Here is a 144,179-nt window from a genome sequence, read left to right on the forward strand (position 1 = left end):
TAAGTTGAAATATTTGCACATTGACCTAATTGGTAAATGGATTTACCCCTCAATAGGCTCAGTATCAGGGGGTATGGGTTTGCTGCAATGGACTGGCATTCTATCCATTGAAGATTTGTGTCTTTTGCCTGAGTGTTGTCAGGAGATAATTCTGAATTATAGGTATATATATATTATCACAAAACTCACACAGAGTCATAGAAAGGTTTGGGGCAGCCACCCTTATAATTTGGTTTCCTGGCTGCAAAAGTCGTTTAAATGAATACTGCACTGATGTGCACATAACCGAGTCCAAGACAGAACTGAGGGACTAGGGAAAAGGTGTAGGTTTTTAAAGGGGAAGACAGGAAGTGAGATCATAGGGATCGGGCTCATGGTCTTCAGTCATTGGTTCGAGTCCAGACATGACATCACAGGGGCTGGGGCCGGCAAGGTCTTCTTCAATTGGTTCAGTCCCGGAAGTGACGTCAAGAGAGCCAGGTGGGATCTCCCGTGCACTCTGCCACGTCCCGGCATGCTCAAGCCCTTTAGTTGCTTCCCATGCGCACGTGTGTGACAATATATATTATATATAAAGTGCATCTGGAAAGTATTCACAGTGCATCACATTTTCCACATTTTGTTATGTTACAGCCTTATTCCAAAATGGATTAAATTCATTTTTTTTCCTCAGAATTCTACACACAACACCCAAAAATGACAATGTGAAAAAAGTTTACTTGAGGTTTTTGCAAATTTATTAAAAATAAAAAAACCTGAGAAATTGCATGTACTTAAGTGTTCACAGCCTTTACTCAATACTTTGTCGATGCATCTTTGGCAGCAATTACAGCCTCAAGTCTTTTTGAATATGATGCCACAAGCTTGGCACACCTATCCTTGGCCAGTTTCGCCCATTCCTCTTTGCAGCAACTCTCAAGCTCCATCAGGTTGGCTGGGAAGCGTTGGTGCACAGCCATTTTAAGATCTCTCCAGAGATGTTCAATCGGATTCAAGTCTGAGCTGTGGCTCGGCCACTCAAGGACATTCACAGAGTTGTCCTGAAGCCACTCCTTTGATATCTTGGCTGTGTGCTTAGGGTCACTGTCCTGTTGAAAGATGAACCGTCGCCCCACTCTAAGGTCAAGAGCGCTCTGGAGCAGGTTTTCATCCAGGATGTCTCTGTCCATTGCTGCAGTCATCTTTCCCTTTATCCTGACTAGTCTCCCAGTTCTTGCCACTGAAAAACATCCCCACAGCATGATGCTGCCACCACCATGCTTCACTGTGGGGATGGTATTAGCCTGGTGATGAGTGATGCCTGGTTTCCTCCAAATGTGACGCCTGGCATTCACACCAAAGAGTTCAATCTTTGTCTCATCAGACCAGAGAATTTTGTTTCTCATGGTTTTAGAGTCCTTCAGGTGCTTTTTGACAAACTCCAGGCGGGCTGCCATGTGCCTTTTACTAAGGAGTGGCTTCTGTCTGGCCACTCTACCATACAGGCCTGATTGGTGGATTGCTGCAGATATGGTTGTCCTTCTGGAAGGTTCTCCTCTCTCCACAGAGGACCTCTGGAGCTCTGACAGAGTGACCATCGGGTTCTTGGTCACCTCCCCAACTAAGGCCCTTCTCCCCTGATCGTTCAGTTTAGATGGCTGGCCAGCTCTAGGAAGAGTCCTGGTGGTTTTGAACTTCTTCCACTTATGGATGATGGAAGCCACTGTGCTCACTGGGACCTTCAAAGCAGCAGAAATGTTTCTGTAACCTTCCCCAGATTTGTGCCTCGAGACAATCCTGTCTCGGAGGTCTACATCAGTTCCTTTGACTTCATGCTTGGTTTGTACTCTGACATGAACTGTCAACTGTGGGACCTTATATAGACAGGTGTGTGCCTTTCCAAATCATGTCAAATCAACTGAATTTACCACACGTGGACTCCAAATAAGCTGCAGAAACATCTCAAGGATGATCAGTGGAAACAGGATGCACCTGAGCTCAGTTTTGAGCTTTATGGCAAAGGTTGTGAATACTTATGTACATGTGCTTTCTCAATTTTTTTATTTTTAATAAATTTGCAAAAACCTCAAGTAAACATTTTTCACGTTGTCATTATGGGGCGTTGTGTGTAGAGTTCTGAGGAAAAAAATGAATTTAATCCATTTTGGAATAAGGCTGTAACATAACAAAATGTGGAAAAAGTGATGCGCTGTGAATACTTTCCGGATGCACTATATATATATATATATATATAGAGAGAGAGAGCGAGAGAGAGAGACTTTTTAAAAACCACACTTACATTAAGTTAAAAAGTGTACTAAAAAGTAAAAATAAAAGGCAGGCGCTTTTGCTAAGATTTGAAGAAGTGTTTTTTGAATGTTGATTGATGAAAAGTGGCCACACTTTTATTTTATGAGCGATGTATGACAGACTTTTTAGTACACTTTTTAAGAGTGGTTTTTAAAAAGTATTTATATATATATATATATATATATATATATATATATATATATATATATATATATATATTATATACACATACATATATATAAATATACAGTTAGGTCCATAAATATTGGGACAGAGACAACTTTTTTCTAATTTTGGTTCTGTACATTACCACAATGAATTTTAAATGAAACAACTCGGATGAGTTGAAGTGCAGACTTTCAGCTTTAATTCAGGTGGGTTGAACAAAAAGATTGCATAAAAATGTGAGGCAACAAAAGCATTTTTTTTAACACAATCCCTTTATTTCAGGGGCTCAAAAGTAATTGGATAAATTAAATAACTGGAAATAAAATGTTCATTTCTAATACTTGGTTGAAAACCCTTTGCTGGAAATAACAGCCTGAAGTCCTGAACTCATGGACATCATCAGATGCTGGGTTTCCTCCTTTTTAATGCTCTGCCAGGCCTTTACTGCAGCGGCTTTCAGTTGCTGTTTGTTTGTGGGCCTTTCTGTCCTAAGTTTAGTCGTCAACAAGTGAAATGCATACTCAATTGGGTTAAGATCAGGTGACTGACTTGGCCATTCAAGAATTTTCCACTTCTTTGCTTTAATAAACTCTTGGGTTGCTTTGGCTGTATGTTTTGGGTCATTGTCCATCATCATGAAATGCCGCCCAATCAATTTGACTGCATTTAGCTGGATTTGAGCAGACAGTATGTCTCTGAACATCTCAGAATTTATTCGGCTGCTTCTGTCCTGTGTCACATCATCAATAAACACTAGTGTCCCAGTGCCACTGGCAGCCATGCACGGCCAAGCCATCACACTGCCTCCACCGTGTTTTACAGATGATGTGGTATGCTTTGGATAATGAGTTGTTCCACGCCTTCTCCATACTTTTTTATTGCCATCATTCTGGTAGAGGTTAATTTTGGTTTCATCTATCCAAAGAATGTTTTTCCAGAACTGTGCTGGCTTTTTAAGATGTTCTTTAGCAAAGTCCAATCTAGCCTTTCTATTGTTGAGGCTTATGAGTGGCCTGCACCTTGCAGTGCACCCTCTGTATCTACTTTCATGCAGTCTTCTCTTTATGGTAGACTTGGATATCGATACGCCTACCCCCTGGAGAGTGTTGTTCACTTGGTTGGCTGTTGTGAAGGGGTTTCTCTTCACCATGGAAATGATTCTGCGATCATCCACCACTGTTGTCTTCCGTGAACGTCCAGGTCTTTTTGCGTTGCTGAGTTCACCAGTGCTTGCTTTCTTTCTCAGAATGTACCAAACTGTAGATTTTACCACTCTTAATATTGTAGCAATTTCTCGGATGGGTTTTTTCTGTTTGGCTTCTTTCACCTGCATGGAGAGCTCCTTTGACCGCATGTTGTCTGTTCACAGCAAAATCTTCCACATGCAAGCACCACACCTCAAATCAACTCCAGACCTTTTATCTACTTAATTGATAATGACATAACAACAGACTTGCCCACACCTGCCCATGAAATAGCCTTTGAGTCAATTGTCCAATTACGTTTGAGCCCCTGAAATGAAGGGATTGTGTTAAAAAAACATTTTAGTTCCCTCACATTTTTATGCAATCTTTTTGTTCAACCCACTGAATTAAAGCTGAAAGTCTGCACTTCAACTGCATCCGAGTTGTTTCATTTAAAATTCATTGTGGTAATGTACAGAACCAAAATTAGAAAAAAGTTGTCTCTGTCCAAATATTTATGGACCCAACTGTATATTATTTTCAACTTTTTAGTCTTGGGTTTGTTTTAGTATAATTTTGTAATCAATATTTTAACACTCCCTTTAATCTAGCACTATCTATTGGTGAAACCTTTAACTATTCTTCATATGAAAATTTTATTTCTTAATTAACATGGATTTATTGATCAATTAGTGAAACTGATTATTGATTCATGTATTGTCATCGGAAGTGAGTAAGTCAATAGGAAGTGGGATAATTATTGATTACAAGATTTGTGCCAGACAACAAACAGGTGACGTTAAAATATGTGTGGTATAAATAATAATAGTAAAAATAGGCTCGGGAAGCAGTCTTATGCTTAGTCATAATAAAAGCTCAAGAAAAACATGAAAACATTTAACCAAAGTAAATGTTTATTAAGAAATCTGTTATTGAAATATCTTCCCAGTGACTTTTAAGACACAAAAATATTATTAAAGTTAAAAAAAAAATCTTCACTTCCCCAACCATACATAAATTCCATATTTAAAAAACTAAGTATTTAGAATGTTTCTTTAAGCTTATATAAAAAGGATTTCAATTGATGTGGAAAAAATTATATAATTAGGAAATAATCTGCTTTTAACACACATTGAAAGAAATCCATTAAATAATTGTCCTTGTACACCACCAGACTTTAGAAACCCTTTTTTGGAATTCAATCCAATGGATTATTTTCAAAGAAGAGTGTACAGATCTAGAAGGTGCTTTGTTGAGCATTTAAATCGGGGAATAATGGTCCAGAAGTTTTAACAGGATTCTTCTGGAGTGTAATTATCTCAGATGGCTCAGAACATACTGCTCCTATTTGACCGTGTCTTGACTCGTAAAGCTGCCTGGGATCTCGTCCATGTAAAGGCATTTGCCAGCTCTCAGCAAAATGATGAGAAGCAGAGTTCACCCAGCCTCCATGTGCTTGGAAGTAAGGATCTGTTCTGTGCGGCACAGGATTGTTTTGAACAGGAGCATAAGCTTGAGTTGGGTATAGCCCTGGACGTGGATTTATTCTGCAGAGATTAAAAGTAAAAAAAAAAAAAACGTTTAAATGCAAACTCTCACACATATACCTATACATACAAACAACTTTTATAACTGAAAATGTGAGTTTTTCCAACTTTAATTTTAAAATATTTGTTTTACCTACAGATGTGCTAAATTTTCTAGTTAGGTGTTTTCCTTTGCTTGTTCTACAATGAGCTGCTGCCTTATTGAGGGTGGGTACCTGCCTTGCACCCCTTTATGCTGCCAGAAGGCTCTGCCCAAGCAACAATGTGAATTGGATTAACGGAGTTTGCGAATGTGATGGCATTTAAAAGTCAAACAAACCTCTAGTTTACAGATGACAGAGTGGACATCACCAGTTACCCACCATTAATTTGCTGGCCCTGCTTAAGGAGGGGTTATTTACATTTTTTTTTTTTACTTTGATTTGATTTTCAAATCCTAAAAATTAGCAAATTAGACTAACTTGAGTTTTTTTTTTTTTTTGATTAATTTTAGTGCAATCATTCCATACAAATCAATCAATTTTTACAAAAAGTAGGATTAAAAACAAGTCGACCCCCACCCCTGAGAGAGAGAGCAAGGCCAACGGAGTAAAACTTAAGGCTTGTAAACATACCTAAATTGATGAGTTTGATAAGCCAATAGAGATGGATGGAGAAGAAAAAGAAATGCAGAAATAATTGCTTCCTCTGTGCTTTAAGAGCTTATTCTAAAATATTACTGATTAGATCCTGCCATGTTTTGAAAAAAATCTGTACAGATACTCTTTTGAGTATTTGATTTTTCCAATTTCAAATAGTATAAAACATCGGTTTGCCACTGTAACTTGAGTTTCTAAACTGGCCCAAAGTAAGCAAGCACACTGCAAAAAATGAAGCCTAAGTAAGTGCAAAGTATTTATATCAGGACATTAAATCTTGTTTTTCTTATTGCATGAATTATTGACTTATCAAAAAAATGTGTATATGATTTTTATCTAATTTTAAGAAATCATGTCAAGTTAATTTTGCTTACCCCACTGGCAGATATTTTTGCTAAATAAAAGCAAAAAGAAACTCCCATTTATAGATTTTTGTCTATGCATTTTTTGCAATATATAAACATGTACAAGAATATGCATTGTAGTGGATTCGGGCCTCCCCCAGTGTTCCTCCTGGTGTTACACTCCGTGTAATTGGTAGGTTTTATCATCTCATGAGCAGGGACTGCAATAACTGCCTCAAAGCCAGCTGTCAGAACACAACATTAGAGTCTGTCTGATGGTTTCAATTCTCTAAAAGACAGTGAAGACTTATGCTCAGCTATGAAGTATTCCAGTCTTAGGTTATGCCCGTTTACTGGTTTCACCACACCGCAATTGGACCTTATTTCTATTCTTGACTGGGGTTTCTTGCATGTGAAGCATGGCAGGTTATTCCAGCATTTACTTTTTTTTTTTTTTAATAAAAACAACTGGGAAAAAGCAGCAGCTTTTTTAATTGACAAATTATTATACTTCTAGTTACTTACTAAAGGTTAAATTGTAAAATGTTGACCATGAAACAGAAGCAAACGCTGTGCTTACCTTTTCTGTTGCATAGATCTCCTTTCACTGAGGGAAGCGGGAACGTACCCAATCTTCTCCCATTTTCGTAAAAATCGAAAAGGCATTTTCTTATCCAACAATGACGCTTTTGCTTCAGAAAAATCTAGCAATACACAAAATCCCTTACCATCTGTTTTTTTTATGTGTTAAAGAAAATGAGGAGGTTAGTGTGACATTAATTTTCTAGTTATGAATATATGTAAATAATCCTGATGATATATGACAGATTTCTCTCAAGACACATATTGATATGTGAATACCTCAGGCACTGGAAGAAAGTTATTGGCTATTTAGGTTGAGGTGGTGAAGATGTACCTCAGTCTATACAAATACTCTGCAGCATAAACACTTGTCCTCTCAATAAAAACTTTGCAAAGCATCACAGTGTCAAAGTAAACAAAATGAGGGTTCATAATTGCTACATTCACCTTTAACTTTGTACAACAGAAACTAACAAATAATTTTATCAACCACTAGCTAACATAGCTGAAATACCTGGCATTGCCCAAGAGGAAAATTATTTTTTTTTAATTTTTTGAGAAAAATATAATTAAAAAAAACCTTTTAAAAATAAAAATAAACAAATAATGAAGACTCATTAATGTGCTTGTCTTGCGGTCTTGTATGTATGTTACCATCCACTTTACACTCGGAACCAGCCAACTCTACTTAATTTCAAAAGCAACAGGGGTACGCGGTGGTGGTGCTCAAACATAAAGAATGCTGGCAGTCACCTCCAGTTCGCCCTCTGGTGGTTTTTCAGAGTGTCAACTGGATGATAACATGCACACAAGACTGCAACATCACCCCACTCCCTACCCAGAAGGGGATGAGTTAGGGTTGATTTCACCCCACGGTGTTTTTAGTCGACCAACGAGAAACGTTCACCAAATTTCATGAAAATCGCTCCAGTTGTTCAGGAAGTGATGCTGGAACATACATACACATAGACTTTTACATATATAGATTTCACATTTGCCATGCCATTTTCACTGCACTATTATCATTTTGTGAAAGAGACATAATGTGGGTAGGATCCCTTAGAGGGACATCAATTGTAATAATGCAAAACAAGTACCCAGTGGAGCCAAATGTTACATTTTTGGCTTCTTGCAAAAAAAAAAAAAACAGTCAATATTATTTAAACATTTAAAAATTATTTTTTTTAATAGAAGGATACAGATTTTTCCTATAATAATACTACTGACATTGCAGAGGAAAGAGGAACCTGGGACAGCAAGAGCAAATATTAGTAGAAGCCAAGGAACTGCTACTGTTGGAATATTGATCCCAAAAAACAGAGTTCTCCTCATCGACGACTTAACAGATGACATGCCAATCATGGCAAATACCACAGACGTGAGTCCTTGAAGATCTTCATTTCCTTCCAGTCCATATAAGACATATTCCAAAAAAATGCAAAGTAATCCAGGAAAAACTGAGAAGATGACAAAATAATAACAGTATTTCACAGTTCCCACGCTTTTTTCCAAGCTGATGCCAAAGTACCAGAGTATAACAATATTACACAATAAAGAGTTAATGTCAGCATGGAAGAATGTGTAGCTCAATAACTTGTATACTGAAAATTAAAAAAGGGAGACAGAAATTAGTTTCAAAACATTAAAACTTAAGATATATTTAAATGGCACACCCCTCTTTAGTAATATTTCCAATGATATATACAGTACAAACATAAATTCAATTATGATGCATGCCTCTTTTAAACTGTAACTTTACCCCTGCAAATAGAGTTTTACTTTCATGGAAGCAATTCTTTCATAAAAATAATAAAACAGAAAAAGGAAAATGTGGTAAAAAAAAATAATGCCAGAAGAAACACAAGACACAAACGGAGAGAAAAACAGAGAGAAAAAAAACTTGTAAATAAAAGAGCAACTGTTTTGTAAAACTTGTTGTGCTATTTTATGTGCAATCCTTCACAGCATTTCTAAATGCGGCACCCTTCCACATGCTGGTATTAACTTTTGTACTTCTTGATTAATCTGGACATCTTGATTTGCACACCTCGAACTCTGGAGGGAAAGTATCCACAAATACTTTAAAAGCAGATAATATGTCATTGAAAGACACAAAACCTAACACTCGCAACATTTTTAACGTTCAAGTGAACCTTTTCATCTTAATGCAAGTATCCACTAAACAGTTTTCTCCACAGCACACCTCACACATGTCATTAGGTTTCTTAAGTTTCACAATATGTTTATGGTGGAGGTGGTTTACAACACACACAAGTGCAGCAGCTCTCCATCAAATCTTCTGGGGATGTAATTCCTCCCTCAGGTTATGTCTGGTGTTTTTCATTAACTTCTATATGTGCCTTCTTGATGTGTGTATGAGAATGTAGGTCTACTTTGAGTTTTTTATACCCAAGGAATTGATTTCTGGCATATGTTCTGTTGTAGAAGAGGTCCTGAAAAAGATAAAAATTGATGTTATGCATCAAAGCCATTTTGTTTTATTGTGAGCGCCAAAATTTGTAGCAATATCCAGTTTTCCTAACATAATCTGAGCACCTTACTGAACTTATATTTTTATTAAGGGCACCTAGTGAGAATGAAGCTTCTTTTGTTAACCATGGTTACAACAGCCTGTTATAATTAGTAAATGCACAAAATATAAAGAAACAGAATTTTAATACAATTTTCAGAAAGCCATAAAGTTAGAAATATGCAACTTTGAACAATCAACTTTACAAATTAAGAACATCTTATACTAAATAACAATTCCTGAAAATGTAATGCATCTAGCATTAACAGTCCAAACGTTGAGACTTATGAAACACTGTGGTTTAGTAGCACTCGTTTTTACTGTAAAATTAGGGTCACACCTCAGTTTTAAAGCCTCTATAACTAATTAACATACAAGATTACAATTTTTTTTTAAATTTTATTAATTTTATTGCAATCATTCCATACAAATCAATCAATTTTTACAAAAAGTAGGATTGAGAACAAGTCGACCCCCACCCCTGAGAGAGAGCAAGGCCAACGGAGTAAAACTTAAGGTTTGTAAACATACCTAAATTGATAAGTTTGATAAGCCAATAAAGATGAACGGAGAAGAAAAAGAAATACAGAAATAATTGCTTCCTCTGTGCTTAAAGAGCTTATTCTAAAATATTACTGATTAGATCCTGTCATGTTTTGAAAATAATCTGTACAAATCCTCTAACTGAGTATTTGAGTTTTTCCAGTTTCAAATAGTATGAAACATCAGTTTCCCACTGACTTAAAAGAGGAGAGTTAGGATTCTTCCAGTTTAGCAAAATGAGTCTGCGTGCCAAATGTGTAGTGAATGCAATCACAGTTTGTCCTTCTCCACTTTAAATCCATCTGGAAGAACCCCAAACACAGCTGTTAGCGGATTAGGAGTGATTGTGACACCAAGGCTGTCTGAAAGGTAATTAAAAATTTTGGTCCAGAATGACGTTAATTTGGTGCAGGCCCAAAACATGTGACCAAATGAGGCTGGGACTTGATTGCAGTGTTCGCAGGTTGGATCGTGCCCTGGAAACGTTTTGGAGAGTTTTAGGTGAGACAGATGTGCTCGATATATAATTTTGAGTTGAATAATTGTATGTTTTGCGCATATGGAGCTCGAGTGAATTCTCTGCATTGCTATTTTCCACTCCTTTTCTGATATATTAATTGAGAGATCTTTTTCCCAGTGTCCTCTTGGATCTTTGAAAGGGTGGGACTGTAAAATTATTTCATATATTGCAGAGATGGTGTCCGAGTCCCTGAAATTGAGCAATATTTTTTCCAGCATGGACAAGGGTGCAAGATGAGGAAAATCAGGAAGGTTCTGTTTAACAAAAAGTTCCTCGTTTGAAGATAGTGAAAGGTGTAGCTGGAATATTATTGTTCACAGGATACAAAGACGTTGTCTATATAAAGATCTCTAAGCAAGTTAATCCCCAATTTTTTCCAGATATTAAAAACTGCATATGTTTGTGAAGGTTAAAAGAGATGGTTCTCTTGCAGAGGTACCACAGATAAAAGCTTCTCCATCTTAAAATGCTTTCTACATTGGTTCCATATTCTGAGTGAGTGAAGCACAATTGGGTTATTAGTATATTGCCGATAACTTGCATTTATTGGGTCACAGAGCAGGGAATATAAAGAAGTACTGCAGGATTTTAGTTCTATTCTGGTGCCAGGCCTGTGTATGTTCATCTATTTGTGTCCATGTTTTTATAGCTTGTATGTTTACTGCCCAGTAATAAAACTGGAAGTTAGGTAGAGCCATGCCACCTGCTGCCTTTTGTCTTTGTAGGGTGGCTCTTTGGACACGTGGATGTTTTGAGTTCTAAATAAATGAGGTTATTGTTGAATCTAATTGCTTAAAAAATGATTTATTGATGTATATTGAAATGTTTTGAAATAAAAAAGGAGCTTAGGAAGAATATTCATCTTAACAGTGTTAATTCTTCCAGCTAGTGTGAGATGAAGGGTTGACCATCTATGCAAGTCTTGCTTAATTTTTTCCATGCAGACAGCGAAATTTTGTTGATAAAGAGCTTTATGTTTACTTGTGATGTTTACCTCTAGGTATTTAAACTGTTCTGCAATGATAAAAGGGAAGGTGTCCAATCTAATATTATATGCTTGACAATTCACTGGAAAGAGTACACTTTTATTCAGATTAATTCTAAGACCAGAGATCTTTTGAAATTCTGTGAGTGCTGCTAAGACTGAAGGCACAAAATTTTGTGGGTCTGATATATACAGTACCATATCATCTGCATATAGAGAAATTTTCTGTTCCAGTCCTTCTCTGATAATCTGTAATAAGTCCTTATTTTGTTTAGGAAAAACTGTGATTAATGCTTGGCGAAAAGTTTGAGGAAGAGTTTGATTGTCTCTGGCTTATGTAAATGTTGCTAATAGGAGGGGAGCTAGCGGAGTGGAGAATTTCATATAAAATTCTGCAGGGTAGCCATCAAGGCCTGCTGCTTTCCCGCCTTGAAATGACTTTATAACATCTAGTAATTCTGATTACGCCAGAGGTTTATCGAGTTCCTCCACATTAAAAATGTCTATTTGTGGTATCTAATGTATCCAGAAATGCATTAGATTGTGTATCGTCTTCTTTAAACTCAGCAGAATATGAGGATTTATAGTAGTCTCTAAATGTGTGCATTATATTTTTGTGGCCAATGATTTTGTCTCCATTCCCCTTAAAATTTTGTACACCATTTATTGGGTACAATTGCTCGTTTTCAGCAAGTATGAAACAAATCGGAGATGGTCAATTGGGAACATTTTCTAAAATCTATTAATTTGACATGGACTGACTCTTTGGTCTCTTTCAGCCTCCTCTCTTAAGTCGTTGTAGATGAAGCTGAAGACCACCACTCAAACTTGTCCTGCTGGAAAGGAGAGCCCTGGAAGAGGAACATGCAGGGTTATACTAAATGCTTACAATTAAGCATTATGCGGTGTAAAATTTGGCTCCCACCATTTCATCACTTTCCCTTTTTACTATAAATCATGTATACTTTTAGCTGGAGAACTGTAACAATTTTTTGCTGCAGTGGAGGATGACACCGGATTTGTAATGGTTTAATAAATGTGTGTGTTATACTGATGAGAGAACCTTCTTATTAAGATATCTAATAGGCTGGTTTTACAGAAAAAAAATCTGACAACTTTAAAAAAAAACAACTAATTTCTGCACATACTGTCAGCCCTGCACATCATAGTTTTTATATTTAATATGTGACACAATATTGTCAAACAGTAGAGCAGGTTTCAGAACCTTTAAACTCAAGTGCACAGAATTAAAGAACAAATAGAAAGATAAAACATCTTTCAGAACTTTACACATTTTAAAAGCACACAACAGAAACAAAACTATCCAATTACAAAATAACATCCATCAGAAAGAAAAAAGAACATGCTTTCATACACAGATTCTCCACCTTACTCCTAAAATGCCCTTTATTATGCCCAGTGTTCTAATGAAAGGCTAATTGGTTTCCATCCATCCATCCATTTTCTAACCCGCTGTATCCGAATAGGGTCACGGGGGTCTGCTGGAGCCAATCCCAGCCAACACAGGACACAAGGCAGGAACCAATCCTGGGCAGGGTGCCAACCCACCGCAGGGCTAATTGTTTTTTTTTTTCTTAAATCAACTCTTTAACAGCATATATTATTTCTGCTCACCTTACGTTGAGTCACTTATACATCACAGTACATAATTTGTAAGTAATTTCAAGTGATGTGTATTTGAAAGGGTCAAAAAAGAACAAACTGTTCTTTGTGCTACTTACACCTCAGACAAGGTAACAATGAGGTAACAAGAAAAATGAAGCGATCATACTGTCTAAATATTGAGATGCATGTGGAATAAAATAAAGCAAAACAAAACAGATTAAACAAATCATTTAAATTAAAAGCTTGAGACAAGAAAAATCAACCTACATATTTTTTTTGGAAACTCATGGCTGATTTTATAAAATATTTACAAATCTGCTATTCTGGGGAAAGTCTAAACCATGGGCATCAAATACATATTCTGGAGGGTCTTGGGTTTTCACTCAAGCCACTATCTAAATTATATCCCTCGTTTCTTGTTTTGTTTTTCTTTCTTAATCAGCAGCCAAAAAATTATGAGATGCAAAAACTACCTGTATATATGGCCACCTAACTCATAAGTCTCAAACTCTATTTCCCAGAATCCACCATTTTCAGTCACTGCGATTTCATAATTAGAAGACAATTCTTATAATTAAGGACACCCTTTACTTTTGTGGCTTGTTAGTGCTCTCAATCTGCCACAAGAAACTTTTCAAAACCATTGATTCTCTTTTTCTGAAAGTGCGATCAAAATGCTTCACAGATGAGAACACAGCAATATTTTTCAAATCCACACCTGTTTAAGCATTTTATGGGTCATGCAAATGCCATCGACTCTGCTGATCAGCTTTAAATCTCATGGTTTGGCTGTTGGTTATGAAAAAATAATTTAAGACTTCTTGAATCTTAAAAAGGAAGTCAATATTAAGGCAAAAGCTGTATAGCCCATTAGCAGCATTAATTGGTTACCAATTTTAATTGCAACGAAAACATGCAGCCACTACAGCCCTGGTGGATTCAAGACCGATACCCTCTGATCTAAACGGAACTAACCAGATCCTTTCCCTTAGCGTTGGAAAACGAAGGCGAACATTAATGACTTTAATTCACTCAAATATAAATTATTGCGCTGCATTCTACAGATCCCCGTGACACAAAGACGCCAAGATACACGTTAACTGTAAAGCCTCGATTTAATTGTCCAGATCTAATCGGCCTGGTGAAACAATAACGGCATAGGATACTAAATCACACAAAGCTATGAACAGTGACGCTGGCTCGTCTCGAGACTGAACTTCCGCGTACTCACGGACGCACCTATGGTAGAACCTTACCTTTCAAATGAGCCAGCCCATCAGGCTGCAATGATAGTATCTCCGGGCTCACCCCAAATAAGGCTGTTGTAACAAAAACGCCGGCACATAACAGCAATGTTGCAAGCGTTGCGCTTGTTATTTCCAGCTGATGGATGAAACTTTTCATTGTGGTCACTAGAAAAACTGTCATTGCATTAAGAGAAAACCGTGTAAAAACCCCTGGACTAATATCAACCAAGGGGTAATAAATGCATGGAGCGAGGTGATATTAGCGTAAATACTTCCTCAAAGGTTATGATTACAAACTCAAAAGACTCCAAGCAACAAGATAGGTGTGCAATTCTTCTTCTTTGGTAATACTCTTGGTATATTACCGCCACCTCCTGTGCGGAGGGAAAACTCCTTTATCCATTTAATACACTAAATTCCAAAGTCCCGTGTTTCTGCTAAATTTCATTAGTTCCTTGCTTGTAACAGTGCTGTTGTTGTTTTCCCCCAGATTAGATGCTTTAATGATAGTGTTCATTTTAGTGTTCATCTTTGATTTTTATACAGAATAGAGTGGAGTAACACTTGGTTGTTTCCTTTGAGCCGCATCTTACAATTTCCATCTCCGTGTCGACCTATAAATACAATCCTTAGCCTACTTAATATTACTTCTTCTCTGGTTTTTTCTTACCTATTTAAAAGGGATAACATTGTTATGAATCATATACAAGTATCTGCCTTTAACTGCTCCTTCCCACTTTTCCACATTTATTCTACTTTTCATTATAATTCATTCCGGCTTCAGTTTCAGCTCTGTCCTTCTCCAACACTTTTTTGGCTAATGCATCGACAATTTAATTTCCTTTCACCGCAACATGTGCTGAAACGCAGACCAGCGCTATAAAATTCCTAACTGACTCATACAATTATATAAACGCAAGATTTCCTTAAGCACATCCTGCCCGGACAAACATTCACCTGCTTTAGTGGACTTTAATGCTGAGTGGGAATCTGAACAGATAATTAGTTACCATTGGTGTCCTTACTTCTTTCTGATCTTTTGATCTATCGGTAAATATTTGAAAATACCACGCCCACTTGCCTTTTAAATAGTCCTCCACTAAATAGTTTATGTTAATTTTCATTCCCTTTCCAGTTCCAAAAGGATATCGTCTATGGCAGGCTTTCCTAGGAACCAACTATTGGTTGGGCAAACTGAGAGATTATATTATCAATTTTTTCGTTAATAATTTTACATAATCCTGCTCGTTTACCGAATCCTGTAAATCGCCTTTTGAGAATCATACTCCTAACTATAATTCAGAATGTTCTTATTTGAAAGTTGTTTTCCCCGACTCTTTAATCTTGCCCATAAGTTAAGGTCTAATTGAATTATTCTGCATTCCAGAGGCATCTCCACTGCCTCCACCTGTAAAGCTAGAAATGGGGTCGTAGGGAATGCTCTCAACACAACCGTAAAGCTTGAGTTTGTATCACATCGCGTCTGTACGCAGCTGATTCCATAAGCTTGGCTACCATAATCACATACAGATCTTATCATACTACAATAACTGTTAATAAGTTTTGATTTATTTGAGCCCCAGCTAGAACCTGACAAACATTTTATTAAATGTATCACCTTCTTGTATTTATTCGCTATATGAAGATTACATTTTATTTTATTATCAAACCAAATACAGTATGTGTAATTAAGTTCTTCCGGGGTGATAACTTGTTGGCGACACCACCAAGGACGGGACAAAAACCGGATACACTCGGACGTAATATGCATGCGCACACTCATAGTGCTGCTGCCTAGCGATAGGCATTTCCATTCAATTCATTAAACTTATTCTTTCGAAGTACCCGTTTAAGAGATACGTTTAGTTTGTTTCCTTTTTAGGGATAGTTTATGCTGTAGTTGTGGCGCGGGGACTCGGGGGCGGTTGTGAACCTCTGATCGATTCACAATTATTTGATTAAATAATTTAATGAATTACACGATGAATGCAACGTTTTTCTCAGTAATTATATTTTGAATGGGGATATTGACATGAAATTTTAACCAGATGTCGGTAAAAAATCAACTAATCCACACATACAAAGAAATCAAAACAAATAAGTCTATAAATTATGTGTAATAAAATTGAATGACACAGGGAAAAAGTATTGAACACATAAAGAAAAGGAGGTGCAAAAATGTATGGGCACCGAAGAAACCAGACGAAATCTGTCAGTATTTAGAAAGTTATACTGCCACCCCTCCCGTGCAAATTAATAACAGCTGGTTTAGTCCTAATTGATGGCCTTTAAAAAAGGTTTTTCATTACCAAGGTGTCACAAAAGAAGTACCTCATGATGAGTGTGCTCTTACAGCATTGTTTACAAATGTATTTCTAAACTTCTGAATGTTCCAGTGAGCACAGTTGTGGTCATAATCTGGAAGTGGAAAGAACATCATTTTACCATAACCTGGTAATGGTAAAAAATGGTAAAAAAAAAAACCAGGTGCCCCTTGCAAGATTTCTGACAGAGGAGTCAAAAGAATAATCAGAAGAGTTGTCCAAGGGCCAAGGACCACTTGCAGAGAACTTCCGAAAGACCTGGAATTAGCAGGTACAATTGTTTCAAAGAAAACAATAAGTAATGCACTCAACCGCCATGGCTTCTATGCATGCTCACTGCGCAAGACTCCACTGCTGAAGGAAAAGCATGTTGAAGCTCGTTTAAAGTTTGCTGCACAACATTTGGACAAGTCAATGAAATACTGGAAGAATATAGTCTGGTTAGATGAGACCAAAATTGAACTCTCTGGTTGTCATTGCAAATGCTGTTTGGAGGAGAAATGGCACTGCACATCATCATGGTGTGGGGAAGTTTTTCAGCATATGGTACTGGCAGACTTCTTATAATTAAAGGAAGGATGAATGGATAAATGTACTGGGACATTTTTGGTAAGAATCTGCTGCCATCTTCCAGGATGCTGAAGATGAAACGAGGGTGGACATTTCAGCAAGACAATGATCCTAAACACACAGCCAAGGAAACTCTCAATTGGTTTCACAGAAAGAAAATAAAGTTGGTAGAATTCAATCACCTGACTTGAATCCAATTGAAAACCTATGGAAAGAAATGAAGGTCAGAGTTCATAGAAGAGGCCCCCGGAACCTTCAAGATCTGAAGACCGTTTGTGTGGAAGAATGGGTCAAAATTACACCTGAGCAATGCATGTGACTAATTTCTCCATACAGGAAGCATCTTGAAGCCATCAATACAAATAAAGACTTTTCTACTAAGTATTAAATACATTTCAGTAAGTGTGTTCAATACTTTTTACCCTGTGTCATTCCACTTTATTACACAATTTAATTTATGAACTTATTCATTTTGATTTCTTTGTACGTGTGGATTACTTGGGTTGTTACCAACATCGGATGAAAATTTCATGTCAATAGCCCCATTTGAAATACTGAGAAAAACGTTAACATGTTCAATATATTTTGCTGTATATATCCTAGTCTTTGGTCTTCTCATGGAGCCAAGGTGATGGGCTAGACACCCTGACCAGTCACTGAGTGCAAATGAGACTCGTATGACTGAAAATGAGTATCTGCACATTTTCCCTAGGATAACTAAATGGTCCGGACCATTCAGAATTAGTGCAAGTTGCTTCACCCGAGGTTTTTGATAGATTATGAAGCTTTCTGATAGCATTTGGACCATCGAGAGGCATTGTCTATTAGAATTTTTGAAATAAAATGTTGACTGAAAAATACTTTTTTAAAATTCAATGCTATCCATTGATCACATGCAAGTGAGCACTATTAATACTTAATTCTTATCATCATGAAAATTATATCAAGTATATATCTCAGTATTTAATTTATTCAGAGAGCTGTAATATCATGAATGTAATGGATTCTGTGTCCTGTCGGAGGAAGAGAAAGCTTGTTTAAGAAGCACGTAGTGATTCACACACATAGAGCACATAGAACAATACATACGATACAAAACATTTAACGTGCTACTTTAGTTACAATTGTATTTGTGAAACTGATAAAGTAAATGATTTTGAGATGAAGTTTATGACGTACTACATTAATGACAAAATAAACTACGTGATTAAAGTAAAAATTTTGAGATTAAAGTTGACATTTCGAGTTTTTGCTTCCATATGACTATTAGATGTTGGGCTACGACTCACCTTTTCATGGCGACTTTGATATCTGACAACTTCTTTTTTATTTTGGGCACTGTGCAACTTTGTGAACTTTCGAGTTTATCCGACACTCTATGTCTCTCAATCAACTTCCTGTTGTTGTTTATACCACTGTTTAAACCAACAAACAGTAAGTTTTTCCTTGCCTCCACTTGGTATTTGCTGAAATTCTTCTATTTTATCCCATGATTTTGCCATTGTCTTTTCACAGAACGCTGAGCTTAAGGACTATTTATATTGATTTGCATATTCAAAGAGGTGTAATTCTGAGAGGAGTAGAGGAGTGGCAGCAGGCGCGTGCATGTATATTACTTTTCACGCTGACCGGAATTAATGGAGCGGAAGAACGTGAGAGTTGGTGTATGCGCAGATTCATGCATCTGGATTTTTTTGTGCGTATGCACATTTCTGCTTTGTCCATACGCCATATTTTAGTGTGAATCCTATGCCCGCCGATATGCATGAGGCCCAAGGAGATCAGCAATAAACATAGTACAAGTATGTAAATAGGCAAGGGTCAAATCAAAATAAATCACAAGAGCCACAACACCAAGCCCCAATATACAAATCAGAAATCAAAGTCAAAATCTGTAAATACACACTTAGTATATTTGTCCAAAGAATCCAGAAATTTGTGCAATACAAGTGCTTTATATCTGATATCTTTTATATCTAACTAAGCAATGACATCACACAACATAACTGTGTGTATTGAAAACAATTATAATTAATAATAGCAATTAATAGTAAGTCAGATAAATGCAAAAAGAGTCAGGTCAGGTCATGTCAGGACAGGGAGCATGCACTGGTACAGCGCATTGCCACACCCACCACACTTCAAAACAGCTTGGGATCCTGGTTGGCAACCCTTCAGGCAGACATGCGGTCCAGTCTCAGTGCCCAGAAATGACCATCAATCTGCCGCAGCCAGATGTTACAGGTGTTAACTAATTCTTTTGGCCTTGTCCAGCCACATGGGTCCTCAACAATGAGGATCCTGTGAGCCCAATCACCCTTGGGGAATCACGCCACATGGCTGTAGTGCCATAAGTGACGCTTCCTCACAATGCAGGCGATGTGACTCATTTGGGACAGCTCATTCGACACAGAGTCAAACCTGTGGTACCCAAGGATTCTCCGAAGAGACAGTCTCATTCTCCTAAGATCAGAGCCTCCATTGACTCTGTGAAGATCACAGCATCATTGACAAAGTCAAGATCAGTGAATCTTTCTTCACCAACAGATGCCCCACAGTGGCTGGACCCCACGACCCTGCCCAACACCCAGTCCATACAAGCACTGAACAGAGTAGGAGCAAGACCATATCCTTGATGAACCCCAGAATCAACTATGAAAAACGCAGAGCTTCTGTCTCCACTACACAGCACTCACAGTATCAATGTACAAGCCAGCCATAATATCCAGCAACTTCAGGAGATCCATTGAAGTCTCAGAATGACCACAGGGCAGCTCGATCAGCTGAGTCAAATGCCTTATGAAAATTGACAACGGCTGCAAAGAAACTCTGCTGATATTAGCATTTGCACTCCATGAGATCCCTCAGTGCCAGGATGCATTCAATGGTAGACTTCTTAAGTGTAAAACCAGATTGCTCTGGTCGTTGGTAGGTGAGCAAGTGATCTGCTGCAAAAAAGATTACAGAAATAAAATTTGTAGTATCAAAAACCCTTAAAACATAACAGTCATACTTTTGGTCATGCTTTAATTAAAGTAAATAATCAAATAAAAAAGTCACATTTCAACAGCATCCAAGTCAAATATAGTTAGTATCGTGAGTATTCTTTTGAATAATTCTACAGTAAGGCATAGTACCATATGCAGTTTGTATTTTGTTCCAAATTGTAGCTGCCTTGTTTACCCTGGAAGCATTTTACAGTAAAATGTTTCAATTCCATTAATCTTTATAAATCATGATCAGTTCTGAAAGTGTTTACAGTTTACTTTTCAGGCCAAGGAGTGGCCAAGGGTAAAAGAACATATAGAAAGCAGAAGGGTGAGGCTGTGAGTGACACACCACAAAAGTTTCCTTCACATAAGTCAGCTGCATTACATACAGTAAAATATAGCTAAATGTTAACAAGATAAGATAGGGATGAAAGGTAGCGTGGTTACATTTGATCTTAAACTTGCAGAGTACAGGCACTTTATATCACTAAAGTGCTCTAAGATCTTAAGTTATTTGAAAACAGTAAAGTAGCTCAAGAATCTTGCTCCATACTATGGACAATATCTTTCACCTGAAAAAAAAATTCTTATCTTCTGTTACATAACACTAATTTTTTTAAGGTAAGATCACTTTTCTTGGGTCTCCTTCTTCTATTGTATCATTTCCTCTCAATCTGTCCCTTCTCTATGTCTCAGACTTGAGAACAACTTTATTCTGTATATAGAATCGACGATGGTTTCTCCACTTGTTGTTATACTCCTTAACCTTCACTGTTCGTTTTGATCACACTGGCTAAAACAACCTCTTGAAATATCTAAAGATGTATGTTGCACTGTTAAGAACTTGCGGTGAGTGGATGCCCTGATACCTCCAGTTGCATGCAGTTAGAGATCTTTGGTGAATCTACCTCTTGTAGCCCCACATCCTTGGTTTCATTCAACGTCGTCTACTTGTTGAAAATTTTATGTTTACTATACTGCATATGCTGGCACATGTTTATTTTATTGGTTAACATGGCATCATATTTCACTCCTAATTTGATGCCTATCTGCCAAGGCCAAAATGATTGCCTGCTTCACTGATCTCAGTGCCTGAATGTCTGAAGCTTTCCTCTATCTCAGTAATAAAAAAGGTGAATTAATTCTCTTCGAATCACCTTCCAAACACTAGTCAGACTCCTCAACACTAAACCTTAGATTCAGCAACATAATGCCACTGTCCTGTATGATGAGCCATGGAGTTGCACTTGGTGGATATTTGAATGTTGAAACTCACATTCATGCTGTAGTCAAGATTTCATTTTGTCACCTGACATTTGCAGTACTATACTACATCATTAGGTCTAATATGGTAGTACTTTGCTACATTTTTATGCCCTTAGAATGACCTACATATAAAGACAACTGAACTATTGCAATTTGTTAATGGTCAGTCAGTCCATCAGTCATTTTCTAACCCGCTTAGTCCTGAACAGGGTCACGGGGGTTGCTATAGCATATCCCAGCTAACACAGGGCACAAGGCAAGAATAAACCCTGGAAAGGGCGCCAGTCTATTGTAGGGTGAATACACACACACACACCAACCACTCACTAGGTCGAATTTAGGATCACCAATCCATCTAACCTGCATGTCTTTGGACTAATCTCCTTATTACAAGGCAGAAGCACTACCACTGCACTACCCTTTTTCAATGGTTGTTCTGCAAAATTACCAACAAGTTACAATGGGTTCTCAATGCTTATATTGGTATTTTGATTTAAAACAAATACTAGGACCATGTTACAGCTTCACTGAGTGTCCATTACCATCTCACTCATCCAACATTATTCTCCTATTCCGTGTCCATCACCTATGCCAACTCATGCCCATGAGGTTTCCTCTTTCATTCCCCACTAATTGAGACAATCCATACCCACTGCCTAGCAACTATGCACTGAGACTAAAGGATTTTTGCAAAAGTGTGTGTTGCAACATGTAAGTACTGTCTTTTTGACCTTGACATGAGCAGTTTGCCCAATGTGTCTCTCTGTCACTCTCATTCTTTCAGGTCCAGTCCTTTTACAATATTTTTTACTTTTTACAACATTTTCACAACAGTCTTAGAAATTGGCAAACTAATACAGAAAAATATACAATGAGGAAGCAAAAGAATGTTAACAATTATTAATAATAAATATCTAACATTTCATTTTACTGTTATTAATATTAATCACCAGCAGAAAAGTTTTTATTACAAACAAATATGTCAATATTTGGTAACTTTCATCCTTCCTTAAAAAATAAACATAGGAACATTCTGAAACTAGAAACATAACTGAGCAAGTGTGGAGCAGGTTCAGACTTTACATTACCTTGGAATCATTTCTTTTTTTTACCTTAAGTTGCATGTAACTTGTGAGTTGTTTTCTCCTGCTTTTGATCTGGAACTTTAGGTAACTGTACACATTTTGAAAATGTAAAGTATTGAAAGGCTTCTTTGTTCCATATCAAATCATATTCCTGCTTTTTCATTAAACATAATTTATTAAAAACTAGCAAAATACCCGCGCTTCACAGCGGCGAAATACTACCTTAACATTTTTATTAAGAAGAAAAGTAAACCTTTTTAAACTGAGGGAAAATATACCAATAATTATTTGTTAAGGATCTCTTTGTATACCACATTTTCAGTTCGGCCCTCCGGTTGTAATATGACCAAGCTGTGCGCTGAGCTTACTCTTAAGCATGCAACTTACAGTTGGCCATGTGAACAGTAATCTTGTCTCAAATCTCACAGCTTGGATTGCTGCTGTCATAATCGGTTGAGTTTCATGGTTTGTTTCAATTACAACAGTATTTTCAGGACTTGTGTTGAAGAGACATTCGGCATCTGTCAAGCGTTGTAAGTATACAACCGGTTTCATCGATAACTTCACATCCAGCTTTTGAGAGTTTAAACATTCATAAACATCAAAGTATACACTACTGAAATCGTCACCTGTGAATCTAAGATGTTTAAGAGGCATTGGCGGTTGTCTAAAGGTGTAAAATATTTGGCCATTTCGGTACACTTGAAAGCGACAACCGAACAATTCAGTGGCAGCCATCAACTCACATGCAGAGCCATAGGTGAAGGGCTTAAGCATTTCACTCTTATAGTGCTCCTGTGTAGTACAATTATCTCCTGTACCGTCATCAGTCCACACTTTGAACCTGTCCCAGTCATTCAATACATAAGACACAATGTTTCTCCGAATATCAAGAGTGAGCCTGATATGGCCAAGCAATATGTAACACAGAGAGCGGAAAAGGCAGGTGCCATCTCCGTGCATGGAAACCACTCGGTAAGTGATGGTTCTTTGATCGATGGAGCTCACTTCGATAGACATGTTAATGGGGGTACGGTTGGAACGACAAAGGAAATGGGTACCTGAACAATGTAAAAGTAATTCTAAAATACCAACACAATAACTATAATCGTAATAAACGAACAATAAAACAGCAGAGAAGCCATGGATTAAATAAAAAGGCTACAGTTATCAGCAGGGAAACGTGAATCCCGTGGCGAAGCAAGGAAGGGAATGAAGAGAACGGAGCGATGGACGGCTTTATATAGGCAGGCAGCCAACAACGTGGGAGGTGTGGGGATGGGGGACCCAACACTGCCTCAAATGGAGACCGAGTTGCAGGCTATGGACGTGTATATGTACGTAAATAGGATTCAGTTAGCGTTGGGAACCCACGTACCAAATTTCTTGAAGATTGGCCCATAAGTAACAAAGACCGTTGGAAAGTTCAATATGGCAGCCGACAGTGGCGTCATACCACCGAAATAAGTATGTACATCAGTTTCGGTTAGCACAGAGAAGCCGCCTACCAAATTTTGTGAAGATGGGGCCATAAATAAGAAAGTTCAACATGGTGGACGTTGTCGACCGTTATGACCATTACGCATAGAATTTCGAAATGAAACCTGCTTAACTTTTGTAAGTAAGCTGTAAGGAATGAGCCTGCCAAACTTCAGCCTTCTACCTACACGGGAAGTTGGAGAATTATTGATGAGTGAGTGAGTGAGTCAGTCAGTCAGTGAGGGCTTTTCCTTTTATTAGTAACTAGCAAAATACCCGCGCTTCGCAGCGGCGAAGTACTGCTTTTAAATTTTTATTAAGAAGAAAAGTAAACCTTTTTAAACTGAGGGAAAATATACCAATAATTATTTGTTAAGGATCTCTTTGTATACCACGTTGTCAGTTAAGTACTCCGGTTGTAATATGACCAAGCTGTGCGAGCTTACTCTTGAGCATGCAACGTATAGTTGGCCATGTGAAAAGCAATCTTGCCTCAAATCAATGGCAACCTTTTGTAGGGTCTGTCCCTGAGACTTATTGTCATTGCAAAGCAGAGCCTTACTGCAAGTTTAAGGCATTTGAATTGAAATGGGAGATCAGAGGGTATAACGGGGATGCAAGGAAGAAAAACTCTCTCCCCTGAGCAACTGCCAGTAAAAATAGTTGCCTCAATTAGGTTCTTTTGCAGACACGTGACCTGAAGTCTCGTGCCGTTACAAAGTTTCGGTGGCTGTAAGTTTTTCAGTAACATTATTGGTGCCCCAACCTTGAAAATTAGATTATGCTCAGGAGTGCCTGGAGGATTCAGAGTGTGGAGTAACTCTAGCGACAGCATGTCTATTAACTTGTGGATTTTTCTGTGAGTATTTGGCGGCAGCGTCACAAAGTTGTTTCCGCAAGACCGCATTAGCTGCGGAGCTCAGCTCGGAGCGAAATAAAGTGAATGAAATGAGGTGAATGGGAGGGGAGATGATGACGTGACTCCCCCACCAGCCTTAACTCTCAACCCCTCCACAAACACACAAACACAGTCTCTCGGATCTCAACTCTTCTTTATATAAATCAGTAAAGAAGAGAAGACTAAACACTAAAGAAAAAGAACATCAAGACCGCATCAGCTGCAGAGCTCAGCTCAGAGCGAAATGAAGTGAATGAAATGAGGTGAATGAGACGGGAAATGATGACGTGACTCCTCCACCTGTCTTAACTGTCCATCCCTTCACAAACACAGTCTCTCGGATCCCAACTCTCCTTTATATAAATCAAAAGTTCAGATAAAGGACTGGGGAACGTCTGGGGATTGTGTGTGTCTGGGTGTCTAATTTATATGTGTATATAGTTGTAATATAGGTTAAGTACATGTGAATGTATTTGCGCCGTTTATAAATAAGATATTCTTTCCGTTTCTTTACCACATTGACTTTTTTCACCGTGTGCTTTGTTTCCGCATTAGCTGCACTTATGAATATGCTTGTATGCGTCACTCGCTTCATATTCTTTTGCTGCCGTCTCAATTGTGTAATGCGTTTTTTGTTCAGCGCTCTTTGGAGCTGTTGCCTGTTGTCTGCGTACTGCGTTCACAGTCAGTTCACGTGAGCCGCTTGGAGTACATGCATTGAAGGTTCTCAGCTGTGCTTGTGCTATCTTGTGTGATCTTGCGATGTCCACAGCTTTATTTAATGTTAGCTAAGACCCGGCACTTAAAAGTTTCTCTCGCACTTTCACTGAGTTTGTGCCAAACACTAGTCTATCCCTGACCATCTCATCTTCGTTTGCATAAGCACAGTCCTTCACCCGCAAATATTTAGCGGCAGCGTGTCTATTGGATTGCTGCTGACGGACGGCCTTATATGGGCAGGCACTCAAGTGGGAGGCGTGATGATGAGGGACGCAGCTCCACCTCACACAGCGACCGAGCTGCAGGCTATGGCCGTATATACAGTATGTACGTAAGTAGGTTCCAGTTATGACCGTTACGTGTAGAATTTCAAAATGAAACCTGTCTAACTTTTGTAAGTAAGCTGTAAGAAATGAGCCTGCCAAATTTCAGCCTTCTACCTACACGGGAAGTTGGGGAATTAGTGATGAGTCAGTCAGTGAGTCAGTCAGTCAGTGAGGGCTTTGCATTTTATTAGTATAGAAGATCCATTTGGTGCATACATAGAATATTAAAAAAAACACATAAAAACTATTAAAAATCCTTTGTTAAAATTTCCAAAATGCAATATTAAAGAGAGGGGGAATTGTACCACTTTTAGTTATGCCTAGTAAGAGTTCACTCCTTAATTTATGACTGAAAAAATGGTGGCACAGCATATTTCAATTATATGAGGTGGGGTGGTTCACCAAGAAAAACAGTTGAGTACCCTAGTCTAGAGCTATCATGTGCTATTTGATCATATACACATCAATAATCTGCTACACTTCAGCATTCACTTTGAATAGGAGGTCTGACATTGTCCAAAATCATGCTGTGGAACAGCTGTTAGCAGAAACCATGATTTGAGATAATGCTCAGCTTTGCAGTATTTTATATTAATATGGGTCCTAACCAGTTGGTGCAACATTTTAAGGGCCCTGATTTAGCAGATTACTGATGATGTCCTGAAACAAATTAATTATACGAGGGTGGCATGGATTCATAGTAATCCTGGGCCAAGGCAAACTCTTCGTGGATTTTTTCCTACTTAATTCTTTATGTATTTTTCTCATATATTCCACAGACATGCAGGCTTGGCTAGGTGGCGACTGTATGCATGGGACCTAAAATGACTTTTTCTTTGGTACCATTTCACCTCATCCCTGAACTGGATTAACTAGCTGATGACAAAATCATCAATAATCGCGGTAGTCTACTAATCCTCACTGTACATTTAGGTATCACCTTCGAGATCACTGAACCAACAAAGCTGGTGGTTGCTGCATCGTGGATTATACATCAAATTCTAGTCATGTACACTCACGTGTTATAAATATCCAACACATGAAAATCTGTTAACTTTGCTCATTTTATAATCATGTTGGCCTATGCATGGTAATACCGATTTACACGAAGTATAAACTAGATGGGTGCACTGACGGATTGCTCAAATACAGAATGTATGCATGAATGAAAAAAGGTTATGCAGTCACATACGACGGCGTTTAAATTTATCTATCCTCTTTTCACGTTACAAAATTAATTTCTTGTTCTTCTTTCCGCCATAATTCACTAAAGTTAATAGGCGTCGACCTCCCAAACAGACGAGCACCTCTCTCCTTAAATTCTTTCCCAACTCCTATTGGTAACCTCTCACACACTTGATACACTGAAGTTCCGTGACAGCGCCACGCTTTCAACATATTACGTCATTTCAGCACGCAACTCAGACTTTACCATTTTTATAAAAGGGAGATTCATCTAGCGGTTTAAAACCAGTACATTATAATGCGCGCTAGGAAAAAGAAAAACTGTTTATGTCGCGTGAAAACAGCATTTTAATTTTTCCTTATTACTGATTTCAAGTTCATACTTTTGCAATGTCATGCGATTTTCACCATATACACGTAAATGAGAGTCTCGATATAAATGTGGTACGACTTAGCTCTTGAGAGTTACTGCGCAGCGGCGAACTTTTCTGTTAAGGTGATACAGCCAAGAACCCGGTACGAGACAGCGAAGCAAATAGGAAACGGTAACTATCAGCGCTTATGTAATTGACTTTATTGGTTGTCTGTGTTATTGAATTGAACAGGCACGTCGGGTTCCTTTATTGGTTATTCTCATTCATCATTCATTCTAATCGCGTTTACAGTAAGAACATGGTTACTTTTTTTTCTTCTTCAAAAAGAGGAATTTAATGTCGGCGTGACCAGTGTCGTCACGGGCAAGGGTTAAACTTCTGGAATTGAACTTGCGGTAGGCTAATGATGATCCAGTTAAGCATTTCAAATATTGACGTAAATTTTCGTTTGTCGTATAAACTGACCATGTAAATCACAGAAGTAAATGAGTTAGGGTTCATTTGATCATTCACTGGTTTGTTTGCTTTGATTTTGCAATCAAGAAGTATCCTTTATTCAAGAACAGGGTAAGCAGTTCTATCTTTCGGGGTTACCGTGTGTCAAACCTGAATGTGATTGTAGTTCACATGCTAGTCTTTATCCTTTTGTAACACTGACTGGATAATCCTTTGTGGCCAAGAAACACATACAATTGAATAAATGGTGTATTAGATGTATGCATCATTGACGGTAGTACGACAGAATACGGCGGTGAAAGAAAGCATGCCCGTTTGGTAATTGCGCATAGACAAAGCAAAGGTGAGACAAAGTAACTGGAAGTCAGTTGTGGTCACCTGCACGTACTCGCGGGGAAAACTGTCAACGTTACATCGAGAAGCGCTCATGGGACTCTCAAGTAGTTATTTCTATGGCACGATGACTCGATTAGTCTACCAGAATAGCATATTATAAGCTTAAATACCCTAATTAGGCAAGAGTGTCACTTGGGTAGTGACAAACTTAAAAGAGGTAAAATATATCGTTTCCGTTGACCGCAAGGTAGATTAGTCCAGTCTCCTCTTGAAGGGTACTCTTTTACCACATTGTTTTAAGTCTGTGTTTGGAAAAATGCTTGTTTTATTTAATAGTCTTGTTTTGATTTACTGAAATTCCCTCCAACATTTGTGGGGTTGTAAAATACCTTGTGATGGCATTTACTGGAAGGTTTGTAATCCTGCAGAAAGGAACATTCTCAGTGTAATTCAAGAGATGCTTTTAGCTGGAGCCTGTATTGGCAAGGCAGCAAATCAAAAGCAAAATCCCACCTTAGGAAATGTGTCAATCCATCACAGGGCTCACTGGTGCATACCCTCGCACAGAACTAAAACCCTGAACCCTAATGTGTAATAGACTTTAAATGGAAGATACCAAGTAATGGGGTTAGAAGTAAGCAGTCTGTCATAGTCTTTTGTTTCTGGTTATACAGTCTGTACATGTATTTTGCAAACTTGAAAATGTCAGTCAGTCATTATCCAACCCGCTATAGCCTAACACAGGGTCTGGAATCAATTTTTGTATGCCCAGGTTGAACTTTGCATAAATGTATATTTTTTTCACAAATCAGAATTCAATGTTTTGGATCTATCACCATGTACTCCACAGCTAATAGTTGCTAATAAAATTGAAATTCCAGCTTTTAATGTTCATATTTGAAAGGTGCATAAGTTTTGGTATTATCTCCTTCAGTATTACATTACAATGCTGAAACTGCTCCAATCCTGTTTTGTTGCTTTTTAATGACTAGATGTTACCAACATGTGATAATCGAGGCATGGGGAGATAAGTGTTGGAAATTCATTTTGTGGTATTCTGAGAGTTCCCACTGTGCTTTATTGAAAAAAAAACATGGATATTGCAGTTTTAGATAAGAAAGAAATTATGAAAAGTAACTTTCGTAATAAGACTGCTTTTTGCTCTTGTTTGGTTAGACGTTTGTGCCTTTGTCTGTGGGCAAAAAGAGAGAACTGGAAGTGAAGATGTGTAATTATAATATGCAAAATATAACCAGAATATGTATGTATGTATTTCTGGTAAATAAGATACCCATTTGTGTTATACAGCTGTTCAGGCTACCTGTGTGTTTTTTGTTAAAACATGTACAGTGTGCCTTCTGCCATAGCCTCTACTGAAATTACTGCATGCAAGAATATTTGTCAAGACTGCACCATGCATAATGTATGCATACTCTAGAATCCTGTATTGCAGAGGCATTGGCTAATTGCAAAAAATTAACCAAGACAGGGGAAGCGGACCCCCCTCTGCATTCTGCCCAACTGACCTATTTTTAAAGTACTAGGGGTACATTGATCTAAACCACTGCCAGTTTTAGGATTTGCCAGATACTTGCCAATTAAGCATTGTTCTGAGAAAAGTGTCAACATTCAAATTAAATAACATTTTATATGAAGTGACAAACAATCCTCATGTTATATATATATATATATATAGTACCACCTACCTATAGTAAATAAAATTGTGAAAATGGTAGTAAAAATGACTGATGTACAAAACAAGCAATTGAGTTTACCATACTGTATGTGCCGTTAAATAAATGATAGTAGAAAGTAAAAGCTAAGAAACTTTGGAAGTTGTAATTTAAAAAAAAAAAAAAAAATCATCTCTTCTTCCAGAATGTATTGTTTATGGTGTGATTGCTATTAACTGACTGCTGTGAGCAGCAAAGTTGACAGTATTAGAATGATTTTTTCTGTGCTGTTGTTCACTGCAGTGCATGCACATGCACATCCATATAATGCGTTTGCTCATACAGAGCTCACTCGACATGAATACATACACTGAGGCATGAGTAATGCACTCCAAGCAGTAGTAAGCTAGCAGGTACAACATATGTAGCAACTGATTTGATATGCAGGTAGGTACTGGACCTAAATTCTTCCAGATCTAGCAAAACTATTGCCTTGAGTGATATGGAGAGACTGGACATATTAACAGTCCAGCTACAAGTCTGATGCATATCTATATGTGTACAACATTGGTTAAGGGTATTGCTAAGAGCCTTGAACACTATGACTAATCAGTTTTTAAAAGAGAATTATGAGGATCTTTTAGTTCTACTGCAGCATTAAACCAAGATTCTCAAGCTGTAATGCATGTTTCACCACTAAGTGTTGGTGTTATAATAAATGTATATACAATGTCAAATCCTATCTCCTTTAATCTTTATATAAGTTACTTTGGAGTCAGTATGGAAGATCTCCAACTTAGCTTAAATTCTAAATGCAAATAAGAGTGTGGTCATAGCAGTGGTGACAGGGGTGAGAAGTGTGTGGAAGAAATTCTAGGAACTGTCATGCATTTGAATTTTAAGAGTCTCCCTAGGCCCCTACTTCAGGGAAGATGTAGTTGATTATATCTTGCCTGAAGAAGGTACCCGAGGTGCCGCAAAAGCTTGCATATTGTAATTCTTTTAGTTAAAAATAAAAGTGTAATTTTGCTTGACTTCCCATTGCTTCCACAATAGCTATCAAGGTTCAACACCCTACTACTAAAGGAGTCCCCTAAAATTGAAGGACAGAGTTTGAAAGTTATGTGAAGAGTGGTATTTTCTATGGGAAAGAGACATGGGTAAGGAAAGCAGAACATGAAGTAAAGCTACAAAGAATGATCAAATGGATGTGTGTAGTGTCACTGAGTGTGTTATACATGAATGCTCAATTAAGAGAAGGTCTTGGAGGGGGGGATGATGAGTGTTGTGCTAAGGACAAACAGACTAAGGTGGTTTGGGCATGTGGATTGAAAAGCAAACAGTTTAGGTGAAGAGGAGCAATGAGATAAAGAGAGGGAGGCCAAAAATAAAGTGGTTGTAAGATATAAAAAGAATGGGACTCTCCTAAGCAGGCTGCCCAATGATGGTGTCATTGTGTTAAAAATGAATTTACAGGGACAAGTGTCCATTGTAAACCTAACATTTCTGTACTCTTGCATTGATATGACCCCATCAAACTTGATGGCAGCTTACACAGCCAAAAGAAAACCTGGTAAAGGTTCTTAGAGCAAATATGTTAAGACCAAATAATCAAGAATTCAAAGGCACAAGCGATTTCTTGTTTTTTGTCTCAGGTTTGTATTAGTTTGAAAATACACTTTTTTTTTTTTTTTTAAATGAAAAGGGTCACTTGTCCAGGATCAAATGGCTCTTGTGCAAGTGGCAGCCCCAAAGTGTGCCCTACTAATAGACTCAGTACTATTGAATGTGTTTTAAACTATTATTTAGGAATTGCTTAGTGTGTGTGTGTGTGTGTGGGTTTTTTTTAATTATTTTTTTTTTAAATACAGTGGAACCTCGGTTTGCGAGCATAATTCGTTCCGGAAACATGCTCGCAATCCAAAACACTCGTATATCAAAGCAAATTTCCCCATAAGAAATAATGGAAACTCGGATGATTCGTTCCACAACCCAAAACTATTCATATAAAAATGATTAAGACAAAATATAAAGTAAAATACATAATACAAATTAACCTGCACTTTACCTTTAAAAAGAATCATGGCTGGAGTGAGTTTCTAAACTCATGTGGGATTCCACCCAACAGGACGACACGCGAAAGAGTGTCCCAAAGCAATCGCAGTCTCCCAGCGCTGTAGCAGTTCGCCGTATAAGCGCATCCAAAAAGATTGCAGACATGCTATAAGCGCCTGTCGTCAAGGGGTCATACAAGGAACATTATAAAGATCCCGCTGCAATAAATAACAGCGCTGTTGCTGTTTCAAGCTGAATAAAACTAGTGTTAAAGTACTGAGACTCAGCTTCGTGTTTTGGGGAGCAAGATGGGGACTCGCACTTCACAGTGCGCACACACACAGTCACAATGCTGTAGTAAACAGAGAGACGGGCTGGGCGAGCAAGATAAGGAGAGAGAGAGAGAGAGACTCGCTGTACACGCTGGGCGAGAGAGATAAGGAGAGAGAGGGAGGTGCTGGGCAGGCGAGCGAGATTTTTTTTTTTTTTTATACCTTCTCAATTTTATTAGAAAAGGAAGCAGCAAAACATATTATATTGCAAGTTAGATAACTGTTTCATTTTCATTTACCTGTCTTTTGCACTATAGTTTTGCTAGAGTGTTCTTTGATAATTTTGGTAAGTAAACAGTGCTTTTAATATTCATTACTGCAAACATATGAAGTAGAATTACCTTACTGGGATGAAAATAATAAATCCATCGTTAAAGCTCAATTTGGCATTCAAATCCAAAAAGTGGGCGTAATACAAATCTTTTCATAGGCCTGAGTAACCATAACTAGAAATTAATTTTTGGTCTGTTATAGTATAAACTTCTTAACCAATACATTTCAGAAAACTGCTTTGTAATTGAGAAACTGTCAATTTTTACAAAAGATATTTTAAAGACATTTCCAGGAAAATTATCAAGATACAAGATGGTGGCACTAAATAAATTCTTAAATAATTACATCTGTAGTACAAGGATGTGGTCTAGGTGCTGATAGTTAGGGAGTCAAAGTTTCTGAAAGAATTTCTACCTGCTTGGTCCCCCTTTGGGACATTAAACACTTGGTTCCTCTCACCCCACCCACCCATGTGGTGCACAAGATGAAGGTACCTTGGAGGTTTGAGTGAAGCCAAGCCATTGGTAAAACCAAAGTGGTCACAATTTCTAATCTAGATTTCTCACTCTAGCATCAGTTAAAGTTAGTTCTTTAATGTACAGTATTACCATAAATTGTAGCAGACCTGAAAATGCCTATATCCTAACAAGTTTGAATGTAATAATTTAGTCCTGTTAAACATTTGCTGATAAAAACAAGCAATTTATTTTATTGTATTTTTATGTTAAAAACCTCTATCTATCCATCTTCAGCTTTTCATGGTTTTGGTAGACAGACTTCCCCCAACCCGTCTGAATCAAACACAGTGCTTGCATCAACCCTGGACGGGGCACTCCTCCACACAGGCAAGACTAGGGTCTGTAATTACCTTAATACCCATGATTTAATTTGCAACATGCGTCTTTGTGCATTTTGTATAATGTGTATAATTTAAACAAAAATACCATAGTGTACTTTTCTGCTTCCTTATATATATATATTTTTTTCGTGTTTCATTTAGTCTTCAAAAACAAACTGGTTGTGTATTACTTACTAACCAGCCTCAAAAACAGTCTTAAATGACAAGTATTATAGTGAGTAACAATAGTTGTACTTGAGCACAATTTGAACACACAGAAACTTGAACGCTCCTATAACCAGGGTTCAGTTACATTAAGCATTCAGTAATGGATTATCTCAAGATCCTTTTTGTTAGCTTTCAGCTGCACTAATGAGACTTAGATGTAGTCGCTTTGTTTTCAGGTGCGTATTAACACATGTGGTTTAAAAGAATTTAACCCAATCACATTCTGCATCTCTGACCTACCACATCCTCCTGATTGGAGACTGAAGTTGAAAAGTATTTAAAGTACAAAAATGGGAGTTTCTTTGTGAAATGAAAGTTATAAGCACTGTACATTTAGAATATGTTCATTCCTTAAGCAAGAATAAAGATGTTGAAGTATTTTTTTTTTTTTTTTAAATGTGTGGACCATAGGGGGTGCTTGTTCCCAAAAGAGCAAAGGTAAAAGCAAGAAAAGGGTTTTCTAACCAAAACAGGTTAACAGCCAAAACAATTATCCCAGAAACACATGGATTTAAAATAACAAAAAACCAAAGCTTTTGACCTTCCTATTTAATCTTCCTCCTTTACTTGTTCAGCCACTTAGCAGTGGCTTCCTCTCAGTTCAAGTGTTCCCTGTATACTGATTGCAAATTCTTAAGTCCAGATCAGGAAGTTGTTCCGGGTAAGCCTTCACAAATGTTCTCCAGTTACCTGTCCAATGCTTATAGGTCTGCACATACCCCTGAGGAGCTGCCACTAGCATCACTAGGTTTCCCTGCAGACTTCTCACCCCACACAGTATGATTGGGGAGGGCTAGACTGCCTGTCCTACCCAATACTCCTGCAAATCTAATACCCAGTGTGCTCTAGTGGTCTGGGGGACCTTAGCAAGGGTAACAAATTGGTTGTTGCCTGTTCCACTTTCACTTCTGCTTTCTACAGCTGCAATGCATAAAGGCTTTCAAGTAATTTAGATACAGGTCATGGTGTGGATGAGAGAGAGGTTAGGAGCACTCACTGATAAAGTGCATTGCCGCACCCACCACACGACAAACCAACTCAGGATCCCAGATTGGGACCCAAGTGTAGCCATGCAGTGGGTGATACCTCCGCACTACACTAGTTCAGATGGAGTGGAACAGTGTTAGGTAAAATATGGGATTCGAACCGGCAACCTTCCGATTTACAGTGCAGATCCCTAGCCTCAGAGCCACCAATAAGATTAATTATTATTTGAGGCATAGTGGTTTCATGGTTTTGTTTGTAAAAACATTGAATGGCAAGTAACTGGGTATGTATCAAGCCATAGTTTCTGTTTACTTTTGTCACATTCAGACTTGTGGAGAAAGTTACGTTGGTGGTATTCTCTTTACTGCTTTTTGTTCTGTTTTAAAATGAACATCATACCAGTTTTTTGAGTTTTTAAAATTAATTTGCCTGTTTGCTTTCTTGTTTTACAGTAGACTAACCTCTCGAAGTTGTATTTCTCATTCGTAGCTAAAACTCCAATAAATGTTTGTGCTTTATGTAAAGTCTGTTGCATACTTGATGCTCAATCTATCCCCTACTTGGTTCAAAGAGCCATGTGAACAGAATCGGTACTACTTGTGTACAGTATATTGAAACTTCAAAATTGAAAACTCTGTCGATTTTATTAAGATTTGCTTTCCCATTGAGTTGTTATTGAAAGGGTTACAATTCTTGCATTTGAGCATAAGTTGCTGCTTAAGCAATGTACTGTAGGATATTGTGTAAAATATATATATATATATATATAATAAAACATTATGGGGAAAAAAAAATATATTTTACTATTAATGCTTCTTTTAAAGGACTGTAAATTATAAATCCAAAACTATCTGACACGGGCAAATCTTTTTCCCCAAATTGTTCCGAGTGTGGCATAGTGACACATAGTTTGCAGTTTGTTTTCTGTTCTTAATGGATTTTTGGGTATTTTTCTATTAGAAACAGTAACTGGTTACTAATGAAGTGCTGGGAACAAAAACTTGCATTCACTGTGACCCCTCTCCCAATTAGTTTTACACTACTGCGTTAATAGAAAAAGCAAGTTAAGTAAATTAATAGTATTTAATATTTTGTTGCTCTAAAAAATACAATCAAACTTTTTTTTTTTTTCCCCATAAGTTCTTGTATAATCCTGTTATACCACTTTTATGCCTGCAGGGCTAGGTTTGTGACTTGCACTGGTATAAAACCAGCTACATTGTACTGTATGATCCATCTGTAATTTTATTTAAGCTTATGAAGTAAGCTTTTAGTAATGAGATGACTGCTGACTTTTTTTTTATTACAAGAAAGAAGCATCATACAGGAAAAATTAGTTGTTGTTTTTTTTGCATTATGATCTCTGTCTTTTTTTTTTTTTTTTTATTGCAAATGTTCGGTTTCAAAGCGGTTTCACTCAAGTTCATTGAAATTCTAGAGCAGTGGTTTTCCAGCTGTGTCCCATGGGGTCCTCCCTCATGTGTAAGTGGGGCAAGGCACTCCTGGCAAGGCGGAAATTCTTAAAGAAAAGAAATGAATTCCAGTTGATCTATAAATGGCCTCATGTAGTTTTTAAATATGGTTTTAAGGCAGAGTGGTGGCTCTGAGGCTAAAGGAAGGTTGCCGGTTCAAATCCTGTTACTGCAAGAAGGGACCCTACTCTGTTGGGCCATTCAGCAATGGCCTTAACCTGAAAATTGCTCCACAAGTGTACAATGACTGATTCGGTGCTCAGGTCTCCAAAGGTCAAGAAAAATGACAATTTCCCCTCTGGGATTAATAAGTACATCAAAATATAACTAAAAAATGTTTTGCAATTGCTGTATGAAAGTTGTTCTCTATCAGTGTAGTGTTAGACTAGTGCTACAGTTCTCAGTTGGTGGGCTTTAAAAAGGACCCTCTAGTTATAAAGTGTCCATACCAGAGTCTCCATGCTAGGTTGAATTTCATTTCCACTGCTCTGCCTTGCAGTACTCAGTGAGTCTGCATTCCTCTGTTACTCGCCTGACCTCAAGAATGACACAGACCAGTCGCCTTGAATCACCAGTCATCTTTGTGCTGATTCATGCCAGGATGGTGTCTGTCCTACAAAGACATGCTAAGACTAATGGTTTGTTTGCAGAAGAGTGTGTTGTGAAACATGTGTGCTGTGTGAATTGTCTTGATGCATGCAGTCTACAAAGTGTGTCTCTTGGGTTTGGTCTACCAGTGTTACACTATTTGTAGTTTTTGCAAATATATTTGTTGTATTACTTTTAGAATAGTTTTGGTAATTGACAGACTAGTGCAGAATACACAATGAGGAAAAAAGACGAATGTTAACAATTATTAATAGTAAATGCACGTATCTAACATTTTCATTTTAGTGTTGTAAAATATTATTTAACAGCAGAAAGCTTTTAGAGTTGCTAGTGTTAAATTACCTTCATTAATTCTTAAAAGATAATTACAGGAACAGGCTGAACCTCAAAGCAGAATTAGACAGCCATAAAGCACGCTCCGCCTTTATGCGGACTTGGGAACCATCTTTTAGTTATTCTTCTCTTTGTTGACCATAATTTGTATGTAACCCGTAAGTTACTTTGCTCCTGCTTTTGATTTGCATTAAAATTCAACTATGTTTTGTAAATGTAATTATTGAAAGCCCTTCTTAAATTCCATAACAAATCACACTACTCTTTACAGTAATAATAATTTGTTTGACTTGTACAGAATTGGGGGGGTGGGGGCACACAGACCCTAACAAAAAGCTATCCATAATCAATTTTTAATATTACTAGGTGCAGTATTAGGGTTGTTAAAGAAAATATTACTGTTTTATGCTTGTTAGTTATATACTAAAAATAATAGTACAAAACATTTTAATTTCTGGAGGAAAAAAATTTGGGTACCCTGGCTTAGAGCTATCCCATGATATTTGTCAATGTTCTGCCATACTTGGCTTTGAATAACCGTTCTGCTGTTATCGATTTTATAATGCAGTGGGTCTACTTCTAGCAGAATCCAAGATCATGCCCAACTTTATAGCATTGGTTTATATTACTGAAGGACCCCTGACCAGCTAATATAATATTTTGGAGGTCCTTGCCTTAAAATGGTTTGGGAAAACCTTATGCTAGGGCTGTTGATGTAGTTCTTTAAAAAAGGAAAACATGGGTTGTCTTTTTAAGTAAATTTAGATTGTAGTATACTTTAGTGTGCCTTTTAAAATTTGTGCTATGAGAACTTGTCTGTATATTTTCTTGAACCCTAGCTTCAGCTGTAAATTTTGAAAACTTCTTGTAAATGCTGTAAATTGGGTAAGAAGATTCAAGCGTGAAATATGGATGGCTGATGTGTGAACTTTTTTCATCTCCGTAATTGGGTAGCCTCAGTTTGTAGTTTTAATAACCTGTGAATGCATGCATTTCCATGCGATGCAAATTATTAAATAGCTCCTGGTTACTTAAACAAAATCTATAGGTAAAACACAGTCATGTCCACTGATGTTGGATAGTGTTCTGCATTTGGAACTCTATTGTTGCCAGTTACTTTTGAGGTAGTTTAGGAGCAGTCTCATAAAAATGTATATAATGTGTGCGTGCAAGCTTTCTGATTATTTATTCAACCACGGCACCACAACATGCATGTGTTTAATGAATAGTTTGGGCCATTATAGACAAAACTGCAGCTATTGAACTTGAACATATTCTGCGGTGTGATAATGAGTCTTTGTCTGTATTTAAATTACTTTAAGACATATTACTGTTAACCTTTATGTAAAAATAAAACTCAAGTGCACACTGTGGGCGTATGTGTTGTCAGTGCCTTCACTCCTAATAATCTTGAACCTAGATGAATAATACAAGGTACAGTAAGTTAAGGGTCATGGTTAAAAGATAAGCCTGTCCACAACCTTGATTTCAGAGCAAGCTAGATTCCACACATGCAGTGAACATTTAAGTATCAAATAACCATAGGCGTGCCCTTTAGAGCAAATAAATCCTTCAACATTACTTTCAGAATAATTTACTAGAGTACAAAATCTGTAAAATTAGGAAAAAAGACAAACTGCCAAGAAAGATGTATTTTCTTGTTTGGAATCTGAAAGCTTTTAAAACGCATGGTGTGGATTTTTTTTTTTTTTTTGCCACATCTGTTTTATAAATATTAATTACCTTTTATGATGAGTTAGTATAATACAGTGGGTACGGAAGGTATTCAGACCCCCTTCAATTTTTCACTCTTTGTTATATTGCAGCCATTTGCTAAAATCATTTAAATTAATTTTTGTCCTCATTAATGTACACACAGCGCCCCATATTGACAGACAAAAAAGAATTTTTGAAATTGTTGCAGATTTATTAAAAAAGAAAAACTGAAATATCACATGGTCCTAAGTATTCAGACCCTTTGCTCAGTATTTAGTAGAAGCACCCTTTTGAGCTAATACAGCCATGAGTCATTTTGGGAAAGATGCAACAAGTTTTTCACACCTGGATTTGGGGATCCTCTGCCATTCCTCCTTGCAGATCCTCTCCAGTTCTGTCAGGTTGGATGGTAAACATTGGTGGACAGCCATTTTTAGGTTTCTCCAGGGATGCTCAATTGGGTAAACCTTCGGCCCAGTCTGAGGTCCTTAGCACTCTGGAGAAGGTTTTTGTCCAGGATATCCCTGTACTTGGCCGCATTCATCTTTCCCTATAGCTGTGTGTGTGTGTGTGTGTGTGTGTATATTACAGTGCATTGTACAGTGCATCACTTTTTCAACATTTTATGTTACAGCCTTATTCCAAAATGGATTAAATTAATTTTTTCCTCAGAATTCTACATACAACACCCCATAATGACAACGTGAAAAGTTTACTTGAGATTTTTGCAAATTTATTAAAAATAAAAAATATGGAGAAAGCACATGTATATAAGTATTCACAGCCTTTGCCATTAAGCTCAAAATTGAGCTCAGGTGCATCCTGCTTCCCCTGATCATCCTTGAGATGTTTCTGCAGCTTCATTGGAGTCCACCTGTGGTAAATACAGTTGATGTGACATGATATGGAAAGGCACACGCCTGTCTATATAAGGTCCCACAGTTGACAGTTCATGTCAGAGCACAAACCAAGCATGAAGTCAAAGGAATTGTCTGTAGACCTCTGAGACAGGATTGTCTCGAGGCACAAATCTGGGGAAGGTTACAGAAACATTTCTGCTGCTTTGAATGTCCCAATGAACACAGTGGCCTCCACAATCCGTAAGTGGAAGAAGTTTGAAACCACCAGGACTCTTCCTAGAGCTGGCCGGCCATCTAAACTGAGCGATCGGGGGAGAAGGGCCTTAGTCAGGGAGGTGACCAAGAACCCGATGGTCACTCTGTCAGCGCTCCAGAGGTCCTCTGTGGAGAGAGGAGAACCTTCCAGAAGGACAACCATCTCTGTAGCAATCCACCAATCAGGCCTGTATGGTAGAGTGACCAGATGGAAGCCACTCCTTAGTAAAAGGCACATGGCAGCCCATCTGGAGTTTGCCAAAAGGCACCTGATGGACTCTCAGACCACGAGGAACAAAATTCTCTGGTCTGATGAGACAAAGATTGAACTCTTTGGTGTGAATGCCAGGCGTCACGTTTGGAGGAACCCAGGCACCGCTCATCACCAGGCCAATACCATCCCTACAGTGAAGCATGGTGGTGGCAGGATCATGCTGTGGGGATGTTTTTTAGCGGCAGGAACTGGGAGACTAGTCAGGATAAAGGGAAAGATGACTGCAGCAATGTACAGAGACATCCTGGATGAAAACCTGCTCAAGAACGCTCTTGACCTCATACTGGGGTGATGGTTCATCTTTCAGCAGGACAACGACCCTAAGCACACAGCCAAAATATCAAAGGAGTGGCTTCAGGACAACTCTGTCAATGTCCTTGAGTGGCCCAGACTTGAATCTGATTGAACATCTCTGGAGAGATCTTAAAATGGCTGTGCACCGACACTTCCCATCCAACCTGATGGAGCTTGAGAGGTGCTGCAAAGAGGAATGGGCAAAACTGGCCAAGGATAGGTGTGCCAAGCTTGTGGCATCATATTCAAAAAGACTTGAGGCTGTAATTGCTGCCAAAGGTGCATCGACAAAGTATTGAGCAAAGGCTGTGAATACTTATGTACATGTGATTTCTCAGTTTTTTATTTTTAATAAATTTGCAAAACCTCAAGTAAACTTTTTTCATGTTGTCATTATGGGGTGTTGTGTGTAGAATTCTGAGGGAAAAAATGAATTGAATCCATTGTGGAAATAAGGCTGTAACATAAAATGTGGAAAAAGTGATGCGCTGTGAATACTTTCCGGATGCACTGTATATGATATGTAATTTTGCCATTTTTTTGTTTTAAATTGAGAGAAGGTTATTAGAGTATTGCTGAAATTATGACTATAGCCTTGACTGCATTTAGATCGGTGGCTTTTCCCAGGGAAAAACAAGGACAAGTGGTTAATCCTGGTAGTGCTTGTTGAATTAGATGTTCAGATGTGTTTTGTTGTTTTAATGTAATCTGCAGCATTTCCGTTGTATTTGGATGCATATGATGAAATGGTTTTTTTATTTATTTATGTCATGTCCAGTCACCAAAGAAATTAGTTCTAGTGCAACTCTGGATCAATGGAGCAAATCTACAGAATCATTTATGATAAATGTAATATGTGGTTCATATTTAAACTCTACTGAACATTAATTATACAGCATAAATATTAGGAATGCTATCTCTGCATATTTCTATGGAAAAGTTTAATATTTCATCTAGTTGGCTATCTAAATCCTAATACAGAGCCTAGACTGAGCAAAGTGGTGACCAAACCTGGATAGGACTTGCCTTAATGCATGGCTTGTGGGTTTGGGAGAAAGCTGAAACATTCGGCGGGGTTGGGGGTGTGTGCGAGGGTTCTAAATGTATGTGGCAGTAGGAACTGTGTGAATTTCACCAACTCTGACTCAGCTAGGATTAAATCCAGGGAAGACCATAGTGTCATCAGTGCTCCATCTTCTTCATTTCCTAACTACAATTTAATATTTATCCTTTTCTAAAGAGGAACATTACTATAACACTATTATTCAAATAATATTAATTTGATGCTCCTAAAAATAAAAAATCATTTTAAGCACACCAAATAGGAACAAAAGTAACATTTTCTCTATATGCCTCGAACAACCAAAGTAACAAAGGGTTTTCTGCACTAAAATTGTAAGTCATTGCATTATGCAACTTTATAGGAAAGTACTGTTAAACTGGTATTACTAGTCTTGATAGACCTAAACCAGGTGAAGGGGAAAGTGGGGCTGGGGGATTGGGCAAAGTGCAGTGAGTCGGATTAAGATCTTTAGTTTCCATCTGGAAGAGAAGCGTGAATCCACAAGTAATGACAAACTGTGACAGAGGAGATCAAAGCACTTGGTAATGGACCTGCAAAAAATGTCTTTGCTTTCTGGTATGTTCCTCTGAATTTATTTCTTTTCTTATAAGTTGGTAATTTCATTCTCGGTTGACTGATTTAAACTGTGTACATTAAAGCTTCATTATATATGTTTATAAATTTCCTAAATGTATGTTAAGTACGGCATTTTTTATATTTGTAAGTTAAATATGCAATATACAGTATACAAATCTTGATTGAATCTTTCTTGTTGCCCATAAATTCTAGTGTGAGAGGAAGACAAAGAACACTGAAGTCTGCCATTTTGAACTTCTTTTTGAAACCAGGAACATGATACCCTCACACCTTCAGACTCCAATATTTCCACAACTATACTCTGATGCAGTACCCTGAATGTTTTCCATGGTGCCTCAAATGCTGTCATAATAGGGCAATACTTTTCATTGGTTCTATGATTAACACATGATTAAATTTTACATCTTCACTATGCCTTGGTAGTGGGCCAACAAAGTGACAAGATACTTTGTCATTGTACAACAGGGTTGCTGTGTCGGGCTATTAAATTAAGTTCAAACAAATCTTGTTGTGGAGGTCTGTTAATTTTACATAAAATATTAAAATTTCTTGCCTCACAATATTGGCCTATAATGAGAGTAACATACTAGGGTCAAAAACGGTTGTCACTAAACCTTTCCAAATTGTCATACAATTCATGTGGATATGGGCCGATGAGAATAGTGTTCGCGCGAAAAGGCCATTTTTAATCCAACTTAACACACTATTTCCTAATGATATGTGTATTTCCTGTGGATATCTTTCAGTTATACTGTTTGGTAAATTTTTACATGCATATTTAGTAGTCTAACACTTCTGTGAAATTTTACTTTTAATCATTTTTTTATTTGTGTAGTTGAGTTTTTGGTGAAAAAAATCAAACAATTGGCATCTACAGTCAAAGTTTTGAGACTGACACAGGTATTGATTTTCACAAAGTTTGCTGCTTCAGTGTTTTTAGATCTTTGTCAGATGTTTCTATTGTATAATTAAAAGCATTTCATAAGTTTCAAAGGCTTTTATTACAACTTGATTACATTGAGCTTATGCAAAGAGTCAATTTTTGCAGTGTTGGTCCTTTTTCGTGACCTCGGCAACCCATTCTTGCATAATCAATGCTTGTAGTTTGTCCACCCGCCTCTTGAGGGTTGACCACAACAAGTTCTCAATGGGAGTTTCCTGGCCTTGGACCCAAAATTTCGATATTTTACTCCTTGAGCCACTTAATACATTTTTATTTGTAGGCGCCTTTCTAAACACTCATGGACATTGAACAATAGATAAAACACAAATTTATAAACAAGACTAAAATAAAAAAATTTAAAATCAGACCGAGCAATTGTAATCAAAGAGAAAAAGCAGCCTTAAACAAATGAGTTTTAAGTATAGATTTGAAAAGTGAAAATTTATATATATCTATCTATCTATCTATCGATATATAGATATAGAGATAGATATATAAAAATTCACTAAGGGCACGCAAGACAGAGAGCCCCGCCTGCCAACTCTAACCCTCCTCCCGCATCATGGGATACGCACGACGCACTAGCGGGTTGGCTAGTGATTCAATATTTCTAAGCTCGTATGGTAGTGAGTTCCAGAGCTAGGTAGCAGAGCAACTGAATGCAAAAAAAATAAATGATTTATCTATAAAATGTAATGTACATACTTTTATTGCATTTCATCATGAAAGTGATATCAAGTATAAATCTTAGGATTCGAAATGTGCAGAGAGTTGGAATATCATAAATTTAATGTGTTCTGTGTGGTGATCTATTGCTGTTTACAGCTGCTGTCGGGTCAGAAGAAAGCCCCAGGAAAAAAAAAGACGGCACAAAAGATGGTATGTGAGACGTTTAAAATGTATCGTGTCATTACGATCAGGAATATGCGACGCTTGGATATAAAAGCACAACGAATGCATCTGTATGTCGGCATTTTGCTTCACCAAATAGAACCATTCATCAAACATCAAAGCGTGCACATCGAACCTACTAGGATCCGCATAGCAGCTTTCTGTCCCATGTAGATAGTAAACAGAGACTCTGACTTCGCATTCTGACTTTTATCACATTTTTTTGCTGGTACTGCAACTCGCCCAATCATCACGCTAATTTCTGAGGACCTGCTCAGAGGACACGTCAAATGAACGCATGGCAGCCATGATGCGTATGCGTTCTGAGCGTGAAGTATAAACGAGCCCTTAGTTATCACTTTTGCCTTATGGCACGGTGCTCCATCAAGCTGGAAAAGGCATTGTTCGTCACCAAACTGTTCTGGGATGGTTGTGAGAAGTTGCTCTCTGAGGATACTTGTACTCAAAAATTTTGGCCACAACTGTATACTATTTACTCTGCTTTTAAACACACTGATTATAAAATTTAATTTCTTCTGGAAAAACTTCACTCCTTTATATTTTTCTTTACCTGCCTTTTTAAAATGTAGTCCAAAATGTCACCAATGTGTTTCAATGGTGATGTCAAAATTGTTCTATCAAGCACATTTCTGTGGAGACTCTCTATAGTTGTCCCTGTACAGCATAACACAACATTCTAGTAGCTCTTTTCCAAAAAAAAAAAAATTATTTTCCTTGTGTGAAAAGTAATTGTTTATCCTATTTCTCAGTTGATGCCTGTTTCTGAAGCCAACTTGCAAAACAAAGCCATAATACATAAAATATGGGTGGTCAGAAATTATTGTTATTAATATATTGTTGCCACATATTTCCCTATCAGAAGTTTGCCCTGGGTTTTGTTTGCAGAAGTTCTGGCAAGTTGAGCATCTTCTGGTTCACAGTATTGATCTATGTGTAGAATTCAACATTTTGACTCTTGAAATAATAATAATAATGTCATAATCTCTTGTGTGTTTAAGGCCACTATAAATGCCTCTTCTTGAATCACTATCTTTTAGTTTAACAATTTTTTTTTTTATTGCCTCTTTATAAAACACTTTTATAAACGTGGTAGGCCATTGTCTATCTCTAAATCACTGTTCTTAATATTTTATAATTCCCTTTAACAGTCATTAGGGGAGGGTCTAGTGCCATGTGAGGTTTTGCATTTACCATTTGTATTCATAACAAGCACTCTGCCCTTATGATCCCAAAATCCAAATCTTTACAAGTACAGTAGATTAATGTCTTGGCAAGTGAAAGCTCAAGTATGAATTAAGATTAGCAGTTTCTTCATGTGGGGTGTTTGTGTGGGTTTTTTTTTCTCCTCCCTCGCTGGTCTTAATACAATTCACCTGTGTTTTGGCATTTTTCTTGCCTATACAGTCCTTCTTCTTCTTCTTCTTCCACCTTAACCAGAGGTGCCCTTTTTCTTTTCCCCCAAAAAATATAGGCTCACAACACAAAAGAGAAAAATCCAACCTTTTAATTGAAGCACATTTATTCATTCATTGGGGGGGGGATCCCACATTAAGAAATACATTTTTTACATGAAATCATGTGTGCCACAATTCTTGGCACCCCTAACAATCCCTATAAAATAAATGTAATTGAAGCATTTTTGTAATTTCTAGTGTTTTTTTTAAAAGTTGATCAGAGTAAATTGCAACTTTTAAATAGTAATTAATGACTTCCTTTGTCCCTGGGGTATAAATATGACATGACAGAGTCCTATTGCTCTTAGCCGCTCTTCAACATGGGAAAGACAAGAGAACATGCTGTTCAAGTAAGGCAGATGTGTGTTGACCTTCAAAAGTCAGGTAATGGCTACAAGAAAATAGCTACTCGCCTAAACCCACCTGTATCTACAGTCAGAGGAGGGATAAAGAAGTGTAAAACTACAGGAACAGTGACAAACAAGGCTAGACAAGGACCCAAGTTTATCTTGCCACCACGCACAGTGAGGAGGATGGTAAGAGAAGTAAAAAATTCTCCAAAGCTCACTGTTGGAGAACTGTACCAAAGAATGGTATCTTCGGGTCACATGGTCATCTCCATGCCAACAAGCTGTTTTGGAGACATGCAAGGAAAATTATTTTCTCACCTACAATCACAAACGTAAACGTGGAGTTTGCTAAGCGGTACTGGAGCTTCAACTGGGAATGTGTGCTTTGGTCAGATGAGACTAAATTGAGCTTTTTGGCAACAAACATTCTAAGTGGGTCTGGCATGAATCCAAGAATGAGTATGTGGAAAAGCTCATCATGCCCACTGTAAATGATGGGGAATCTGTGGGGCTTTGTTTCTCTTCCAGAGGCACTGGGAACCTTGTTAGGGTACATGGCATCATGAGCTCCTTGAAATACCAGGATATTTTAAATCAAAATCTGGAGGCCTCTGCCAGAAAGCTGAAGATGGGTCGTCATTGAGTCTTCCAGCAGGATAATGACCCTAAACACATGGCAAAATCTACACAAAAATGGCTCAGCAGACACAAAATCAAGCTCCTTCCATGGCCGTCTTAGTCCCCAGACCTCAACCCCATTGAAAACCTTTTGGGGTGACCTGAAGAGGAGAAGACCCAGGACTCTGGACAATCTAGAAAGATTGTGCAAAGAGGAATGGTCAAAAATCCATGTCTCTGTATTCTACAACCTTGAGAAATGTTATAGGAGAAGATTAAGTGCTGTCTTGTTGGCAAAAGGGGGTTGTACGAAATATTAACAGCAGTGGTGCCAATAATTGTGGCACAGATGATTTCATGTAAAAAACTTATTTTTTTCATGTGGGATTTATTTCCCAATGAATACATGTACTTCAATTAAAGGTTGGATTTTTCTCATTTTTGTGTTGTGAGCCTATATTTTTTTGGGTGGAAAAAAGAGAATTTATCAGAATCCTAAAAACATATCTTAACCAGGGGTGCCAATAATTGTGGAGGTATTATCTATCGATCTATCGTTACAAGGGCACCTGTCAAGGGGTGAGATACATCAGGCAGCAAGTGAACAATCATTTCTTAAAGGTGATGCGTTGGCAGCACGAAAAATAGACAAGCATAAGGATCTGAGCATCTTTAACAAGGGCCAAATTGTGCTGGCTAGATTACTGTGTCAGTGCATCTTAAAATGAAAGTTCTTGTGGGGTGTTTCCACTATGTATTGATTAGTACCTACAAAGTGTTCCAAGCAAGGGCAAACTGAACCAGTGACAGTTTATGAGTGCCCAAGGCTAATTTATGTGAGTTGGGAGCATAGGCTAGCCCGTCTGTGCTACAGTAGCTCTTAGACCAAATTGCTGGAAAACGTAATGCTGGCCATGAAAGAAAAGTGTCGGAACACACAATTACATTGCAGCTTGCTGTATAGCTCAAGACCAGTTTGAGTGCCCATGCTAGCCCATGCTAACCTCTGCCTACTGCTGCAAAGCACCTACATTGGGCATGTGAATATAAGAACTGGACCATTGAGCAATGGAACAAGGTGGCCTTGTATGAATCATGGTTTCTTTTGGATCATGTGAACAGCTTGGTCCCTGTGCATTGGTTGCCTAGGGAAGAAATGACCGCAGGATGGACTTTGGGAAGAAGGAAAGCTGGGGGAGGCAGTGTCATGCTCTGGACAATGTTCTGCTGGGAAACCTTAGGTCCAGGCATTGATGTGGGTGTTACTTTGAAATGTACCATTTAGCTAAAGATTGTTGCAGACTGTGTACGCCCCTTCATGGCAATTATATACCCTGATGACACTGCTCTCATTTAGCAGTTTAATGCACCCTGCCACACTGCAAAAATTGTTTGGGAATTTTGGGAGTTTGAGAAACTTGGCAGAATTCAACTTGACTTTGCCTCCAAATTCCCAATTAATCCCAATCAGATTGATTGATTGTCTGTGGTATGAGCTGGAAAAAACAAGCCTGATCCTTGGAGGCCCCACCTTGCAATTTACAGGACAACTTCAGAGGTCTTAAGGATTCCATTCCATGACTGATTAGAGCTTGTTTGGTGGCAGGAGGGGTGGCCAACATGTATTCAAGAAGGTGGCTTTAATGTTGTGGCTGATCAGTGTATGCGTCTACTTTATATTAAGGTAATTATTTGCCCAGTATCTGTAACAAATTTGCAGTTCTCTCTTTATAGCTTTAAAAGTGTAATTTTTATTTTTTATGAATATGAAAATTGCTAACCAGCAGGAAATATTTTCTGTTTCATTAGTAAAATTTTAAAGGGCAACAGTCACGATTATCTTGATAGTGAAAAATGCTGTCCTGTAGGACCTCTGAAAATGTATGAATCATTAGAAAAACGGTATTGCATTGTGTTTGATGAATTTATATTAAAAAAAAAAAATGCAAGAATCCATACGGTAGTTACAGGATGGGTTGGCAATGCATGGCTTACTCAAAGCCATGTGTTGAGCTAGGGAAGAACTTCAATCTCGAGAATCATTACTAGATCAATAATGTATTTCTCCAAATGGCAGCTTCAAGTTTTTAAATAGAAATCTTGATATCATCCAGTATATGTTGCTTGACACTTTAACATTTATAATACAAAGAGATTGACTTGTTTAATACTATTGATGTCATCTTAAAAAGTAAAACTTTCTTTTTTTTTTTTAATAAATTCTGTCGATTACCATAAAACCCACAAATCTTAGCCTGAAAATATTGAATCATTTTCATAATAGCTAGTGAGTCAAAACTCAAAGTGTATTTTAAAAATATTTTAAAAGACATGCTAGTTAGGTGCATTGGCGATACTAAATTGTCCCTAGTGTGTGCTTGGTGTTTGTGTGTGTGTGTGTGTGCGCGCCCTGCAGTGGGCTGGCGCCCTGCCCGGGGTTTGTTTCCTGCCTTACGCCCTGTGTTGGCTGGGATTGGCTCCAGCAGACCCCCGTGACCCTGTAGTTAGGATATAGCAGGTTGGGTAATGGATGGATGGATATTCAAGGGGCGTTTTTTTTTTCCTCTTCCCCATTTGCACTGTTTTACATTCTGCATGATGCCCATTTTCTTTCAACTTCTTTGTTAGAGTCTCAATTTTTTGATGGTTTCAAATTCTCATTGAATATTGTGTTGTTAGCCAAAACTAACAAATGCTGGCACTCTGGCTGTCAAGTCCATCTGACTTTTTGCATGCAAAAAAACGAAAGAAAAAAAAAAAGTGTTCAAAAAATCAGGGTGTGGGTTGTTTTTATAAAAAAGCACATTTGCATGGTGAAATGAAACTAAGATGTCTTTACAGCTTAACTGAAGGCATTCCAGCAGCATGAGTTCCCCCTGAAGCAGAAAGTACATGAGATACACTGTTGTTTAGACTTTGTTGGTTTCAGGAACAGATAATTCATATAGTGCCCGATTTGTGATGTTCGTAGAAAATTGTCATGTTTTCTCACGAAAGTGTACTTGTGTAATTTTGTTATAATACGAGCAGGAAATAAAAATGTCTGGTGCTTTTTATATCATAACTAACCTGCATGCAACAACTTTGACTTTTCACCAAATTGGAAGGAAGATCAGATGGTTGTGGGGAAGATGATAAAGCTGTGAGATAGAAAAACAAACCATCACACACACACCACAAGCAGTTCCCCTATCTATCAATTCTCTTACTATGATTTTTGTGCCTCTCCACTATGAAAATGCTAATTCAAAATGATTGAACTTATTAAATAAAGACATTTTTTGATACATCTTGTCAAAGTAAAATCATTATTTTACTGAGGATTGCTTTTTTGCATCGTCAATGTTCTTTTTATCTTAACACCTGCTGGGATATTTTAACCCCTGGCCACTCAATATTTTAGAGTGCACCAAATAAAACAAAATTTGAAATCCATCAATCCATCCATTTTTCTTTTTGTTCATGCCCACATGATGGGAGCAGTCTTGTTTTTTCATAATGGAATGTAGTTGTTGGAGGTTTAATGTTGCTAGATCCTTCTACTAGCTAGCTCTTCCCACCAACAAATCTGAGCCAGATTGATCAGGTTCAAAGATGGCTGGATAGATTCTGTTGCAAGAGGATTACAATTGTAGACCGTGACTTTCTTTTTAGGTGCCTAAACAAAGTTATAGTATTCCTTGAAGGGGCTCGATGTGTTGAATTACACTTTTTACTCTTGATAGCCCCTGCTTGTTCTAAAGGTAGATTAAAGTGAGTAAGCTGATTGGGTTGGGTCGCTCAGTCATGTATAATTAGAATGCATTGCTGAATATCACAGAATAAAGCAAATATGAGAGAGACCAACATCTGCTAATGAATGTGTGCATAAGTATGGATCATGAAATAGAGCTCAGCGTCTATCAAATTAAAAAAAATTCTAGAAGTATACAGTTTTTGTTTTGTGCATTTACATCTCCGTAGGTTACTGGTTTAGTATAGTGTGTCACCCCATAATTTTACCAAAAGAATTTTTTCTTTGAATTATTTTTGGTGTACTTTGTTACATCTATAAATTAAAGTTTGTTTATCTCAAATTTGAAGTTTACTAATAACATGAACACTACCAGCCAAAACTTTTAGAACACCTCAGTTTTTCTTCAGATTTAATCAGTTGAAATGCAATGAATGACCTAAAATGGTGATAAGGTAAGCAGTAAACCTAAACTTTAAATTTTAAATCTCTGGCAGTTTACTGCTTACTGTTTCACCCTTTTTAGGTCATTCATTATATTTCAACTGATTATATTTGAAGAAAAACTGAGATTTTCTAAAAGTTTTGACCGGTAGTATACATCATACAATGAGATTCTTCGTTGCATTTCACCCACAGAGTAATGATGATAGTACCAACAGCAAACAATCAATCCGCAACAAAATATTTAATGCAACATCAACATGCATAAAAAAAAGAGCATATTTATGTAGTTGTCATAGTTGAGTTATGAGCGGCATGATATTATATCCTTATTATGTGAGTGCTAATTGTCTAAGCCATTCACCAGAACAGGGAGGGAGTAAAATGGCTATGCAGGATGCTTTTACGCTTTATACATGTGAAGAGTTATTTACCAATGATAAGGAAAAGACTTCACCATCCTCTATGGAGCTGCACAGTCCTGTGCAAAGACGGGATCTTGGAAGATACCAAACAAATTACTCTCAATTTCCTGAAACGGCAGCAAGTGTGTGTGTGTGTGTTTTTAATTTTAAAATTTCCTTTGGTTCTGATTGCTGCATTTTTTTTCTTTCATTTTTTTTAAATCCTTGCTTTTTTTACCCTAAAATGTGAAAGTTGCCACTGCCAAACTTTTATATATGCTTTGCAGCATTTTTTAGGTGTATTGTCCTTTTTTAAATTTAATTTAATTTTTTTTTTATTAACCCCCTTCTGGGATGAAGATCATTGTTACTTTAAGGCTGTGTCCTAAGGTATGCCATTTGGTGCACTATGAACCTTGACCAAGAGAATATTGTTAATGATTATTCCCTTGTGGTGTCTGCCTTTTTAAATGTACTTTTTACTTTTTGAGAGTAAAAATGTTAATGGTCTTGTTGCACCTTATAACTATATGGCAGGGTTAACCTAAAGTATAAATTATTTGTTCAGTTCTACTGTTCTTTTAAAAGTGTTTTATTCTTGTATGCTCCAAAATCAACACAATTATCAACTTGTGTTCTTGAATACCTTTTTTCTAAATATTTTGAAACTTCAAAGAAAATACTAACATTTTTTGTGGAGGTAAATTTGTTTTAGCCTTATTAGTTTAAAGTGTTCTTTGTTTACTCTGACAAAACACATTATGCATTTAAGAAATTCCTGACATGCATTTCTTTTTATGTCCACTGATTTAATTTATAATTATATGATGTGTACATCCATCCATCCATCCATCCATTATCCAACCCGCTATATCCTAACTACAGGGTCATTGGGGTCTGCTGGAGCCAATCCCAGCCAACACAGGGCGCAAGGCAGGAAACAAACCCTGGGCAGGGTGCATAGCCCCCCCGCAGATGATGTGCACATGGTGAACACCATACATTTATATATTCAATGAGCATGTCATTAGGTACATCAATAATCCAGGAGGACCCTGCGTCGTTTCCACAGTAGTGTAAATTCCTTGAGGTACGGACACGACCGGTTGCTGGGGACATTTCTTTTGGGTTTTGAGACTTGACAGCGTAATGCAGTTCCTGCAAATTTTTTATTGGCACTTTTGTACCGCAAACATTTCAGTCTACCCTTCATACAAAAAATGCTGTTTTGGATTAATATCTCAGTGATGTGTAGGCTATTGCGAGTAAACTGAAGTTGTGTCTGTTGAACCAGCTTGAGATGGTATATTTTCCTGGAGGAATCCATTTAAACAAGGGTTGACTGGCCAGATAAGGCAAGCGTGTAGTCGGCAACAATGCTGTTCGATTTAAATGATTACAATTTAAGGCCCAATGTGTTGCTAGAAAATATTTCCCACAATAGTACACTATCACCATTTTATTTTTCTCATAAGGCAGTTTGACACTGATTACTGTTCATGCTAAATTGTAACCCTTTTATTTGCATGTTTCAGCAAAGATCAAGATTTTTCAGAATCTGAAACATTTCTCTAATCTTTTAGACAAGTATAATTCCTATCTAGTACAATGACAATATTTGAGAAAGTATAAAGCAAATTGGAGATAGTCACTTGAGAGCATTTTGTAAAATCTGTTGATTTGACATGGATTGACTGGTGTGTTTTCACGTGTCTTTTAATTTCATTGAAAAAATCTGACCCAGAGTCCAAGCATAAATAATTTTACTGGCATGCAATGAATTCTGTGTGTTATGTCAAAGCAGAAATAACACAGGAAACCATACAAGTATGAACATAGATTTATTCTGTTTTGTTGATCATGTCAAACTGTAATGCCATCCTCTTATTGGCTGATGGAGGTAGAACGCCTTGCACTCGCCTGCTGTTGCTGTAGCCCATCTGCTTCAGGGTCCAACGTGCTTTCCCTTCAGAGAAGAATTTCTGCACATCATTGTCCTAAAGAACTGTCGTTTGGCCTTTCTACTGAAGCTTTCTATTTGCCCACAAATGTATCTTTTACTATGGAGTGTGTGTGGTGTGGTTTTTGTTGTTGTTGCAACCTTTATATAAGGAATGGCAGCAGGGGTTTGAAGAAGCTGGAAACGCCTCTCTTCACGCGATACCACCAATACCACTGTCAAAGTGGCTTTTATCTCATCCATTGCAAGACTTGGTCAAACAGCTAAACTTCTTGAACGTGTCTACATGCCATACATATGGAGTAATGGGCACTGAGTGTACACAGTATATTTAAACAAATTTGTTTGACTGAATTATGAAGTACACGTTTCTATACTTTTTTTACAGATATCATCTTACAAGCTTGGATTCATTCTTGGCATCTACAAAATTGTCTATGGTTTAATGAAAATTACACGTATGTTGTGTCATTAGACCATGAATGTAGGGTTAGACAGGTGAAAAACTGATGAGGAAAAACTAGCTACCTCTGAAACTGCAAAGTAGGTGTTACAGTAAAATTGGTTAGATGATTTCAACTGCACTACTGTGAAGGCTATATGCAAAGTGCAAACCTGTTATCATCCAAAGGCCAGAATGGGGAGATTACAACTTGCTGGAGAATTCATCCAGGTGGCCTTATTCTTTTGTAGCCATGTGTTATGGACCAAAGTAGATAAACGTGGTAGATAACTTCAGTAGTGTACAAAAGTAGAATGTAGTTAATTTTCTGAAAGGGAGACTGGCGTAGTAGTAGTACTATAACGTGAACTTTGACCCAAAACCACAGAAAGACGCCGGGGAATAGCTGCAGCAAAGAGTTGAACAAAATATCTGGTGGTAAAGCAAAAATTTTATTTGTTGGCTCCATGCTGGATACAGAAATAACCAGAAACATTTGCAACTTATACATTGGGCTCTAGCCCTGCGGTGGGCTGGCGCCCTGTCTGGGGTTTGTTTCCTACCTTGCGCCCTGTGTTGGCTGGGATTGGCTCCAGCAGACCCCTGTGACCCTGTAGTTGGGATATAGCGGGTTGGATAGTGGATGGATGAATGGACATTGGGCTCTAAGTTGCTTAAACTTCAGCATTAAAACTGGGGCTTGTGTGAAGTCTCATAAATTATTTCAAACTCCACATGGGTGGCACATCAGTCTTCCTAAACTCCAGTGGTGTTTCAGGGCACTAGAACGGTCAGCTCGCAGTAGGATTCAGTGTCTCTTTCCTCAGAATCAACATCCTGAAGCTTTGCCATTCTCCGACACAACTCAATGTATCCTTAAGATGGAGTAAGAGGTTTGTTGTACTGTTCATTTCATCAGGATTGTTTGGTTCACTAAATTGCCTTAGTAAATTTTTTTTCAAGCTTTCTGCTTCAACTACATTCCAGATTCTCATAACTCTTTAAAAAGTGTATCCGGTCTTAAATGCAAACCTGTTAATTTTCACCGGTGCTCTTGTGTACTTGAATCCTGGTTAAAGTGAATCCAGCAGAATTAACTCCTTTTGTATGAAAATTTAGAAGATCTAGATTACATCCCTATTTATATTTTACTGCTTAAGACTAAAGTGCTTTAACTCTGTTAGCCTGTTGGAGAAGGATGTACAATATAGGACTGGGATGGATATATAGTTACTGTCATCTGCACAACTTCTAGTGCAATATTGTCAGTTTTGGTAACCACGCTGCAAAAAGTACAATACTCCAGATGTGTCTTGCTTTACACATTATATTGTGTATGCTGGATTTTTCTGAATGCAGAGTAAGAGGACAAGTTGAAAAAATTAGATTAAGTATTGGTAAATGACACTCATGATTATTGAACTGCTTGGAACAGAAACCTTAAGCCACAGAATGTCCTCAGGCCTAGATGAGGAGAGTTTTCTTAAGTTGATACTACAGCATCATCCATTTTGTATTTATATTGATTCTTTTGTCCGAGTTGAGCACTTTTCCACATTAAGATGCACTTTCCAAGTGTTTACCCGGTTCTGAAGACTGTCCAAGTCTTTTTGAATTACTTTTGCTGTTTTCCCTGTATGTGCCATCCCTATAGTATGTGTCATCCATGAATTTCGTAAATTAATTAAATGTTCAAATGTATATTAACATTTTATAGCATAAAATAAAAGTGGCTGAGAAGGAAAAAGGATGCATAATTACAGTACCAGTATCATTGCAGGTGGATCAAACAGCCAGTAAGATCTCCTTGCCATGCCGTGACATGATGTGACTCGCAATCGTATTTCAAGATAGTGTCGGGATCAGTTTTCTTAACTTTTTTTTGTGCTTCCTCCGTAGAGGTATAGATAAAATGCTTGCCTTGAATATCCACTTTAAGTTTGGCAGGGTACAAGAGGCTGTATCTAATCTCCGCTTTCCGTAATCGCTGTTTAATGTTGTAAAAAGCGTCACGTTTAGCAGCTGTTGAGGGTGAGAAACCTGGGAAGATATGAATGAGGTTATTTTCAAATATACTTTATTTTTTTTTTTTGTCTGCGAAGTAACATTTACATGTAATTTTTAAATTTGTAATTGTAGTTTTTCTAAATGTATGATGAGACTCCTAGGTTTAGAGGTATTTAATCCCTGTATGTGGTAAACTGCTGCTATCAATGTCTGATTTACAGTCCTCTCCAATTATTTTGGAGAATAGTTCAGCTACAAATTTCACTGGGTTTGGACTTTCACGATTCTCTGGGAGACCTTCGATTCTAATATTCCTTCTGCATCCATCTTTCAGCAAGGCTGGTTCAGAGTTTTTCTGCATTCAGAATTTGCAGCTGTTGCTTTTCTGTCAGTGGTAGATGCCAGATGTTCAGCTGTTTATTCTCAGACTTGAACACATTTTCCTGAATTTGTTCCTCAATTTTTTTCAGCATACCTTTTAAAGGCTGCCTCAAAGCAATTTACACGTTTCTCCAGGTCTTTAATATCCTGCTGCAGGTTCTCGTTTGTCTTGAGCATCTCATTTATTTCTTTAAATCTTTCTTGATCTCCTTTGTCTTTAGCAGTGGCTGTGGCCATTGCAGTGATCATTCCCTTCAGTTCGAACAGATCGTTTCGGCCTTCATGCTCCACAGGTGAAGTGACAAGCCCTGTTACAGCAATGCTCCCAGCTCAGGAGCAGTAGATGAAAACACGGAAGGGAAGCCCATTTCCAGTTTCAATGGATCTTCTGGAATGGACAAGCTAGCATGACATGCATCACTTGCACATTTGCTCCCACTTTCGCTTTCGACTAAAGACGATGCAGCAGACTACAATACATTTTTGCATCCATGACCACCTGTATATTGATGTGATTGAGATATGCATGCTCAGCCACGCTTGAGGCAGTAATCTTTGTGTGTGGCAATTTGCATGAATGTTTTCACATTTCCTCATGTAATGTAAAGGAAATGTATAAATCTGCATATTACATCATGCATTGTAAGGGTCTGGTGCAAAATTCATGAAATGCTTGGTCGTGACTTACCCAAATGACTGCCATTGCAAAGCTGTCTTTTTTTCCTGTGGCCAAAAAGTGTAATATTACCAACACTTTATATTGGCTGACAGCACATAGCTTCTTCATATAGATGGATTGATCATGTACCATTCAAGAATATTATGTTATAAATATTATTCCATCACCGTCAAATCAGTATATTTTTTACAAGTTCATATTGTATGGAGAAAAATAACTTCAGTTTTCTTCCCAAAATGCATAATTTTTAATTGTTCTGTCACAAGACCAGTTTGTGTGTGTGTTTTAACTAGTTAAACAACTGAAAAATTTGTTCAGTTTATCTAAATCTTCTATGCCATTTGGGGGGTATGAGGAGATGTGCAAAGCTCACTAATATAGGGTTCACACATTAAAAATATCAACATAAATTTAAAAGTGCATCAATGAAAGCATTCTGACTTTTTTTTTTTTTTTTTTTTAAAGCTAGTACTATTCAAGATGGACAATTCTGAAATGGACTCTGGAAAAGATTCGGTGGAGAATGTTGTGGAAAGTGAATCTGTCTTCAGTATGCTAGACCTATTTCTGTTCTCCCTCATTGCTGGGCTTTTGATTTACTGGCTTGTATTTCGCAAGAAGAAAGAGGAAATCCCAGAGTACAAGAAAATCCAAACACAGTAAGTATAGGTTACCATCATATTAAATAAAACCGTTTGTTGTGGATGTGCCATATGATGTGCTAATTATTCATATTTATTTTCCTCACCCATGCCATTAGTTATATAGTATTTTGTCAGCACAAACAACACACCTGCAAATGTTAAGTTTTAAAAAAAAATGAAAAAGTTCTAATTCTAGAAATGCTCTTTAGCTTGGGCCATGCTGTACCCAGGCTTTAGGGTGTAAAGTTATCTTTTTAGAGGGAATTACTGGAATGGCACATGTTTTTTACAGGTTTCTTAATGTGCATCATGCAACTTGTTGGAAGTTGTCCTAAGTAACTGAAGGACTGCCCAACTGAACTTTCAAAACCAATACAAAATAACTTTATTACATATAAGCTATCGGAGAGTATACATTTCCAGTTAAATGGAAAAACCCAAAGTTCATTATTAAGGATAGGGAAATGGAACGCGTTTTTCCTCTGGTGGGAAAAATACAGGCTATGAAGGCCACAGAAAGTGAACTCTAAGTAAATGACTTAGTTTAGATATTAGAAAATCTATACAGAATCTATTTCTTATACTTAATAAATTTATGCTTCATGAGAAAATGACATAAAAAAATGACATTATTTGAAAAAGCTTGTCTTGGACCTTCCAGTTCCAGTCAGATCTTCATTTCCTCTTTGACCTTGTTTTAGTAATGCACCATACATTGTCCTGAAAACTCCAGTCCATTTTTCTTCTGTTCATCATACATTAGAGATTTGATTACAGAGAGAAAACCGAAGCTTAAGATATACTGGAAGAGAACTTGCTGTAGCAAACAGTGATGGAACTTTTTCGAAGATCTGTCTCCTAGTACGAAAGTGACCTGCATCCATTCTGTTGGTTGGTTATCTCCTCCTTTGTTTACAAATGACTGCAGGAGTGTACACAAGGATACACATCGTCATCTTGTAAAAGACACACAAATTTCAGGAAGACAGCCTTTTGACAATAAGTCTATACAATGATGTGATCACTCTAATTTGTGACTTAATATTTCCAAGACAAAAGAGATATGGTTGTAGATTTCAGGTAACTCCACCATCCACTGCCTCAACTGTAATTATAGGAGAGACAGTGGACATGGTGGAGATAGTGAATCAGGAAGTATAACGGATTAGCAAGGAGGAAGCAATGACAGCTATGAAGAGGATGAAAAATGGAAAGGCTGTTGGTCCAGATGACATACAGTACCTGTGGAAGCATGGAGATGTTTAGGAGAGATGGCAGTGGAGTTTTTAACCAGATTGTTTAATGGAATATTGGAAAGTGAGAGGATGCCTGAGGAGTGGAGAAAGTGTACTGGTGCCGATATTTAAGAATAAGGGGTATGTGCAGCACTGCAGTAACTACAGGGGAATAAAATTGATGAGCCACAGCATGAAGTTATGGGAAAGAGTAGTTGAAGCTAGGTTAAGAAGTGAGGTGATGATTAGTGCGCAGCAGTATGGTTTCATGCCAAGAAAGAGCACCACAGATGCAATGTTTGCTCTGAGGATGTTGATAGAGAAGTTTAAAGAAGGCCAGAAGAAGTTGCATTGCGTCTTTGTGGATCTGGAGAAAGTATATGACAGGGTGCCTCGAGAGAAGCTGTGGTATTGTATGTGGAAGTCGTGAGTGGCAGAGAAGTACGCAAGAGTTGTACAGGATATGTACGAGGGAAGTGCGACAGTGGTGAGGTCTGCAGTATGAGTGACAGATGCATTCAAGTTGGAGGTGGGATTACATCAGGGATCGGCTCTGAGCCCTTATTTACAGTGGTGATGGATAGGTTGATAAACGAGATTAAACAGGAGTCCTTGTGGACTATGATGTTTGCTGATGACATTGTGATCTGTAGCGATAGTAGGGAGCAGGTTGAGGAGAACCTGGAGAGGTAGAGATGTGCTCTAGAGAGGACAGGAATGAAGGTCAGTAGGAACAAGACAGAATACATGTATGTAAATGAGAGGGAGGTCCGTGGAATGGTGAGGGTGCAGGGAGTAGAGTTGACGAAGGTGGATGAGTTTACTTGGGATCAACAGTAAAGAGTAATGGGGATTGTGGAAGAGAGGCGAAAAAGAGTGCAGGCAGGGTGGAATGGGTGGAGATGAGTGTCAGGAGTAATTTGTGACAGACTGGTATCGGCAAGAGTGAAAGGGACGGTCTACAGGACGGTAGTGAGACCAGCTATGTTATTTGGGTTGGTGATGGTGGCACTGACCAGAAAGCAGAGCTGGAGGTAGCAGAGTTAAAGCTGCTAAGATTTGCACTGGATGTGACGTGGATGGATAGGATTAGAAATCAGTACATTAGAGGCTCAGCTCAAGTTGGACGGTTGGGAGACAAAATCAGAGAGGCGAGATTGCGTTGGTTTGGACATGTGCAGAGGAGAGATGCTGGGTATATTGGGAGACGGATGTTAAGGATAGCGCTGCCAGGAAAGAGGAAAAGAGGAAGGCCTAAGTGAAGGTTTATGGATGTAGGGAGAGAGGACATGCAGGTGATGGGTGTAACCGAACAAGATGCAGAGGACAAAGATATGGAAGAAGATAATCCACTGTGGCGACCCCTAATGGGAGCAGCCAAAAGAGACCGTGGACATGGTACAGCAATACAAATATCTGGGAACAATAATTGAGAACAACCTTAACTTAGAGCTTAACACAGTGCAAATCTGTTAAATAAGTAAAATCATGACTGCCCCCTCCCCCTTTTTCTTAGGAAACTCAATTGTTTTCAAGTGGACAAAACCATAACACTTTTTTTTTTAATAAGTCCTTTATTGAATCCATTGTTACATTTGCTTTTATCTGTTGGTTTGGCAACCTTAGCAGTAAGAATATAAATCTTCATAACAACATTATAAAAATTGGCAGTAAAATGATTAGGTCATAGCAGACCTATTTCAGTTGTTGACATCAGGCTGCAGATGTAGGTTTCCAAAGGTAAAGAGTAACGGGTTTAAGAACTCTTATTCCCAGAGCTATAAGCATTTTAAATTCTGTTACAGGGATGCTTCTAAATGTTAAATTCTGCATTATTATCTTGTGTACCGTTGAAAACAATTATTCTTTGTATTGATCTTGAGTGTGTGTTTATGCAATAACATTGGTTGTCTAATGTCTTTGTCTATTGGATCTCAGTTCTTTCCCACTTCAGACAATCCCTCTGGGATAATAAAGCCTATCTAACAACTACAGTGTAGCTACTTAAAAGTATTAAACAAGCCAGTGGTTTGTGGTGGCCAAGCGAGGCCCCAAACTAATTTGTTTGCAAAAAACATGCAAAGTTGGCAATGCAGCATTTCAATTGGTGTAATGAGTACCTGCCGTATAAGGTTTTGCTGTTTTTTTTTTGTTTTTTTTTTTCTCCATTGTAACATTTAAGTCGTATTATTCAATATTGTACCACAAGATATAAAAATTTGTGAAGGTTAATACAAGTTATTTTTCTTATCTCCTTTAATTTGGAATTGTTAACTAATCATTTTGAGTGCATTTTGTGATCTTTATCAATTTAATTTTGGTTATAGAAAGCTTTTATTCCATTTTCCTGTAGAACCGGTGATGAATCATCGATCACTTTTTTTTTTTTTTTAATTTTTGGTGGTGAATGTTTGGTCACAGAGGTAGCGAACAAAACACATGTGGGAACACTGCAGCTTTTTACACAATTGTGATAGGTAGCATCACCTAGGGTTTTGTCTGTACAAAATTCACCTAGCTTGGCTATATGCAATATTTAGGAAGAGACCCATAACTCAAATTGGGCTTTTCTGCTTTGTTGTCATAGGCGTGTGTGTGTGGACAATCCATAGCTCTCCACTTTGAGTATAAATTTTGTTTTCTGTTCCTTCCTGCTGGAAGGGAAGGAGTCCTTCTAGGAAGCACTTTAATTGAATGGGAGAGTATCACCAAGCAAAATGAAAAGACTCTTCTTTCCCATTAGGCTCTTTCTTTTAATTGAGAATAGAACAGAAACTCTCCAACCAAAAAATGGAAGTGGTGTAAGGGCCATTTGTTAGTTATTGAAGTTATAGTAAATGTTTGCCTATATATTAGTGCATAGTCAATGGGACGTTCTTGTAACCCCCACAAGCTGAATTAAATTTGGTATATTCTATGTCTTGTCTCACTGACTATAGATTAGTCTCAGTTAGTGACCCGCCTTGCCGAGTGTAAGGCATGGAGGGCACATGGTTTTAAACCGTGCCCTAATGTGCCCAATAGTATGTAACACAATGAGCTCTATTGAAAGTGCAATGCTGTACATTTAGAGCGTACTGAAGGTGAAGTAAAACATCTAAGTATTTAGTTAGAAAAGAGCCATTTTTTTTCTAGTTTTTTTTTTTGTTTGGCCTTTTTATTTAACGTGTGTAACGATCTTTTTTCTTTATTATTGTGTGGACTGTTTGCTTTGAATTTTCACTAAACCTTTTAAAACTAATTTTTGGACTGAGAGATTTCTTTCGGCACGAGTCTGACCCGTGTTTTATCCTGCCCTACTCAACAGCAGCTACAAGTGGTATGGGATGCCAAAATGATAAATGGATAGTGAGGAACCCCTTAATATTGCCTAAAACACCCAGAGTAATTATCAATTTTAAAATGAAAATATGCAACCTGTAATACATCTTGGAATAGATGCACAATTTGAGTATAAAAGTAGCAGTAGCAGCGTTTTTTTTGTTTCTGGAATACTTGAATCACCTGTGATTACCAATTACATAATTTTACATAAAACCCACTGCCCCAATAACCAGGCATCACATGTTGGGGTACGAACATTTTGATCTCCTGCACTTTCTGAACTTTATAATTTAAAAAAAGAAAAAAATCTTGCTGACTCATGCAGAAGGGTAGAATTTCTTGTCAGTTTAGTTCAGCCTCGTGCACAAAGAAAGAAGGAAATGCTACACCTTAACAGTATTTTTGCTAGTCCGCTGTTCTCTGGACTTTGAAGAAGAAAAGTTTTGAAATGGCTCAGTCAATCATTTTGTCTGTTTTCTCCTACTGCATGGAATTTTATACAATCCACCCATGCTCCACTTTCAAAGTCATGCACACACTTTCTCTTGAAAAGGTACACCTCTTACAGTCATCTAGATTATGATTGCACCAAAGCATTTTTAAGCCATTATATTGTCAGATATGGTTTGCTTACTTATGAGAGTCTCAGTTTGAAATGCAATGGTAGTTTTCCCTTGGACACGAAGGGGGGCCATTTCAACCAAAATATTTTAGTTTTAACTCCTTTGAATATTTCAAACCAAAGCATCATCCTTGTACGTTTACCAACTTAAAGCTATCACTTGGTTCTTTTCTCCGTGGTCTGCCATGGATTCTTTAACCATCTTTATGATGGGTTTATGAATTCTGTCCAGACAAGTGAAACCTATAGCAGGTCAGGTTGAGAAGCAGGCACTGGTACAGTATGTTGCTGCACCCACTTCACGATGAAACGGCTCAGGATCCCGGTTTGCAACCCCCCAGGCAGACGCACGCTCCAGTCCCACCCTCCGGAAATGAAGATCATCCCTACATGCATGCATTTTCAAATCCTGATTTAATCAATTTCAGGGGCACAGGAGAGCGGGTTGGGTGGGAGCTAGAGTCTTTCACATTAGTATTGGACACAAGGAAATAAGTGGCCATAAAAAGGCACACACAGTTATGCACCTATACTTGGGGTATGTCAAAGTTGCTTTTCAAGTTAACCTGTATTTCTTTGGAGATGTGAGGATAGCATAGACATTGGACGAATGTGCAAACTCCAGATGGATAGTAACTGGGTTTTAAGCCCAGGACTCTGGATCTGTGAAGCAACAGTGTTAACCACTGTGCCACTACACTGCCAGGTTTCATTTCATGTACTAAAAGTCAGTGACCATAAACTTAAGATGGGGTTATAGATTCTGAACTTTACCCAAGGACCCTTTTCCTGTCACAGTTCCTTTTAAAACGCTTGTTATACTATTGGCACTGCATTTGTCTCCCATCTTTTCTTTTTCATTCATTCAGAAAAGCCAGGAAAGTTAAGCTACATCCTCAGTCTTACTTGCAGAAGTACAAATCGTTACCCCAACCTAGCTGCATTTCATTCTGCTATGGATAATTCCAGTGCATGTTGAATGCCATCATATCGCATATCACTCTTATTTAATTATTGTTTATCATGGTGTTAAAGAGTGATGGCATGTTGCGTGTAGCAGTACTACTACTACTACTACTACCAATTTTGCTCCAGCTCAGGATAACCCTGCTTTTGGGTTCATAGTTCCTTCTACCGAATATTTAATTGGTTATACTGTATCACAGTACACTTCCTGGTCTTACCTTTTTGATAGGACCTCTAAGCTCCTGCCTCATAAGTTTTTGACATAGGCTTCAATTTCAAGTTATAACCTAATATGAATTTTAGGCTATGGATCTCCCCTAAAAACATTTCAAATCCTTCCTTCTGGAGACATTTCATTCTATTTTTTTTTTCCTCTGGGACTAGAGCATGTAAAGCCCTTCTTGCATATCATGTTAATGTTTCAACAAAGCGAGTTACTGTACATTTAAACTTTATATTGTATGCCTCTTTTGAAGCAGATGATTGACTCCAGAATTTGTAACATCCAACTTGGTTTTTGACAGTTTTATAAAGTATTTTAACTTGTATCTGTTGCATCGATTTTCTTCTTGGTGCTTTTGTCCAATGTTACTGTGTCATGATAGCAATCTAAACAAGTTGCTTACCTTTTATTGTATTCTTTCCCTACCCCCTTTTGCAAGTTTTTAATAATATGAATAATGGGAATAACTGTCTTCTATGTTCTTCTACATGGTCATGGTTTCATTCTGCTGTGGTAGTGGGCAATTGGAACAGCTGTTGATTTTGAAAACTTTTATATTTACAGTTTACCTGGTGTGAAATCTCTACAGCTTCGATAACCATCTACAATGAATTTACAATTTAAATGTGAACGAAATAGGCCATTGTGTATATTATTTATATACTCTTTGATCGCAAAATATGCTATTGTCTCCATGTCAGTCGTGTGTGTGTGTGTGTGTGTGTGTGTTTTTTTCCCCCCCTACTGTATATGTTGTTTGTTTTGTGCATCTCTCAATCTATAGTCTGACCTTTTGTACTATCAACAACAGTCATGAAGGTGGAAATATACTTTGCTAATTTTGTTCATGAATAGTTCTCTTGGATAAAATAAGTTTAATCCTTCACAAAATGACTACATGAAGCTATTGTCTGATTTTAATTTAATTTGTTCACTGGTGCACTTTTGTAGATTCTTTAAATGTAAGGATATTTCTAAAACCTACTAAAACTGTCAGGCCTTTTTAGTCCCTCTGAAGCCATCTCTAATTTGCTATGATGCTGAATAGAAAAGCCTCTATTCACAAATAGAATCCTTTTATGATAGATTGTGTTACCATAGTGAGATCTTTCTGTGTGGAGAAGCTTTGAATTAAGCTTCATTCAGCCTGCTGTTTCCTTTTTAGAAGAAAAAAGTGGTTATGATATAAACAGTTTCCAAGGAAACCATACTGTGAGAGAAGGAGGCTCCCCTTATTCCCTGTAGACAAGGAAAAAAAATGAGGGAGGGTGGAAGAGTGACTGTGTGTGTGTATGAGAGTGCCACAGGGTTTTCTGGGAAATTTCATTGTAGGCTCTTGATTCTTTCCCACCACTGTTGCCAGATGTTCAGTTTCCTCTGAACTGTATGGCTGCACTTTCAGCCGTGCTAACAAAAAAGACTTCGTGCGTGTCAGCTGTGCTAGTAAAGCAGCAAAATGTATGCTTAAGGAATTTTTTTGCACTTGGATGACTGTTCTGTCTGCTATCTTGATTAGGCCCAGTTACATGGAGTTTATGTAGTGGTGGAGCATTTTTTTGTTTTTTTTTTTTTTTTTTGCTTTTTTCCTTCCTTCCACCCCCCCCCACTTTCTTTCGAAATCAAGTGGATTGGCTACAACCTGGAAGAAAGGTGGGGGAGGGAGGGGAAGGAAGTTAAGTTTTCCAAATCAGCATGGGATGTGCTTACTCTGTTCCCAAGGAGGAACTACTAGTATCTAGCAGGTTAGTAACTAATTTTGTTTCAGTTCAACTTTGTTTAACGTTAATAGGACTTGGAAGCATTTTGTAACCCGTTCCACAATAGGCTCAGAGCAGATAACTGTAAAATTTATTTTACCAGTTTAAATTATATTTCATTACATAGTAGTAATGATTGCTTTGTTTTGAATAGCAGTTCTAGTGGAAAACCTGCAATAGATGTTTTGGGTTAGGATTTTAAAATTTATACTATTGATTTAAAAAAAAAAAAATAAAGTAACTCCTGTCTAACCTAGTATTGGTGGGGGATGTATTCAAGTTGGTCTTAGACCTATGCTGTGATGGACTGCTATGCCCTGTCCTAAAGATGTATTTTTTTTTGCCTTATCTCCAAAAGCTTTGTGAGCAAGATTAAATTCCTTGAAACGGTAAAGGTACATCAGAAAATGATACAGCAATTGGCAAAAAAGTCTAAAAATGTGGATTGATTAAATATCCGTAAGATAGAAGCTGTTTGGTGGGTATTTGTGTATAAAATCCATAAAATAGTATTAAACAATAAGTATATTTTGTGGGGAACGTTGTGGTATGCTGCTGAATTATGGCACTTTTCAGACTTCATGTTTTGTAGCAGTCTTGACCAAATATTTGGCTTTGTAGATGTGTTTCACTTTTATTTAATTGATCAACATGCCACTAAACAATTACTATTTCCACTGTGTTCTTGGTCTGTTGTGTACTGAATCTCATTCATGTTTGGTTTTTAATCAAAGACATTTTATTTAGAGCAGGTGTTCAAAGTTGGTCCTGGGGACCCACTGTGGCTTCAGGTTTTTGCTTCAACCAGATTCATAATCGGTGACAACAACTGATAATACTGATCTCAATTAATTAGATGGTATTATTTTCTCTCTTCTCTTATTATACATTAAGAAAGCACAGAGGCATTATTTTTACATGTATAAGACATTTAGAAATATTTCCATTTTTGCTATAGATTTAAATGCTTAACTCACTTTTGTTGCTTTCATTATATTTTACCTTTTCTCTGTGTAGTTTGCTGCTTACATTGTATCTTAATGACAATAAACACCCAGGCAAACAGCACTGAATCATGAAAGGCTGCAACTACTTTAGTGTTAGACCCATTTATTTAATGGATTAATTAAACAATTAGAAGACCAGAAAAAATGAAATGAAAATATTATTAAAAAAAAACCAAAACATTTCCATACAACTGCTTAGTGTGTATATAATGTAATTTACCAAACTTAGTTTTATTATTTCTATATTGTTCCAAAAACACAGGATCTGGGAAATAACAGTTCACTTAATTAACCCAGAGTCGGATTAAAAACAGAAGCTGGTTGGAATAAAAACCTACAGCCACAGAGGGTTCCCAGGACCGACTTTAAGAACCCCTGGTTTAGAGTATAACTAGCCTGCTAGCTCCCACCCCTCTGGCTGCTTCTTCTGGCCAACTTCAAAGGTAATTTCAGAGCTTGCAACTCGTTCCTGCGGTAGCTGCATTATTTTTCATTGCAGCCGGTGTCTAAATTAGTGGAAAATGAATTGTGTTTATTTTGATTTGGCTTTCTGTGTATAACTAGAACTCTAATAATGTTTTCACTCTTTTCTACAAGGATGCATTTCTAATAATGTATTTTGCATTTAGTTTAATGCAAATCCTCTGTTATTTAGAAACTCTGGGGTTGATGACCAGTGAAAAGCTCTAATGGAAAGGCCTGTTTTTTATGCATATTTAGCAATTTATTAGACGGGTCGTTTTTAATAGATTATACAGACAAAAACCTTCTAATAACCATATTAAAAGGTGAAGTACTTTTTTGTAAACTAATTTTGTCCAAAATACATTTAAGAATCTGTCACAGAAAGAGAAAATACTAATTAAAGGATTATTTGCAGTTCTTACTTTGCCAGATGCCACATTATACATCTATAGAATTTATTTTTGCTTATCTTTTTATGTTTTTTTTTGGTATTGCAGTAAATGCATCCAAAAATTTGTGCAACACTCCTGGCCTATCCAGTGAGAAGCCTGATATATAGGAATAAACTATATGGTTTCTTCTCCCAACCCATTTTCAATCAACACCCACACAAATCAAACTCTTATTCTTTCAGATGGAATTTAAAGTTGGCACAGTGCAGCACTTCCTGGAAAAAAAAAATCGCAATATTTTCCCTAGTCATTTCTGCCTCGCATATCGATCTCAGGCAATCAGTTAGGAATAAGCAGGGTATGCTATGTGTTTTAGGTTGTGCCTAACATTAAATGTGAGGCAAGAGTAGTTAACACAGTGCTATCTACTAAATACATTTACACCACAACACACACAATTTTGTCAACTGAAATAATAAAGATAAGCTGTAGAGAACGTTGAAATAAGGCCTATTTTTAAAAGCAAGTGGGATGTACGTTTTGTTTAAAGTACAAAAGAGAGGAGGAAAGTCCTTGACAGGTAGGGTAGCTCATCCACCTGTTGTTCATTGCACTTCACTAAATACTCTGTTAACTGCCATTGTGTGTCTGTCTCTCTCTCTCTCTCTCTCTCTCTCTCTCTCTCTCTCTCTCTCTCTCTCTCTATCCTGGTTTCCTGACCTCCAGTAGTTACAACATTATTCCACTTTCCTCCCATCTCTACATTTTAAAGTTCCTCTAGTTGTGAGGTGGGTTTAAACCCAATTCTGGGGTTAGTTCTATTCTAGGACAGTAGAATTTATTAGCTCTAGCCTGGCATCAGTTTCCCATGAATTGCTGAGGCTACATTTGTCCTTAAAGGTCCAGAGTCTTAAAGAAAGTGCTCTAGTTTCATGCACAAACCAAGGGACATCTGATACATTCCCTTCTAGAAGTCCAGCAGGCAGGAGATTTGGAACTCCCTCTTTAACATCACTTCTTTACCTACTAGTGACCTGTTTAGAGTACCTGGCTGACATAAGCTTACCATCCTCTAGTAAACCCTGCATTTTCACCTTGGCATATTCAAGAATACACATGTACTCTATGCCCCCACTCTGCTCTTTACCACCCTGATTACCTTGTATCTGATTACTTGTTGTAATCCAGATGCCCCCTTGTAAAAATATATACAATAAATTAGAATATCATTGAAAAGTTAATTTACTTTAGTAATTTAATTCAAAAAGTGAAACTACTATAGATTCATTACACACAGTGTGATATATTTCAAGCATTTAGTTCTTTTCATTTTGCTGATTATGGCTTACAGGTAATGAAAACTAAAAATTCAGTATTTAAGAAAATTTAGAATATTACATAAGACCAATAAAAAAATATATATTTTTAATACAGAAATTTTGGCCTATTGAAAAGTGTCAGTACTTGGTTGGGGCTCCTTTTGCATGAATTACTGCATCATTGCGGCATCGCATGGAGGCCATCAGCCTGTGGCACTGCTAAGGTGTTATGGAAATGCAGATTTGACAGTGGCTTTCATCTCGCCTGTATTGTTGGGTCTGGTGTCTCATCTTCCTCTTGACAATACCCCATAGATTCTCTATGGAGTTTTGTCAGGCGAGTTTGCTTGCCATTCAAGCACAGTGATAGTCATTAAACTAGGTATTGGTACTTTTGGCAGTGTCGGCAGGTGCCAACAACAACATTTATTTATATATCACATTTTTCATACAAATTATGCAGCTCAAAGCGCTTTACAAGATGAAGAAAGAAAAAAATATTTAAAAAATGGCAATTCTAATTAACAAAGAATAAAGTAAGGTCCTATGGCCAGAGAGGATAGAGAAAAAAAAGAAAAAACAAATCTGCAGGGGTTCCAAGGCCATTAGACCGCCTATTAGACGGCTGCGCTGACTTTGGTCTTGATAAAACACAGTGGACCAACACCAGCAGATGACATGGCTCCCCAAATCACTGGACCCCAAGCAACTTGAGTTATGTGCCTCTCCACTCTTCCTCCAGACTCTGGAACCTTGATTTCCAAATGAAGTGCAAAATTTACTTTCATCTGAAAAGAGCACCTTGGACCACTGAGCAACAATCCAGTCTGTTTTCGCCCAGGTAAGATAGTTGTGGCCTATGTCCTGGATACGTCTGTGTGTGGCGACTCTTAAGCGCTGACATCAACCGCTGTCCCCTCCTTGTGAAATTCCCCCAAATTCTAGTATAGGCTGTGCTTCACAATCATCTCAAGGATGCAGTTATCCCTGTTGCTTGTGCACCTTCTTCTGCCACATTTTTCCTTCCACTTAACTTTCTATTAATATGCTTGGATATACCACTCTGTGAACAGCCTACAGCCTGCTTCATTAGCAGTGACCTTTTGTGGCTTACCCTCCATGTGGTGGGGGTCAATGACTGTCTTCTGGACAACTGTCAAGTCAGCAGTCTTCCCCGTCATTGTGTGGCCTACTGAACTAGACTGAGAGACCATTTAAAGGTTCAGGACACCTTTGCAGATGTTTTGGGTTGATTTGCTGAGTGGAGTGTGACACCATGAGTCTACAATGTTGAACTTTTTCACAATATTCAAATTTTCTGAGATACTGAATTTTGGGTTTTCATTAGCTAGAAGCCATAATCAGCAAAATGAAAAGAAATGAACGCTTGAAATATATCACTCTCTGTGTAATGAATCTATATAATATGAGTTTCACTTTTTGAATGGACTTATTGAAAGTAACTTTTCGATGATATTCTAATTTATTGAGATGCCTGTGTATTTTGAACTCTCCGCAGTAGGTGATATTGGAAATTAAAATGCATGTGAACACCAACCAATCTACAAAGCTAGATTGTAAATTGGCATCAACACATACAGACATTCGTGGATTTTGAATGTTTTGCAGGTTCTAATTATTAATGAGAGAAGAGCAATAATAACACATTTTATTTATATAGTGCTGTTAAGACCTACTGTAGACTTTTGGTTTTTATACTCTTAATTTGGTGTTTACCTTAATTGAGTCCGGCCCTAATTACCTACTTAAGTTGCTTAATTATTAACTCACATGGGCTATGGGTGGGGTGTAGGTTTATAAATTTATCTGCTTTGGGTTTTGGGTGCGAGTAGAAGTAGAACAGAGCAAGGTATGGAGAGTTAGGGTTGGATGGTCTGGCTTTGGTTTTTTTAGTTGCTTTATTAAAGAAATATAATTGTAAGCTAGCCATCTAAGTTATAAATGCAAATTAGTTTGTATCTAGCTGTAAACTTTGTGAAGTTAGACTGCTATGTTAGTGTGGTTCTCCTGCCTTGCTTGTTTTGTGTAATTTTCTCCATATTTTGTGTTTTTTATGACAATAAATGGACCCTGTTTTTTTATTTAGCTGTTGTGTTTTTTTTTTGTTTTTTTTTGTGTTTTGTCTCCCTCTCTCTTGTGTGCGGCCTATTTATATATCCTGTAGTGGATTGCTGGCATGTTACTCCGGCCCTTACCCCCAGGCCGCCAGGAGGAGCCTTCCCGACAGCATGATCATGCACCCAAGTTCCAGCAGGGCATCATGGACTTTGTAGTGTTTATACACAGCCCTGCTGGATACCTTGGGCGCCACCAGGCGTCTCTGTAGGGGGACTCATAGGCTTGCATGTGCCCTATAACCCAGGAATACGTCATAGTCATGTGACGGGAAGAAACGACATGCTCCCGGGGTGAAGAAAAGGACTGTTTGCCCAGACCCGGAAGGAATAAGGAATTGTGGACTGATTGGACAGGAACACCTCCGGGTCAGGGTGTATAAAAGGATTGTGGGAAGGCCCAGACAGTGAGCTGAGCTGGGAGGTAGGAGGGCGAAGTGTCTGGGCGAGGAGGAAAGAGAATAGTGTTGTTGGTTGTGATTTATGAGTGTAGAGTGGAGGGTGCTTTGTGCACTGTATAATAATAAAAATAATAATTTATTATACTTTCACCTGGTGTTCAGAGTGGTACCTGAGGGTGTTAGAGGTGGACCACGCCTCTATCTGCTATACTCACTTGACTTTTTGGTAGCATATTGGGGGCTCGTCTGGGATCTTTTTGAGGTTTTTCTTTTTTTTTTTTTTTGTGCACTTTGAGTTGTAATTGGCTTTGTTTTCACCAGAATGGTTTTGGTGGTCCTGTATTGACTTTGGAGTTGAGTTTATTTTTCTCTAAGTGCTTTAGCATATTCAAAAAACATTTTTTTGAGCTTTTTTAAGTAGTAGTATATTCAGTATATCAGCAATCGTTTGGTAATAAAGTATTGTGGACTTTAGTTGGATTATTGGAAGTAATTTCTTTAATTTTGAAGGGTACATTTTGTATATTGTAGCAGATATTTTGCTTTTAGTGTTATTATGGATTTTGATTTGCAGAAGTTTACTAGTGCTTCCCACTGTTAAGCTTCATAATTGTAGAAAGGAAGATCTCTTACTTTTTTGATATCTCATTATTTCATCATGCTAGTAAGAGTGACATTAAGTCTGAACTTAAGTGTAATTTAATAACATTGGGGGTATTGCTTGACCAGGGAGGTTTCAGCAAGTATTATGGAAAGTGATGTTGTATTGCCTGATACTTGGGCTGAGGCAGAACCCACATTGCTTTCAGAAGCTGCTGTTGTAACTCCTATTGATGTAGGAAGTACACCACCAGGTGAGGTAGCTGAGTATTGTTTTGATGTTCCTGTCAAAAATACAGCTATTATATTTCGTTTGAGAGAACTTGATCTTGAGTTAAAATGTCAAGAATTTAAATTACAGGAGCTTAGATTGGAAGAACAAAGTTGGAGAGTGTGAAAGAAAAGTGGCTATGGAGATGAGAAGGATGGAATTTGAAACTAGACTAACCACTCGACTTCATGAACTTGACGATGAGGGCTTAAATACTGTCCATTCTCAACCTAATCCTTCTAATGATTTTGATATTAGAAAACATATTCGTTTAGTTCCTCCTTTTCAAGAAACTGAAGTGGATAAGTATTTTACTGTATTTGAACGTGTTGCAACTGTATTACATTGGCCAAAAGATGTTTGGACATTATTGTTGCAATGCAAATTAAGTGGAAAAGCACAAGAAGTGTGTTCAGCTCTTTCGGTTGAACAGAGTCTAAATTATGAGGTGGTGGACTTATGAGCTGGTTCCAGAGGCATATGACAAAAGTTCAGAAATCGTAAGAAACCGGTTAATCAAACTTTTGTGGAGTTTGCTCGAAAAAAAGAGAACCTTTTTGATATATGGTGTGCATCTCAAAGTGTTAAATAATTTCAACAGCTCAGAGATTTAGTATTGCGTGAGGATTTTAAAAATTGCCTTCCAGAATGAATTGTGACCTATTTATATGAGCAAAAAGTTTTGAAACTCTCTGAAGCAGCTGTATTAGCTGATGAATTTGTTCTTACCCATAAAACTGTGTATACGCCACAAAAATATTCTGGTGAGGAAATAATAAACAGAGGTTTGGGTAGAGGTTTGAATGGGTCCTCTCGTCAAAATTTATTACAAGATAAATCAGTGATGTTTAGTAATGTAGCAGTAGACCAAAAGCGCGCGTTTTTTTTTTTTTTTGTGTAGAAAGCCGGGTCATATAATTTCTAATTGTGTGATGTTGAAAAAGAAATATTACGATCCAAAAAGTGTGGCTCTGGTACAACTTGAAGAAAAGTCTGAGGGGTTGTTTGTTAGTAAGAGTTATAAGTCTTTTATTACAAAGGGCTCTGTAACAACACCTGACCATCCTGATGTTCAAAAGCCTGTTAAAATTTTAAGTGATACAGTTGCCTGTCAATCGTTTTTTGTTGGAAGGAGTTTTACCTGTGTCTGAGAAGACATCAAAGGGATCAAATGTATTAGTGCGAGGTTTTGAAATGGGCTATGTGAATGTGCCACTTCATACAGTGATTTTGAAATCTGAGTTAGTGTCCGGGCTTGTTACTGTTGGAGTGTGCCCTAGATTTCCTATGGCAGGGGTTACATTTATATTGGGCAATGATTTGGCTGTGGGTAATGTGTCACTCGTTCCAGAGTCTTTGGAAAACCCTATACCACCTTGTTCTGATGAACTGGCATGCCAGTTTCCTCAAGTGTTTTCTGCATATGTTGTGACTCGTGCACAGTCCAAAAGACTTGGAGTAGATAGTTCTGAGGAATTGGGTGTGAATTTATCAGAAACTTATTTCTTAATGATATTGATCAGAGTGCATCGGAGTTTCAGTTGTCGACACTGCGTGAAGATGAGAAAAACTTAAGACAATTAAAACCAAATAAGACTGTAACTGAAGATTTATTGCCTTGGCCCATTTCACAAGAGCAATTTATTATGGAGCAAAAGAGTGACCCTGTACTTTTCATAATTTTTCTCTAATGTTGTTGTGTCTAAGGAAAAATTGGGTGAACTGTCTATTGCTTATATTGCTGAAAATGGAGTTTTAATGCATAAATGTCAGTCATCTGCATCAACTCCTGCATGGGATGTAAAATATCAAATTGTTGTTCCTGTTTTATGTCGGTTACATGTGTTATCTGTTGCCCATGATCATTGTTTAGCTGGTCATTTGGGAATAAAAAAAAACATGTGACTGAATACTTAGCCATTTCTGCTGGCCAGGGGTATGGTCTGATGTTAAATGTTATTACGAAAAATGCTTTGTTTGTCAAATGGTTGGAAAACCAAATCAAAAGATTCCCTCAGCTCCATTGTATCCAATCCCAGTAATAGGGGAACCTTTTGAACATATTATTATTGATTGTGTTGGTCCATTGCCTAGAACAAAATCTGGAAATCAGTATTTATTAACTATTATGTGCAGGGCCACAAGATATCCTGAGGCTATTCCTGTCAAAAAAAAAAAAATTACTGCCTCTGTTATTGGTTAATGGTGAAATTCTTTCTATATTTGGTTTACCTGAAATTAGACCCTTGATCTGACAGCATAACTTTGTCTAAATTGTTTGCCCAAGTTTTACAGCAGTTAGGCACTTGATATTTTATGCTTTACTGCTATCATCCAGAATCTCAAGGGGTTTTAGAACAATTCCATCAGACCCTGAAGTCTATGCTGCGTAATTATCAGTTTGAGAGAGGCTGGGATGATGGTATCCCATTTGTATTATTTGCTATAAGAGAGGTAGCTCAAGATTCTCTAGAATTTAGTCCTTCGGAGCTTGTATTTGGTCATACTGTACAGGGACCTTTTAACGGTGCTAAAAGAGAGATGGACATCTGAAACTTCAGCTACTTCTAAACTTATTGGATTGTTTGATTTTTGTCACAAACTGAGCTATGCTTGTGAAATAGCAAAAAAAATAACTTTGGAGTCCTCTCAAAGAAAAATGAAGCACTATTTTGATAAGAAATCTGAGTCGAAGATTTCAGCCAGGGGATAAAGTATTAGTTATGTTGCCTGGCCCTGGTTCTGCTTTGCAAGCTAGTTTTTCTGGACCTTGCATAGTTGATAGAAAAGTGAGTGACCGTGATTAACTCATCCATACTCCTGATCGTAAACGTAAAACTAGATTATGTCCTGTTAAAACTGTGTCAAAGTCGGGTGGAAGATTGTTTAAAGGATAAACGGGGGTTAAGTTGGGTGGCCTTGAAACCTCAGTGGCGTTAGCTGTGCCTTTCACATCTGAGGATGGGTTATGTATGTGCTATGCATGTGTTGTGAGCAGCAAGTTATCAAATTCTAAAATTATGTAATCTTCAAGAATTTTTCTTATTTACCTGAATCTGAGTTTGCTGATATTGTAAGTCGTATAATTGTTCATTCTGGGCTATTTTCTGATGTACCTACTTGTACAGATGTGTTTGTATCATGATATTGAGGTAAACCATGTACAGCCAATTAAACAGAATGCTTATGGTGTTAATCCTGTTAAACATATACTTATGGGTAAAGAATTTGAATATTTGTTGGAAAATGGTATTGCTGTTCACAGTAGTAGTCCATGTAGTTCACCATGCATTTTAGTACCTAAGACAGATGGGACTTATCGGTTTTGTACTGATTATTGAAAGGTAAATGCAGTTACTAAACCTGATTCATTTCCTCTTCCAAGAATGGACGATTGTATTGATAGAGTTGGCTCGGATCGCTATGTGAGTAAATTTGATCTTTTAAAAGGGTATTGGCAGGTGCCTCTGACTACACGTGCATCTGAAATTTCTGCATTTGTTATACCGTATTGGTTCCTTCAGTGTAAAGTGATGACATTCGGAATGAAGAATGCTCCTGCCACATTTCAACGACTAATGACAATTGTACTAGCAAGATTAAAAAATTGTGATGGCCTATTTGGATGATCTAGTGGTTTTATTCCAAAAGCTGGACAGAACATCTTCAGGCTATTAATGCTGTTTTTGATCATCTTGAAAAGGCTAACCTCACTTTGAACTTGGCTAAATGTGAATTCGGACAAGCAACAGTTAGCTATCTTGGAAAGCAGGTGGGCCATGGAAAGGTACGACCTCCTGATACAAAGATTACTGCTATTAAAGAGTTCCCAGTGCCTAAAACAAAGAAAGAACTGAGGTGTTTTCTGAGTATGGCTGGATACTATTGCAGTTCTTGTAAAAACTTCTCTAGTGTGGTGACACCATTGACTGATTTATTGAGTGTAAAAAGATCTTTTGAATGGAGTAATGACTGTCAAACTGCTTTTGAAAATGTAAAATCTTTATTAATGACTGTTCCTGTTTTGGCTGCTCCTAACTTTACGTTGCCAGCTGCACATAGATGCAATTGCTTGTGGAGCTGGAGGTGTTCTATAGGAAGATGAGAATGGATTGGAACATCCTATATGCCATTTCTCCAAAATGTTCAACAAACACCAACTGCAGTATTCAACTGTAGAGAAAGAGACTTTGGCGTTGTTGTTGGCCTTGGAACATTTTGAAGTTTATGCTGGTTCATCTGTGCTCCCTGTCATGGTTTTTACAGATCACAATCCTATTACATTTTAAAACCGTATGTTTAATTCTAATCAGAGATTAATGCATTGGTCTTTGATTGCTCAAAATTATAATTTAATTATTAAGCATAAAAAGGGTAAAGAATATAATTGCTGATGCTCTTTCTCGTATTAATATATAGACATTTATGGAAAAAAAAAAAAAGTATTTGTAGACTCGCCTCACCTGGGCTATGGGTGGGGCTTAAGTTTATAAATTAAACTGCTTTGGGTTTTAGGGAAGAGAAAGAGTGTGATAAGGACAGAGCAAGGTATGGAGAGTTAGGGTTGGATGGTCTGGCTTTGGGTTTTTGGTTGCTTATTAAAAAAATATAATTGTAAGCTAGCCATCGAAGTAATAAGTGCAAATAGTTTGTGTCTAGCTGTAAACTTTGAAGTTAGACAGCTGTTTTAGTGTGGTTCTCCTGCCTTGCTTGTTTTGTGTAATTTTCTCCATATTTTGTGTGTTGTTTATTTATCATTTGTGATATAAGACACACACAAATTATCCTGAGTATCTGGACAGATAAACTGACCGAAGGGGCAGAATGTTAGGTTAAGTTAAAAGCCTTCCTTAACAGATGAGTTTTAAGTTGTTGTTTAGGAATGAATGGAGTCGGCCGATCCAATTAATTTAGGGAGGTCATTCCAAAGTCTGGGTGCTGTACACCTGAAAATGCCCCGTCACCCATAGAGTGCAGGTTAGTGTGGAACACAACAAGATTGCCAGAATCGGAGGACCTGAGTGGGCAAACAGGAGAATAATGATGGAGAAGGTCACTGATGTAGTCCTGTGCAAGGTCATTTAAAGCTTTGTAAGTTAACAGAATTTTATATTCCATTTTGTAAGATGCAGGATGGGAGTTGTGCTCACTGTTGGTGGTTCATGTAAGGACTCTTACAGCGGAGTTTTGAATCAGCTGGAGCTGTGATACACAAATAATAAAATTGTGGAAACCTATAAAGAAATATTAAGAGAAAAATTGGGGTATTGTCTTTAGGAACTTGCAACACATTTAAGAAAATGCCCTTTAAACATTACTGAAGATTTCCTACAATCCATTTGTGCTTGCTTTATCCATGCTACCTCTATGTGAATGTATAAGCTTTTTGGAAAGAGCTTAGGATAGAGCTGGCTAAGAGAAACACCTACCCCAATCTCCCACCCCTCTCAAATATCCACACCTGTGCTTCTTACTAGCTGAGTGAAGACTTTGACCAGTCTCCATTTTAGAAAGAAGACTGGAATTTATTTACAAGAGTGGCATAAGATTTGCCCAACAACATTCTCAAATCATTCTAAATTTTTAATTTAGAAAAACACATGGAATTTGTATTGAGGGTGCATTTTGCATTACATATTCTACAACCACCAAAGGAAACCTGCTGCAGTATTCTCTGGTTACTTGCACTCCCATTACCTTTAATTGAAATTGTTTAAATGCCAGATTCCTACTAGATCAATAGGCAGTACAGGTGAATGTCTGTGTGTGTGTGCGCCAAACAGTGCATGTAAATCATTTTATGTTTTTATATCGAGCATGAATTTTAGAAGGGACCTTCTGTCATGTTTATGTTTCAAAATATGATGCAAGGAAATAACAAGTATAAACTGGAATCCAGAGAGCGCCGAAAATTACTGGGGGAATTAGTGGGTGATGCCAACCAAACAGATTTGGCAAACACAGAACCACGTATAACAAGACTGGGCAGCTTTATAGCTTGAAAAAACAGGTATAATTGATGATTATTATTATTACAGTACAACTGAGAGTGTTACAAGATGCCAGCTTTGTTTTGTATTATGATTGTCTTCAATTTCCTAAATATATCCCTGTTTTATTTATATACTGTGCCTTGATTTTTTTTTTCTTTCGTAGATATTGCATTGAGCAATTTGTAATACAAATTGTATATTTACATGAGAGGTTAAATTTAAAATATTGATTTTTCTGTAATAATAATAAAAAAAAAAAAAGTAGGTACTTTGTGCACGGTTTGAATTTCATAATTTCATTCACTGAAACACTTGTACCATACACAACCCAAAAAATGCAGGTATACAGATAAAATAAACGTACACTGCTAAATCCAATATAACTTGCAAAGTGTTGTTTGGTTTCTAAAAGTAGTTTAGTTCCATACTTTGTAATCGAAAGCTTAAAATCAGAGAAATCATTGGGGCGAGTTTTTGTTGTAAGAATTCTACATAATCATAATCTCCAAAAGAAGAAAACTAGAGGCCACTAAACCAACATAAAGCACATGCATAAATCACATCCTCAAAATGTAATAATAATAATAATACTGTGCCTACAATCTAAATCTGCATAATGAAAATTTGTTTTAGTGCTGCACAAAATATTGCAACTCACAGGTGTTGTAATTAAGAACTAAAATCGTCAAAATAAACAAATATATGAAAGCATAAAATATTTCAAATGGTGTACTGTATTGTTATGCATTCTTATTCATATTAGCCCTTAGGATTTATAAAATGTTTCTAAGAAATGTTTTTCTAGAAAATGACACATTTTACAAGAACATCTTTGTGTCTCACCTCAATCCCCTTCATTTCCACATTTTATAATGACCTGGGTTTATGTTAGTCCAACATGAGTAAGTCTGAGCCAATATTGTATTTTGTTTCTATAGTGCAACCTATACACTCAAGTTAGTGATATTGGAAAAGTGAAGTTTCTCTGTATATACATACAACATTTATGCAAAAGATGGACGCAATGACTTTTGCAAGTCTGGCACACAGTGCAATATCTTTAGCAGCATTAAAAATAGTCCAGCTTCCCCTGTTTGGTGATATTTATTTATTTTCACTGTGCTGTTAGACATTTTGCCAATTTTTTGGCAATCATTTTGAAGGAAAAACACTTGAAATAGATTTAATTTGGAGAATGAATAAAATATTGTTCAGGGTCACGTTTGTTAAGCTATTTATTTATTTTTAACTGCTTAAAGCTTTTTAAACATTCAGAAGTCTTCAACAGTAATAAATTCCAGTAAACCATTACTGCTCAGAGACCATTTCAAAAGCTTTTACAAGCTGTGATTAAATTAAAGTACATTTATAGACTGCAATGGACCTGTCCAAACTGCTTGGATAACCTCTGGTCCCTTTGACATTCAATTAGGATTGCTTGGATTTGAGGATGGATGAATGGATGCATAAAATCTTATGTTTTAAAATAAGGAGACGTGTGTGTGTGTGTGTGTGTGTGTGTGTATATGGTGTGAAAAACTATTTGCCCCCTTCCTGATTTCTTATTCTTTTGCATGTTTGCCACACAAAATGTTTCTGATCATCAAACACATTTAACCATTAGTCAAATATAACACAAGTAAACACAAAATGCAGTTTTTAACTGATGGTTTTTATTATTTAGGGAGAAAAAAAATCCAAACCTAATTGGCCCTGTGTGAAAAAGTAATTGCCCCCTTGTTAAAAAATAACCTAACTGTGGAGTATCACACCTGAGTTCAATTTCTGTAGCCACCCCCAGGCCTGATTACTGCCACACCTGTTACAATCAAGAAATCACTTAAATAGGAGCTGCCTGACTCAGAGAAGTAGACCAAAAGCACCTCAAAAGCTAGACATCATGCCAAGATCCAAAGAAATTCAGGAACAAATGAGAACAGAAGTAATTGAGATCTATCAGTCTGGTAAAGGTTATAAAACCATTTCTAAAGCTTTGGGACTCCAGCGAACCACAGTGAGAGCCATTATCCACAAATGGCAAAAACATGGAACAGTGGTGAACCTTCCCAGGAGTGGCCGGCCGACCAAAATTACCCCAAGAGCGCAGAGACGACTCATCCGAGAGGTCACAAAGACCCCAGGACAACGTCTAAAGAACTGCAGGCCTCACTTGCCTCAATTAAGGTTAGTGTTCACGACTCCACCATAAGAAAGAGACTGGGCAAAAACGGCCTGCATGGCAGATTTCCAAGACGCAAACCACTGTTAAGCAAAAAACATTAGGGCTCGTCTCAATTTTGCTAAGAAACATCTCAATGGTTGCCAAGACTTTTGGGAAAATACCTTGTGTACTGATGAGACAAAAGTTGAACTTTTTGGAAGGCAAATGTCCGTTACATCTGGCGTAAAAGGAACACAGCATTTCAGAAAAGAACATCATACCAACAGTAAAATATGGTGGTGGTAGTGTGATGGTCTGGGGTTGTTTTGCTGCTTCAGGACCTGGAAGGCTTGTTGTGATAGATGGAACCATGAATTCTACTGTTTACCAAAAAATCCTGAAGGAGAATGTCCGGCCAACTGTTTGTCAACTCAAGCTGAAGCGATCTTGGGTGCTGCAACAGGACAATGACCCAAAACACACCAAAAAATCCACCTTGAATGGCTGAAGAAAAACAAAATGAAGACTTTGGAGTGGCCTAATCAAAGTCCTGACCTGAATCCAATTGAGATGCTATGGCATGACCTTAAAAAGGCGGTTCATGCTAGAAAACCCTCAAATAAAGCTGAATTACAACAATTCTGCAAAGATGAGTGGGCCAAAATTCCTCCAGAGCTGTAAAAACTCATTGCAAGTTATCGCAAACGCTTCATTGCAGTTATTGCTGCTAAGGGTGGCCCAACCAGTTATTAGGTTCAGGGGGCAATTACTTTTCACACAGGGCCATGTAGGTTTGGATTTTTTTTTCTCCCTAAATAATAATAACCATCATTTAAAAACTGCATTTTGTGTTTACTTGTGTTATATTTGACTAATGGTTAAATGTGTTTGATGATCAGAAACATTTTGTGTGACAAACATGCAAACGAATAAGAACTCAGGAAGGGGGTAAATAGTTTTTCACACCACTGTATGTGGTGTATATATTATACACACACTGCTCACAAAAATTAAAGGAACACTTTTTTTTTTTATTGGGCCAGGCATGAAATCAATTAAACCTGTCTGATAATTTTCTGGTTGGTTAAGCAGTTGAGGTCATTGTTAATCACTTTCAGCTGTATTGGTGTTCATGGACTTAACGACAGGTGCACTAAAGTGGCAACAATTAGAAAACCCTCAAAACAGGACTGGTTTTACATGTGGAGGTCATTTCAAGTTTCTCCCTCTTGATCTTTTTTGGCTGGTTTTCCACTCGTGCTAGTTTTGGCTTGAGTAATCATCTCTACTGGCAGTATGAGGCGATTCCTTAACCCTACAGAAGTTGCACAGGTTGTCCAACTTCTCCAGGATGGCACATCCACACGTGCTGCAGCAAGAAGGTTTAATGTGTCTCCCAGCACAATCTCCAGAACATGGAGGAGATTTCAGGAGACTGGCTGTTATTCTCGGAGAGCTGGACAGGGCCGTAGAAGGTCCTCAACCCATCAACAGGACCGATACCTGCTCCTTTGTGCAAGGCGGAACAGGCTGAGCACTGCTCGTGCCCTACAGAATGACCTCCAGAGGGCCACTGGTGTGAATGTCTCTACCCAAACAATCAGGAACAGACTTCATGAAGATGGCCTGAGGGCCCGACGTCCTGTAGTGGGCCCTGTGCTCGCTGCCCAGCACCGTGGAGTTTGACTGGCATTTGCTCAAGAACACCAGAATTGGCAAGTCCGCCACTGGCCCTGTACTTTTACAGACGAGCAGGTTCACCCTGAGCAGCTGTGATAGACGTGAAAGAGTCTGGAGAAGACAAGGAGAACGATATGCTGCCTGCAACGTCGTTCAACATGACAGGTTTGGTGGTGGGTCAGTGATGGTCTGGGGAGGCATATCCATGGAGGGACGCACAGACATCTACTGCATAGGAAATGGTGCTCTGACTGCCATAAGGTATCGAGATGAAATCCTTGAACCCATTGTCAGACCCTACGCTGGTGCAGTAGGTCCTGGTTTCCTCCTAATGCACGACAATGCCCGGCCTCATGTGGCAAGAGTATGCAGGCAGTACCTGGAGGATGAAGGAATTGAAACAATTGAATGGCCTTCACGATCCCCTGACTTAAACCCAATAGAACATCTGTGGGACATTATGTTTCGGTTCATTAGGTGCCGCCAGGTTGCTCTTCAGACTGTACAACAGCTCAGGGATGCCCTCATACAGATCTGGGAGGAAATGCCACAAGACACCATCCGTCGTCTCATTAGGAGCATGCCCCGACGTTGTCAAGCATGCATACAAGCTCGTGGGGGCCACACAAGATACTGAAAAGCATTTTGAGTAGCAGAAATTAAGTTTTTGAAAAAATGGACTAGCCTGCCACATCTTCATTTCACTCTGATTTTAGGGTGTCTACACAATTGGGCCCTCTGTAGGCAGAAAACGTTTATTTACATTAAAAGACTTGGCATCCTTTTGTTCCTAAGACATTGCCCTGTCGTTATTTGTATAGATATCCAACTTCATATTGAGATCTGATGTATCTAATGTGTTTCTTTAAAGTGTTCCTTTTAATTTTTGTGAGCAATATATGTGTTATTCCTATGCAAGCCATACTAAAAACTTTGAGCCCTGATTGTATAAAGCAGTTATATCTCAAAAGGCTTAATCATTAAGCATATCTACTACTGATATCTATTGAAATGTTTTAAATATCTTTTTAAAATTTTCTTTACTTAGGACTCCTGCTGTAAGAGAGACAAGTTTTATTGAAAAGATGAAGAAAACGGTAAGAGTGGTTTGATAGAGGGCTCGAGCATCTTTTGAGGCAGGGGATGAGATGATGATGATGATTGTTGTATAATTTTTTTTTTTTTTTCTTCTGATAAGGGTAAAAACATAGTTGTGTTTTATGGTTCTCAAACTGGAACTGCTGAAGAATTTGCAAATCGCCTTTCCAAAGACTCACATCGTTATGGAATGAGAGGAATGGCTGCAGATCCTGAGGAGTATGATCTGGTAATTATTCTGGCATATGTTTCTGTTGTGGGTTTTTTGTCTTGGATTCTCTGCTAGTGTTTTTGACAAGCCATTGTCAAGCCGCCTTATACCAAGTCAGGGTTGTGGGGACCAGATTCGCAACAGCATTGGTTACAAGGCAAGAAATGCCCATCCATTGTTGGGCTCACACATGAATAGTGTTCCCAGTTAACTTAAACTACAAGTCTTTAGGATGTGGAAGCAAAACTGGAGCACTTTTTTTTTTTTTTTTCCTCTCCTCAACCGAAACTCCCCACGTGGTCAGTAGCCAATCTGAGACCACAACCATTTTACCCTTTGTAAAATGCTGTTTCTTTAATTACTGCACACCAGGTTTCCTGCTGTATTTCTAGACTTCATTGGATTAATTTAAATAGTTAAAGACTCTAATGTTTTGCATCCAATTGCCATAAGCTATTTTACCAAAGATATTAAACATTTAAGGCCTGTTTGCATGCTTCCCCTCTAGAATATGAAAATTTAACAGACTGGCAAATAATGGTTTATGTAAATTAAATGCTAGCAGTTGAATTTGAGTGTGTAATATGTTTAGGGGTTTGAAAGCCTTTGTGATATTTCTGGAACCTTTCCATACACACTAAAGAGAAAATTCTAGTACCTTGTTACTGACAAAGTAAGCTTTATGAAATATATAGGGATTAATACGATACTGTTTGTAAATTAACTTTTGTCTTACACAGTCGGAGCTGTCTCGCCTTACTGAAATTGAAAATTCACTTGCTGTCTTTTGTATGGCAACATATGGAGAAGGAGATCCTACTGATAATGCTCAAGATTTCTATGACTGGCTACAGGAAACAGATATTGACCTGTCAGGTGTGAACTACGCAGTAAGTAAGCTCTGGTGAATTGGGGTGTGTGTGTGGTGTGTGGTTTTTTTTTTTTTTTTTTTTTATTTTTAGCCCATCCATGGTTTTTCTTTTGTAGGTTTTTTGCCAATACAGCAGAAAATGCCACTTATTATTGCACTTCACTTAGTCCTCAAGGCTATAATATAGTGCATGTTGTGTTTTTGTTTAGTATACTGATATGTATACCGATTTGTTTTATGAAGCTCCTACTGCACAGCATAGATATCAGTGGAGTCTTTGTCATGGTCTCTGTCATGGACTGAAGTTTTTTGACAGGTCTGTGTTGCATGTACAAGCTTAAATGCTACATAACTTCTTGCTGCTCATCTTATTTGATTTGGAGTGGAATTACAAGTAATGTCGTTGAACATATCCTATTACTGTCTATTTAAATCTGTAAAAATGTGGACAGATTGGCAAACACATTTTATAGACTGGAAGTGGTTTATATTTATTAGGGCATAGGGTTTGACAACATGAACAATTAGCCAGAATGCTGTTTGTATAAACATGAATCGCACAAATCACTGAACATGTATTTTATTTTTTTTTTTTGGGTTGTAAATGCTAAATGTTTATTTAGTCATCACTGATAAGTAAATATATAGTTTGAATGTATTTAATATCTACTCTCTTATGCTGTTTTAATATTATTTTTTAGGTTTTTGGCCTAGGCAATAAAACCTATGAGCATTATAATGCTATGGGAAAATTTGTTGACAAGAAATTTGAAGAACTTGGTGCACACAGGATATTTGATCTTGGTTTGGGAGATGATGATAGCAAGTAAGTTCTTTGATTGAAAATACTAATTTTATATCATTTTTAAATCAAGCTTGAGTAGGTAAGGTGGTGAGCTATTTTCTAGCTACCCACTATCTTTAAGCTTGTCAACAGTTCATAGGGATATTTATTACATTGTACTGTGATAAAATATTCAAATGAATATGCTGCATTTTTGTGCGTGTGAGAGTGAAATGCTGTATGTGGTGTGTGTTTTTTAAATGCCACTTGAAGGCATAGCCATCACCCTATATCTGGTCAACCTCCTTAAGGAAACAAGCTACATGAATTTCTGCATGTACTGTATTGTCCTGAAATGTGTTGAGATTAGGCTTGGCAGGATTTGTAGTTTCTGGTTTTACCCCACAGTCATAGAATTAATTTAGCAGCACTGGACTTTTTCTAGCACTTGTATGTCCTTATTAAATGGATTCCAGAGCTGCACAACATTTTCTAGATGTGGTCTCAAATATTCACTAGTGATGAACAAACACTGCAGAATTCAGTTTGCTGTTAGTTCTTCGAAATTACTGTAATTTTCAGGAACTGAATTAGTTTTTAATGGATCATAATGTTTCAATGGCCGTACATACCCTTGAGTACTAGAGAAGCATCTGCCGGCTATAGTGGATCGATTTACTTTGGCTAGAAATGCAACCTGAGCTGTGAGACAGTGATGTTAACCACTGTGCCACCCTGCCTCAAGGCAACAAAAGATGTAGAAAGGATGATAACAAAATACAAGAAATGGCCAAAAACTAGCAGTAAGTGACTTTCTTTTAGGGTTTATTTTGAGTAGGTGCAGCTTAATCTGTAAAGTGCATTTTTACGTTAATGGTGTATGTAATTAAAAAAGGCTCTAGTAAGGTCAGTAGAATCAAAATGTTAACTTACTAATTATGAAAAAAATTCTTTTATCAAAATTCACTCTTGGGCTTTTCAGACTTTTCAGGACTACTATTATGAATGTTGTTTCATCAAATCAAGACTGACTAATACAGTTTTCTAATATGCAGAAGAATTGTATTTAGTAGCCCATGTACTGTTTTTTTGTATTAAAGAAACGTTAGATTTAAAATTAACCAATATCTATTCAGTGCATGATTAGTGTTGGGATCATTTTTAAATGTTATTGTGGAATGGCATGTATGTTGTCTACCCTGAATGAATAATTTGTCTTTCTCAATGTTGTACATCCCGTGCAGTATTAAAGTAAATGCAGTCAATCAGCTGACCATAATAAGAAAACAAGTTAATAGCATCTCGGTGATGCAAAAACCCATAGTTTTGTCCTTGGACTAAATAAAACACTACCAATGTTTCATTTCTGAAATGTCTATCAGACCTGTCCTTGCCATTCATAGCCTTGTAAACTGTAGGTTATGCGGTATGTTTGTGTGAGGCTCTTCTATGCGCAATATTTTATGATATATAAGTATTTATGTATGCTATTCCTAGAAACTAAGTGTATAAGTCTGTAAATAATATTCAGCTGGTCCAGATGAACTCAAAACACAGCTGCAGCAGTTATTATTTCATCCAATTTCTTAAATAGAAGGCTGGTCTTGTTGCTTGTGAATTATTTGATTTAAATAGCTGTGAAAAATATATCTCAAAATACCAATAGTGCAAGTTTTTATTGTCTATGAACATAACTTTTAGTGCACTGGCATTTACTCAGTTACTTCTCTTTCTCATTTAGTTTTAGTCAAAGGTATTTAGTTGCAGTGTTTTTCTTATTTGAGCAACATTAAAAACTAGTTGTAAGCAACAGAACATCTAATATTGTTAGCTTGCTTTATGATGAACACCCACTGATACAAATCATCTGTTTTAAAATTTTAAAAGAAGAGGGTTAAAGGTTGTTGGACTGAGGTGTATTAATCAATTCTATTTTACAAAAAAGATAGAGTTTAGACATTTGTATTGTAGAAGAATCTACACCATCGGAAGGTTATCCTTAGCGTTAAGAGAACTGGTTTTAACTGAGAACTTGCTACATACAAAAGCATGGAGAAACTACAGACCTTGAGGGGCTGAATTTGACATTCCTGACTTTTTTTTGTAATTCAGGCTATTTGTAAAAGACACAACTTAAAAGTAATTAAGAGCAAAATTTGCTTATAAAAATTAATAAAATCGAAAGAAACCGAATCTAGAGGATGAACAGGGTCGGTGTTTTGGCATTCTTTCCCAAACTCCAGTTTAAAGTTTTACAAATGCGAAGAATTTGAAATAAAATGGAAAGCAACAATAAACATTAGTGCAAATAGCATTGTCCTAAAGAGAAACTCATTTGCATCCATTTACATCTGTGAGCATATCAAATAGCTTCTATATTAGGAAAAAAATGAAAGACAAGAGGTATAAAAATAAACAGGATTAGGAAAATGAATCTGTTCCTGCAAATACAACTAATTACATAATTGCTAAATTCCATAGAATGTAAAACTGACAGGAAATTTTATTTATTGAACAAAAAAGCAACACAATTGACCCTGATTAGTAACTTGCCTTTTTGATTTTGTTTTGGAGTTTGTTTTGATCATTAAAAAATGTTTAAATAGCAGCTTTTTACTTGCTTACAGTATCGAAACTACAATCTATCCCGGAATCTATTTATATAATTCACTAAGGCAAAACACAGATGGAAAGCACGCCGGAAGGGGCGTGGATTCACTAAGCCACCGACAAGTGAGACGCCCATGGCGCACGCAGGAAGGAGCCACGCCCACCAACTCTAAGACCATTGGATATGACGACAACTCGCAGAACCACGCCCACCAACTCGGACGCGACGACACAGGAAAAACGGCGTCATTTATGTTCGTCTGTCGTAGAGTCCACATACACATCTGAGCCATGTTGACTGTTCATAGAGGCATGTTTCTCGCGGAAGTGAATCGCTATATGCAGCGTGTAAAACAGTTTGCGAGGGGTATCTCATGGGATCCTTAAAACAATCCTTTAAAACTGAGGTTAAAACACAATGAAGGAAGCAGTCTTTAAAAACCAATAAGCCCTGTGCCTCTGTTTCATTACCGTCTCACCTGCTTCACCAATGCAGCCCCTGCAACAGTCGAGACGCTCTGTCAGCAGCTGACCTTCTCTGTGCCTGACCGGTTCTCACAGAGTCAGCATGACCAGGCAGTGTGTATGCTTAGAGTGCGAGGGTGGACGCAACAGGACCATCTAAGAAAAATCATGTCGCGGATATGAATCGATGTATGCGGCGTGTCGAACAGTTTGCGAGGGGTATCCCATGGTCTTACAGTTGGTGGGCGGGTCTCTGTTAGTTGCTCTTGCTAGCGGGCACATGACCAGGCAGTGAGTATGCATAGAGAACGTGGGTGGACGCGACAGCACCATCTAAGAAGAATCATATTTGTCACAGATGTGAATCGCTGTATGCAGCATGTAAAGCAATTTGTTGCGAATGTGAATCGCTGTATGCAGCGTGTAAAACGCTGTATTGTATGTTGCCCTCTCCAGAGTTACATCTTTTCATTCACCTGCAGTTGTATACACAATGAAGTGAGCAGTCTTTAAAAACAGAGTTTTCGGTTACAACGTAAGACCGCGTGCACCATAGCAAACTGTTTTACACGCTACATACAGCAATTCGCATCCGCGACAAACATGCGTCTTCTTAGATGCTCCTGCACTTTGTACACACCCCCCTCCCACCTCGCTACTACCGTGGTCGGGTGTCTTGGTGGATTATATATAGAAAGGCAGCCAAAACCGCACAGAGCAATGAAAAGTCTACGTGCATCACAGGTGCATCTGGACTGTGCAAAGACGACAACGACTCGAGTAACGAGTTGGAGGTGGGCACAAGAGCAGGCAGTGCATACTGGACGAGAAATCGGCAGACTAGCATGATGGAGGGAGCGGAGTGGACGTCCTTCTCCTCTCCTCCCGTTCCACCCTCTGCTCCTGAGCGCTGCACAGACGATTGTGTGTTGGTTCATTCGGTGCATTGTTACAATGTTGCTTTTCTTGCTGATTTTATTACATTACCAATTTTTCAAATGTTACTTTTCTCCCTGTGCTTAAAATTCATTTAAAAACCGGCCTGATTATGCGGCGTATAGTACGCTGCGGGTTGGCTAGTACTTCATATTTTAACAATACGAAATCATTGTAAGTCTTTGCCCATTTATATGTATAAAAATATGTAAAATATAAAAGTCCAATAAAGTTAAGTCAGTAGTCTACTTGATTGGTTACGTTAAGGTTAAGATAACTGTAGATGAGTTGTATACTGTTCACTCTGAAGCTCTATTTAAATGTTTTTCTTGTAATTCATTGTGGTAACTGAATATAAGTTAACAGAACTAGTTGTGGGTAAGATGCATTACTGCATAATTATACATATAGATAGGAAGAAATTAAAATTACTGCTAAGTCAAATAGGTTACATGTAACTACAACATTAAAAGAGAAATGTGTATCTTGTGTGACATTACAGTACACATGTATAGAAATGTTCTGTATTATGGTTAATGTGCCTTATGGTAATATTGTGTACAATTTTAAGAATTATTTATGGCTTTAAGACAATTCCTGCTTGTGTGTTATACTATACGTTTGGTCCATTTTTGTGTTCAGTAAAATGCTGTTCTCAAATGGTGTACTTAACTGGTGTAGCTTACACATGACACTGTTTCCTATAGCAAGTTTCTTTTTCTGTGTTAAAGCCTGGAAGAAGACTTTGTCTCATGGAGGGAGCAGTTTTGGCCAGCAGTTTGTGAGCATTTTGGAGTGGAAGCAACAGGAGACGAATCAAGGTTTGTCTGTGCATAATCTTGTCAAATCACTTGACAACATTAAGTGTGCATTTAAGTACTATTTGTTTTTTAAGCATTTGCTGGTATCCTTTTATTCTATACAAATGGTCAAACTATCCCATTGAACAATGTAGAATTTGAGACAAAGTTACATTTCTTTCAGAATGTGCAATTCTGGTGGTGTACATTTTTGCTTGCTGCATAAAATGATGCTCCATGTAGAAAAGATGTTACACATTAGTAGTCTTTTAAGGTGGAACCATTTAATTTCCTGTTGTTGATTTACATTTACATAATTTTTTTTAAATTTTGTCATTCGTTGTTTAATATGTTAGTCTGTTTTTTGAAATACTGTATATCATTTTGCTTGTTTGAAATATTTTCGCTATTTAGTTTTTTATTTTGCTCTCTTTTAGTATCCGACAGTATGAGCTGGTTGTCCACAACGACATTGGCTTAAACAAAGTATACACAGGAGAGATGGGACGGTTAAAAAGCTTTGAGACCCAGAAACCGTAAGTTAGCTTTAAACTGTAGTTGATTTAAAAAAATAAATAAATAAAAAAAATAAATACTAATGATTTTACCTAATATTGCCCACAATAAATGATAAATTAAAATATATATATGGATTTAAGTATGCAATTTTTTTGTTTTCACTTCAACTGTTTCTTTTCCATATGCCAACATATGGAGCATGTTATGTCAATTAAGGCAGCAAGGTGTTTTTGATCATGTGTCTGATTTTTAGTTTTTATTTTCCTTTTCTACCTACAGACCTTTTGATCCAAAGAATCCATTCCTTGCTTCTGTATCTGTGAATAGGAAACTAAACAAAGGAGGCGTTCGACACCTCATGCACTTGGAACTTGATATTTCTGGCTCCAAAATAAGGTTAAAAATGTTTATTGATAGCGTATTTTCTATAGAATTTCCTCTGACATCTGCGCAATGTCCTAGTGTACACTGGATATTAACACTAACAGGTTTAGGTGAAATCCATAAACCAAAAAGGTAAATCTTCTTTACTAATCAATACATTTTAAAATTACAGAAAATTTGTAGAAAAATTGCAAATCGTATAGGAGCAATACCATGGGTAAGCAGAGTAACGATACAGATGCTTCTATCATCCTTTAGAAACATAAGATGATAATCTTGGTGATTTAAAATAGTTAATCAATCTCATTTTATGAAACTGTTATTCCAGGAGAGGGTCACGGTAGCAGCAGATCAAGCAGGTCAGATCAGATTTCCCTGTCTCCAGATTATAGATTCCAGCTCTTCCTGTGGAAATCCCAGGGGTTCCCAAGCCAGCTGTGTCCTGGGACTGCTGCAGGGCCTCTTCCCAGTGGGACATGAGTATGAGCTCATCCCAGCGGTTTCACATTCAACAGCAAATTTCTTGAGTGCGTGCTGATAGTAGGCCTAACAGTTAGATGAGGCAAAGAGGACAACATTTACATTAAGCAGTGATTCTACGCCTATCCTCCCCAATTAGGACACCCTCGTATCCTTGGCTGCATTGTGATATCCTGCCCATTAAAAGCCACAAATGGGACATCGCCTTGACTTAACCAGACACCCACAGTGAATGAATTCAACTCCAAGTGTTGGGGACATCACTCTCACTGCATTCATATATCATACAGGAAATAAATACAATGTAAAAGTGGCCATGTTATCCCATATTCCAGCAGCATAGTAATTCATTTTTATGTAATAAGCAATGGTTGTACTTGTCTTGTTCTGTTTTACTTTTTAATATGGTGTCTCTTTCACTTAAAGAAGTTAGAAATGTGTTTTTTTTTTGTTCTCTGTCTTTAGTTTACCAATCAAGAATGAGTATGTGCTTGATGGTAAATCCTAAATTGAGATATTCATGAGTCTGTCATTTGTCTGAAAGGAACTTCAGATAAAATACAAATTTACGTTCTTACTTTGAGAAATTGTTGTGCCTCTTGGTTTCAGTTGCTCATCATTCTGTGCCCTTTTTAAACTGTTAATCTATTTTATTAATGGCCTGGTTGACACACATCATGTTTATGATGAACTGAATAGCTTTCATTCATCAAGCCATTTCAAACTAAGTGTAGTAACATTTGAATTTATGAATGTGTGTACTCAATGTACAGTTTGTATTTTTTTGTATGTAAAGTTTAATATTGGATATTTGGTGTTTTTGCTTGTTTATTTTGTTTCAAAGAGATTCATGGATCTTAAAGTGATTCTGTTTATGCATAGTGCCCCTCTTGCTCTAAAGGCAGAGATAGCTGTTTGTGTTTAATTGGCATTCATTTTAACTGGCACTGATTGTACTGTGGAGAGCCCCAGTCTCTCTTAACCACTAACAAGTTTCATTATAAATGTAATCCTGCCCCACAGCATGCATTACATTTTTTGATAATCTAAGCTATTAAATTTATATTTTTGAAAAGGTTGTACAGTAGTTCAGCACGGAGTGGGAGTTGTTACTGGTGTACAACCAGCTGTTGAGTTTAGGGTCTGCCAGAGTTAAAATAGTGGCCAATACAGTATAAGCTGAATTTATTTTACTTATTACATATTTAACTCTCTCATGTGAAAGTTTGCATAACATCCTTAACCCTTATTCTAAGAATGACTTTACTTTTGCAAATCCCTACTGTTTTGATCAGTTCCCAAAGATGTATTAACTTTTTTATTCCCTAAATTTTTTTTAATATGTTTTGATTGTTTCAGATATGAATCTGGGGACCATGTTGCAGTTTATCCAATGAATGATGTAACATTGGTAAATCAAATTGGAGAAATACTTGGCGTAGAACTTGATACTATAATCTCTCTTAACAACCTTGATGGTATGTGAAATTTTCAATACACACTTGCCTTAAGAAGTCAATCATAACTTGATTTTAATGAATTTTGTATAGGATTTAAGTACTGTATCCAAAGTATCTACTATATATATGAAGATAACAATTTTGTGCTTTTTGGTGCATAAATTACATCTGAGATGGGGTGGATAAAAAACACATTGTATATTAAACTAAGTGATCATTTTTTATTTATTTTTTTAATTAGAGGTACAGTACCTGTACCTCTGTATTTGAGCATGTTAACATCCTCTTAACCAGTGCTCCCTTTCTCAAGTGCTTTCCAGTAAATCCTGCTTCTCGGGCTACAATAGTATTTTTGTGGCACCTTTCTCACTTGCTGTCCAGTTTTATACTTGCATACTCTTAGAATGCCTCGTATGCCTTTACTCCAAGCGTGCCACATACTCGAACTTCCACTTTTGTTGCCTCACCAAAGCCAAACAGACCAATCAGATTATACAGAGGGACTGGACACACAGACATTTGTGTTTTATTATGTAATAGAAGTAGACAAATTTATACTTCACATTCCCAATCTGTTTGTCTGGAGCACCCCAGTGCTACAACCAGTGTCTTAATCAGACATTGGTTTTGTTAAACTTGTAGTTTAACATCTCTCTTTACTTTTTTCTCCTTCCTGGATCATAAAGGGTCATTCATAGCTGCAGTATATTCACATTTTAAGTATCTTTCTTGTTCTTAACTGTTCATTTCCGCTATCTGTATTTGAAAATACAGTGTAATTTGCAGAATGTTTATAATATCCTAGTATGCCTATTATTGTTGTGCTATGCAGATTTATCTGCTTTTTTGTACTTATTTTTTTATGACAAAAATGTCTTTGCAAAAGTAGTTTACAATAAATACACATCAGTAATAAAAGCTTTGTAAATGTCAAAAAGCTCACTTGCACCTTACATAGATATGTACTTAATTTTTTTTTAAATTGAAAATTAAGTTTGCAATGATTCCTCAAATGTCCCAACTTTTATAATATTTTTTTTACAATTTTGTGATAGAGCTAAATATTTATTGAAGAGGAGCTTTAAATGTAAAGTTTCATAATCTGCCCCCACCCTCCATTTACCATATGGACTGAGCAAGGAAAAGGGTGCAAGTATATTGTTCATGAAATGTACCATATTTACTGGATACCCCCATTGTATTGAATGATGCAACTTTTACTGGTCTTCCATAGTATTATTGCTAGTCATTGTGATAGACTGGGTCACCTCCCATTGTGATAGACTGGGTCACCTCCTTCCTCCCTCTTCTACAATGAGGGCCTCTCGAACCCAATACTATCAATACTGTACCAAAGATGAGCATGGCAGATGAGGACAAAACACACCAAGCAAGGGGATGGTGAAAAGTGCAAGTGCTTTTATTAAAAACAATTCCTAAAACAGTGTCTCAAAGTGCCGTGCCTAGTTCTCAAATAAATAATCCAGTTAAAAAGGTGAATGTGGAGGTTAAAATAATAAATAACTCCAATAAAAATAAGGTTAAAACTCAGATAGGAGTCGTCTTTAAAATTCTTAATGTCCACCTCTCCGGCTGATCCTACTCGGACCACGTAGCACAGAGAGACGTCCTCCAACAGGTACAGACATCCTTCAAATCTAACCTGTGTACCTGCCGCCCGACCCATGGCGTTCCACGATGAGCCACCGTACCCTGCTCCCATGCCGATCGCTGGCTTCACCCTGTGAGAGGACAGTCCAGAGCTTAACTATCACTCCTGCTCCCTAGTTGCTCAACAGGAGTGATTCTCGTGTCCCCTCCTGAGCGCTGGCCACATGACACTTCCTGGAGCACCACTCCGATCCGCCTGCTTCTCTCTAAGCACACTTCCGCTCCTGCCTTTCTCTCAATCCTTTAACCTTCACTCTCTTTTGTTCTTGTTCCTCCATGTTTTTAGCATGTGCACCCCTTTTATATTCTGGGGAGCTATTGCAGGTGCTTGCCTGATTTCTGCCCCAGTATGATAATAAGGCAATCGGTCTGCCCGCATGTGCCGGCAAGACAACACACGGATGGCTGACCGCCTCGCATCAACCCGGAGAACAGGGCATCCTCACTGCAGATTGCTCGTGCCTGCTCTGCTCCCTATCACAAGCGAGTTCATTATTTATTAAAAACTGCCAGCCGTGGACTCTCTATACCACAGTCATCTTTAATGCTTTGCAATGTTTTACTGTACATGATATCTTTTAAAATGTTAATATAATACACTTTTCATTTGCTTTTTCTTTCCCTCCCAATTACAGAGGAATCCAATAAGAAGCATCCTTTCCCATGTCCAACAACATATAAAGTTGCTCTAACGCATTACCTTGACATTACCAATCCTCCGCGTACGAATGTTCTTTATGAGCTGGCACAGTATGCAACAGATCCCAAAGATCAGGAGATGATGCGCAAAATGGCATCTTCTTCCGCAGAAGGCAGGGTAAGACTGTCTCTTCTACATTGACTGTTTATGTGCATGTATGCACTATTTTCCTAATGCTATGCTGATTGTTGTGTCTGCAAGAAACATTACGCAAGTAAGAATTTCACTGTACATGTGATAATTAGAACACTTTGACTGCCGTGTTTTATTTTTCCTGTGTGTACAGTATTTGTCACCACACCTTCTTGCCATGTAGGATTTGCACAAGAACTGCTGCACTTCCTTTAGAAGAATGGATTTTTTAAAAGAAATACATAACTATTAAGAAAACACCCTGGTGAAAGCATGAAGATTTAATCAAGGGAGTGTATCTAAATCAGAACTGTATAATCGCACTCCCCGACAAGCACAATATAGCAATCTGTGTTGCTATCACAGTAATATTCCCTCCGACCATACTATGGAAGTGAAATCCTCTGCAGTTAATAAAATTCTTCATTTATGTACATAACCACTGGTCCATTTAGTTGCCTCATCTTGTAATGGAAGTTACGGTTTTTAAGTATAATTTATAACGGACTTCATACTTGCAGAAAAAAGTGTATCATGCCTTATTGATTGATTTGGAGGTCTAACGAACCCCCAAGAGCATATAGCAACGACACACCTAAAGCATAAAAATATAGATTCCCTTTTTTAATATATCAGTCTTCTAGTTAGTCTTCAAGTTAGCTTTCTCTGCAAGTTTTAATATCCATATATTAAAAAAATCAATGTTGCTTGCTATCTTAAGACTACACCTAGGTCAAACCTAAATTGTTTTCTAATTGTAAAGATTAATTTGTCTAGCAGATAAGTAACCACATGTTTTAAGGAAGCTTATCTCCGGGTTATAATGAGCAAGGATTTTTTTTTTTTCTTCATACACAGAGCAACCTTTTTTAAAAGACATTACTAATAGAGAATGAATTTATTATGTGGGATTGGCACTCCAGTCACCTTTATTTAAAAAAAAATCACAAAGCTCCGAGACTACAGAAAGGACTCTGCTGTCTGAGGAGCTGTGTAAACTCTGCATTTCAGTGGCGGCACTCTCTGTGGTGCGCAGACCGGGGACTGGCAAGATCTCTGTAGGTGGATGCACCTTTTATTGGTCTGGTCGGTCTGATGGCTGTCATATTCGGGAAGTAGCTTTTGCTGTAGTGGATTGGCTTCTTCTGATGGTGTCCAATGTCACTCGTTTCAACGAGCATGTTATGAGACTCTGATTATGGCACTCTCTGGGTGCCTTGTCTGTTATCTCAGCGTATGCTTCGACCATGGTGAGTGGTGTCTTGGCGAGGGAAACGTTTTATTTTCAGCTTTGCTTGGTGATTCAATGCTGCCACTGGCTCTGACAGGGCCGGCTATAAGGACTGTCTCGGTCCCCGTGGGTCTGGTGACCGTGGTGAAAGTGGCTCCATGTTCCTTGACATTGCAAAAGGTCAGGGGCTGCGAATCGGTGGATCTTGGATCCAGCAACCTGAACTGAATCATTGGACTTGGTACTCCAATACTGGTGGTCCGGTGAAGGAGATCGATCACATCCTTGTGGGCAGACGCTGGAGGCTCTTGCAAAACTGCAGGGTCTACAGAAGTGCCCAGTTTGTGAATTCTGACCATAGACTTGTTGCTATTCTTAGGATCCAGCTTAGGTCCATTAGGTTATCACCTACTAGGAAAATGAGCCTGGACTTGGCCAGGCTCCAAGAAAAGGCTGTTTCTAATGAGTTTGCACGCAGTTTGTGTGAGGAACTTTCTGATTTGGGTACGACTGCCGATCCTAATGTGATGTGGGAGACCTTCCGTGACAAGAACCTGAAGGTTGCTGAGGGTTGTGTAAGTGTTACCGGTGCTCCTAGAAGGAGCTGTGATCTTCGCTGAGTCAATGGAGGCTCTGATTGGGGCGCTCGGGAGACTGAGCGAGGAGTCTGAGTGTCTGGGCTTGCGAGTGTCCTGGATAAAAACCAAGATCCAGGCCTTTAATGACCACTTGGGCACAGCCATCAGCAGTGTGTCTGCAGAAAGAGTGTCCTTGTTGAGAGGTTTACTTGCCTTGGGAGTGACATTCATGTCTCTGGTGACTCTGTCTATGAAGTCAGTAGATGTATTGGGAGAGCATGGGGGTCATGAAGTCGCTGGAAAGGGGTGTGTGGCACTCCTGATATCTATGCAAAAGGACGAAGGTCCAAGTCTTTAGAGTCTTGGTGGTTCCTGTCTTGGAATATGGTTGCGAGACATGGACGCTATCCAGTGACCTGAGACGAAGACTGGACTCCTTTGGTTACTGTGTCTCTCCTGAAAATCCTTGGGTACCGTTGGTTTGACTTTGTGTTGAATGAGTGGTTGCTCATTGAGTCCCGAATGAGGCACATTACCTGCATTGTGAGGGAGCATCAGTTATGGCACTACAGCCATGTGGCGCATTTCCCCAAGGGTGATCCGGCTCGTAAGATCCTCATTGTTGGGGACCCGAGTGGCTGGACCAGGCCAAGGGGTCGCCCACACAACACCTGGCTGCACCAGGTAGAGGGTCATTTACGGAGAGTGGGACTGGACTGCGTGTCTGCCTCGAGGGTTGCAAACTGGGATCCCGAGTTGTTTCGTTGTGTAGTGGGTGCGGCAACACACTGTACCAGTGCATGTTCCCCAACTTGACTTGACTTGACTTGACTTGATTGGAAAGAACAACATAATCTAATTTGGCATAACTTTCATTAGATGCATTTTTCCCTCTTCTCCTAGGCACTTTATAATTCCTGGGTATTGGAGGACCGAAGAAATATTTTGGCAATTTTGCAGGATATTCCATCTCTCCGACCCCCTATTGACCATCTGTGTGAGCTGCTACCACGCCTACAGGCCCGCTACTACTCTATTGCCTCCTCATCAAAGGTACAGCAAATGATGATTAACATTGCCCATTGTCATGTATTTACTAAAAAATGACACTTATTACAGAATGCATGTTGTGCTCGGGTTAGTGTTTCTACCCTTGAAACAAAACAAAAAAGCAAACCAGTTTTTAGCATTTCTTTTCAACTGGTGTGGGCAACAACCATAAACAGGGACACCAGTCCATCATAGTGTACTCACACCCTTCACTCCCTGATACTTAAGGCCCATTTGGAGTCACCAATAAACACAAACTCCCATTTATGGGATATGGAAGCAACCCTTGCATATATGGGGAGAGCAGGAAATAGATGGTGACTATGGGCAGATGACTGGATCTATAAGACAGCAGCACTAAATACTGTACCAACATTCTGCATTATTAAGAGATTAAAAGGGCAATCCCTAGACATTCAGTGTGGTTTATCTTGTTTATGCCTTGTTAGTAATTCTTTCATTCCAGTGTATCTCATCTAGCTTAATTTTCATGGAAGTAGTTTCAAGTGGGTATGAGACAATACACTTATTCTACAATACCATTCCTGTTGTGATTCAGGCCTCACAATTCAGTATTTCCATGATATTAAATGAACTGTATTTTTATTGTTATTAGACTTTTTTATATATTAAAACACTACAAAATAAATTCAAATCAGTGTGCAAATACACGTTTTAACATATCCAAACATTGGCTTAAGGGGTCTATTGTGACTGCTATTTCTTACTCACTAGTTCATCAATCGGAAACCAATTGCTATTTTTATTTGAACTCCTACTTGAATTACTTCTTTATGTAATCTTCTCATCAATCTTACTGGATAAACAGCTGAAAATCAAAGCTAAAATATGTGCAAGCGACAGGCCAACTTTAGTTTGAATTCAGACTTATGTAGTTTGCAACTGGTAATGTGGAATGGATTTTTTTTTTTTAAACTGGGAAGTAGGTTTGATTCAAAACAAAAAAAAAAATCAGTTCTATAAACAAACTTTTAGAACCCCATAGTAGTAATGTGCATGAACAGGAAACTAGTTGAACTCAAAGATTCTCTTTGAGTAGAAAGAAACCCCAAACCTGTTATTTTGTTTGTGACATAGTTGCACATTAGATTAGATATATAATTGGTATGGAGCAGTGTTGCAGTGAAGCTCTTTTGCAGACCTGCCTGTTGAAGTTAAAGGGAAGCTCATTGAATTTAAACTTTTTCACTTGCATCCATTTAACCATGGTGCCATTTTAACACCCATATACTGTATGCTGACAGCAGACAATTCATAATACATTAATAAGAAACATCTGCAGAGTTTTTTCATGTAACTTATTGTGATGCCGAGTTTACCATGTACTTTTCTTTGAACAGGTTCATCCTAACTCTATTCACATCTGTGCTGTTGTGGTGGAATACGAGACCAAGACTGGTCGAATAAATAAGGGTGTTGCAACTAACTGGCTCAAGAACAAGGTTCCAACTGATAATGGTCTCAAGTCCAATGTGCCAATGTATGTACGGAAGTCTCAGTTTCGGTTACCTTTCAAATCTAGCACACCTGTCATTATGATTGGTCCTGGGACTGGAATTGCTCCATTTGTTGGATTTGTACAGGAAAGAGCTTGGCTCAAGCAGCAAGGTAAGAACATAAGAAACTAAGGCTAGAAAAATGTAATTATCTTTTAAGCATGAGGAAGGTTCTTGAAATCATGAAGTTGTTAAAATTAGCTACTGGGCCATGGCCTTAACCTGTACAGAGCTGTTATGTAATTGTCATCACAGAAATATAACTGCCAACTGCAAATCTGTTCCAAAATGTATAAAATTTAAACTGTTACAACATAGGCATCAATTTACTTTTATGATTTGGTTTAGTAGGCAGCACAGTGGCTTGGTGGTTAGAGTTGTTGCCTAATAGTTTCAAGGTCCTGGATTTGAATACCAGCTTGAATTCTGTCAGTGCAGAATGTGCACCATCTCTTTGTGAAATGCATGGAATCCTCTTCTGTGTGTCCTAAAGTCCTGCCTGTTAGGTTAATTGTTAACAAGTTTAAATGGACTGTGTGTGAGTCAGTGTCTATATGTGATTGTTCTTATGCTGGGTTGGTGCCTCTTCCCAGCGATTTGTTCCATCAGGGGTAGGGTTAAGCCGCTGTGACCCTGAGTTGGACCAGTTAAATTCAAATGACAGATGGTTTAGTATATGTGATTCTTTGTGGGTAAATGTTTTAATTGGGTAATGAATGATATCAGATGCTGGTCAGGAGAAAACGGACAGGAGGCATGAAATGGAAGGATCTAAACAAAGTCTGGGATTAGACTTTACAAAGCACACTGCAGTGCCTCAGAGTTGCAAGTGGCTTTAAAAGAGAGTCTTATGTCTTGAGAGAGTTGGAATACAGTAATCCCTCCTCGATCGCGGGGGTTGCGTTCAAGAACCCCCCCGCGATAGATGAAAATCCGCGAAGTAGAAACCATATGTTTGTGTAGTTATTTTTATATATTTTAAGCCCTTATAAACTCTCCCACACTGTTAACATTATTGGTGCCCTCTAGACATGAAATAACACCCTTTAGTCAAAAGTTTAAACTGTGCTCCATGACAAGACAGAGATGACAGTTCTTTCTCACAATTAAAAGAATGCAAACATATCTTCCTCTTCAAAGAATGCATGTCAGGAGCAGAGAATGTCAGAGAGAAAGAGACAGAAAAAAGCAAACAATCAAAAAATCAATACGTGCTTTTGGGCTTTTAAGTATGCTGAAGCACCGCGATAAGGCAGTATTTTTAGAGGAGCGTCCGTATCCTCTAGGCAAACAGCCCCTCTGCTCACACCCCCTCCGTCAGGCGCAGAGAATGTCAGAGAGAGTGAGAGAGACAGAGAAAAGCAAACAATCAAGCACCGCGGAAGCATATCGTATATCATTGAGGAGTTTTAGTTAATACGTAATACATGCTCTGATTGGGTAGCTTCTAAGCCATCCGCCAATAGCGTCCCTTGTATGAAATCAACTGGGCAAACAAACTGAGGAAGCATGTACCATAAATTAAAAGACCCACTGTCTGCAGAAATCCACGAACCAGCGAAAAATCCGTGATATATATTTAGATATACTTACATTTAAAATCCGCGATGGAGTGAAGCCGCGAAAGTCAAAGCGCGATATATAGCGAAAGATCACTGTAATCCGTTATGATTGCAGTGCAGATTGAAAGATGCACAGAAGAATTCTAGCCTTTAAAAATGTGCCTGCACATATACTGTTTGTACTGTAATTTTTATCTGTTGTGGAAGCATTTTTGAATATTTCATGCAATTCTAACAGTTTTGTATTAACAGAGTACACAGTTAAAAGAAATGAGTTGAGTGGCTGCTTCCTCTGTAATTGAGTAAGTGCAGCCAGTGACTGCATCACATGTACTGTACCTTCTTTTTTCAGTACATGAAATTTTACCAGACCCAGTTAAAGAATTTAAGGATCACAAGACAATGCAGGTCATTGTAGCAAACTCAGGTGCAAGACATGACCCAACCCTGGATGGGGGTCCATGTCCACTCTCTCACGCAAACCCACATTCATTCTTTATATTGGACCCATTTTGGAGTCTCCTGTCATCGAGAAAAACCTGAGTACCAGGGGTTGAAAATCCAGACCAGGAGTTCACATGCAAACTTCATACAGGCAATACTGTACTCTTTTTAAAGCTCCTATGAATTATATGCAGTGTATGTATTGTGGTGTCTTGTGTTTATTATATTATATTATATTATATTATATTATATATTTATATTATATTATATTATATTATATTATATTATATTATATTATATTATATTATATTATATTATATTATATTATATTATATTATATTATATTATATTATATTATATTATATTATATTATATTATATTATATTATATAGAGAGAACTGGGAACCCCGGGGGAAGAGTTAGTCCTGGAAAAAGGTCATGATTTGTATGTTTCAACCTGATTGCTTATTCCATTCATTATTTTATGGTAAAAGTTACACTGCATCTAGACATAATATTGTATCATATAAGAGGCTACAAGCTGAATAAAGAAAATGGAGAATGCACTGCTGGATGAGGGACACGGAGGGCGATTTAGCCTGTGGTACGAAACAAAAAACTGTAAGACCATGTTTTCACAGCCAACTTTACTCAATTGCCTTTAAGCGCTACATTTTGTTCCAGCACAAACAATGATGTGTAGGGTGTTTTTAATAATTTTAACCCTATGAAATTTTCTAACTATAAAACTGCTTTGCTCTGAAGTCTAAATGAAAAGAACATGAATTCCACAGTTTCCTATACTAAAAAATAAATGAAAGCAGGGTTTTTTATTTGTTTTTTTTTTTTATTCCTCCTGGGCCCCGGCTTGAAGTGTGGTGTACAAGTTGGAAGGGTGAATTTGTTTTATTTGGTTAAATTTTCTTCCTTCCACAGTACAAAGCCATGCACTTAGTTAAATGACAAATCTGAAGTGGCTTGACTTGTGAAGAGTGAAGAAGAGGAGTGTGCCCAGGATTGGCCCGAGGTCCTGTCTTGCACCTGTTAATGCTTGGTTGGCACTGGCCAAATATGAAAAATGAACAAGTGAAAAATGGACATCTGAAATATTTTGATATGTCAGTGGAAGTACATTTGAGATCAACTAAACTGATCCCATGGGCCAAAAGTTTTTCTTTTTATGGCGAGAACCAAAGCAAACTTTTAGGTGCTACATAAATCCTTTTTTTTTATTTTAGGTAAAGAGGTGGGTGAAACTGTTCTGTATTATGGATGCCGTCATAAAGGTGAAGATTATCTATACCAGGAAGAACTGGAGCAGTTTGAGAAAGAGGGGGTGCTTACCCAACTTAATGTGGCATTTTCTAGAGACCAGCCAGAGAAAGTAAGATATTTTTTTGTTTAATATTCGCACACACCTCTTCTAATCCACTAAGATTTCTTAGATAATGCTATTTGAAATAACTGCAGTTTGGGGAATATAAATGGAAACTTTGGTCAAAGAAAGATGTGATATAGTGTCCTTGAGAGTTCAGTAATATACTCTTAAGATGTGGGTGAATATTTAACAGCACCAGGAAGAGTGTGGTATGCCTTCTAAGATTAGGGAAGGGAGGCGGTCCGTGTCATACGGCAGGGGCTCCCAAACTTTTGGACGTCAAGTACCACCTGAGGTTAAGTCAGTTGCATTGCGTACCACCCGCACCTTGTTGAAAGGGAGGGAGAGCTGTGGGGGAGAGCTGTGTGTAAGTTCAGGTCTAAACCGCCCGAAATCTGAATAAAAGTTAAAGAATTGGAAGAAATTATGCATAAAATTAATGAAAAAATTAGCTTGTACATAAATTGATAAATTCCGCCCCGAAACTAAATCCTGCCTTCGGCCTGTATGTGACACAGTTACCGAAGATGAAATGGTATCGGCTTTGTGCTTAGATCTAGTGACTACGATGCGATACAGCGGCAGTGCACGTATAACAACAAACGCGAGCGGTTTCTGTGAGGCAGAGTTACCGAAGACTAAATAGTGTCGGCGTTGTGCTTTCATCTAGTGACCAAAAGCTCAAACAGTGGAGAAGCAGAAGTTGACTTCCGCATAAACGGAATTATGTTAGCGTTAAATGAACTAAATACTGATTCGAATAATAGGTTTTATTTATTCAGATGATGAAATTTCACACCAAACTAAATTTGGGAATCCACGTATTATTGTACTTAAACAGTTTCGTTGGTTTCTGCTCACAACAGGCTTGTCATAAAGGGTTTTGCACAGATAAATTAAATTTCAGGGACCGCGATGCGTACCACAGTTTGGGAACCGCTGTCATACGGTACAAGTGGTTATACAGATGCACCTCACTGGGGTATTTCTGGTCTGATTAGAAGGACTTTGGGGTGGTTGTGCTATATATTGTTTGGCCTGGTTACCTCACTGCATTGTGTAATTGTTTTCACCATATAAAGTTTTTCACACTGCTATCTGCAGCCATGCTGTCCTTGATCCGACACAGAGCAGGGTCTTGAGGGTGATATTTTCTGCATAAACATTCAGTTAGCATGATATTTCAAAATGTTGTTTGCATATTTCTCAAATAACTTCTTTTTGAGGTTTTCTGTTCCTGCATATAATCCATTATCAAAAGTAGTGGCTCCTTCATAAAGGATATTTTAAACCAGTGATATGTGTTTTGTGGCTGTAAGACACAACAAATGTTGAAAGTGGGACTAAAGGTTTTCCTGGTGCACACTAGTCACATAAATCGTTTACGCTGTGGTTCTGCTGTGTTAGATCCTTGTAGGTTTAGGAGATGCATGTACTTCGAACGTGCATCTGAAAATGTCCAGAAGTGTGATAGTAGGTTGAAAATCTGGGATTCTGTAACTGTTCTGTCTGTTTTCTTAGGTGTATGTACAACATTTGCTGAAAAGAAACAAGGAGCACTTGTGGAAACTGATCAATACGGACAATGCCCACATTTATGTCTGCGGGTAGGTTTCAGGTTACAATTTCTTAACTTGTATGTAAAGTACAATTGGAAAAATGATCATTTTTGAGTGCTGTGTTATGGAAGCAGGAAAATGATTAAATAGTTTTGGTGTGTAAATCAGTAACTCTGTTCCATTTATTAAAAATGTATTGTATGCAGAAGGGAAGATCCTTCACAAATTCAGTTAAAAAGAAAACCACTAAAGGTTGTCACTTGTGATCATTCCATGTTGACCAAATCAAATCATTGTAAAACCACTTTACATTTTTCAAATCTTGCCACAGTGCTCACACTGGGTTGAGCTGTACACCCAAGACTGGTTGGGAAGACAGGAATGATGAGTATCATGTGACTTTCACAGACTGGTTGTTTTTGCTGACATATTGTGGTTAAATTAATGAACAGCAGAAGTTCCCACACCTCTGAAAGATGGCAAAAATGACAAACTTTGCCATCACAAGATTTTTTTGGTTTGGTTTTGTTTGTATAAAATTATCTGTTTGCATACTGTATATGAATATTGAATGCACTCATGTTGCACCTGTGCCAGTGCTACCAGTTTAATATCCATTTCCCCAACATTGTCTAGTCATATACACTGGACTGTGTATCAGAATTGTATTGAAGTTCATTATTTTTATCTTTTTAATGCTGCATATTTTAAAGTGTAATTTACAAACCTGTTTTTGGTAAGAGAAACCAGCTCAATATAAATTGAAAATTCAACTCTGCAGCCTTGCATATAAAAGTAAAATGCCAAGGCTTCAGACTAATGCCCATATTAAAGGAGCACACAGTGTTTCGATACTTAGATTATACTGTTGATATAAGCAATATGCTAGTTTTGTACTTGTCTCTGTTTTTAAATATAATTTTTTTACTACTACTATTGCTGTATGGTATAGAGTTCAAAAATATATATATTGTCTTGTCTCTTATTAGGGATGCACGGAACATGGCCCGAGATGTACAGAACACTTTTTATGATATTGTGTCAGAAATGGGGACAATGAGTCATCCTCAGGCAGTGGATTTCATCAAGAAGCTCATGACCAAGGGGCGCTACTCACAGGATGTCTGGAGCTAAACTGGAGTGGGAGAAAATTCCCTTTCCTAAATACTTCATGGTTTTTGTTTTTGGGGTAGATGATGATTAAAAATGTCAGTTGGTACCACAGTTGGAGAATTTACTATAGCAAAGCAAACCTGTTATGGCACTGAACAGAAATAGAACATGATTTTAAATAGTTTTCATTTATATCCAATTTTAATAAAGGGGACATTGTAATACTATATAATAAATATGCCGATTTATGAATATTTGAAATAGATCTGGCAAAATCTCTAGAATTATTTCTATTTTTTTTTTTTTTTGGACAACTTTTAAAGCCATCAAGCAATATCCACAGAGAAGCACATCATCTAATAACATACGGTGTCATTAATCTAAGAAGTCTGTAGCGACCGCTCCACGGTGTAAAATATCAGAGAGCTTTTAGTCGTGGGGCGAGTGGTTTCTTTGGAACAAAATGCTGTGATTCACAAGTGAAAACTACCTGTCTGTGTGCAGATAATGTAAAACTTTTACAATGATGTGAGGAGTTCAACTTTTTTCCTTTTATTTCAATTCAAGGACAATGGGGTATCGGGGGGAGAGAAGAGTAGCTATGGCTTTAACATTTTTAGTCAAGTGCCTTTTTTCTTATTTTCAGTCTTTGGAATATTAGCTGTGGATCAGTAAAGAGTGACCTTTCAGCTCCTTTAGTTGAAGAAGTTTTAGATTGTGCACATTTTTGGCCATTTTCAATAGTCTGCGCTGTAACAGACTAGTTAGTCGCCACGTGGTGCTTCTGTTGACTTTGTTAAAGGGATTCATTTTGTGGATTCCTGTTAAATGAACGTTTTACATCAACTAACCTGAAGATCTGCCCAGTTGATCTGTGATGATAGTAACTGAGTAGATGAAATATTGTGGTTGGGAATATTACCTTCATTTAATTCATATAATTACATGTCACTTTTATTGCATATGAACATAACCTGAGCCTCTCCAGCTGTATTTTAATCTTTCTGATTAATTTTGGATATTTAACCCCAAAAGATTTAATTTAATTAAATTGCAATGCACCTTACTTGTCTAACACTTCTAAACTAATTAATTTATTTTTAATACAGAACATCACAAATGTATAGACAAGTCAATACAGAAAAGAAAACAAATGAATCTGGGAAAGAAAAAAGTCAACCAACTTATTTGGCCATCACTTTACCCTGCTTCACCACGTGCTTGCTGCTTTGGTGGGATGTGTTAAAGGAAACATTTGTTGGAAGGGGGTCCAAATTATGTTATGCATTGTACCCTTTTAATAATGGATTTAGAACTGTAACAACAAGGTTGAATGCAGTGTGTAATACTGTTGATTGCAGAATATTAACTGATCATGCATTTTACTTCTGTCTTGTACTTTAATTATTGTTATTTAGATGGTCTCTGTATGTTTTGAGTTTTTGAAATATTTTGTCTAATTTTTCTTTCAGTTATTTTAGACTTTTTAATATGAAAACAAATGTAAATTTTCCAAAAATAAACATTTCTCCTTTCACAATATCAAAATTGTAACTGTCATGAACCATACTGACTGTGAGGTGTCATCAGTAATACTGCCCGGTTATTTGAATTTGTTGGTGTGTAGAAAATGCTTCATTCCATAATGAGCACCCTTTGTTGAAACTTAACATAAAGAGCATAAATCAGAGTTGAGGAGCAAATCTGGGTGACAGTAAGGTGGAGTCAAAAAACTGAACCTCACAGACCGAGGTGTAGAGTCTGCCCTTTATGTCAAGGTATGTGCAGTTGTGTCATCCTTTGTAATTGCTCCTTTATTTTAACTTGGCTTTCATCTCCTTTAATAGTATTAAAAATGGAGGAGGGCATGGCATGGCCGGTCTGCGCAGTCTCATCGGTAGTGCATTACCTGCCAATTGAAGTTAAGTTGTATGTTTATCATGATGCTGGTGGGTGGCAACATGTTACACATTGGTTGGAGATGCCACAACTATTGCTGCTATTTTATGCTTCAATCATGCCAGCGTAGTTGGCTTCTTTCACTACCTAATTTTTTTTTTTTTTTTGCCAAGGGCTCCCCAGCTAAAAAGAGCACCACCAAAAGTGACAAATAGCAGTGGAATGGGCTGCAAACAAAGAAACACAGTCGTGAAAGCCACATCTAGGAAGTGACCAAGCTTGTCTGAGATTTTTGCACCCTGCAGTGGAGTTGGCAGTGTCTTGCCAGGATAGTGAAGAACAACAAATACGGATAGGTGTCAGAGAGAGCTAAAGGGAAGACTGCTGTGACCCCCATGTTGGTAGTTGGCAGCATGGTTCTTCTGCTGAGAAGCTCTAGACTAAATTTCCTACTTGCTGAAATGACAGCATAGCCAACACGTGGAGTGCCATTAGGGCAGACCGACTATGCTGTTCCTTTAAAAGAACAGATGGTAGGAGAGCTCCTGTAAGCACAGAGGCTGAGTTAGAGCCTGCTGCCCCTTTATCCAAACAGGGTGGCACATGACTCTGGACACGAGTATAAAGCCAACTTGACCAGGAGTTTTCATGATTCCAGATTGAGAAGCAGAGCAGGGACTAACCGCCTATGCTAAACATTTTAGCTTACAGTGGCAGTGTAAGCCCAAGACTCGCACACTATAGCAGAGTTGGTCTGATCACAATGTGCAGCAACAGTGTGCCAACTGTGTGGTGATACAAAGGATGACATTACAATGTTCATCACTTTTGACTTGCATGGTTAATTCAAAGGAGACGTACTCAAAGTATGATGATTATTGACTGCCCAGTGACCAATTCCCCATGTCGATGACTACAAGTGAGAGTAGATACATTTTAAAATGCTACATTAAAGCGTGTGTGTGTGTGTGTGTGTGTGTGTGTGTGTGTGTGTATACGCTCTATGTCCGAAAGTATCAAGTTATTGATTTGAAGTGTTTTAGCCATACCCATTGTTAACGGGTCCATGAAATCGAGCACATTGTCAATGGAAATCGCAGGACCAACTTTGGCATTAGAATGGGTTGTACTGAAGAGACCAATGACTTTTAAACAGGACACAATTCTAGAATGCCACCTTTGTCACAAGTCAGGACTGCTCTGCAGGATCTGTCCTAGGCACCTTTAAGTGCCATTATTGTGAAGTGGAAGTGTTGAGGAGCAACAACAGGTCACCCATGAAGTGGTGGATCACACAAACTCACTGAGTGGGGTTACAGGGAGCTGAAGCTCGTAGCATGTACAAAATCTACTATCCTGTGATCCTTTCCATCACTACTTAGAGTTCACTTGAACCAACATCTCTCTGGAGCTTCATGAAATGGGTTTCTGTGGCTGAACGATTGCAGTGCACCATGCAATGCATAGGTCTCTGCTATATGCCATTTGGTATGGGATTTGTAGAAGTAGTATCAATAACAATAATTCATTACAGTTATATAGCACCTTTCTCAGTACTCAAAGCGCTATCCACACAGGGAGGAACTGGGAATGTTTGAGATGCTCAATCTATTGAAATGACAAATGCAATGCATTTTATTACTAAAAATGCTTGTGATGAGACATAACAACTGGATACACACACAAACACATCCTTTTAGTAAGGTGGATGGATAGTGAGCACCTCACCTTTTGTAGTGACCAAAATTGATTTAGGAAAAAAAATACTGACTGGAAAATGGAACATCACCCACATTGCTAGTCAACTGTGGCTCAAGGAAATACCCTGCAAGTCAATGGTGCTGTCCTTTCACTCACACGCCACCCTGATTAGAATACAGAAGGAGAGCTTTATATACTTTTTGCCCTTGTCCTTTTATATTCAAAAAACAAAAGTAATACACAATCTACTAAACCCCCATCACCAGACATGACCATAAGGAGCCCTACATCTGCTTTGCTAGTCCCTGTGTGGAATTGTCACAGCACACCCTGGGCTACTGATGTCATCCATTTTATTTGAAGTTGACGTTCTAAGCTCTTTACTTTTGATGTGGGTGCGGGAGTGACTGTACTACATGAATTCACATTAGCATGGTTTGAAAAACACTTTACATTTAAAACTTTAAGCAAGGCGCTCAAACGGTTGAATTTGTCACCTTCTTTTCTCCTCTGTTTGCCTTTTCCTTCAATGAATTATCAGGCTGCGGTGGTTTTGGATATGGACAAAATGGACAGCGGCACAATGGCTTGGGCAGCCAATCGAATGTGTCCAGCTGCAGTCAGGACGGTTTTAGACTTCGGAGAGATCTGAGCACTTCAGACACTATGAGGTCCATAAATTGACGCTCCATTCTGGAACCATTCCCCTGTTTCGCTATTTTCTTGTATCCATGTGTATTCAGCATTTATTAAATTTCTAAACTGTTGAGGTCTTTCAGTTCTGCATCCTAAGCAGTTGCTTTGGTGTCATATATTAGAAGCAAATGGAACAACAAATCTTAACATTTTATATTTACATTTTATATCTGCGTTTGCCATGTCTCATTCATGAGACTGCACTTTTTAAAAAGGTGTTAGTTATACAGGTGCTAGTCATAAAATTAAAATATTATGACAAAGTTGATTTATTTCAGTAATTCATTTCAAAAAGTGAAACTTGTATATTAGATTCATTCATTACACACAGACTGATGTATTTCAAATGTTTATTTCTTTTAATTTTGATGATTATAACTGACAACTAATGAAAGTCCCAAATTCAGTATCTTAGAAAATTAGAGTATCAATTAAGACCAATGCAAAAAAAGGATTTTTAGAAATGTTGGCCAACTGAAAGGTATGAACATGAAAAGTATGAGCATGTACAGCACTCAATATTTAGTTGAGGCTCCTTTGGCCTGGATTACTGCAGCAATGCGGCGTGGCATGGAGTCGATCAATCTGTGGCACTGCTCAGGTGTTATGAGAGCCCATGTTGCTCTGATACTGGCCTTCAGCTCTTCTGAATTGTTGGGTCTGTCGTATTGCATCTTCCTCTTCACAATACCCCATAGATTTTCTATGTGGTTAAGGTCAGGCGAGTTTGTTGGCCAATCAAGAACAGGGATACCATGGTCCTTAAACCAGGTACTGGTAGCTTTGGCACTGTGTTCAGGTGCCAGGTCCTGTTGGAAAATGAAATCTGCATCCCCATAAAGTTCGTCAGCAGCAGGAAGCATGAAGTGCTCTAAAACTTCCTGGTAGACGGCTGCGTTGACCTTGGACCTCAGAAAACACAATGGACCAACACCAGCAGATGACATGGCACCCCAAACCATCACTGACTGTGGAAACTTTACACTGGACCTCAAGCAGCGTGGATTCTGTGCCTCTCCTCTCTTCCTCCAGACTCTGGGACCTTGATTTCCAAAGGAAATGCAAAATTTACTTTCATCAGAGAACATAACTTTGGACCACTCAGCAGCAGTCCAGTCCTTCTTGTCTTTAGCCCAGGCGAGGCGCTTCTGGCGCTGTCTCTTGTTCAAGAGTGGCTTGACACAAGGAATCGACAGCTGAAACCCATGTCTTGCATACGTCTGTGCGTGGTGGTTCTTGAAGCACTGACTCCAGCTGCAGTCCACTCTTTGTGAATCTCCCCCACAGTTTTGAATGGGTTTTGTTTCACAATCCTCTCCAGGGTGCGGTTATCCCTATTGCTTGTACACTTTTTCTACCACATCTTGTCCTTCCCTTCGTCTCTCTATTAATGTGCTTGGACACAGAGCTCTGTGAACAGTCAGCTTCTTTAGCAATGACCTTTTGTGTCTTGCCCTCCTTGTGCAAGGTGTCAATGGTCGTCTTTTGGACAACTGTCAAGTCAGCAGTCTTCCCCGTGATTGTGTAGCCTACAGAACTAGACTGAGAGACCATTTAAAGGCTTTTGCAGGTGTTTTGAGTTAATTAGCTGATTAGAGTGTGGCACCAGGTGTCTTCAATATTGAACCTTTTCACAATATTCTAATTTTCTGAGATACTGAATTTGGGACTTTCATTAGTTGTCAGTTATAATAATCGAAATTAAAAGAAATAAACATTCGAAATACATCAGTCTGTGTGTAATGAATGAATCTAATATACAAGTTTCACTTTTTGAACGGAGTTACTGAAATAAATCAACTTTGTCATGATATACTAATTTTATGACCAGCACATGTATGCTGCACTGAATGGAGTAGTGGCTCTGTGGCTAAGGATCTACACTGCTAATCAGAAGGTTGACCCCACATAAAAATGGGAAATGCTAAGGAAGAAGAAGAAATTATATGCTGTACTCAGCCTCGATTAACACTACATATTCTTATAGACTTTGAATCGAATATATCATACTGTATAATTTGTGTAAACAGTCAAAATATGCAATACTACGCGCCGGACGTTTGGGAGCTCTTTAGAGTACTGTCTTTGTTGTCCTCTCTGTGTCATATCATTAGTACTGTATTATTTATTACTGGTGTCAAAAATGTTACTATTTATATTAACGATGCATTAATTGTGGCGGAGTTTAAGCTACTGAGGAATGATGCACTCTCCCTCAGAAGCACGAGGAGGTATAAAGTAGTCCTTTGTGTAGCCCAGCCAAGACCTTCTCTGTTTGCTTACCCATTGGGGATGGCTCGCGACCTCGCAGCAAATACGAAGAGACGTTTATTACATTGGCACGACCGTTTATCCTGGTGAAGCTTTTTTTATTTGTAATAATTTTTTTTTTTTGCACGCACGTTCAGTTTGCCACCATTACTATAATATTACATTTAGCACAAAAGTGTACCGCAAACACGGGGGTGGGAGTTGTGGAACGTGGGTGGAGTCAAAAGAGATGCAGCTGACAGGGGCGTCAACTTACGGGCCTCAGAATGTCTCGAGTCGCTGAATCTGTCCGAGGCCTAAAACTGTCCTGACTCTATTGGCCAATCGGTGCGCCCGAACTAAAAGTTGAAGTGCGCGGTATTTGCACAGAGGGGCACGCGCTCCTGCACCCGAAGCGCCGTATATGCAAAAGCGAAGGGGGCATCCATTTGAACCGCGGAATGTGTAGGGCGCAAACGTTCGCTTTCATAAACCGTGACCCTCCCTCTGTGTACCTTACCCGATACTGTAGACGCAACCCAGGTCGTCGTAAGTCTGCCCGCTTCAGACATCGAAGTGCACCATCCACGGCTCCAAATGGACTTCGAAAGACATTGTTGTGAGTTATGTCCGTCTAGCTTGAAACTACCCGTTTGTTTTACGCATGTAGATATTAAAGTTAGTGTGCGCTCTGGGCCGGAACTGCATTTGACGTTTTTGTCTTCTTAACTGAAAATACCTCATTAAGGCGAAATGTTCATTTAAACATATTTGCTCTCTCTCACACACTCCGTGTGCCTTGGGCGTCTTTCTTCAATATTCGCGTGTGCCTGAACGTTACTTCACCGGCGCCCCCTTTCTCAAGTGCGTTTCCGTAAAGCCCGCTTCTCCGGCTCTGTCATTTTAACGACGCCATTCTCGCCTCCTGTCATACATACTTACAATCTTACCTTTTCTGTCTATAAAAGCGGCTATTCCTCCTCGTGCTTCTCACACTTGGCATTTCGTATTTCTCCGCGTCACCTAAGCCAACCTGGCCAGTTAGATTGCTCTAAGGGACTGGACACACTGACAGTCTCCGGTGTCTTATTATTGTGCAGCTAGATAAATGGATAGGTGAACATAAAACAGAAGGCAGATTTGGTCCTTTCAATCCCCCAAATACTTCAACAATATAAAACCACTGGTTTTTCTAACATCTTAATGAAAGGGGACTGAGATGAAGCCTGGCAAAGAATCTTTATTGCTATAGGATGTTAAGTTGTGAAATGAATTACTTCTGGACCTTTGCAGACTATACAATCTTTTTTTTGCATTAAGTATATATTTTGTAACATCTTACAGTCATGAAAAAGTTTGGGAAGCCCTCTTAATTCTTTGGATTTTTGTTTATCATTGGCTGAGCTTTCAAAGTAGCAACTTCCTTTTAATATATGACATGCCTTATGGAAACAGTAGTATTTCAGCAGCGACATTAAGTTTATTGGATTAATAGAAATAATCATAACAAAATTAGACAGGTGCATAAATTTGGGCACCCCAACAAAGATATTACATCAATACTTAGTTGGGCCTCCTTTTGCAAATATAACAGCCTCTAGACACCTCCTATAGCCTTTGATGAGTGTCTGGATTCTGGATGGAGGTATTTTTGACCATTCTTCCCTACAAAATCTCTCCAGTTCAGTTAAATTTGATGGCTGCCGAGCATGGATCGCCTGCTTCAGATCATCCCATAGATTTTCGATGATATTCAAGTCAGGGGACTGTCACGGCCATTCCAAAACATTGTACTTCTCCCTCTGCATGAATTTCTTTGTAGATTTCGAACTGTGTTTTGGGTCATTGTCTTGTTGGAAAATCAACCCCTGCGTAACTTCAACTTTGTGACTGATGCTTGAACATTATCCTGAAGAATTTGTTGATATTGGGTTGAATTCATCCGACCCTCGACTTTAACAAGGGCCCCAGTCTCTGAACTAGCCACACAACCCCACAGCATGATGGAACCTCCACCAAATTTGACAGCAGGCAGCAGGTGTTTTTCTTGGAATGCAGTGTTCTTCTGCCATGCAAAGCGCTTTTTGTTCTGACCAAATAACTCAATTTTTGTCTCATCAGTCCAAAGCACTTTGTTCCAAAATGAATCTGGCTTGTCTAAATGAGCATTTGCATACAACAAGCGACTGTTTGTGGTGTGAGTGCAGAAAGGGCTTCTTTCTCATCACCCTGATGTTCTTTGTGCAAATTGCGCTGAATTGTAGAACGATGTACAGATACACCATCTGCAGCAAGATGTTCTTGCAGGTCTTTGGAGGTGACTGTGTGTTGTCTGTAACCATTCTCACAATCCTGTGCATATGCTGCTCCTGTATTTTTCTTGGCCTGCCAGACCTGATGTTTAACAGCAACTGTGCCTGTGGCCTTCCTTTTCCTGATTACATTCCTTACAGTTGAAACTGACAGTTTAAACCTCTGAGAGAGCTTTTTGTAGCCTTCCCCTAAACCATGATACTGAACAATCTTTGTTTTCAGATCTTTTGAGAGTTGCTTTGAGGATCCCATGCTGTCACTCTTCAGAGGAGAGTCAAAGGGAAGCACAACTTGCAATTGACCACCTTAAATACCTTTTCTCATGATTGGTCACACCTGTCTATGAAGTTCAAGGCTTATCAAGCTAATCCAACCACTTTGGTGTTTCAACTAATCAGTATTGAGCAGTTACATGCATTCAAATCAGCAAAATTACAAGGGGACCCACATTTTTGCACAGCCAGTTTTTTGCATTTGATTTAATTTCATACAACTAAATACTGCTTCACTAAAAATCTTTATTCGGAAAACACCCCAGTACTCAGATGTTCATAAGAAATGAAAGACATACCACTGTTATCTTTTTTTGTTGAAAGTAAATTATTATGCAACTTTTTCATATGACTGTATAATACATCTGTTGTACCATAATGTATCCATCCATTTTAAATTTATCAAAAATGCATTTTTTGACAAGCATCTGGTGCTTGTTATGGCGGCCTACACATTTGTTGCGCAGTTCAGTTCTATGGCAGCTCATCTTTCCTTTTCTTTGCGTGCCCTTTTCCTGTTGTCTGCAAACAAAACTGAGGCTGCTTCACTGGGTGACCATGTGGAATGTCCATTTTCACGCCAGGTGAGAGGTGAGCTATACTAAATATCAATTATAACAGTTTGACTTTCAAATGTACCAGTTAAAGAAATTGAGCGCAAACATTTGCATCATACCTAAATTTTAATTCGCAGTATGTGTGTAAACATGAACAGTAGCTTACTAAGAGCAGTGCTTCTATTTGACGTACACTGCCAGTCAAAAGTCTAATCGCAACTTGATAGTTTTAAGTTTTTGTTAGAATTTGATACCCTCTTTATTAGGTTGCTAATAATTTACATAGGGTCAAGGCATTACTTGTGTATATAATGGCTATTACTGCTTGAAATGACTGATTTTTAATGTATTATTCACATATGATTACAAAGCCCCATTTTCAGCAGCCATTTCTTCAGCGTCCTATCCTGAATTATTCATGTACTGTTTAAATGTTAATTGGTTATTGGAGAAACCGTTTTAATTGCATTAGCACAGCTGAAGCCTATTTTCCTGTTCACTTGGGTTGCATGGTGCTGGCATTCTTAATGCTCAGTTCATTTCAGATTGCATGGCTGATAATTCTAGAACCCAGGTGAAGGCACTATAAAATACTAGTTTGGGGTATATGCTCCGACTTAGCAAAGAACCTAACATTTAAGGTCAGTGTTAAAGTATTTTCAATGCTGTTACATTCCTGCAGTGAAAAAAATAAAAAACAAGGTTAAAGACACAGTGCATGAAGACTGTACTGCTGAATCGTGTCCATAACCTTGTATATGTGGCAATAACCTTTTTTCCATTTCTGATAATGATTGCTTCTAATGAAGGAAACAATAGAGTTCTGTTGTTAGATTTAAGTGTAGCCTTTGACACAACTCTTTTCTGTCATTCAGGCTTAAAAGCAGAGGTGGGTAGTAACAAGTTACATTTACTTCCGTTACATTTACTTGAGTAACTTTTTAAAAAAATTGTACTTTTAAGAGTAGTTTTACTGCAACTTACTTTTTACTTTTACTTGTGTGCATTTGTGAAGAAGAAATGCTACTCTTACTATGCTACATTGGACAGCACTCGAATTGTTACTTCTTTTCCATTAGATATGCTATATTTTTGCCAGAGAGAAGCCGCCAGTGGATCTACTGCATGACTGTTTCACCAAACAGACGTAGCAACAATAATCACAAGGCTCCGTTTCACCAATCAGACGTAGCCATGCAGTCACATGACCACACACAAACTGTGGCGGCATAGCGGCACAAACTCCTCACAGATAGCGGACAGGGAAAGAAAGAATACATGAAAAATGAGAGCCAACTCCTGCTGAAGCTTAACCATCACTTCACTGAGTGAAGAACAAGCACGTTTTAACCAGACATGCACAGACACAAACAGTCAAGGTAAAGTGAGACTTCTTGTACGTGCACAAGCTGCCTTGTTCTAATGTTATTTTCTACCAGCTGTGCTATTTGGAGGGCAAGTGCATATACAGTATTATACTGTCCGTGTACAGTATATCTGGTCACTGTAAGTAGTTTGCACTGTTCAATCATACATGTTACCTACTGTAGGTATTGGCTTCAAAAGTTTTGTTGTGAAAAACTGAGATTTGGAACTTTGTGTTATTTGTGCAACTTTATTTTGTAAAGATGTTATTCATTTTTACTCATTTTTTATTTTATTATTTGGAAATAGCAAAATTTGCACATTATTTTATATTTTTGTCTGTCTTATTACAACATTTCTAAGAAATAATTTATTATGAACAGTTACTCAGTACTTGAGCAGTCTTTTCACCAAATACTTTTTTACTCTTAATTGAGTAATTTTTTGGATGACTACTTTTTACTTCTACTTGAGTAATATTATTTTGAAGTAACGCTACTCTTACTTGAGTACAATTTTTGGATACTCTACCCACCTCTGCTTAAAGGTTTCTTTGGGCATCACTGAGTGCATTTACTTGCACACACAAAACCTGGATAAGGTGGGTTAACCCAGTTAAGATAGAAACCTGTCTTTTTAAGAACCCCTGTTTAAATGTGCAAGTTGAATTCTCCAAAAATGATCCAACATCATTAAACTGCACCAAAAAAAACCCAATAAATTTAAACAACAGCAATGGTTGCTGTGCATCCAAAACAAGCATTGAGCCTGTGTCTGCTGAGCAGGGTGAAGAGCATTACTTTTAGAATAAGTTATATACTTACAAAAAAGTACCTAAATATGTTATATTGTTACCTATTATAAAATGTAATGCATTACGAACAGTGCATTTCTTTTTCTTCTTTTGTATGTAAAGCTGCACATTCCTCTATTCAGCATTTGTTGTTAAATCCTAAGTCCTTATATGAACCTTTATGGAATGTGAATATCTATTGAAGAAGAAGATGAAAATGAACAGAAATGCAGCCAACCGTGATTCATTTTTTGTGTTTAATAAATGTTTAGTCCTTCATGTGCTGTACAGCAAATAACCCATCCCGACCAGAGCCCATTAAGATTAAACGTTAGCTGCAGCGTCACTTAATTGCAGTTTCAACATCTATAGAAAATATCTGGATTAAAACTAAACTGACACTCTTTTAATGTATTTTTGTTACCAGACTGCATGCAGCACTATCCTTTTCGCTTGACTGTGTGATTGAGCCCTGCACAGGAGTGGTATACTGGAACATTTGCTTCTTAATTTATATCCAGTGCGGCTCTGCTAATAATAATAAAATAAGTATTACATTAGGTCACTTGTTGCTTTAAGAAGTACCCCAACTATGCAAACACATACAGTATTTCCTTTTAGTGTGTTATCTCCACCACTGCTCCTGAGATTGTGCTGCTGAGGTTAGCACTTTATGTTCAGCTTATCAGTGTAAATTTAAAGATTTCTGACATATTTAGGTAGATTAATTCAGTGAGGAGAAGGAATAATATGATCGCCAGAGCATTCATCTCAGAAGAATTGGCAGCGGGATGCATGTGCAAAAGAAGTATGCGAACAGGCAAACCAAATGCAACAGACAGCACACACTACAAACTCTTGACTGCAGTCCGGTTAGGGGTTAACATGGCCACATAGCTGAGTTACTTGCAGAGCAATCTGCACGTGTTAACACAGTTTCTCTAACCATTATGTGGGTATGAATAGCATTTATAAAACAAGGTGTCTGTGAAGAGCCAGCTTATTAAAGTGCTTGCAAACACACTTATTATACTAATTTTATCTTCGCTTTACTTGATCAGCATGAAACTTTGATGTTACCTTTCATGGCAGTCTTTCTTTTCATACATGATTCAAAACCTGCTTTAAAATATTGGAAAATTAAGGCATCTTCTAACTGTGAAGACTACAAGGATGCTAACAGACACATTTTTTTTCTAGTAGGATTGACTGCAGCAATGTGTTAATGAGTGGCTGTTCAAGTCATTCTATTAGTATTTTTCTGCTAATTTAAAATGCTGCTGCAAGAGTCATTAAAAAACAGAAAGACAAACTACATAACTCCTCTACTGGCATCATTACACTAGTTTCCAGTTACATTTATAGCTGATTTTAAAATTCTTCTTCTAACATATAAAGCTTTACATGGCTTTTGGCCTTCCTACTTACACTACATGTGCAGTATAAAGTACATACCACAGCATTTGATTTGAAGATGATTGCCTTGGGAAGTTTTCATTTATGAATAAAACACTGGGTCTTTTATTACAGTCCTATCCTGTAAAGCTGAGGAACAACTTTACTTACTTATCATTTGAATCCCCAAAAAAAAACTTGTTACTATAGCATACTCTGACATTACAAACTGTAAAGACCCTTCTCTTTTCTTCTTCTCTTCTTAATATGCTGATGTAACATTCAGTGCCATTGCTATATTTCCAAGCTACACAACCTATACCATGAAGGGGACACTGGAAAGTTTGAGGAATGTGGTGTTCAACATAATCCACTTTTCTACTTCTTATACTTGTTGCAATGTAATTTTGATATTGCAGAATGGCCAGGAAGAAGGAGTAGCAAGCTGACCTAAATCTTAAGAACAGTGACTTTGTTTGAGCAGACAAGAGACCCACTGTGCTGTGGTAAAAAGACAGGAGGGGTACTGGTCACTTGTGTGAATGAGGAATGGTGTAAAAGGGAGCATATTACTGTTAAAACTACAGTTTGAGACAATGAAGTTGAGTCTGTCATCCACTTTATTTTCCCATGGAGATAAATTAGATGATTCTTATTAATGTTTATATTCCTCCTTCTGCAAATGGGGACTCAGCAACGGAAAAGATTCACTCAGTCACCAACACACTGATAACGACTTATTCTGACCCTATAGTTATAATATGTGGCGACTGCAATCATGTGACTTTGGAAGGAACTGGGACAAATTTCAGTTTGTGTCTTGTTCCACTAAAGGATATAACAAGCTAGACCCGCTCTATTCAAATGTTAAAAATGCCTTTATACGCAAACTATTGGCACCTTTAGGCAGATTTGATCACAACCTGATTGACGTTATTCTGCGCTACACGTTTGTTATTAGACAACAACCTGTTACCACCTGGATAGTGAAGAAGTGGATCCTGGAGGTTGAAATGGCTCTGAATGCCTGCTTCCAAATGACAGGCTAGGAAAAGAGGTGCAGGACTCAGTCACTGCATCACAGACAATATTAACTTTTGTGTTGACATCATGGTACCCTAAAAGACAGTATGTTGCTTTCTAAACAACAAACCATGTAATATCAAGGAGTTAAAAGGTCTCCTTAATGAGAAAAAGAAAGCCGGTGACAAAGAGGCTCTGAAGGATGCACAGCAAGTGCTTAAGAAAATGCTGAGTGAACGAAAGCAAGCTTACAAAGCTGAAATAGAAAATACTCACTCAAAATAACATGATGGATGTCTGGAATGGACTGGGTATAATAATTGGACTGCAGTAATCCAGGGCTTAGGTGCTGGAAGGGAATGTGAACAAAGCTAACATCCTGAACCAATTTAATAGATTTTCCCATTCACTGCCAACCATCTTCCAATGACCAGTCATGCTACACCATCCTTGCTATCAACTGGAATGGCCAGTGACAAGTCCAACTCTGACAATCAGTATGTGTTATCCATAACTAAAGATCAAGTAGGGAGACAACTGAGGTAGCTACACACACAAAATGCCATGGGACCAGATGGAGTCAGCCCTCAGGTTCTTAAGGCCCGTTCTGACAAACTTTCACATCTTCAGTGTGTCCCTAAGGCTCAAGAAAGTGCTGATGCTGTGGAAAATGTCCTGTATTGTTTCTGTTCCAAAGAAGGCAAGCACCTCTTCACTTAATTACTAGAGACCAGTGGCACTTTCATTGCACATCAAGATAACCTTTGAAAGGCTGGTCCTGGACTACGAGTCCTCTTGTCGTAGACCACCTGGACCTACTGCAATTTGCATATCAGACAAAGATTGGAGTGGAGAATGCAATTATCTATCTGCTGTACAAGGCTTATTCTCACCTAGACCAAGCTGGTGGCACTGTGAGGAGGATGCTTTTTTTATTTCTCCAGTGCCTTCAGTACCATCCAGCTATCCCTGTTAAGAACTAAGCTCAGAGATAAGAAGGTGGATGAACCTATGGTGTTCTGAATAACGGACTATCTGTTGGGCAGACGGCAGTCTGTGAGACTCGAGGACTGTTTCTAATATGAGTGTGAGCAGCACAAGGAACAGTCCTATCTCCTTTTCACTTCACTTTGTACACCTCAGATGATTCTGCACTAATGGAGTGTATTGATAAGGGGAGTGAGAAAGAGTATAAGAGTCAGGTAAAGAACTTTGTTTCTTGGTGCAAATGAATTGTCTGGATCTTAACATCAGAAAAATCGAGGAACAGAAAGCCTGCAAGCTTACCAGTTCACATTCAAAATTAAAACTTGTTTTGTTTTACTGGTGTTTCATTTGCTCGGACAGATTCAACACCTTTCAATACTTAGGTAATTTTTGATATTTAGAAGCATTTTTCTGCATTACAAAAAATAATCTACAAAATGTATATACTTTTTGCACTATTTATATTTTTATGAAGTTGTACATTTCTATAAACAGTACATTTTGTCATGGTCTTTTTTTGCACTGTATTTGTAACAGTGCAAAGCATTCAAAGTGCATTTTATAACAATACATTACATTCATTTTAAAACAAAAATCTCATGTGTTTTACATTTGTTTCTAAAAAAAAATTCCCTTCAAGATCAGATTTTCAAATTGCAATAATTGAGGCAATGCATTACAAATACTGAAAACGAGTGTTTTACAGTCGTTTCCCAGCTTGAATGACTTTGCCATAACAACATTTAGCTAAACTGTGAGCAATGAGAACTTTTTTTTGATTTTGCCAAAAGCTGCTTTACCCACAAACTTAAATATTTCTCTGCTTCAACTTTTTGGAATATCTTAAAGAATAGTTTGGGTATTTTTTCAAGTCAAAGTTATTTCTTCTGCAACCTGGTATATACACTCACCTAAAGGATTATTAGGAACACCTGTTCAATTTCTCATTAATGCAATTATCTAATCAACCAATCACATGGCAGTTGCTTCAGTGCATTTAGGGGTGTGGTCCTTGTCAAGACAATCTCCTGAACTCCAAACTGAATGTCAGAATGGGAAAGAAAGGTGATTTAAGCAATTTTGAGCGTGGCATGGTTGTTGGTGCCAGACGGGCCGGTCTGAGTATTTCACAATCTGCTTAGTTACTGGGATTTTCACTCACAACCATTTCTAGGGTTTACAAAGAATGGTGTGAAAAGGGAAAAACATCCAGTATGCGGCAATCCTGTGGGCGAAAATGCCTTGTTGATGCTAGAGGTCAGAGGAGAATGAGCCGACTGATTCAAGCTGATAGAAGAGCAACTTTGACTGAAATAACCACTCGTTACAACTGAGGTATGCAGCAAAGCATTTGTGAAGCCACAACACGCACAAGCTTGAGGCGGATGGGCTACAACCGCAGAAGACCCCACCGGGTACCACTCATCTCCACTACAAATAGGAAAAAGAGGCTACAATTTGCACGAGCTCACCAAAATTGGACAGTTGAAGACTGGAAAAATGTTGCCTGGTCTGATGAGTCTCGATTTCTGTTGAGACATTCAAATGGTAGAGTCAGAATTTGGTGTAAACAGAATGAGAACATGGATCCATCATGCCTTGTTACCACTGTGCAGGTTGGTGGTGTAATGGTGTGAGGGATGTTTTCTTGGCACACTTTAGGCCCCTTAGTGCCAATTGTGCATCGTTTAAATACCACGGGCTACCTGATCATTGTTTCTGACCATGTCCATCCCTTCATGACCACCATGTACCCATCCTCTGATGGCTACTTCCAGCAGGATAATGCACCATGTCACAAAGCTCGAATTATTTCAAATTGGTTTCTTGAACATGACAATGAGTTCACTGTACTAAAATGGCCCCCACAGTCATCAGATCTCAACCCAATATAGCATCTTTGGGATGTGATGAGCTTCATGCCCTGGATGTGCATCCCACAAATTTCCATCAACTGCAAAATGCTATCCTATCAATATGAGCCAACATTTCTAAAGAATGCTTTAAGCACCTTGTTGAATCAATACCACGTAGAATTAAGGCAGTTCTGAAGGCGAAAGGGGGTCAAACACCGTATTAGTATGGTGTTCCTAATAATCCTTTAGGTGAGTGTATGTATTTGCTATGCAAAACTGTGTTAAAAAGTTAAACATTAACTGTATTTTTTTTAGTATCTTGCCCATTCTGGCATTTTATAATGGAAACTATGGGGCAAAGGTTTTGATATAAGAAAACATACCTTCTGCATTTCTGATACATTTGCGATAATCATTTTATCACATATTCCTGGAAGTTTTTGTCTTAAGGTAAGGATGTGTTTTCTATTTTGTGATAGGAGCAGGAGTTCTCACATAAATATGAAAGCAAATCAAAATAATACCAAGCACATGGCAGGAAAAGTTTACTATGATTTTGTCTTTTGAGAGGAAGCCACAATCCTGGGGAGTGAAAGGTTACTGCAGAGTAACACTAAGGGGAGCGCACACAGCTTGTCTTTTGCGGTGGTGCTCCACGCACCATAGGGTCCATTGTAAAACAAAAGGACATGCAAGATATTTAAAAAATGTACAGAAAACACTTAACTTCAGAACAGTCTGCTCCATTGCATAGCACATATACCATATTATTAAAGCTTTTACTTGGAGAAAAATACCAAACATATCCTTTAATGAATGTTCATATTAGAAATTCAACTATTATGCAAGATGTAAAATTATTGACACTTTGCAGCTTTGATTTAAATAGTTTAATCTGGATTCCATCACAGTTTCCTCTTCCAATGATAATATTTGTCCATAATTTGCATGAGTCACAAGCACAGGTTTCTTCTTTGTTAGAAGAACAGTATACAATCTTCAACAATTTTTCTAATCCATGAGTTATGCCATTTTTAAAGACATTTGGTTCTCTCATGAAGTTTGGTCTGAATCTTCTGGTGAAGCACTCGTAGTGTGGTAAAAAAATTTCCAAGAAAAAGAATCATGTAGGCTAAACCACACGTTAGAACCTGTGTGAAAGTGGGCAAAATGAATGTTATAGGAGATTAATCGATATAAATATTAACATTACACAGGAGAATAAGGACAAACACAAATTGAGAACGAATGGAACAAAAGGTCAACATGGCAAAGCATGACATAATAAAATCACATTTTATATTCATCAAATTGTAAATAACACTTTTTCTACTACATCTGTTAATAATTTTACAGTAAAAAAATACTAGGACAAAAAACACTCTTCTGGTAAAGATTTATGATCTGTAAACATTTCATTGCAATATCAATTTGATTTTGTAATAGAGGTAGCAAGGTTTAGTAAAAACAGTCCTCTCAGGCAGGTATAGGTGCGCGACCAAGGGTATTGATGGGGAAATTGGTCAAATGCACATTCACATGCAGATGAAATCAAGCCAGCTGGCTTCCTCATTAGCACACTGCTCTGCTGTTTAAAACTAAAGCACCAGAGCCCACTATAGTATAAGAGAAGCCTGAGCAGTATAGAAAGGGAGACTGAACAAGGAAAAAGGAAGGAAAACAAAAAGATGGAGATGGATGCTAAAGGAAAGAAAGGAAGAGCAGGATCAGGGCAGAGCCAGTTTTGTAGAATGGAGAAAATGGATTGGGAAATGGCCCTGGATGGAGTGAGCAGATGACAATCAGGGGTCAGGGTTGCTCCTGCTAAGCACTCAAGAAGGAGTGAACAATTACTCTGGGTGACTCCTGCTGAATGCCAAGGGATGGTGGTGGGAGAAGTGTGCAGAGCTTGCACGATTCCCTGCCAAATGCCTAGGGATGGTGTTGGGAACTTGAGCTAGAATGAAGGATGACTGCGCTTGTGGGTGGACATCACTCCTTGCTGAAGAGACTTTACAGGTAAGCAGAGGTGATGATCCTGACTATGTTTTAAATTTAATTTGAACCGTTTTAATTTATTGGATTTTTAATCTTCACAAACACTGTCATTATTGGGAATATTTCTTTACCTATACATTTATGGGAAAAACTGCACTGCACTTTGGACACAGTTATAATTGTTAAATAAAAGCACTGAGAACTCTTACACCATTCTTACTGGGTTACGGGTTCTCATTGCCCAGTCCATTCGTGGTTTATGTTTATCAATGTTCTGGATTCAAAAGAAGATAATGCCAGCCGCAGGCAACCCAAGCATCACAACTATCCTTGGCATAAAAATGGTCAATCTTGTAGGGCAAATGCTGTTATGGCATCAAACTGCAAAAACATAATTGTTTATTCACATACCTGATGTGAAAAAATGTCAGGATGATGTAATTCAGTTTTCTTTTAATTCACAAATATTGTGGTCTGTCTGTCCATTTTCTAACAAGTTTAATCCACCCATAATAACATAAAATTCTCAAACCCAATTAAGAGGTCCCATGAGCCAGAGCCCATTCCATCTGCACTGGGCACAAGGCAGGAACAATGCAAGAAATAGTCACTGACAGGGTGCCAGTCCATCACAGGGCTCTGTCACACAACACCGCACTCACAATCACAGAAGGATCCCAAATTAGAAGGACCAACTTGAAATTACCAAACAAATGTGAGTTCCATGGAATGTGGGAAGAAAGTCCACATGGAAATGGAAAGAGTGTGCAAAATCCACAAATACAACAATCAGGAGTGCTCCGAGAAACATCTCTTATAAAGTAATTAAAAGAAAAAAAAAAAAACAACTTGTTACTAACCTGCCACTCTTTACATTCTGGGAGCTCAGAAAGTTTAAACAGTGTTAGCCCATTGTATAGCTGCCAGAACTGGGAATAAAACAGCAGTCAGGATTTTAAAGTGAAAAACCTTGATGGAATTTGCATTAGTAAAACACTTTAAATTTAGAGTAGCAAGTGTGAGCTGTGGTAAAAATTCTGTAACTTTACATCATCATTTTCAAAATATTTCCACATACAGTATTCTTACCTCCAAAAGGGATATCAAATGATGAAATACACAATGTAACACTTGTGGATGCGGCCCAGATACAGACAGGCGGACATGTAATCCACCACCACACGTTTATTTACAAAGTACTATTTACAATAATCAAGTGCACACAAACCCCAAACACAGTCCTGGCCATCCAACCAGGATGGCGGCCCCCACGTGATCCATGGCGGGCATAGACCCACTTCCGGTTCCTCAAGGAGTCCCGGCCGGGTCGTTGCCCCTGGCATCCCTGACACACTTTTATTATGTATTGCTTCTCAGGCTGGCAGTCCAGAAAAAAAGCAAAAGGCCTAGTCACTTGCAGACTAGACAAAAGGAGAAATGTGCCCTCCTTTTTACTAAAGTGATACCAGCTTTACTAAGATAACTGAAATATCAAGAACTACCCTATCCACCCATCCTACTGTTCACTAGTTTGTCTTTTCAGGTAAAGGACAGTTATGTGATCCATAACAATTTCAAAAGGTATTTTCATTTCATTATTTTTTTTCCCCCAAACATCCTTTAAACAAATGTTTATTCAATAGTTTTATTCTCTTAAACATTTTTAAACAAATAATTCTAGATATCAATATACAGGGGCTGGTCATAAAATTAGAATATCATGGCAAAGTTGATTTATTTCAGTAATTCCATTCAAAAAGTGAAACTTGTATATTAGATTCATTTATTACACACAGACTGATGTATTTCAAATGTTTATTTTTGTTAATTTCGAGGATTATAACTGACAACTAATGAAAGTCCCAAATTCAGTATCTCGGAAAATTAGAATATTGTGAAAAGGTTCAATATTGAAGACATCTGGTGCCACACTCTAATGAGCTAATTAACTCAAAACACCTGCAAAAGCCTTTAAATGGTCTCTCAGTCTAGTTCTGTAGGCTACACAATCATGGGGAAGACTGCTGACTTGACAGTTGTCCAAAAGACGACCATTGACACCTTGCACAAGGAGGGCAAGACACAAAAGGTCATTGCTAAAGAGGCTGGCTGTTCACAGAGCTCTGTGTCCAAGCACATTAATAGAGAGGTGAAGGGAAGGACAAGATGTGGTAGAAAAAAGTGTACAAGCAATAGGGATAACCGCACCCTGGAGAGGATTGTGAAACAAAACCCATTCAAAACTGTGGGGGAGATTCACAAAGAGTGGACTGCAGCTGGAGTCAGTGCTTCAAGAACCACCACGCACAGACGTATGCAAGACATGGGTTTCAGCTGTCGCATTCCTTGTGTCAAGCCTTCTTGAGCAACAGACAGCGTCGAAGATAAAAAGGACAGAACTGCTGCTGAGTGGTCCAAAGTTAAGTTCTCTGATGAAAGCAAAATTTGCATTTCCTTTGGAAATCAAGGTCCCAGAGTCTGGAGGAAGAGAGGAGAGGCACAGAATCCACGTTGCTTGAGGTCCAGTGTAAAGTTTCCACAGTCAGTGATGGTTTGGGGTGCCATGTCATCTGCTGGTGTTGGTCCATTGTGTTTTCTGAGGTCCAAGGTCAACGCAGCCGTCTTAAGTTTTAGAGCACTTCATGCTTCCTTCTGCTGACGAATTTTATGGAGATGCAGATTTCATTTTCCAACAGGACCTGGCACCTGCACACAGTGCCAAAGCTATCAGTACCTGGTTTAAGGACCATGGTATCCCTGTTCTTGATTGGCCAGCAAACTCGCCTGACTTTAACCCCATAGAAAATCTATGGGGTATTTTGAAGAGGAAGATGCAATACGCCAGACGCAACAATTCAGAAGAGCGGAAGGCCACTATCAGAGCAACATGGGCTCTCATAACACCTGAGCAGTGCCACAGACTGATGGACTCCATGCCACGCCGCATTGCTGCAGTAATCCAGGTCAAAAAATCATAAACTATTGAGTGCTGTACATGCTCATACTTTTCATGTTCATACCTTTCAGTTGGCCAACAGTTCTAAAAATCCTTTTTTTGCATTGGTCTTAATTGATATTCTAATTTTCCGAGATACTGAATTTGGGACTTTCATTAGTTGTCAGTTATAATCATCAAAATTAAAAGAAATAAACATTTGAAATACATCAGTCTGTGTGTAATGAATGAATCTAATATACAAGTTTCACTTTTTGAATGGAATTACTGAAATAAATCAACTTTGTCATGGTATTCTAATTTTATGACCAGCACCTAAACATCTTGCTTCAAATAATAAATAAACAGGATTTGTACTTACATGTCCAAAAAAGAGAAATGGCAAAAGAAATGTTAAGCCTCTCCACATCCATGACTGAAAGCCCTCTGAAAGAAAGCATAACATGCATTTCATTTTACAGGCTCATACTGTTTCTAACTCATATTACATCCGGTGCTTAGCAATGCTGAGCACATTAGATGGTGTACCTTCTATTATTATTTTACACAGGAACAGCACTGATATAAAGTTATTTATTTAGTTATTATTTCTTACTATCACATATTTGAAATTATATTTTAATATTTAATAAAAGTCATGTATTTTGTTACTGTCTTTTGTTATTCTTCTTAAAGGCACAATCATTGGAGTTAAGCAAGTAACTATTTGTCTACATATTGTACTGTAACTGTATGTACTGTATAATTAATTGTATGTAACAAATACAATTTGATTTTATGCTCACAAAAATTACAAGCAAAGTATAAACGGAAACAAGACAGACTCTCTCATTAAAGATGTTAAAACAAGCTTTTTAGACATTGTAAGTTTTGATGAAATTTTTGATTTTACCCCAAAGTGATGTCTGTACAGGCCATTTATTTCAATGTAATGTAAACACCATTATTTTACATACATACAGTGCATCTGGAAAGTATTCACAGTGCATCACCTTTTCCACGTTTTGTTATATTACAGCCTTATTCCAAAATGGATTAAATTCATTTTTTCCTCAGAATTCTACATACAACATCCCATAATTACAACGTGAAAAAAGTTTACTCGAGGTTTTTGCAAATTTATTAAAAATAAAAAAATTAAGAAAGCACATGTACATAAGTATTCACAGCCTTTGCCACGAAACTCAAAATTGAGCTCAGGTGCATCCTGTTTCCCCTGATCATCCTTGAGTTGTTTCTGCAGCTTAATTGGAGTTCACCTGTGGTAAATTCAGTTGATTGGACATGATTTGGAAAGGCACACACCTGTCTATATAAAGGTCCCACAGTTGACAGTTAATGTCAGAGCACAAACCAAGCATGAAGTCAAAGGAATTGTCTCGAGGCACAAATCTGGGGAAGTTTGCAGAAAAATTTCTGCTGCTTTGAAGGTCCCAATGAGCACAGTGGCCTCCATCATCCGTAAGTGGAAGAAGTTCGAAATCACCAGGACTCTTCCTAGACCTGGCCGGCCTTCTAAACTGAGCAATCGAGAGAGAAGGGCCTTAGTCAGGGAGGTGAGCAAGAACACGATGGTCACTCTGTCAGAGCTCCAACCATCTCTGCAGCAATCCACCAATCAGGCCTGTGTGGTAGAGTGGCCAGACGGAAGCCACTCCTTAGTAAAAGGCACATGGGATCCCACCTGGAGTTTGCCAAAAGACACCTGAAAAACTCACAGACCTTGAGAAACAAAATTCTCTGGTCTGACGAGACAAAGATTGAACTCTTTGGTGTGAATGCCAGGCGTCACGTTTGGAGGAAACCAGGCACCGCTCATCACCAGGCCAATACCATCCCTACAGTGAAGCATGGTGGTGGCAGCATCATGCTGTGGGGATGTTTTTCAGCGGCAGGAACTGAGAGACTAGTCAGGATAAAGGGAAAGATGACTGCAGCAATGTAGAGAGACATCCTGGATGAAAACCTGCTCCAGAGCGTTCTTGACCTCAGACTGGGGCGACGGTTCATCTTTCACCAGGACAACGACCCTAAGCACACAACCAAGATATCAAAGGAGTCGCTTCAAGACAACTCTGTGAATGTCCCTGAGTGGCCCAGCCAGAGCCCAGACTTGAATCCGATTAAACATCTCTGGAGAGATCTTAAAATGGCTGTGCACCGACGCTTCCCATCCAACCTGATGAAGCTTAAGAGGTGCTGCAAAGAGGAATGGGCGAAACTGGCCAAGGATAGGTGTGCCAAGCTTGTGGCATCATATTCAAAAAGACTTGAGGCTGTAGTTGCTGCCAAAGGTGCATCGACAAAGTATTGAGCAAAGGCTGTGAATACTTATGTACATGTGATTTCTCAGTTTTTTTATTTTTAATAAATTTGCAAAAAGCTGAAGTAAACGTTTTTCACGTTGTTATTATGGGGTGCTGTGTGTAGAATTCTTAGGAAAAAAATGAATTTAATCCATTTTGGAATAAGGCTGTAACATAACAAAATGTGGTAAAAGTGATGCGCTGTGAATACTTTCCGGATGCACTGTAGACTGATGAGAGATAACTGATGAATCAAAATCTTTTTAAAATAATGGTTCAACATTTTCTAGCTTTAAATGCACACACTACAGGCTTTCCCTGCTTTGTGGAGCTAATCTGTTCCTGAAAACTCCTTTGCATGGTGAACTTTAATAGTGTAAGCACTTAATTTTTTTTTCATTTGATTTATTAGTAGTTAAGTGCTTTCTGGCTGCAAAAAATTACCTCCATTTTGTTCGGATATTATCAAAATACAGAATAGGTAAAAACATAAAATAAACAATCAAAATAAACCCTAATAAAAAAATCCTAAACCCATTTCATTCATTAAATAGTGTTTAATAAGGCTGTTTACCTGCATTTTATACAATTTTTGAATCAAAGGAATGGCCCATCAGTCTTGGGCTCAAAATAATGCAAGGTGACACTTGAGCATCAAACTTGACAAGTAGATTACACCTGAGCATATGAGCACAGCCCTGCCTCAAATATCCAGACCTGCTCTGTTCTGCAGGCTGTATATGAACAGGTATTTGTAATAAGGAACACAGTCGGTCTTCATATGTTAGAAAATGTAGCTTCATTGTGATTTGTGAAATGAGAAATGGTAATCCCAACACCCTCTCTCTGGTCAGAAATTTGCTTAGGCAACCCCCTCTTTCAGATGTTCATCCACCCTAAACAGCAGTATGGGATGTGAACTTGGGGCCTGTGGATTACTAAATGACCCCTTCAGTTAGGGGAGCTAAAGCTTTTGGTTTTTTGGTGCAGTGTCTGGTGGGAGCTTCTAATTGTGAGGATGCCTCTTACATACTGTAGCTACAGGCACTTATTTCTTTCTCTCAGCTTTGCTGCACTTGTCCATCCCATGATCAGTGGCTGCCATGCTGTTGAAATCATATGAAGGAAAACAAGTAATAATATATTCATCCCCCCTATACTAGTTTTAAATTAATTTACTTATTCCTTAAGTGCTGCCAAAATAGTATAAATGTTTATGATTGAACACTGCAATATTTTCCTCACTTTTCATTTGGGATGTACTCTTTTTAACCAATTATTTTGTTTCTTACAAAAGTTACACAATTGAATAGTTTTTTTTTTTGTTTTTTTTTAATTATGTATACCTTACCTTATTTGCACTGATTCCAATTTTGGTATAAACTATTTTGTAGTTTATTAAAACTCTCCCTGTATGTAACAATTGTCCAATATATTTTCTAAAGAGCTGTCTGCCTTTGCCAAGTGATTATCTGCTTGAAATCTTTTCACACAACCCAAAAACAAAACAAACAAAAAAAAACCTAAAAACACATGAAAGCCTCCATTTTTTCTTTACTGTTAACAGTTATTATTGAATCAAGGCAGGATCTTTCAGTTGACATTTTGATAAACAGAGTTAAAAAACAATAACTTGTTAGATCTATAAACTCATATCCCTAGGTGTTACTATTTAGTGATATTTTCACAAAGTATAAAATACAAAAAGGCATCATTCTCTTTACTTATTAGCTCTGTAATAAGAACCAAACTATATTTACTGATTCTTGCGCTGACAAAATACGTGATTCTAGTAACACTGCTAACAGTATTTGCTTTCATTAACTATGAAAAGTGAGTATATTTTTAATTTAGTTTAAACCCTAACATTTTTCCATTAAAATGGAGAATTTTGAAAAGGCTGTCCAGACTAATATACTTCTGAAGCAGATTGAGTGCTTCTAATCTGCAAACGTATGCCTTGAAAATGTTGTGCTATTAATTTTAAGAAAGCATAATGAATTATTTAATTCATCATACAATCCCTTTGACTATTAGATAGATAGATACTTTATAAATCCCAAGGGGAAATTCACAATTCGATTAAGTATGGCAGCTGAGAGAGGATGTGCAATATCGTTATTTTTTTTAATTGTCTCCTCGAGATAACAGAATTTTTTCCGAGATCTCGAGAAAACGAACTTTGCTTTTTCAAGAAAACGGAATACATTTTATTGAGATGTCAAGAAAACAAAAATTTGGTTTTCTTGAGATAATGGAATAATTTTATCACAATCTCAAGAAAACAAAACTTAACCTTTGCTCCTGGCATCAGACTCTCTTAGATTGCGATGTCTATATAGCTGAAGCCTTGCTAACCGTCTTCTTAAATGACGGACACTAACATTATTTTCAAAACTAAGGCATCAACATATTTCAGCCTGCGTCAGCCCTTGATCAAACAAAAATGTGATGCGCTGATCAATACAGTTCTGCTCTTCTGCCATTTCAAACAGCACGTGGCTTCAATAAGCTAAACATTAAATGTTACATACAATTATTTCATAATTTCGAGAAAACAACATATTTTGTTTTATTGAGACCTCGATAAAATTATTCCGTTATCTCGAGAAAACAAAGTTCATTTTCTCGAGATTGTGATAAAATTAGTTTGTTATCTTGAGGAAACAATTAAAAAAAATAACAATATTGCACGTCCTCTCTTGGTTTCCGTAATTAAAAGCGGTACTAAGTGTTTTTTTTTTTTCACAATTTACCTTGCATGTAAGAAGATGTAATGTTATGATGTAGGTCATGTGCCAATGGTCCAGACTGCAGAGATCTTAGCCGTTATAGTTTGAATTTTTACAGTACTTTGTATTTTTAAAATTGCAGAAAACTTTTTTTTAATTAATACTGACCAAGACGTTTCCACTCACCTACTGTCAGGTCCATTGTATGTCTCTCTCCAAGAGCTCTCAGTCTGTATAGGCAACCACTCTGATAATAATACTGAAGAAATTGCACAAAACCTGAGCCAAAAATTTTGGGTAAAGTGAACATTTTTTTGTCAAAAAGGCAGCAATACAAGCATAAGAAAGAAGAAAATACTAATTATGTACATCTTAAGTAACTGTACAATTTCAGGAACTGTACTTATTTTTTGTAAAATCCACCAATATTGCATTTTAATATATTTCTTTAAGTTAAGGTATTATAGTTTATCATTACAGTACTTTGCCAGTGTTACAATTGGAATGATTGCTGTGCATTTAGTTTCTTTGAGACAAGACCTATATTATGCAAACATTTCTTATTACAAAAATTAATGTGCAAGTTTCAGAAATTGATGATCGAATAAATCAGAATTTGCAAACATGAGGAAACAAATACAATATCTATATTATTATTAACACTGACAATGTACAGTATTAAGTATATAAAATGTGTGTCTTTACTTACTTTGATATAATGAATAAGAAAGGAACTGGTTCCTAAACATTTGATACAGTGGGCCATCAGGCCTGAAATAGAAAAAGAAAAAAAAAAATCACAAAGTATTGTCACTCTCTTAAACTTACAGAAATGTGTTATTATTGCCAATTCTGTGTTCACAACCATATTAGGTGTGTACTTGCTTATTTTTTTACTTTTTATCTAAGATTGCGTGGCCATGTGCTATAGATTTAACAAACAGAAATAGTTCATCTATGTGTTTTTTTGCTCTGTGATTGAGCTTGCATGATGTCCAAAGAGATTATGAAGGTCTTTTGCAAAACAAAATGTAAACTTGGTCTCCTGGAATCTTCCAAAACACTTTTATTTAAATGGTATTTTGCTGTGCTATTAATACATCAAAGTATTTAGAGGCAACACATGACACACAAAGCAGTCTCTGCTGTATTCATTACTTTATCCAATGTTATAATTATTTGACCCTGTTCTACTGAAAAATATCATTTTGGCTGTATAAGTGTTGAAGTTAAGTCATCTCTGTGACTGTCACAAATAATCAAAGTATTAATTGCTACTTTAGGTCAACCCCTAAGCTAGTGAGTTTAGGTAATTCAAGCGAGTTAGCAGTCCTATTCACTTCACCACTGTACTGTCCATAAATAACAGAAATGGTGGAAAAATAATAAAATAACGATTGTAAACATTTTCTTTAAATTACCTTGTATTTTACGCAAATGTGGTATTTTGTCTACTCAGTACAGCATGACAAAGGGACTAAATTAAACTGTACCTTATTAAACACATTACAGCTCAAATACCAGGTGTGTTTCTCTCAGAAAATGCAGCACACTGGCTCATTTTTACATGAATGCTTTCTTATTATAAAATGACAATAAACATTGCAACATATGAACAAGTCAAGTTCAATGCTTATTGATAAAATTTTTGGCAAGTGCTGGCATGAATACAACCACCACTACTGGAATGAAGTGGAAACAGGACAAGTAGTCTACCATATTCAGTAAAATTGTTCTACCATTTTCAAAATTAGTTTAAAGACCGTGAAGAGAAATATTATAAGCAAGCAGCATATTTTATTTTTTCTTCTTAAAACTATGTCACATTCAAATTACTAATTTTAACATTCAATGCTTTGAATTAAAAATATCACTGAAAATAAAATTTCAAAGTAGGATTTGATGTTTAGTAAAATTAGAGAATCGCCCAAGTGACCAAATATGTTTGTAAGGCACCATACAGTATACAGTCTTACAAATGAGCTAATTGAGCCCAATGACACAGTTTGCTAATTTAATGTCAATATCAAAGTAGAAACATGCAAGGATGTCAGACTGGGGTCCATTTAGTTTACAGTCAATTGGAGCATTAACTTATGTTATGTAATGAAATATATTCTAACTAGTGACTGGGAGCCCGATCGAATCGGGATACAAATTCTATGTTTGTGAAATCCATACTTTCTCTGCAAAGAATTATTTGTTTTTTTAAGGCGTTGAAATAATTCTGTTATCATGGCACTGATTTGTGCTTAAAATAGACCTTTTCGGCTGATGTAATGAAGAGCTTCCTGTTTAAATGGGGCTACGAGACGTGAACTCAGCTCTTCGGGCACCTCATTTGAGTTTTTCCGGCAAACAAATTTTCAAAACAAACAGTATTTTACAACTGTAATCAGAGTTGGAATAATAATTATGTTGGCATGGTCATTTTAGATCTGAGATCGGCTAAAATTTAAACAATGACCGTTGTTAATACCCAGGTGTCATTACTCAATTTGCCAACAGATGTCAGGAGGACGGATGCCAAAACCGAACTGCCCAAAGATAGATTTAGATGTACCAAGCAAATGGCGATACGTTCTAAATTACTTACGGTTCCGGAGCTGTCAAAGGGTTTAAGTCAGTCGACAATGTTAGTCCTGGAAAATACACCCCACCAAACCAACGTTCCAAAAAACAACCAAACTTACTGTTATCTGCTCAAACCAACACCGACTTACTATACTCGACCGTCCAGTGGCATCACTGAAGCATTCGAACATTCTTAGCCAATCATGCAATACTGTGTCAGCGTTTGCCACATTATGTTCTAACTACAGAGGCAGAGTCCCATTGCATGGTTGTAACTAGTACTGAGTCGAAGTATTGACTCGAACACCATACATATGGGGTATTGACTCGAACACCATACATATGGATAGTATCAAATTATATATAAGGATAAGTGCATCCATCAAACTAGAAAACCCATTTAAAATTATTTTGAGCCAAATGAAAAGAAAAAAAAACAAAAAAAAAACAGCCTACCATGTTAACATAACTCCAGACTGGAAAGTAGAAACATAATGATGTAAAACCCACCAGCCCTTGATTCTGCAATAAAATAAAACAACAAAAAAGATGTAACTCTTATACACATACATTAGAGGGCACAAAGGTCCACCACATTACAAATACAGAATAAATACCGTATGACTTTTAGTGGTAAAGTTTCTCTCAGATAGACCTACCGAGAACCATTGTTAATTAATATACTCTCCCGGATTGTGAGTGTACAGTAATACCAAACAAGAAGGAAGTTGAAGACTGCATCAATCACTCTGCAAATTAAAGCACAAATATAAACATATTAAAAAGAAAGCAATAGGCAATAAGCTGCAACTTTTAGGTTTTTCATTAAGTTACTTTTAATACTCAAAATAATTATAGTAGAATGCTTCTATTAATCTTTCATAAACACATTTTCTGTACCACTTATAAGGGGTTCCATAAAGGGTCACTGTAGTAATAGACTAAATACAGATAACAAGCCAGCTGACAGATATAATCTCTCCAGCTCCTTCAAGGTCTGCCACAGAATCTCCATTTTGTTGGCCATGCACAATATACTATAGTGGGAGGCCCAAACCATTATTTGGCTCAAACTTAAATTCATTTTTATCTAAATATCGATCCATGCATAATTGTAGCATCTTAGCCAAGAAACCCTGGAATACTGTATGTGGTAATAAGCTTTCTCTAATGCCAAAAATGTGCCAAGAATGTATCATTCTCCCTGTTAAATATGGATGCATGTATAATAAGCTGCTGCACTACTTTACAGCTGGACAGAATCTGCGTTGCTCCTCCACTTGCTTTACAAGTGCTTAACGGGAACAATTTTCTTAAATAACGTAAATATAAAAAGAGTGCACAATTAGATGCAAAAATGCACAGTTAAAGGTGAGAATGCAAGATTTATTTTTTAAAACTTACACAAGCTATTAAAACGGACTACTTCAACAATTTCACATGTATATCCTGAATCAGCTTTAGAATCTGCTGCCTGGCTTAAAATATATTAAACATGTTGGGATCTGGGACAAATGCCCTGCCCAAATACTTCCAAAGTATTATTTGGAATTCATTCCATAAGTTAAACAAATGTTACAGGAAATGGGGAATAAAAAGCTATACTGTTAAAAAGCCAATTAAACCCTCTCCAAGAAGGACAAAGAAGGCTAGAACTTGCATATCTAAAAATATAAAATAAATACAAGAAAATGTGTCCTTTTATTATTGTACTTTTAAAATTTGTACACATGCACATGTGTATTGCCCAGTGATTTTTCCTGTTTTGTACCAAGAGCTGCTTGGATATGAGCCATCTATCAAATTGATTTTAAAATGCTGTAATGCACAACTGTACTCTAAATAAATCTATCCTCTAAAACAGCTTAAGGTAATTCAATAAGGTGAGAACTACCTGGCAGCATTTGGCAAATTGTAGGAGCAAACTCAGAATAAAGTACCAGTCCATCTTAAGACACAATTATGCATACTTCCACTTAAGTAACCATGCACAAATGTGTTTGACAATTAAAAGAAAACTCATACAGACATGGAGAGAATGTACATACTCCAAAAAGGCAGTTACTAAGCCACAATTCAAATTCAGTGTCCTTCAGTTGTGAGGTATTGTAATTACTGCATCAAAAATATTTAATATTTTTAAATCTGAAAATACAGTTCAAATTAGTTTATGTTTTGATTTTCTAATTATACTCAATGAAGCTGCAAGATCTCACTGTTCTGCGCCTCTCACCGGGGGCAACTCCAGAGTGGTAGAGAGTCCAGCCCCTCTCAAGGTGACTGGTTCCAGATTCCAAGCTGTGCGTCGAGGTGAGTCCGACTATATCTAGCTGGAACCTCTCGACCTCACACACTAGCTCAGGCTCCTTCCCCTTCAGAGAGGTGACATTCCACGTCCCAAGAGCCAGTTTCTGTAGCCGAGAATCAGACCGCCAAGGTCACCACCCAACTCACACTGCACCCAACCTCCTTGGCCCCTCCCATAGGTGGTGAGCCCATGGGAAGGAGGACCCACGTTACCTCTTCGGGCTGTGCCCGGCCGAGCCCCATGGGTGCAGGCCCGGCCACCAGGCACTCGCCATCGAGCCCCACCTCCAGAGGGGGGCCCCGGTGACCCGTGTCCAGGCAAGGGAAAACGTTGTCCAAAGTTTTTGCTCTTCATTGGAGGTTTGTTGAACCGCTCTTTGTCTCATCCCTCACCTAGGACCAGTTTGCCTTGGGTGACCCTACCAGGGGCATAAAGCTTCGGACAACATAGCTCCTAGGATCATTGGGACACGCAATCCCCTCCACCACGGCTGAATCCTGTGGGGGGTGCTCTGGGAGTATGGGGTACCGTACCCCCTGATAAGAGCTGTTCGGTCCCTGTACAACCGGTGTCAGAGCTTGGTCTGCATTGCCGGCAGTAAGTCGAGCCCGTTTCCAGTGAGAGTTGGACTCTGCCAGGGCTGCCCTTTGTCACCGATTCTGTTCATAACTTTTGTGGACAGAATTTCTAGGCGCAGCCAGGGTGTTGAAGGGGTCCGGTTTGGTGGACTCAGGGTTGGGTCACTACTTTTTGCAGATGATGTTGTCCTGTTTGCTTCATCAGGCCGTGATCTTCAGCTCTCTCTGTATCAATTCGCAGCTGAGTGTGAAGCGGCTGGGATGGGAATCAGCACTTCCAAATCCGAGACCATGGTCCTCAGCCGGAAAAGGGTGGAGTGCCCTCTCAGGGTTGGGGGTGAGATCCTGCCCCAAGTGGAGGAGTTCAAGTATCTCGGGGTCTTGTTCACGAGTGAGTGAAGAATGGACCGCGAGATCAACAGGCGGATCTGTGCGGCATCCGCAGTAATGCGGCCTCAGCATCGGTCTGTCGTAGTGAAAAAAGAGCTGAGCCGTAAGGCAAAGCTCTCAATTTATCAGTCGATCTACGTTCCTACCCTCACCTATGGTCATGAGCTATGGGTAGTGATCGAAAGAACGAGATCGCGAATACAAGCGGCTGAAATGAGTTTCCTCCGCAGGGTGTCTGGGCTTTCCCTTAAAGGTAGGGTGAGAAGCTCAGTCATCCGGGAGGGGCTCAGAGTAGAGCCGCTACTCCTCCGCATCGAGAGAAGTCAGATGAGGTGGCTCGGGCATCTGATCAGGGTGCCTCCTGGACGCCTCCCTGGTGAGGTGTTCCGGGCATGTCCAACCGGGAGGAGGCCCCGGGGAAGACCCAGGACACGCTGGAGGGACTATGTCTCCCGGCTTGCCTGGGAACGCCTTGGGATTCTCCCGGAAGAGCTGGAAGAAGTGGCTGGGGAGAGGGAAGTCTGGGCCTCTCTGCTTAAGCTGCTGCCCCTGCGACCCAACCCCGGATAAGCAGAAGAGGATGGATGGATGGATGAAGCTGCAAGGTCATAGAAAACTGCAGCCTATCCCCTGCATCTTTCTTGCATCAGTCCATCACAATACAGACTGAATAGTATGGTCCACTGTTAAATTCTATAGCTGAAAACAAGCTTCCACTTGAAAGGTTATGTACCTGTAGCTTACAAGAAACCGGCATGTGAATGAAACCACCAGGAGAATAACAGTGAGACACAACTTAAATTTCTCATACTCATCCTTATAGGCAAATCTGTAAAAGAAAAAACAACTTTTAGAAAATCACTGAAATATGTTAATTTTCTTTTTTTCAAACCCATTAGTGTTGTTTCAAAAGCCCGCAGACTAGATACCATTATTTATTCTCTACATTCAATACAATAAAACTCAAACAAAATACTGTTGACAAACTTTACAATTAAAATCCCAATGTAAAAAAGCTACTTTCTCAAAGGGCAGCTCAGTTTATATACAAAATGATAAATGGATATGAATATTTTATTTGTTTAAATTTCTTATGCAGATAGCATACATTATAAACCTCATTAAAATACAGTAATGCTTCTTGGATGTAAACAGTAAAAGAGAGAGTTTAGGAGCATGTGCAGCGCATTGTAAACAGCAAACACAGTAGAAAACATCTGACTATAATTTTGTTATTTTTTTATAATTCATTGTGGAGCATATACCAAAGGATCTTTGATAAAAGTTATTTTGGAAAAAATGCTATCATCTGCCTACTTATCAAGCTTTTGATGCTTAAAAATGCTGGGAAACAGAAGCTAGCAGAAAGAAGGATGCCTTGGCCCTCTAATCACAAATTGAATAAGGCCAAGGAGAAATGAAAAAAAAAATTAAAACTTAACTGTATTCTGTACACAAGAGAATAAAATGAACTTGAACTAGAACCTTCAGACCAAACAGATGGCATGTGGTTTAAGAACAAAGTTTATGGGACTGTACTTTACCCCAGACTGTGAAGATAGCTGTGAATCTGCCGCCAAGACCTGGCCCTATGAGAGTAACAGAATGCTTGCAGATGAAGGGACACCAAAAGCTACTAGAAAGGGTTCTAGCCAGGTATCTTTGTTGCAACTGCAACTGTCCCAGTTCTAGAAGTGATCCTTGGATGAGATTTAAAACACAAGCAGGCTTTATATAAATGCAGCGCTTAAAGAGAAAGAGGAAACACTTACATGGCAGGGAGAAACTGAGATCAGGTTTAGTGAGAGAAAGACAGCCAGACAGTAGGAGAGAAGGGGAATGCTTTGATGTGGTACTGTGGTGGAGAAGTTGGTAAACTGTATCAAAGAACAGACCTGCATTTAAAAGACTATTTAGATAAGCTTGAAAAAGCTGTAGCTTTGGGGTTTTCTTTGTCTTCATTTTGTACCTGGTGTTCCTACTCTCTCCCTGGCTTTATTTATTTTTGTTTCCACGGTGTTAATCTGGGTGCAGTGGACTAGGACAAGGGTACCCTTTTATAATACCAGACAAGGGAAGTGAGTGACTGAAAAGCGTTAATAATTTACTAGATTAGCATCATTTTGTGGTTTCAATATATTTCAAGAATCACAGATACAAGCAGGAAAAAAATCTGCAATTTTTAAATAAAAATTAGGAGGCTAGACAGCCCTACTGAAAAGATTGGAGACATACAATATTTTTAGCATCACTTGCTTTGATAGGAAGCCTCTCTAACTAAAGAATAGTTTCACTGATGATAAAGAAATTTGAAGGAGACGTTTTAGAGGTGGATGCTTTTAGACAATAAATGGTGAATGTGTAATTCTACTAGAACAGTGTTTCTCAAACTTTTTTCTGTGGTGGCAAACTTTTTGTAACCAAAAACATTCCACTATCTTACTACCCACAAACGCATTATATATTATACACATGCTCAACTGTCCAAAGAAGTGGGACCTCTGAAGAAGCCAATAAAAAAGTAACCCCCCCGAGACCAGTGTTCTCAGACATGGCACTTAGTGAGCACTTTGCTGGCATCTCCCAGCTGCTTCGTTCCTTTGCTCACTTCTCTCTGACTCAGAGGCAACTTGTATGCCCACTATCCACTGGTCCTGTGAGACTTGCTGGTGACCACACACCCACGCAGATGGACTCTAGCAGCCCAGAGATGCGTCTTAAGTACTGTAAGTGTTGTGTCTGCAACAGTGATTGAGGAGCTGCTTTTATGCCAGCTTCACCAGGTGGTCCTGTCCTCATCAGACAGTTCTTAACCACCTGAGGAGATTGTGCCCCTCAGGTTTAGACCCAGGTGCTCTAAAATATTAGTTCCACAGCATACCTAGGTAGCTCTCATGGCAAACCACTGTGCCACTGCACACTGTTTGAAAAATACTGTGCTAGTGTAACAGAACTGCAGTGTTCAGCATTCTCAACCTACTAATAAATTTGAGTGGCTCAGTACTAGAAACATAATCCAGGCTCTAAATTAAGACCAGCTGTATAACATTTAAAATGTAATAATGAACAAACTACACAGAAATCCATAGTCATGAAAATAAATTAATATTTCAGTACTTGGCCTGTTTGCTGAGCAGAGTTACATTGACATCTCCCAAAACCAGAGTCAAGTATAATCTGAAAAAGACAAAAATATGAGCATAGAATAAAAAATGTATTTATATAATTTGCGGCAAGTTATCAAAAAAGAAAAGTTTCAGAAAATTACATGGCTTTTGAATAATGCTTAACAATTTATCCCACTCTTTCCATTTAGTTTACTTTTCCTCAGTTTAATTTTAACTTTAGCAAAACCCCTAAATTTGGCCATTATATTGCATTTTAACATAATTCTGATAAACTACACATTATCTTAACTGATAACTTTTGTTACAGTAACTAAATAAATGATGTTACGTGTGATAGAACCATCAGTATAAAAAATAATCTTTTGAAAACAGCTCTTTAAAATTGAAGAAACAAAATTGTGACACAAAACGTTATACAACTGTTAACATGAAAGAGACAACACAAAATTCAGCAACTCAAATATAACAGAAATACGATATATTTAATCCCTCCCTCGTAAACAATAAACCCAAATTCTGGTACTTTATTTTCATTTATTTGTTAAAATCGTTCATTCAATGCTTAATGTAAAGTACGCAGTTACTTCAATGATGATAAATCATCCACTTCCTATTGCATGAAAATATTTTCACAACACTACTATCATTTTCTTATGACGGAAGTGTTAGCTTGTTTCCATGAAGTAACAAGCCAATATAACTCCAAAGGTTCCACTGTTTTCTCACCTTTCCTAAGAACATATTGCAATAGCTCTTATGCATCACCCAAGTGCATTTTGGAATGCCTTACAATAGATATAAATTTCACCCACATTCATAATGTTGGAATTGTCAACCTTGACTTTAGTCAATTCAAGAGAGACATGACTTCATTGATGAATTTTTACCTTGCTCTTGATGTGGTTTTAGCAGGACAACCAGTCCTGGGGATACTGATTACTGTCCTAAGCTGCTGCGTTTAAGTCATATGACTCTTACCGAAATGTCTCTGTAATTTTTAAGACTGATGGAAAAGAATAACGTAATAATATAATTAATGTAATTACATTATGTTTAAATTAAATATAAAATGAAGCACTTAATTTGAAAAATGTAGTTTCTTACTATAGACAAGTAGAAAGACAGTTTTCATGATTGTACATGTAAGAACAGAAAGAATTTAAAGAATACTAAAGACAAATCTGAACAACGCAGGAGAGATAGATACATTGAAGGTTTCATTATCTTTAGGAACACAGGTAATGAAAATGTTTAAATTCCAGAATACAGAAGAAGGTAATGGAAAATTCAATGTAAATTAAATTATGTTATTTTATGCTTCCAAACAATAAGATAAGATAAAACAAATGCACATCTTAATACATGGGAAATGGATAGAAGAAAAAAGTTTTAATGGCATGAATATCTTAAATTTTTGGAACAACTTTTCAGTGAGGTTGGATTTACCAGGACCTCAAGGGCATGATCTTTCTATGTTGTATGCAAATAGCCAAGAATTGTGTATCAGTCAGTCACAGAGTGAATAAGAATAATCTAGTTCTACTAAATATAGATTTTATATAAAACATAAGTGTATAGTTTTTCTTGTTAATACTGGCCACTCAGATTAGAATGTGGCATAGTGATTTTTCTTTTTTTAAAACTGTTGAAAAATTAAAACATTAAAATATATACCTAAAAACCTAAATGTACATATTAAAAATTTAGTTAATGAACATCTTTGATTGAATCACAATTTCCATATTATTATTCTAAAGCATATAACGATAAAAATTTCATTACCCGTTCTTCTTGGGCAAGAATGCTTCCATTTCAAAGAAAGCACTTGTTTGTCCTTTTATGAAATCTTGAATCTTTTTAATGGTCTCAATTTCATCAGCATTTGCAGAACTTGTGCATCTGCAAAAATTAAAAAGCAATAAATTATAGAACATTGATTACACCTAACTCCTGAGATCTTGTTATTGCTTAACTAGAAGCAGAATGACCTCAGTGGAGTTCACAAGCTGATGACAAATCAGTACATGATTATGAACAGGGAAACTTGTAACAGACTGGCACACATTTGTGAACCAGTTACAAATGTGAATACAAATTTAACACAAGACTATACACAATTTTAGTGTGATTTCTATGAAGAAAACATGTAGCACTGCATCCAGCAACTGTGATATAATAAATCCCACTCTATTCAGAATCAAATCAAATTGTGTTACATACAGTTATATACACAGTACCATATGCAGTGAAATGCTTAGCGGCTACACTCCAAGACTGTGCATGAAGCAGAATATAAAAAGGACAATGAACAATAATACACAACTTTATAAACATCATTAAAAATTATGTTAAATGATAGCATTAGTGTGCATTATGTTAAAGTTACAAAAATAAGCAATAAATAAGTAAATCAAAAATAACCTAAAATATGAATAACATGAATTAACGAATTAACAATAGGACATGTAGCTATTGGCACTGCCCTAATTTAGGATGTGGATGGACTGTGTAAAAGTAACTCCTTGTCAGTCTCGCCGAGTTGGTCTTCAGGCAGCAAAAGCGTTTCCCTGACTGCAGCACAGAGAAGAGGTCATCGTTGTGATTTCTGGTATAACTAACTCTGAAGAACAAAGAAAACTTTCTTTGCCTTGGTTTGTCATCACTTAATATAGATGTTCAGTAAGTTAGAGAGTGCACATCCAGCAATACGTTTAGCCGACCACAGCACTCTCTCCAGAGCCCTGTGGTTTGGATGTGTGCCGTTTCCATACTTCCTGTCAGAATACTTTTAATGGTGGATATGCAGACTTTCTTTAGTAGCTGGGAGGGCAGCCTAAAATCCCTAAGGTGTCCGAGATGTAAAGATGTTATTGTGCCTGACATGACTGCTTTATTCTCAATTATCATTGTGATTTTTTTAAAGGTTAATTGAGGAAAAGAGAAATCAAAATAATGT

The 144,179-nt window shown here is 37.9% G+C and overlaps 3 protein-coding genes across 4 annotated transcripts in view; 1 reads left to right on the forward strand and 2 right to left on the reverse strand.

Moving 5' to 3' along the window:
- Positions 1 to 4,533: 4,533 nt before the first annotated feature.
- On the reverse strand, positions 4,534 to 15,127 carry rhbdd2 (rhomboid domain containing 2). The gene is made up of 4 exons (XM_039756767.1): positions 14,213 to 15,127; positions 7,952 to 8,353; positions 6,751 to 6,901; positions 4,534 to 5,188 (listed from the first exon to the last, which is right to left on the reverse strand). Exons 1-4 carry the CDS (start codon positions 14,382 to 14,384, stop codon positions 4,879 to 4,881), a joined length of 1,035 nt encoding a protein of 344 aa, XP_039612701.1. The 5' UTR covers positions 14,385 to 15,127; the 3' UTR covers positions 4,534 to 4,878.
- Positions 15,128 to 27,501: 12,374 nt separating this feature from the next.
- On the forward strand, positions 27,502 to 105,714 carry LOC120531389 (NADPH--cytochrome P450 reductase-like). 2 transcript variants are annotated; one of them, XM_039756765.1, is made up of 16 exons: positions 27,502 to 27,591; positions 56,864 to 57,057; positions 82,642 to 82,690; positions 82,792 to 82,920; positions 83,643 to 83,792; positions 84,475 to 84,599; positions 89,300 to 89,389; positions 89,806 to 89,904; positions 90,167 to 90,283; positions 92,111 to 92,229; positions 94,518 to 94,699; positions 97,427 to 97,576; positions 98,935 to 99,202; positions 102,335 to 102,480; positions 103,996 to 104,081; positions 105,023 to 105,714. In XM_039756765.1, exons 2-16 carry the CDS (start codon positions 56,879 to 56,881, stop codon positions 105,165 to 105,167), a joined length of 2,034 nt encoding a protein of 677 aa, XP_039612699.1. In that variant the 5' UTR covers positions 27,502 to 27,591; positions 56,864 to 56,878; the 3' UTR covers positions 105,168 to 105,714. The 2 variants fall into 2 exon arrangements, with proteins under 2 accessions (XP_039612699.1, XP_039612700.1); XM_039756766.1 differs by lacking the exons at positions 27,502 to 27,591; positions 56,864 to 57,057 and adding an exon at positions 65,043 to 65,154.
- A 17,414-nt stretch (positions 105,715 to 123,128) lies between these two features.
- The window catches only part of tmem120a (transmembrane protein 120A), a 33,051-nt gene continuing 12,000 nt past the window's right edge, over positions 123,129 to 144,179 (reverse strand). Inside the window, exons 3-12 of the mRNA XM_039756773.1 lie at positions 143,006 to 143,122; positions 141,213 to 141,272; positions 138,829 to 138,924; positions 135,479 to 135,568; positions 135,276 to 135,341; positions 132,955 to 133,016; positions 132,432 to 132,524; positions 127,569 to 127,633; positions 125,112 to 125,180; positions 123,129 to 123,404 (exon numbers count right to left, since the gene is read on the reverse strand). Of these exons, the coding sequence (XP_039612707.1) occupies positions 123,288 to 123,404; positions 125,112 to 125,180; positions 127,569 to 127,633; positions 132,432 to 132,524; positions 132,955 to 133,016; positions 135,276 to 135,341; positions 135,479 to 135,568; positions 138,829 to 138,924; positions 141,213 to 141,272; positions 143,006 to 143,122 (835 nt within the window). The 3' untranslated portion in view covers positions 123,129 to 123,287. The remainder of the gene's footprint in view (positions 123,405 to 125,111; positions 125,181 to 127,568; positions 127,634 to 132,431; positions 132,525 to 132,954; positions 133,017 to 135,275; positions 135,342 to 135,478; positions 135,569 to 138,828; positions 138,925 to 141,212; positions 141,273 to 143,005; positions 143,123 to 144,179) is intronic.

Source organism: Polypterus senegalus, chromosome 6 (genome assembly GCF_016835505.1).
Source record: "Polypterus senegalus isolate Bchr_013 chromosome 6, ASM1683550v1, whole genome shotgun sequence".
NCBI classification, from domain to species: domain Eukaryota; kingdom Metazoa; phylum Chordata; class Cladistia; order Polypteriformes; family Polypteridae; genus Polypterus; species Polypterus senegalus.

Coding starts and splice junctions, on each gene's coding strand:
- rhbdd2 (XM_039756767.1), bottom strand. CDS start 14,384: ATGACAGTTTTTCTAGTGACCACAATGAAAAGTTTCATCCATCAGCTG. Junction 8,354..14,212: donor TGGGCTGGCTCATTTGAAAG/GTAAGGTTCTAC, acceptor TTTAATTTTCAG/TATACAAGTTATTGAGCTAC. Junction 6,902..7,951: donor TATTATTATAGGAAAAATCT/GTATCCTTCTAT, acceptor TAAAAAAAACAG/ATGGTAAGGGATTTTGTGTA.
- LOC120531389 (XM_039756765.1), top strand. CDS start 56,879: ATGGACAATTCTGAAATGGACTCTGGAAAAGATTCGGTGGAGAATGTT. Junction 83,793..84,474: donor TGTCAGGTGTGAACTACGCA/GTAAGTAAGCTC, acceptor ATTATTTTTTAG/GTTTTTGGCCTAGGCAATAA. Junction 97,577..98,934: donor CTATTGCCTCCTCATCAAAG/GTACAGCAAATG, acceptor TTCTTTGAACAG/GTTCATCCTAACTCTATTCA.